General features: G+C 33.5%; 5 protein-coding genes and 1 pseudogene across 6 annotated transcripts; 3 read left to right on the top strand and 3 right to left on the bottom strand.

Annotated features, from left to right (window-relative positions):
• Positions 1-43,725: 43,725 nt before the first annotated feature.
• On the top strand, positions 43,726-45,411 carry LOC122315322 (cytochrome P450 94A1-like). Its single transcript, XM_043131178.1, has one exon. It carries the CDS (start codon positions 43,781-43,783, stop codon positions 44,831-44,833), a length of 1,053 nt encoding a protein of 350 aa, XP_042987112.1. The 5' UTR covers positions 43,726-43,780; the 3' UTR covers positions 44,834-45,411.
• A 10,951-nt stretch (positions 45,412-56,362) lies between these two features.
• On the bottom strand, positions 56,363-61,974 carry LOC122316711 (E3 ubiquitin-protein ligase SP1). 2 transcript variants are annotated; one of them, XM_043133447.1, is made up of 11 exons: positions 61,402-61,972; positions 61,165-61,217; positions 60,011-60,132; positions 59,811-59,906; positions 59,498-59,635; positions 59,343-59,408; positions 58,459-58,571; positions 58,274-58,384; positions 58,047-58,090; positions 57,860-57,968; positions 56,363-56,904 (listed from the first exon to the last, which is right to left on the bottom strand). In XM_043133447.1, exons 1-11 carry the CDS (start codon positions 61,476-61,478, stop codon positions 56,802-56,804), a joined length of 1,032 nt encoding a protein of 343 aa, XP_042989381.1. In that variant the 5' UTR covers positions 61,479-61,972; the 3' UTR covers positions 56,363-56,801. The 2 variants fall into 2 exon arrangements, with proteins under 2 accessions (XP_042989381.1, XP_042989382.1); XM_043133448.1 differs by lacking the exon at positions 58,274-58,384 and having other exon boundaries at positions 61,402-61,974.
• Positions 61,975-63,334: 1,360 nt separating this feature from the next.
• On the bottom strand, positions 63,335-65,331 carry LOC122316784 (GDSL esterase/lipase At1g54790-like). The gene is made up of 5 exons (XM_043133569.1): positions 65,058-65,331; positions 64,545-64,745; positions 64,266-64,432; positions 63,900-64,170; positions 63,335-63,817 (listed from the first exon to the last, which is right to left on the bottom strand). The coding sequence occupies exons 1-5, from the start codon at positions 65,296-65,298 to the stop codon at positions 63,528-63,530; spliced, it is 1,170 nt and encodes a 389-aa protein (XP_042989503.1). The 5' UTR covers positions 65,299-65,331; the 3' UTR covers positions 63,335-63,527.
• A 1,110-nt stretch (positions 65,332-66,441) lies between these two features.
• Positions 66,442-72,940, top strand: LOC122316895 (elongation factor Tu, mitochondrial). The gene is made up of 12 exons (XM_043133733.1): positions 66,442-66,740; positions 67,646-67,721; positions 67,896-67,988; positions 68,122-68,196; positions 68,604-68,708; positions 68,825-68,915; positions 69,021-69,226; positions 69,658-69,741; positions 69,982-70,047; positions 70,130-70,192; positions 70,808-71,048; positions 72,454-72,940. Exons 1-12 carry the CDS (start codon positions 66,568-66,570, stop codon positions 72,522-72,524), a joined length of 1,344 nt encoding a protein of 447 aa, XP_042989667.1. The 5' UTR covers positions 66,442-66,567; the 3' UTR covers positions 72,525-72,940.
• Positions 72,941-76,991: 4,051 nt separating this feature from the next.
• LOC122316062 lies at positions 76,992-82,515 on the bottom strand. Its single transcript, XM_043132554.1, has 5 exons — positions 82,267-82,515; positions 80,862-81,042; positions 79,305-79,713; positions 78,803-78,883; positions 76,992-77,850 (listed from the first exon to the last, which is right to left on the bottom strand). Exons 1-5 carry the CDS (start codon positions 82,348-82,350, stop codon positions 77,349-77,351), a joined length of 1,257 nt encoding a protein of 418 aa, XP_042988488.1. The 5' UTR covers positions 82,351-82,515; the 3' UTR covers positions 76,992-77,348.
• Positions 82,516-83,480: 965 nt separating this feature from the next.
• Positions 83,481-118,171, top strand: LOC122316277 (annotated as a pseudogene).
• The last annotated feature ends 926 nt before the right edge of the window (positions 118,172-119,097 follow it).

The raw sequence follows: 119,097 nt of genomic DNA, 5'->3' as shown, positions 1-119,097 counted from the left end.
TACATTTTTGTAACCGTTCATTTGGGGTTTTGATGAAAAAGTATGGGATTGTTCATAAAATTTTTAATGCGTACCATCCTCAGACAAGTGGATAGGTAGAACTTGTCAATAGGAAAATTAAGCAAATCCTAGAGAAAACAATAAACCTTGATCGCAAAGATTGGTCTTAAAAACTAGTTGATGCACTTTAGGCCTACCGTACAGCTTTCAAAACTCTTAGGAACCCTTAGATATGTCACCTATAGGATTATCTTTGGAAATTTTTGCCACCTACCTGTAGAGCTCGAGTATCAAGCTTATTGGGCCATCGAGTATTTTAATTTTGGCTTAGGAGAGGCTGGTAGGTTTAAAAAATTTCAGTTGATCAAGTTAGAGGAGTTAAAAAATTATGCTTATGAGAATTCTAAAATCTAAAAAGCTAAAATGAAAGCGTTTCATGATAAAATTATTCTTAGAAAGACGTTTAAACCTAATGACTAAGTATTCTTATATGACTCTAGACTTTACAAGCACTCAGGAAAACTTCAATCTAGATGGACTAGTCCATTTGTAGTAAAACATGTTTTTTAAAACAGGACAGTAGAAATATAGGACCCTAGGGATGGCCAGATCTTTAAAGTAAATGGTCAAGACCTAAAAATACTTATTAATAGACAAGTTTTTGATGTAGAAGACAGTCTACTTGCATACCCAAGTTGACATCACCATGCAGGTATATATTTTCTTTTTCTTTTTTTTTTTTTCTTTTTTTTCGTTCGTTTTCTTTCTTTTTATTTGTTGTTGTTTTCTTTATTTTCTGTTTGCAGGATAGTGTCATTTCGCCATTTCAATTTGCAATCTCTTATGTTTGTTCGGCTGTCCATGTCACACATCAGGTGTATTCTACCCTCTTTAGTTATTATCCATTTAGTTTTGATTTTTAAACATTGAGGACAATGTTTCATTTAAGTTGGGGGGTAAGGTTTGGTGCAAATTTACAATTTAACACTTGTTGGAACTTGGTGCCACTTTTACATGACAATTTTTTTTAATTAACATCACATGTACATCCTTTTATATGTGTGCCCCTTCTCATATATAGCCATCTTAGTGAATTCAATAAACTCATTTTGATCATTATGCTGAGGTATTCATAGGATATCTAATGCACTTAGTGGTAAGATGGGCGTTTGACATATGTATCTAGAGAACTCTTTTGTTTAAGTTTCTATGTATGAGTTTTGAAAATGATTAAGAGCCAACAAATGCTGAAAATTGTGATAAACATTCATTGATTTTTTTGAGTTAGACACTTCTTTTAAGAATATTATTACATGGTTTGTAGTGTGATAGCAAATATACTTGGGATATGATGAAGGTCAATTTAAGATTAACGTTTGAACCTTTCAAGCCAACTCTAGTAGCCAACTTTGAGCCAAGAAAAAAAAAAAAACACAGATTTTTTTCTTCATATACCTCCATTATTCCTACCTGATCTCCACATTGGAACATAACCTACACACTGATTTTTCCTATCATTTTTACTTCCAAATATGTATTAGAAGTGAAATTTTGTTCTTGTGAAGAAAACAATAATAGAAATAACACGAGTTACTAGTAGTTTAAGTGAGTTAACTTCAAAGACAGAAATACCAAGACTGGTTAGAAATAACACAATACCTGGGTGACATATACTTGTTTACCAAATTATTTAAAAAAATAAGAAAAAAGAAAAAGAGGCATTATTCGATGATTTGAAAGGCTGGAAGTACATCATATAAGGAATGTGGTTTATTGAGATATTTAATAAGATTCTTTAAATATGTATTTGGAAGTTTTTTAATCCCTTTCTTTTATAAAATCTAACCTAAGTCATATTACAACCTTTTGTTTTAACCATTTTGATCCCCAATTAGCTATGGAAAAAATAGTTGAATTCTCATTTGTTTGCATTCTTATCATAAGATCAATGTTTGTTTGTTGCTTATTCATAATTATATAAATCTCCATATGATTGTGTGTACACCACTTGTCAACTCTATAGAGAGAGCCCTTACACAAAATATATAATACCTATAAATTATGGAATTGAACATTTTGCTTGAGACATTCTTAATGTTGCATGTGTCAATGTTAGTGGTAAGATAGTTATGGTTTGGAGAACACACACACTCCATGAATTACTATAAGTTTTGATTGATTTTGACAGGTTATTGGATTCTTTAAATTGTTTTGATATGTGAATCTAGAAAGTATGAATTGGTGTCTTATTTTAATGATTTTCTTTAGCCTCTTTCATATTTTTTGTATAGAAATTGCAAGGGACTAGTAATACTTAAGTTGAGGATGTGATGAGTGTATGACAGTGCATTCTAAATACTCTATTATTAGACTAGAATGTTAAAATGTAAATAGAAATCATAAGAAATAGTTTATATTCTTGAATTTAGTTTTTATTTATTTTGAGATATTTCTAAGCATAATTTTTATGTTTAATTTCAGATTCTATAAAAGAGAAGGATATGCAGTAACTTCGTTTCTTTTAAACATGCCCAACAGAGTTCTAAGCATTTAGGTTCCTGTTTTTACGCACGAATAGAAAGGCAGCTTGGCCTTTTGAAAAGTAAAACAGAAGAGCTAGTTTCATGTAAAGGGATTCATCACAATATTTGTCTTTTTGTTTTGAATAGAAAAGATGTAAAAGAAACATAGTTGCTCTTGGATGCAGGACCCATCATTATCTTTTTCTTCATTTTGAATGGAATGGTACTTTATCTTTCTTTTGAACGCTGGTATGTTTAGACATAGGGACTTTGGATGGTTTGGTTTTAGACGTAGAGGGGGAAAATCTGAAAAAAAAAATACTATTTTACTTTTTAGAGTTCTCCCATAGAGAACTAAGAGCACTAGTAGTGGACTCAACAAAATTAAAATTTGTCCAAAGTTTCGGTAAGGTGCACAATAAATCAATGCAATGAACTCAACAAATGAACAGTAATTATAGCCTAAGGTTATTTGGTTGGCCAGATTTGAGCTGGCTAGATATTATTTTCAAACTAAAATAATTCATTTCTCACTACCTCTACTCTCCCGCTCAAGAAGAAAAAGAAAGAAATTTCTGGATTTAGGTTTTTGGATGTGCTTAAATATTGCAAAAGAAAGAAATGTTTCATGAGGCTACTAGGACCCATGTAGAGCCAACTTGCTTCATTTCACTGCTTTTATTCCAATTCTTGAATATATTATAAAGAAAACCGAACAACTGGAAAATCAACCCAAACCACCCGCCCAAACGTAAATGATGTGCAACTCTGCCTTCCATTAAATTAATTTCTTAGCAGTGCTTTAGAAACTAAGCAAAAAAGAATAAACAAGAATAAATAATTTTGATTGATAATGTTCAATAAAATTAAAATAATGAAAACTTCAAAATTAATATTTTAATAGAATAGTCATAAATTTGTTGAGTCTATTATTTGATGATGTAAAAAGTAGCTAGCTAAAATTTGTAAAAATGAATTTCTTAGTCAAATTTTGACCAAAGTTTGTTGAGGCTATTACTAATACTCTAAATCCTAGATAAAGCTTAGGGTAGAGATTGATTAGTGAAAATATTTTGACTTTAATTTAATTTATAAATTAAGTTTTATTGTTTAAGGTTATAGGATTGAATTCTCTAGTTGTTTTGGATTTTTATAAGTTTGAGATAATTATATTAAATTTTGCTATGGTTTTTTGTGAACTATAGGATTATGAATATATAATTGTGACTTAAACAGTTATTTTTCATGTCATTGATGTGATCTTTTGCTACATTATTGTTTGCGAATATAGTGTCATCTTTAAATCTTATATTCATTTTAATACAAGAAAACTATAGTTCGTAAAGAGAAGTATGGATTTTAGAATTAAATTTGAAAAAGTAGATGAACATAACGTCATACTTCCAATTAGAAATTTGGTACTATAATTCTTAATGGTGTATATAGTTTGGATTGACAAAGTCAGAGTATTGAATCCAGTAAATTGAAGTCCGAAACTTTACTTACATTTTTATCCATACTTTAATCTCATTTTAATTGCGTGTTTTAGGTAAAATTTTCATATTCTTGTCATATTGTCATTTAATCATTTTCCTTAAGTTTGCATCTTGTAATGCTTCTTTCGACTCCTTGTGGATCAAAACCCTGAACTATATTATACCACCGCGTAATAGTTTAGGTGTAATCTGTGACGCCCCCAAGATCCCCACGCCCGAACACGGGGAAATTGAGACGTCCGGATGGTGACACCCCGGGTCACCATCCCATCGACGGGTGCCGAGTGTGTGCAAGGCAGCAATTGTGTACAGAGAGACACGCAGCGGATAAGAAAGTCATAACTAAGTACCAGAATTTTTTCTTAACGTAATACAAGCTATTTAAAACATACATAGATAAAATATTACAAAACACAAATGCAGTTTTAAACAAATAAAAAGATAACATCAGCAACCCGGCGGAGCCGCATCCTCGGGCTCAGCCTCTTCCTCCTCCTCCTCAACTCCTGCACCAAAAGCTACGGAACCACAAATGGTTCCGCAGGTAAGTAAAACCCCAAACACTACCAGATAAAAACACATATAACTCAAACAAGATGCATGAAACATGCCCAATGCACAAAGCCCAAAATCACCAGTTTTCCACACATGCCAAAAACCCATATGACCCAAAAACATATCATTTCCGAAAAACATGCCAAAAGTCACATTTGGCCCAATATCTCGCCGGAAGTCCATCCGGCCCAATATCTCACCAGAAGTACATCTGGCCCACGCCAAAAGTCACATTTGGCCTCATAAACCATTATCCAATTTTAACCGTATGCACCATGACCTCCCCTAGGAGTCATCCGCACACCCTGGCTCCAGTGTCACACCGCAGAGTACCACCACGCATGTGACACCTAACAAGCGATGCCCAGTTCCGCGCCCCGCGCGTGCGTAGCCAAGCATCCTCTAGCCCTCGCCAGCGAAGGGCCACGGAGTCGGTGAGTAGGGCGATGCCCGGTTCCATGCCCGGCACGTTCGTAGCCAAGCATCCCCTAGTCCCGCTCCCGTCATCTCTCTCGATAACTCAGGGGACATCACTCAGTTTATTCCGCTCCCGAGTGACCAGAGGAGCTCCACCGAGATAATAACCCATCCCGGCTTGGGCTCGTGATACACACGCACCCGTAAAACCAGTCACACCAATACACAGGCTTTTCACATAACTCCACAACACACGTGCATGCACCATGTAATGCCACAACAATGTATATTAAAATAAACCAACAATCATAAATCAGTAAAACAAGTAACTCCGTCCTCCATCCATCCGACCCCCGAAACTCCTCGGACTCAGTCCGGAATCAACAACCAACAACAGTAAATAATTGAATGAGCAATATATATTAAAATCTGAAAATAGGGTTTGGAAAATACTTACAGCGCTATACGGCAATTTTAGAAAACAAGCGGCGTTGCAAGGGCGGAAAAACAACAACGTCACAGTGAAAATTCACTGTGGCCGTGGGTCCGAAAAACTCACTTTTGAACGGGGACAAACTAGGACACGGGATTGATAGGGAATGGTCTAGAGGTGGTTGTGAAGCTATAGGAAGTGACGGACGGCCGTGGGTGGCGGCGGAATGGCCGGAAATGGCCGAAAATGGCAAATCGGAAAACAAGCTCGTGGGAGCTGCTCCGGTGGTCGATGGAGGCCGGAAATGGGTGGGTTAGGACGGCAAGGGACCGGTGATGAAGTGGTGAAGAAATGGTGGCCGGAGGTGGAGCGACGGCGGCGGATCGGAGTGAAAACCGTGGGTGCTTGTTGGGCTTTTTCCGGCCAAATGGCCGGCCGGTTGGGGGTGGGTTTTGGAGGGAAGGTAGACCGGAAGGAGAGGAAGAGAATGGGACCGGTGGGAGGCCGAACGGTGGCCGGACGGCGGCGGTAGGGGCTGGGGAAGGTTGACGCCGGCGTGAGGGAGAGAGAGAGAAGAGAGAGAGTGCACGGGGGGGGGTCCGAGTCGGGGGAGAGAGGAGAGAGAAAAGAAAGAGAAAAAAAAGAAAAAGAAGAAAAAAGAAAAGAAGGGAAAAAGAAAAAAGGAAAAAGAGAAAAAGAAAAAAAGATGTGAAAAGAAATGAGGTCCAGTCCTCATTCCGGGAAAAGAAACAAACCGCCAAAAAGATTAAAACCACAAAAACAACTAAAAGAAATAAAACACAACCTCAAATAAATTAAAATAAATTAAAAACCGACTTTAAAACCGCAGTTAAAATAAAATAAAATATCTGATATATTAATTAAAATAAAAACAATTATTTCAGCGAAAATACACTTAAAAGCGGGTCATCACATCCTCCCCTCCTTAAAAACAATTTCGTCCTCGAAATTGCAAATCAACTACCAACTTAAAGCAAGCCACATAAACGCTCACAAACTAACAGAGATCAAGATTAAAATGCATACCTTCATCATTCGAACAGATACGGGTACTGCTCCCTCATGTCCGCTGCTCGCTCCCAAGAGAAGTCTTGAGCTAACGGATCTCCCCAAGCCACTTTAACCAACGGTATCGTTTTGGACCTCAATTTTTGCTCCTTCCAATCCAAAATCTGCGACGGAACAACCTCGTAAGTGAGATCCGGTTGCAACTGAATACTCGTTGGGTCGACGAAGCGTGGCTCTTGCTGTCCAAAGCTCTTCTTCAGGGATGATACGTGGAAGACATCATGAACATCCCCAAAATAATCCGGCAAAGCAACTCTATAGGCAACGGACCCTACTCTCTCCAGAATCTGAAAAGGGCCGACGTACCTCGGATCTAGTTTCCTTTTCTTACCAAAACGCTTAACACCTCTCATGGGAGAGACTTTAAGATAAACCCAATCACCAACTTCAAATGACAATTCTCTCCTCCTGGTATCAGCGTAGCTTTTCTGGCGACTCTGAGCTGCCGCCATTATATCTCTAATGATCCGGACTTGGCTTTGCATTTCTTGAATTATTTCGGGTCCAATAATTCTACTCTCCCCAACTTCATCCCAACATAAGGGCGACCTACACTTTCTTCCATAAAGAGCTTCATAGGGAGCCATCTGAATAGTCGCATGGTAGCTGTTATTGTAGGCAAACTCAATGAGCGGCAAATGATTTTCCCAACTCCCTTGGAATTCCAGGGCACATGCTCGCAACATGTCTTCCAGGGTCTGTATGGTGCGCTCTGACTGGCCGTCTGTCTGCGGGTGATAAGCAGTGCTGAACTTCAACTTAGTACCCAAAGCTGCCTGCAGACTCTTCCAGAACTGCGATGTGAACCTCGGGTCCCGATCCGACACTATACTCTTTGGTATGCCGTGTAGCCTCACTATCTCCTTAACATACAAACGGGTCAACTTACCCAAAGAGTCGGTGTTGTTAACAGGCAGAAAATGAGCACTCTTCGTTAACCGGTCCACGATCACCCAAACAGAGTTCTTCCCACTAGGTGTTCTCGGCAAACCCACTACGAAATCCATCGTGATGTCATCCCACTTCCACTCAGGAATAGGGAGGGGTTGGAGCATACCTGCAGGTCTCTGATGCTCGGCCTTTACCTGACGACACGTTTGGCATTTCTCCACATATAAGGCAACGTCCTTCTTCATTCCATCCCACCAGTAAATTTTCTTCAAGTCTCGATACATCTTTGTACTGCCGGGATGAACTGAATACGGGGCCGCATGAGCTTCCGCCATGATCCGTTCCTTGAAATCTGAGTCCTTTGGGATCACTCTGCGATCTCGGAACCGAAGTATTCCATCACTATCCATGCTATAGTGCAACGGCCCTCGAGATTTTCGGACTCTTTTCCTGATGTTCAGCAGCTTCTAATCCTTTCTTTGGAGAGCTTTCAATTCTTCAAAATCTATTACCCGAATGTCCAGAACCGGAGACAAAATCTCTACTTGCTGCGAACTCTCTATAAGGAGCCTTCTCATCCCATAAAGTAACGAATCCATTTCTGACGGTTCGGCTTCATCCTCCAAATGAGACTTCCGGCTCAAAGCATCAGCAACTATGTTAGCCTTCCCCGGGTGGTACTTGATCTCACACTGATAGTCACTGATTAGCTCTAGCCAACGCCTCTGCCTCATATTCAAATTTTTCTGGGAAAACAAATGCTTCAAGCTCTTATGATCAGTAAATACCTCACAAGCTTCCCCATACAAGAAATGCCGCCAGATCTTGAGTGCAAAAACAATCGCAGCCAACTCTAGATCATGCGTCGGATAATCCTTCTCATGGTCCTTAAGCTGACGAGATGCATAGGCTACAACCCGTCCTTCCTGCATAAGGACACAACCCAAACCGAACTTAGACGCATCACTGAAGACTACAAACGGCTTATGCGGTTCTGGGAGTGCTAACACTGGTGCCGTCGTCAACCTGTTCTTCAATTCCTGGAAGCTTCTCTCACATTTCTCTGACCAAACAAATTCTGTATTCTTCCGAGTCAAAGCTGTGAGAGGTCCGGATAAGCGAGCAAAACCCTCTACAAACCTTCGGTAGTAACCGGCGAGCCCCAAGAAACTCCTGATCTCGCGTACTGTAGTTGGGCGTGGCCATGACAAAATGGCTTCTACCTTACTGGGATCAACTGCCACCCCACCCTGGGAAATTACATGCCCAAGAAATTTAACTTCTTCCAACCAGAACTCACACTTGCTGAGCTTGGCGTACAACTGGTGCTCTCTCAATTTCTCAAGTACCAGACTAAGATGATACACATGCTCTTCAATATCTCGGGAATAAATCAGTATATCATCAATAAATACTACCACGAAGGAATCCAGATAAGGTTGGAACACCCGATTCATCAAATCCATGAAAGCGGCAGGAGCATTAGCTAGCCCAAACGGCATCACCTTAAATTCATAGTGTCCATACCTCGACCTGAAGGCAGTTTTCGACACATCCTGCTCTCTGATTCTCAGCTGGTAGTATCCCGACCTCAGATCAATTTTAGAGAACACCGATGCCCCCTGAAGTTGGTCAAATAAATCATCTATCCGCGGGAGAGGATATTTATTTTTGATGGTCACCTTGTTCAACTCCCTATAGTCAATGCACATACGAAGGGTTCCATCTTTCTTTTTAACAAATAAAACTGGAGCACCCCACGGCGACGTACTAGGCTGAATAAACCCCTTCTCTACTAATTCTTGCAACTGAGTCTTCAACTATTTCAATTCAGCCGGTGCCATGCGGTAAGGAGCCTTATGCACAGGAGCCGCTCCAGGTTCCAAGTCTATAACAAACTCCATCTCTCGCACGGGGGGTAGTCCGGGCAAGTCATCCACAAACACATCGGGGAACTCCTCCACAACTGGAATGTCTGCCAAGGACTTCTTCTCAGACGGCGTGGACACCATCTGGACCAAGAATGCATCCGCTCCCCATGCAATCTCTCTTCTTGCCTGTATCGCCGATATAATCATCGGCTTTTCTTTCAATCTACTCCCCGCAAAATCCAGACAATCACCATCCGGTAGCTGAAAGCTAATTGTCCGACTTCTGCAATTAATAGTCGCAGAATATCGGTATAGCCAATCCATCCCGAGGATGATATCGAAACCCAACAGCTTGAATACCACCAGATCAGCGTCCAAAAACCTTCCCTCAAAATTTAACGGGCATCCCAAAGCAACCTTGGAACACCACACCATCTCGCCGTCGGGTAGCGCCACTACCATAGCCTTCGGCAACGGTTCCGTGACCAAGTTACACACCCGAGCAAATGTGGAAGACACAAACGATCGTGAAGCACCAGAATCAAACAAAGTACAAGCATAAAACTCATACAACCGGACTCTTCCTGAACCAAACACACAACCCATGAAATCCAAAAAAAACAATGAAGAAACCAAATACACCAAAAATAAATCCAACTTAAAAGATTAAATTAATCCATACCTGTGATTACTCCAGCATCATGGGTCGCTGGTGCCTCATCGTCCACCTCTCCGGGCGTGACAGCATAAACCCGGGCTTGCACTGCTTGTCTCGGGTTGGTTCTTCCACCGTGTCTACCTCCACGGCTTCCTTGAGCTCTAACGGGGCAATCCCGAGCAATATGCCCCACTTGGCCGCACCGATAACACTGGGGTCCGCTACTCGTCCGACACTCGCCCTCATGAGCTCTATTACAAACTCCACAAACAGGCATACGTCCTCCCATGGGAACACTGGAGGATGCTTGAGATCGGGTTCCAGTTCGCTGAACAAACTTCTGAGGCGAACCCGAGCTGCTTCCTTCACCAGAAAAACTTCGCCTCTTTTGCCCTGAAGGGGAGCCCAAACTCAGATTATTTTCCCTCTCTATAAGGGTGGCCACATCCACTAACTCCTGAAAAGTGGATATCCGATGGCTGACCACCAAACGGCGTATATCAGGGCGTAGTCCCTCCTGAAAACGCTCAGCTCGCAGCTCCTCTGTGGCAACAAGATGAGGAGCAAACCGCTCAAGTTCTATGAACCTCCGGGCGTATTGTTCCACTGTTGCGCCCCCTTGGACCAGATTAGAGAATTCTCTTGCCTTTTGCTTCCTTACCGATGCGGGAAAGAAGCGGTCATTGAATTCTTTCTTGAAACGCTGCCAGGTCACCGCAGCGAAAGATCCGAATTCAAATTCCAGCATCACCCTCCTGGTATCCCACCAATCAGAAGCGATACCCTGCAAAAGATAGCTGGCGTAGAGTACTTGCTGAGCTTCAGTGCATCCACACACCTCAAAGGTTTTCTCCAGATCCTTGATCCATTTTCCAGCCTGAAGAGGATCCTCATTTCCAGTAAAGTGTGGGGTCCGATGCGCTAGGAAGCGCTCATAGGTGCATCCGGCTTGCACCATGCTACTGGACCCTCCTGGATACATCCAAGGTCCTCCCTGATATGGCCAGGGACCTCCTGGTTGTGGCCAATACACTCCCTGTGGCGGACAAGGCTCTCCTGACGGTGGATAGGGCCCTCCTGATGGTGGCCAAGGACCCCCTTGTGGTGGCCAAGGTCTTTGTGGTGGCCAAGGCCCTGCCTGTTGTGGCCTAATATTCTGTTGCATGAACTCCGTCATCTGCCGAATTGCTTCGGCTATGGAGTCATCCCTGGATGTATTGTCTTGCGGTTCCTGAGTATTTTTCCTTGGTCTACCTGGTCTCCCCATATTCCTGTCCCAATACCACTCTTGACCCTCCTTTAAGAAAACAAATAAAACCATCATAAAACCAACAAAACAAAACAGCACCACGCAACAAGAAACAAAAGAAACCCGCATGCCAAAACATAACTAAATAAAACAAGCAAACAAACATAAACAAATAAAACAAATAAAACAACTATACTTAACATAATTTTAAAACACAACTTTAAAAACATTCTGGTACTACCTACGGGACTTGTGGTTTTACCCAGAGCCAAACCGCTCTGATACCACCTGTGACGCCCCCAAGATCCCCACGCCCGAACACGGGGAAATTGAGACGTCCGGATGGTGACACCCCGGGTCACCATCCCATCGACGGGTGCCGAGTGTGTGCAAGGCAGCAATTGTGTACAGAGAGACACGCAGCGGATAAGAAAGTCATAACTAAGTACCAGAATTTTTTCTTAACGTAATACAAGCTGTTTAAAACATACATAGATAAAATATTACAAAACACAAATGCAGTTTTAAACAAATAAAAAGATAACATCAGCAACCCGGCGGAGCCGCATCCTCGGGCTCAGCCTCTTCCTCCTCCTCCTCAACTCCTGCACCAAAAGCTACGGAACCACAAATGGTTCCGCAGGTAAGTAAAACCCCAAACACTACCAGATAAAAACACATATAACTCAAACAAGATGCATGAAACATGCCCAATGCACAAAGCCCAAAATCACCAGTTTTCCACACATGCCAAAAACCCATATGACCCAAAAACATATCCTTTCCGAAAAACATGCCAAAAGTCACATTTGGCCCAATATCTCGCCGGAAGTCCATCCGGCCCAATATCTCACCAGAAGTCCATCTGGCCCACGCCAAAAGTCACATTTGGCCTCATAAACCATTATCCAATTTTAACCGTATGCACCATGACCTCCCCTAGGAGTCATCCGCACACCCTGGCTCCAGTGTCACACCGCAGAGTACCACCACGCATGTGACACCTAACAAGCGATGCCCAGTTCCGCGCCCCGCGCGTGCGTAGCCAAGCATCCTCTAGCCCTCGCCAGCGAAGGGCCACGGAGTCGGTGAGTAGGGCGATGCCCGGTTCCATGCCCGGCACGTTCGTAGCCAAGCATCCCCTAGTCCCGCTCCCGTCATCTCTCTCGATAACTCAGGGGACATCACTCAGTTTATTCCGCTCCCGAGTGACCAGAGGAGCTCCACCGAGATAATAACCCATCCCGGCTTGGGCTCGTGATACACACGCACCCGTAAAACCAGTCACACCAATACACAGGCTTTTCACATAACTCCACAACACACGTGCATGCACCATGTAATGCCACAACAATGCATATTAAAATAAACCAACAATCATAAATCAATAAAACAAGTAACTCCGTCCTCCATCCATCCGACCCCCGAAACTCCTCGGACTCAGTCCGGAATCAACAACCAACAACAGTAAATAATTGAATGAGCAATATATATTAAAATCTGAAAATAGGGTTTGGAAAATACTTACAGCGCTATACGGCAATTTTAGAAAACAAGCGGCGTTGCAAGCGGCGGAAAAACAGCAACATCACAGTGAAAATTCACTGTGGCCGTGGGTCCGAAAAACCCACTTTTGAACGGGGACAAACTAGGACACGGGATTGATAGGGAATGGTCTAGAGGTGGTTGTGAAGCTATAGGAAGTGACGGACGGCCGTGGGTGGCGGCGGAATGGCCGGAAATGGCCGAAAATGGCAAATCGGAAAACAAGCTCGTGGGAGCTGCTCCGGTGGTCGATGGAGGCCGGAAATGGGTGGGTTAGGACGGCAAGGGACCGGTGATGAAGTGGTGAAGAAATGGTGGCCGGAGGTGGAGCGACGGCGGCGGATCGGAGTGAAAACCGTGGGTGCTTGTTGGGCTTTTTCCGGCCAAATGGCCGGCCGGTTGGGGGTGGGTTTTGGAGGGAAGGTAGACCGGAAGGAGAGGAAGAGAATGGGACCGGTGGGAGGCCGAACGGTGGCCGGACGGCGGCGGTAGGGGCTGGGGAAGGTTGACGCCGGCGTGAGGGAGAGAGAGAGAAGAGAGAGAGTGCACGGGGGGGGGTCCGAGTCGGGGGAGAGAGGAGAGAGAAAAGAAAGAGAAAAAAAAGAAAAAGAAGAAAAAAGAAAAGAAGGGAAAAAGAAAAAAGGAAAAAGAGAAAAAGAAAAAAAGATGTGAAAAGAAATGAGGTCCAGTCCTCATTCCGGGAAAAGAAACAAACCGCCAAAAAGATTAAAACCACAAAAACAACTAAAAGAAATAAAACACAACCTCAAATAAATTAAAATAAATTAAAAACCGACTTTAAAACCGCAGTTAAAATAAAATAAAATATCTGATATATTAATTAAAATAAAAACAATTATTTCAGCGAAAATACACTTAAAAGCGGGTCATCACATAATCACAAACCCTAAGTTAGGGTCATGATACAAAATATTACAAAAAATTACAAAATGTGTGAAATGGAACTAGGGGCATAAAATGTTGGAATATCATCATCTGCATCTCTTAAAGTATTTTCTTTGCGCTAAATGGCTAAGTCCCTCTGCAACTTTTCCTGTCGCTGAATTTGTATGAGAAGACTTATACAATAAGAAAAAAAAATTAGATTGGCGGTATAATATATAAGAAAAATGAATGGAATTAATATGATGAACTATTGCATTACTTGGTATACCAGCTCCTCAACATTGCGACAAAAGTTGTGTTCTATATGATAGGATTTTGTTCATTCTTAAATAATGTTTCTATTTTCACCCAAGTAATTTAAAATATCGATCTAAATATTCATATGCCAAAATTGTCAGGCCATCGGTTCTCGAACTTTAGATACTATCCACTCATTATTATTGTATTTGTCAAGGTCCAAGAGATTGAATATGTAGTGAAGTAATATCGAAAGTCACACATTTCTTCAAGATCATCATCCGGTACAACCTGTGCAAGACAAGAAGTGAGTATAGACTTATTATTAGCCTTCTTGTAAGCTTGTAAGACAGATAATAATGAGTAGGCTTCCAATATTGCAGAGATCGAACGGAGAATGATCAAAGAAAACTTTTCGGCCTACATTGCTACTTCACTTCTCAAGGTCGAAGAGACTGTGTAATGTAGTAACATTGAGAAAAACCTCACTTCATCAAAATAATTATTCGTTTATTTTCTGTAAGACCGGAAGCCTTTATAAACTTATTATCAGTCGTCATGTAAACTTGTAAGAAGGTTGATAATAAGTCTATACAACCTTCCCATCTTGCAAAAAATGAACTTTGAAGAAATTAAGACTTTCATTGTTACTGTACTACATAGCCTCTCCAACCTCTAGACGTGATAGGTAATTTTGGCATATAATTGTTTTTTTTATTCTTTAAGCGAATGGGAGGGAATAGAAACATCATTTAACAGTTATAAATGAAATTGCCTGGAACTAGGTTTTCATCTGACATCATTATACGTGCAAGGCAATGAATCTAACTGTCTTGTTAGACCGTTCCCTAGACATCGTCGTTGTTGATTTAATACAATTTATGTGTGCTAAAAATGGCAAAACCTTATGAGTCAGAATAGGATTAGGTTCAAGTTCAAATCTTCTAGCTGAGAGATGTAGAATCAGAATCGCATGCCCATTTTTCTTGTGCACATCTCTTTCATGTTTATTTGATTGTAGTTCTTTTATCTATATTACATAATACTTGTATTTTATGGCTTTTTTTTTTATCATCGACTAATATTTGTATTGTTTTTATCTTATTTTAATTGTAATTTTAATCATTTGTGTTCGACTTGCTTGAATAGTTAAAAATAGTGTGTTGATGGTATTAACTAATTAGAAGTAGTAATCTCATTATAGTTATCAAAATAGTATTTTATAGTATTTTTTATCATGGACTTACAATTGCATCCTTTAAATTTTATTCTAATTATAATTTTTATAATTAGTTGTTACTTCCTTGACTAAGTATAACTAGAATTTATTTGATTAAGTATTTATAACTAGATAGTATTCTAAATTATGATAAATCCACAACAGGTCATGTTACATCTCAACATTTATAAATCAATATATAAATAAATATGTATTACATTTATGTTAAGGGTTGGTTGTTCCTAAGTATTACCTCATAATGCATATTGAGAAAGATGCCAAGCAAGAATATAGAGGATGGCTTAATAAAATGTGAGTACAAACTAATATTCTTAACAAACTAACATTCGGAGCTAATATTCTTAATCAGTTATCAAGGATTCCATCGAATTACCTTAGCAAAGATCCATATGGTAGAAAAAAGAAGCGACTAGCTATAAAGTTAAACTAGACTAAAAGGAGTATATTTTTTGAGCTGTCATACTGGTCGACGTTGAAGTTACACCATTATTTTGATGTAATGCAAATCAAGAAAAATATATGTGATAATGTGCTAGATACAGTGATGTCAATAGTAGGAAAGAGTTTGAACTTAATTTCAAGACACGAGAGAAGTACCAAACCGTTGATGAGTTGATGAATAATACATACTGCTAGTATAAAGATCAATGCCACAAACACTACTAGAAATTTGAAAATTCTGAGAAGGCACGCCAAAATCCTTTTCAAGATATGCAGCCAAACTAGTGGAAAAAACTATGTTATATGTTTAAAGAGCCAGCATATCAACTAAATCATTATTTCAAGGTTTACACTATATTAATTTTTTCTTACAAGATATCGACTTATAATTTTGCTATATTTTATATTTTGTAGGAGATGAGTCATGTAAATAAAATAAGTTTTTCAGTTCCAACAAATTCAATACTTCATGCCCAAAATATATGCAATTGTCCAGTCAAAATGTCCATTTGAACTACTATTATATGTTTGAATATAAATTTATGTTAGTTCGAACGGTCGACCATAAGTTTGAATAGTAAATCTGTTTGGGGGCGATTGATTTTTGTCCCGATTCTTTTCGTTCGAACATCATGTTTCTTGTTCGAACAATAATTGGACTGCTTGGACAATCTGAGAAGACCGAAGAATTTCATCCATAAAAGTGACATTTTGAGACAAAATTAAATTGATCTCAAATACTTTTAGTCCCAAAAGGTCAGGTTTGTTGACATTCTTGTAGTGAATGGGCCTGATTGGGAGCTGGAACCTCCCTCTCAGTCTATGATTTTTTTATTTTAAATATTGACTCTATTTAGGTTTTTAATGTTCTCTATATTTTTAAATTATTTTATTTTATATTTATTTATTGTGGCATAATAATGATATATATAGTATATTTTTAATTATATGACTTACAAGCCATGTGGTGGGGGTTTGATTAATGTGTGTAATGGAATCGAAAGATCAAAACGATAGAAAGAGGAAGTTCAAGAATGAAATAATTCATTTTTAAAAATCATTTAGTATTTTATTTATCTAAAAGCCAAACCACATGTACTGTTTCCTGAACATTATCATTATTATCACGAAAGAATATCAGATGGTGAAGTTTCCCTTAATTTATTACATGTGACCATCTGGAGCAGGTGGGTAATTTAGAATCTTAAAAAAAATTGAAAGCTGACTTTAATCCTTTTTTTTTTTTTTTTAATAACAAAAAGTTGACCTTTATCTTAATCTGTGACATAGCTCAAAGCATGAGCTACACCTCCCAATTAATTAGTGAGATTTTAATGTTGGGACAGACCATGCAATAACCTAACACCCTGTTATTAAAGAAAAATTATATATATATAAATTTCAAATACACATATTTTTATAAAAGATTTGTATTTAACATTGCTCTTTAACTATGGCATATATGAGTTTTAAGAGCTTTTCTTAACCGCAATTAATTTATATATGAGTAATGTTATATATAATCGTAAAATATACAAGCATCGTGCAGTCGTTTTGAAAAAGAGTAGAGTCTATTATTAAAGAATTAAATTTTTTATATAGATCTCGTATTTATTAATTTTTTAAAAATGACTACAGGATACTTGTGCACTCATGACTGTAACTATTATTTTTCTTTATATATATATATATATAATTGTATAGACAAGTATGCAATCTGTAGAGGTATCCTATTTTATCATTTTTTTTTTTTTTTGATTGAAATGGTCTTGTTTTCATTTAAAAAAAAAAAAACACAGAAAGGGATCTTTGCAACGTGTCGAATAAAATTAATACTAGCATAGATTATAGGTTCTAAATAAAATATATATAAGGATATGAAAAAGTGCAAAAAAGAAACAGCATTTCTCCTTTAATTTATTTAGGATTATTTTTATTAAGCTATCTCCTAATTTGTTGATCTCCATTAATTATATTTAAAGACTTAAAGTATAAATTTATACACAGATCGTCTGACGTCGTCATTGGAAGAAAAAATGAAAAATCCTACTATGTTCATGTTGAGGTAATTAATAGAATTTAATAATATGTAGATCACTCGTTGTTGAAAAATATAAAACTTTAATAATTATTAAATACCATCAAGTCAACTGACTAAAGTGATAATGATATTTTGATATTAATCTTTTAATTTATGAATTAAGAAATTATTTGTATTACACCTTTGAACAAGTTCAACTCATTTTAGTTGGATTTTATTTTAAATTAATTCCAACATCTAAATATGTAATTTTCAAATAACTAGATATCACTTATTTCAAAATCTTTTTATACAATTCTTTTCAATTTCTAATAAATATATTTAAACTAATCTTAACATTTAAATATATTTAAACTCATCTTAAGTAAATCCCACAAAACTCATTCCAGTATCTCAACTAACTATTATTTATAAAGAACTTAACTCATCTCGACTCAGCTCAATATTTAAATGTAATCTCAATTTTTTGCATAATTTAAAAAAAAAATAGATAAATATAAAATTTACATGAAAAAATTTATTTTTTAAGCATGTGTCTCACTCTTTTTTTTAATGGAATATGCCAATATGCACATCCAAACATTATATATAGCATTATTATTTAAGAATAAATCATAATGAATGAAAAATGTTTGCATTGGGCATGATGGTCAAGCCATGTAATTGAGCATGATGCTCCCCAACTCCCCCATTTGAAAATTTTAATAAGACACTGAGCCGTTTTAATATTAAATTTACTTTGATTTAAACTATATTCAGATAACAAGTGGTAGAGAGCATAAATCAGTTATCACGCGGCTCTATTCCACTTTTATTTAAAGTAACTAATTAATTGGTTAATTCCCCTTGCAAGTGACCACTAGCGTAAAAGTAGTATTTTTTATTTAATTTTTTTATTCACTTTTTTTTCAAATATTTTTAAAAAATATAAAAAATATAACAATACACTAAAAATTATTTTATTAATCATTAAATAAAAAAAATGTAAACGATTAAATGGAGTAATAACTATTAGACAGTAGGAAGTTTTTTTTTTTTTTTTTTTTTTTTTTTATAATTAGCAGGTCCCTGAATAGCAGTGCCTAGGGCGAGGTGAGAAAATGACACTAAATTATTTTATTTTTTATTTTATTTAAAAGAACAAATAAATGAAACAGAGGCACAGGTTTTGGGAGAACATTAGATCTCATTTGGAACTTAGATTAATTTAATTTAATCTAATTTTAAGTTGAGTCTAGCATCTAAATACTAAATTTTTAAATCATTAAATTCGTCTTAATTCAAAATATTTTTACATGTAAAATCTGTAACTTTTTTCAATTCAACGGATGTGTAACTTTTTTTAATTCAACGCCTCTTTACATGCAGAATTATAATATTTTTTAATTTTTTATAAATATATCTAAATTTATTTTAATATTTAAATATATTTAAATTCATATTAGATAGATTCTATAAAACTTATTATATCATTTTATTTTATTATTATTTATAAAAAAATTAATTAATTTATTTTAAGTCGGCTCAATATTTAAAGAGGGGGAAATGTTTAAAAAATATACGTTGAAAAAAATAACAGAAAATAAAAAAATAATAATAAGAGGAAGAAACTCCGACTGGAGCTAATAACGATGCAAGATTGTACCCATTTTGTCCAGCATTGGGCGTACAGTGTACGAGGTAATTTGGTATTCATTAATGAAGTTGTGCCGTGCTAGCTCTTTGAAAACCCTATACTGTTTTCAGAATAATAATAAAGTTTTTTTGTAGTGAGGGAGTGATATTATTTTGACAATAAAATATTAAGAGGGGTGAAAAATATTATTAATACTAATAGTTTAATATTATATTATTATTAGTAATATATTGTAAGTCTAAATAATTATATATGAAATAATAATATAGTAATACTAATACTATCACTATTAATAATATAATTATAATAAATTAAAATCACTATACCAAATACTAATATATAATTGTTCTAATCACTATAACTACTATTAATATATATATTAATATTATTAAAACTGAAAAATCAGATCGAACCAGACTGAAACTGGTAAAACTGAAGGTACTAGTTTAGGAGGATAACTGATTTCTAAAAATTCAAAAGCGATGCATACCAGTTCAGTATCAAATTTTATCTAAAACAAGATCAAACCGGACCAATTAGATCCCTAAACATGGTAAAAATCTCAACCACCATGGGAGGAAAAGGATGAAAGTGGTGTGATGAAAATTGGATTTAAGCTCACACTAAAGATCCAACAAAGCCCAATAAAAATATAAGGGAGAGATATTAACCTTTTTGGGTTGATTAGGTGGCTTAACAATGTGATGGAAGTTTCGCTCGTGCTTAGGTATTTATAATCATGTTGGATGGACGAATCAATGATTATCTTAAAGCAACACTAAGATTTGAATTGGTTGAAGAATGAAAATCAAGACTAACTCACTTGGGTTAGTACTCAATTCTCAACAACAAGTGTTTAAACTTTTATTGAAAAATAGCATAATAAAAATACAATACAAAATCGAAATAAATAGAGTTAAGGTTTGGATATCCCTCCCCCAATCTAGACATCAATTCAAAATAGTTCAAACTCATAAATCTAAGGGAAACAATCCCTAAAATTAATGAAATAAATCTAATAATTAACGAATTGGTAAAATCCCTAATTTTTAGAAGCAATAACTCGTTTACTTTCTCCAATCCACCTCATCCCTAAAATCAATAGATTTGCCTCATCCCCTATGATCAAGGGATTTGACTCATTCTCTAAAATCAAGGATTTGCCTACAAGCATCATCTCTAAAATCAATGAATTTGCCAACAACTCGATCAACCTCTAGGTTGTAAGTGGTTAGTCCTTCTTGCATCTCCATCAATCCTCTCCCTTCAAGACCGACCTTGTCCTCATGGTCAAGTTCCAGAACTTGCTCCTTGCTCTTCCTCCCCTACGTCTTCCTCCTCCTCCAACTTCATCTCAATGAAAAAAAATTTACTTTACCTTGCATTTGTAGCCCATTTTGAACCTTTCATTGCAATTAAAACAAAGCTTATTTTCTCTTTGTCATTACATATCTTCTCATGATAGCCTCTTCACCAGGTGGTGATTTGACTCCATTTGATGCACCTCCACTTGGGCCTCCCAGTGGACAGTCCTTGCTAAAAGTTTTGTTTCCACAAAACATGGAAATTATTGGGGGTGATTTCCTTACCTCAAATTGGCTATTCTTTTTCAAATCTTAGTACTAATTCTCATTAATACCTCCGAGGCTTGCATCAAGGTTTTCGGTTTCTTAAGCTTTACCTCCACCGCCAATTCACTCTTCAAGCCTCCCACAAAAGTTCCAATGAGGGCTTTTTTCGACCACCTGTGTATCATTGTAGACAAGTATTCAAATTCCTTTTGATAAACCCTCAAAGATCTGGTTTGCATGGTCTTTGAGAGAGTCTCATAGTAGTCCATATATTTGTTTGGTCAGAACCTCTCCAAGAGCTCCTTGACAACTTTTTGCCATCTCAATTCCTTCCTTTGAGTTCTATAGGTTTTCCTCATCCATTGACACCATTGGTTAGCCTCCCCCTTAAGGAAGTAGGCAGTATAGGACACCTTAGTATGACTTGGGCTGAGAATCAGACTGGACTGGCCATCTTTTAACCGGACTAGACCAAACTAAACCGAATTGGGTCTGGTCTGGTCCTGGTCCAGGGGGACCTAGGACCAGACAAGACCGAATGAAAATAAAAAAAAAAAAATTATTATTTATATATATTATTTATATAATAGTTGTATATAATAATTAATTATATAATTATATATGATATAAAAAAAATACTAATAGTCTAATATAGACTGTAGTTATACTTATACTAACTAACAATAATATTTAAAACATATACTTCAACAATAGCTATACTAATAATCTACTATTAAAACTAATATACTATTATATAATTTATATAGTTATATTAATCACTATAATTAATATAATTTAATTATCACTATACTATAATTTATATAGTTATACCAAACACTATAATTAATACTTATATAGTTATACTAAATCACTGATTTACTATAACTAATATGACTAATATAGCTATATTAATGGTCTAATACTATTATAATTTATATAGTTATACTAATCATAATCAGTTAATAATTAAATCACTAGGAATATAACTATATATTTAGTATGAATGTATTATTATATTCTTTAATGTATGACTATAATATATAGTACTAGTATATATTAATATATTATAAGAGTTATAGTATAAATTATAATATAGAAACTATAATATACTAAATCACTATAACAATATAACTAATACTAATATATAACTATATTAATCATCCACTATTAATACTATTATATAGTTATACTAATCACTATAATTAATACTAATATATAGCTATATAGTATATTTATACATTTGTATTAATACTATTAGTCTATTATATAGTCTAAGAATCAATTCTAATATAGGCTATATAGTTATAGCTAATACTAATATTTATATTAATACTAATAATGTAGAATATAGTTTATAGTTATACTAACTAACTGATTCAACATAACTAGTATTACTAATATAATATAGCTATACTAGATTACTAATAGTCTAGTATTAATATAATTATATAGTTATACTAATAATAAATTCATAATAACTAAATGCTAATAAGTCTATAACTATATATATTTAGTATCAATATATTATTATATTCTTTAATGTATAAATTATATTAACTATAATATTTAGTACTAGTATATATATTAATATATTAACATATTATAAAAGTTATAGTATAAATTATAATATATCATATATGTATAAATTTATAATAGTATTAGTAGAGTAAACCTAATATGTACTATGTTAATATTAAATCACTATAACTATATAAAGTATTAGTAATAAGAGTATTACTATTATTTAATATAGCATTACATAGAGTATTAATAAATGTGTGAAGTTTGAAGAGATATAGTAAAACTAGTATATTATATATAGTATTACTATTATTACATATAGTTATTAGTTATAGTATTAGTACTAGTGTATTATTAGTTATAGTAAACAAGCTAATAACGATTACTAATTTACTATATAATAATAGACTAATAGTATTAGTGTATTGCTAATATATATATATAATAGTATACTATATGTATATATATTAAATATATCACAATATAATTACATAAGTATTAAACAAAATACTATTGGATAATTTTTATTTTTTTTTTAAAAAAGAGTCTAGGTGGACCTAACGGACCAACCAGACCGGATCAGCCCAGTCCTTAGGGAGTTCAGTCTAGTCCAGGATGGGAAAACTCCTAGACCGAATAGGTCCGGTCCAGTCCACAAAGCCTCCTAGGATCGGACCGGACCGAAATGACCTTCAATATGATTATACTCGAAGTATTGCTTGGCCCTACTTACCCAAGTGCTCGGATCATTACCATTGAATTTGGGAAAGTCCATCTTAGGTTTGATGGCTTCCCCCCTTGGCTTTCCATTACGAACACATCTTCTCTCACCTCGGTTATCTTCTTCCCTTTCATTTTCTTTTGTTGATTTCTCATTGGAGTTTGAGAAATCTTTATTAGATGAATCTGAATCCTCCATCCTCTTATGGTGTTGGCTAAACCCAACGGAACCCTTGGGACTATGGTGTCTCTTGGGTCTTCTTCTCTGGTGCCTTCCACTTCCATTCTCGGATACCATCTTTTGGTTCACCAATTGCTGGAGTACATCTTTTATCCTTCAAAGCTGTTCATTGGTAGCAGTTTTTTGTGCCTCCAAAGTGGCTTTAATGTTCTCAATCTGCTCCCTATGCGTTGGTTGTCGATCAGTCATGATCTTCCTCCTTGACTTCCTCTCCACGGGTTAGACGCATCTCAATGAAAGCAACAATGATGGAAGCCTCGCACCCACTTAGGTGTTTACGGTCGTGTTGAATGGATGAATCAATGGTTATCTCGGGGCAACACCAAGATCCTAATTGGTTGGAGTATGAAAATCAAAACTAACTCGAACTACCACTCAATTCTCTGCAACAAGTGTTTAAACTTTTATTAAAAAATAAAATAATAAAAATACCATGCAGAATCAAAATAAATAGAGTTAGGGTTCAACTAGCCCTCCCCCAATATAGATCTCAATATAAAACAATTCAAACTACTAAATCTAAGAGAAACAATCCCTAAAATTAATAAAATAAATCTACTCATTAACAAATTGGTAAAATTATTAATTTTTAGAAGCAACAACTCGGTCACTTCCTCCAATCCGCCTCATCCCTACAATCAATGGATTTGCCTCATCCCCTACAATCAAGGGATTTGACTCATCCTATAAAATCAAGAAATTTGTCAACAAACGTCATCTCTAAAATCAAGGGATTTGCTAATAACTCAATTAATCTCTATGTGACAAGTGGTTGGTTCTTCTTGTATCTTCATTACAATGGTATAGAACCGCGAAAGAGGCTACATACGAGAGAAGGGTTGCATGAAAATGAGGTCTATGATTTTTTATTTTAAATTTTAACTCTCTTTAGCTTTTTAAGTTTTCTCTATATTTTTAAATTCTTTTGTTTTATTTTTTATTTATTGTGGCATAATAATGATATATAGTATATTTTTATTAGCAATGATATGACTTACCAGCCATGTGGTGGGGATTTCACTAATGGGTGTAATGAATCTACAAGGGAAAGATCAAAACGATAGAAAGAGGAAGTTCAAGAATGAAATAATTCATTTTTGAAAGTCATTTAGTATTTTATATATCTAAAAGCCAAACCACATGTACTATTTTGTTTATAGTTTGGGTAGGTGCTTAGACATCCTGTTTACTGAACATCTGTTATCATTATTATTATCATGAAAGAATATCAGATGGTGAAGTTTCCCTTAATTTATTACATGTGACCATCTGAAGCTGGTAGGTAATTTATAATCTTAAAAAAATTGAAAGTTGACCTTAATCTTAATTTGTGACATAGCTCATAGCATCATCAGCTACATCACCGTTATTGATAATTAATTAGTGATATTTTAACGTTGGGGGAGACCATGCAATAACCTAGCTAACACCCCGTTACTAAAGGGAAATTATATATACAAGTTCTAAATATATAAATTTTACGCAAACCTTTTATAAAAAAGCGAACACACTCATATAAAATCTAAAAAATTTATATTTTTTTATATGCTCACACTTTTAGTTATATCTAATATTACTCTTTTAACGGTATTATTATACAATATTAGTTTTAAGAGCTTTTCTTAACCGCTATTAATATAATTGCAGAGGGAAGGATGCAGTCTGTAGAGATATCGTATTTTTTTTTTTTTTCTGATTGAAATGGTCTATTAATTATATTTAAAGACTTAAAATATAAATTTATACTTAGATCGTTTGACATCATTGGAAGAAAACTCCCACTCGATCTGTTCATGTCGAGGTAATTAATATAATTTAATAATATTTAGATCACTCGCTGTTTAAGAAAAATAAATTTAATTTAATGATTATTGAATACCATGCATCAAGTCAACCGACTAAAGTAATAATGAGATTGTAAATTATAATATTATTTTTTTAATTTATGAATAGGAAATGATTTGTATATCACCTCATCTTAATTAGATTATCTTTTAGACATATTTTAATATTTAAATATATAATTTTTAAATCATTAAATATCATTTAATTCAAAATTTTTTTATACGTAAAATTTATAAATTTTTTTAATTTCTTATAAATATGTATAAACTCATTTTAATATTTAAATATATTTAAATTCATTTAAAATGATATCATAAAATTCATTCTACCATTTGAATTCACTATTTTAACTATTTTATTAAGATATGACGCGGCTCTATTCCACTCTTTTATTTAAATAGATTAATTAATTGGTTAAATAGCCAGGTCCTGATTAGCAGTGCCTAGGGCGAGGTGAGGAAATGATACTAAATTATTTAAAAAAAAAAATACAAATAAATGAAACAGAGCCACAGGTTTTGTGATAACGTTAGATCCGTTTGGAACTTAAATCGATTTGATTCGATTCAATGTGATGTTAAACTCAATTAAATTAGTTTAATATTTAAATACTTAATTTTTAAATCATTAAATTTATCTCAACTCAAAATCTCTTTAAACGTGAAATTTATAATTATTTTCAATTTAATATTTCTTTACACATGGAAGATAAAATATATTTAAATTCATCTTAATATTTAGATATATCTAAATTCATTTTAAGTAAATTTCATAAAAATCATTATATCATCTAAACTTATTAATATTTATAGAAAATTTAATTCATTTCAATTTAACTTAATATTAAAAAAAAAAAGGAGAGAAAATGCTTCCAAACTATATGGTGAAAAAAATAACATAAAATATAAAAATAAATAAAAATAAGAGGAAGAAACTCCGACGGGAGCTAATAACGCAGCAAAATTGTGCCCATTTTGTCCAGCATTGGGGCTACAGTGTACGATGTAATTTGATGCTCATTAATGAAGTTGTACTATGCTAGCTCTTTGTAAATCCTATAATGTTTTCAGAATAATAATAAAGTTTTTGTATCGATGCGTGCAAAATATTATTTTTTGGAAAGTGTATTTTTCATTACACTTTGAAACCCATCCCATATGCACAATACATTTATGAGTAGTATTAGGTTGCAACCATGCCAACCAAGCAATGACGGCTGGGTGGGCTGGTTATCAGCGTTTTGTTTGTTTGTTTGTTTTTTTTTTTTTTTTTTTTATACATTTAAATATATATTTTTTAAATACATCAATACACTAAAAGTCTATTCCTTAGTCATTAAGTTAAATATATATATATATATATAGAAGAGATTAAAGTGAGGGAATAAATGGAGGTGTAGGTATAAACATAAGAGCCGCCGGTCAAGGGGTGAGAGATATAACACAAGTTATAGATTTGTCGCATTGAAGACCTCTTCAACACCATTGAAGATACACATTAAACAGCCAACATGATTCCAAATTCTTGAGTAAAGCTATAAGAATAGCAAAGGAATATAACCATTTTCAGCAAAGACAGATATAATATACTTCTAGTGGTTCACGAATGTGCTCCACCCAGTCGTCAACAGAGTATAATAGGATAAAAGAATTCAAATAGCAAAAATCCTATTATTTCATATAAGCTTGTTTGAGTAAGCAAAATCAAAATGCATTTTGCTCTTGCAAATTTCAATATCATCACAGATATATTGATGAGCCAAGTCAGATCTGTTGCAAAATCATCACAGATCTCTAAAGATGATATACTTTATACCCATGTTTATCATAATAACAAAAAAAACCTAGATATATCCAAATAACAGTTTATACATTATACCCATGTTTAACAACGTAACAAAAAATACCCAGATCTATGGTTAAATCCAAACATCCAAATATTCAAATCTGATTAAAAGATTTATGGTTAAATCCAACCATCCAAATATTCAAATCTAGATGTAGAGTGATTAAATCTCATATGTTAAACTTAACAGAGTGAGTAAATGTCAAATATAGAAATTTACCATGATGTAAGGGACGTAGATCTGGACGAAGGCACAAATACCTCAAAGTAAACATAACAGGTTGAAGGTCTCTGACCATTCACTTATATGGCTATTAACAACACATCATGAGAAACAGAAGAAACAATACGAAAACCCTCAAAAACTTAAAAAAAAAAAAAAAAAAAAAAAAAAAAAAAAAAAACCATGCTTAACAAAATAACAAAAAATACCTAGATCTAGCAAAATAACAGTTTATACTTCATACCCACATAAGATTTGTTCAAAGGCATTACTCACAGATCGAGTAAGAGAGAGAGAGAGAGTTATCAAACCCAAAACAAGTTCATGTAATAAGCTAAACTGTGATTACCCGCTTTTGAGTGTATTTTCACTGAAATGTTGTTTTTATTTTAATTAATATATTAGTTTATTTATTTTAATTTATTGCGTTTTAAAAATTAGTTTTTTTATTTATTTGATGATGTGTTTTATTTCTTTTAGTCGTTTACTGTTTTTAATCTCGCTTCGGCGGATTAGTTTTGTTTTACCGGAATGAGGATTAGACCTCATCTTTTTTCCTACATCTCTTTTTTTCCTTTTTCCTTTTTTCTTTTTCTCTTTCTTTTTCTTTTTCTTTCTTTTCTTTTTCTTCTTTTTTTTCTTTTTCTTCCCCGTGTGCGTCTCTCTCTCTCTCTCTCTCTCTCTCTCTCTCTCTCTCTCTCTCTCTCTCTCTCTCTCTCTCTCTCTCTCTCTCTCTCTCTCTCCACGCCGGAGCTGCTTCCTGCCCTCGACCCGCCGCCGTCCGGCCGCCGTGCGGCACACCGCCCATACCGTTCGACTCCCCTCCCTCCAGCGCACCTCCCCACCAATTCTCAGCCCCATCCGGCCAGCCGTTTGGCCGGAAAACCCCCTTAAAGCCTCCACGGTTTTTGCCTCGATCCGCCGCCGTCGCTCCACCTCCGGCCACCATTTCTTCACCACTTCATCACCGGTTCCTTGCCGTCCTAACCCACCTATTTTCGGCCTCCAATGGTCATCGGAACAGCTCCCACAAGCTAGCTTTCCTTTTTGGGAAATCCGGCCTCTCTCCGCCATTTTTGCTGCCATCCACGGCCAACCACCACTTCCAATAACTTCATAATCATTCTTAGGTCATTGCCTACCAATCCCAAGCCCTGGTTTGTCCCCGTTCAAAAGTGAGTATTTTACAACCCACGGCCACAGTGAATTTTCACTGTAACGTTGCTTTTCCTCCGTCGTTTGCAACGCCGAGTGTTTTCTAAAATTACCATATAGCGCTGTAAGTATTTTCTAAACCCTATTTTCAGATTTAAATATATATTGCTCTTTCAATTATTTTATCTGCTGGTTGGTTGATTCCGAACTTAGTCCGAGGAGTTCGGGGGTCGGATGGATGGACGGAGTTACTTGTTTTATTAAATTATGTTGGTTGTTTATTTTTGTGCATTGATATGGCATGTACATGGTGCATGCACGTGTATTTTTGTTTATTTGTGAAAAGCCTGTTTATTGGCATAAGTGGACTTACGAGTGCGTGTGTATCACGACCCCAAGCCGGGATGAGGTATTATCCCGGTGGAGCTCCTCTGGTCACTCGGGAGCGGAATAAACTGAGTGATGTCCCTTGGGTTGTCGCTAGGCGACGACGGGAGCGGGGGCTAGGGGTTGCTTGGTTACGAACGCGCCGGGCGCGGAACCGGGCATCGCCCTACGCACCGACTCCATGGCCCTTCGCTGGTGAGGGTTAGAGGATGCTTGGCTACGAACACGCAGGACGTGGAACTGGGCATCGCTCGTTAGGTGTCACATGCGTGGTGGTACTCTGCGGTGTGGCACTGGAGCCAGGGTGTGCGGATGACCCCTAGGGGAGGTCATGGTGCATACGGGTAAAAATGGATTTTGGTTTGAGACGGTTATAGAGGCCAAATGTAACTTTTGGCCTGGTTTTTGGAAAATATGTGTTTTTGGGCCAAATGGAATTTTTTTTTTTTGGCGTGTGTGGAAAACTATGTTTTATGGGTTTTGCGCATGGGCATCACTTCATGCATATTGTTTGAGTTCTATGTGTTTTTTATCTGGTGGTGTTTGGGTTTTACTTACCTACGGTACCATTTTTAGTTCCGTAGCTTTTGGTGCAGGTTTTGAGGAGGAGGAGGCTGAGCCCGAGGATGCGGCTCCGCTGGGTTGCTGATGTTATGCTTTATATTTGATTTGAAACTATATTAGTGTTTTGTAATGTTTTACTTACGTATGTTTTAAACAGCTTGTAATACGTTAAAAAAAATTCTGGTACTTAGTTTTATGGTTTTCGTTATCCGCTGCGTGTTTCTTCGTGCACATATGTTGCATTTGCACACACTTGGCACCCGTCGTTAGGGTGGTGACCCGGGTTGTCACCATCCGGACATCTCGATTTTCCCGCGTCCGTGCATGGGGATTTGGGGGCATCACACAAACATCCATCAAATATTCAATATGAAGTATTGACCCAGCTACCAGTAGTGGATATCAAAAGACAGAATGAAAAACAAGACCTAGAGAAAAAGAGAAGGAAAAAAACTGACTTCGATTGGCGCACAAGGTTGAAGACTATGGAATGGAACTCGGTCGGTAGAGGAGGCTACAGTTTCAGTGTGGGTGAGAGAGAGAGAGAGAGAGAGAGAGTGTGTGTGTGTGTGTGTGAGAGGGTGAGATAGAGAATGACGTATGCGGCATTTTAGGTTAGGTTTTTTTATTCTTTTGAAGAAACACGGTACGGGTTTTAGGTTATTTTGAAGAAACACGGGTACCGAGTTTTAAACCGGGTTCTGAGTTTAAAACCAGGTACCCGGACCGAATTTAGGAATGAGGGTGATCCGAGCAGAAAACCATGATCGGAAACTCGGTTTCAGGGTTCCTGGCTAGACCGGGTAAAATCCGGCCCTGATGAACAATCCTAAGGAGAGTGGCTAGCCCCAGGCTTTGACCCATAAAATATAGTGTGTATATATACATATATATATTATAGTTTTGTCTAATTTGTATATTTCTCTTTTTTTTTATAATTTTGTTCTTGTTCTTGTCCACAATTTATAACAGGCACTGACCAATGCTCTTAAATAACCGGTCTTAGAATTTGATCTTATTTAAAATTTTATGATAGCTACATTTAATTTTCTGTTTTATTTCAAGAAATTAAATTAGAATATAATATTTATACTAGATTATCTCTCTTTCAAAGTTTATAATTATCTAGGGAAAACATATTTAATAAAAAAAACTCATGTGGGATAGCTGACTATACAGGATGCAATTGTGCTACTTAAGACTTTTAAATATATAACGTTGCAACTAGGGGTGGCAAATCGTGTTTTCGAGTCATGTTCATTTCATGTTAATTCATGAACATTCAATTATATAGGTCAATCCAAACATGACCCGTTAAGATAAACGTGTCAAATTTCTAAACTCTAACCTAACTCATTTAAATAATGGGTAGTATCGTGTCATCCATTTTGATCCTTTTAATAATTAGTTAGAAATATGTTAACACAATACGATTTATTTAAACCCTTTTGTTTCATGTAAATGGAATGAACTAAAATGCATAACTTATTTGACTTGATTACATGATTTCACATAAAAGTTTAAATCTATATTTATTAATAAGTACAATATCTTAAAAAATATATATAAATATTTTTTAAATTTTACCATATAAATAATCAATATTACAAACCACACAATAACAAACATGAGCATATGTCTAAAATTATAATTGCAACAATTAATACAATAAAAATATAAACATATTGAGAAATATCAATATTATAACTTAATAATAATAAAATTTTAATTTTGAAATAAATCTAAACTAGTCCAAAATGGGTTAATTTTGTATTAAGCAGGTTAACCCAGTATTGACCCGTTTATAAATTGTCTTAAAGGGTCAACTCTTTTTGACCCGAACTTGTTAACATCAAACACAAGCCTGCTAATTTCATGTCGTGTTTGCGTTGGGTTCACAGATCATATCACATATTGTTACCCCTAGTTGCGACTATATATTATTCAACAAAATACGAAACTTAGCTTATGGTTTACCTGTATTACCTTTTTTTATAATTCCTATATAGATCGTTTCCATAGTTCAACCCCTACTCTTAATTCCAATATAAGAAAATGTTAGATGTTGTAAAATTATCTGTATTTATGAAAGAAATCAAGTTTGATTTTTTTTTTCTTTCTTATTTTTTGCTCAGTTTTTAATCAATTTGTTAAAGGAATTCCTAAAAATTTTCAATTCATGTCAATTATTTATTCTAGACCTAAAAGTATCGAGCTTCTCCAAACTTATATTCTTGATTTTATCCTTGATTAAGAGGGAAGGTGGGACAAAGAAAACGTGATAATTGTCTCAATGTGTATGAATTAAATCAAATTTTGAATGGCTGGTGATTTTGTTATTAATTCATTGAGGACGAAAAAAAAAAATGTCCGAGTGTATTGGCACACTAGTTTTATAATCTAGATCAGAATAAGGAATGAACCTCAAAATCTGATGCAATTTAATTCCTTTTTCAACATCTATAGCTATGTGCTAGCTGATACTCTTGCCCCACGCTTTAAATTGTGCTTTGTTAATATTGATTGTTGGAGGTTGGGAACCTCATTATTGGTCTAGTAGTTTGCATTAAGGATGCAACCTGCCCTATACAGGTAGATAGCCACCCCGTCCATATCTCTAACCATCTACATCTTCTTGCTAGGACACTCGTGATGCTAGCACTGTAGGATAATATATTTTTTTATAATAAAAAAACCAACAAAATTGTATATACATTACACAAATTCAATAAAATGTTTGAGCAAATCCAACAAATTGAACAAAATCTCATAAATCTCCATATTTGTGCACAAATAAGCACATATTTGAAGATCTATGCACAAAAGCACAATTTTATACTCATAAACCCCACAAGCCCACGATTGTAGTCATGAGTCAAAAAAGTCACAGACTGACCACAATTGTGACCATGGGTCTTCAACTTACAAATCCACCGTGGCGAACATGTTCATATCGTTGTAGATTGTGGCTTGGTTGTGACCCATGACTATGAAGAGAGAATCTAGGTTGAGAGGAGGAGAGGAGAAATGAGAGAGAAGAGAGGACAGTGAATCATGAGACTACTGAGGTGTTAAAGGAAAATGGAGATGAGAGGAAGGGAAAGAGGAGGGGAGAGGAGTCGAGGACGGCTAGAGGAAAGAGAAAAATTAGTCAATTTATAGTTAGGTTTTTTTAAAACTATATGGGTGGGCAGGTAAAATTCTTGCCGAGTGGGGTACTACCACCCCGCCTGTATATGTTTTTCTGAGTGAAGAAACTACATGCACCCACACTCAAATTGCCAACCCACCCCCTGGTAGGACAAGCGGATTGGGCAGACAACTGGGTTGCGGGGACCTGTCTCCCAACCCTAATTTGCATTGGGAAGAAGATTAATTCAACCCTTTTACTAATTCAAAGTGTCGAAAGTTTTTATTTTTTTTTTATTTTTTATTTTTGGGAAACAAACTTCATAAAAATAGAAGAACATTACAAAGAATGTTTGTCAAGCCATACAGCTTGGGAAACATGAGAGGGAATACCATTCCATCACAACTCTATATCTTCAACATTCCAAGCATGTCTAGTTAGCCTGTGAGCAACCTCATTACCAAGGCGATTGATGTGTTGATCAATATAATTCTGAAACAGCTGCATTAATCTTCCAGTCTCCTGCACTAGCACTCGCTGAGCCACAAAAGGGTCACTACTTTGTTGAATCTCAGATATCATCAACAGACAATCATTCTCAAGGATGAGATTTTGTATTCCCATATTTGCATAGATTTGCAATCCTCTAAACATGGCTAGGATTTCGATAGTAAATGGATTAGGGGCTTCTACTTCCTTTTTACTAGCTGCCAACACTACATTCCTACTTGAATCTCTAAGAATGATCCTTACTCCAGCTTTCTTTTAGTCGTAGAACAAAGCACCATCAACATTCAGTTTGTATGATTCATCCAACAGGAGGTAAAAGCCATCGATATCTTTGTTGTTGCCTAGGATTCTGATTCTGTCTACTGATTTGAGGCACCTTCTTGCAAAATCAACCACTTGGGCAGGATCCATGCACTCTTTTTCATGTAATATCTTGTTTCTTCTGAACCAAAGACCCTATGCAATCAGTACAAACGCGGTAAATTCATCAACTATGCCATTATCCTTTATGCTCAGTGCTACTTCCCTAAATGGCAGGGACTAATCCATGTTCTGAACCACAGGCAAATGTTTAGACCAAAAAGCTTGAATACTATGACAATGTAAAAGGGCATGTTGTAGATCCTCCACTTTTTTCTTTACAGAAGACACATTTATCCTCCATGTTGATCTTTTTCCTTCTCAAATTTTCCATGGTTGGTAGTCCTTCCTTACAAGCTCTTCATGCAAATACATTTACTTTGTTGGGAATCTTCAGCTTCCATAGAGTATACCATAAAGTATTATGATGATTTGCAGTCGATGATTCACCCATATTTGCATCTTCGCAGGCCTTGAAGAATCTATAAGCACTCTTACCACTAAATTTGCTACTTTTTTCTTTCTCCCATATCCACTTATCTTCCTCACCACTTGGACTTTGAGCAATTTTTAATATCTCAACAACTAATTTTTGGATTGAATAGAGCTTTGATTCTGTTTATGTCCCACCACTTTGTATTTTCATCTACTAGATCCCCCACCTTTACCTCCATAGAAACATATTCTACAATAATAGTGTCACTTAGTAATCCTTGGTAACCAAGAACCCACGAGTCCTTCCAAATCCTAACATCCATACCATTCCCAACGCTCCATCTACCCCCCCCCCCCCTCCCTCCCTTGTAATCAATAAATGCATACCTCCCGAATACCTCTCCTAGCACAAGAGAGATTTGTACCAAGGGGGAGCATAAAAAAATTGTACCTTTGGAAAGTACTTTGCCTTGTAAATTTTGTGCAATAAACCACATTTCTCTTATAGAATTCTCCATCCTTACTTTGCAAGCATGGCCATGTTAAATACACGTAGGTCTTTGAATCCCAACCCTCCTCTATATTTAGAATCATACATTTTAGCCCAACTTATCTAATGAATTTTTCTCTTTTCCTTTCTCTGCCCTCACCAGAAGCTAGCCATCATTGATTTAAGTTGTGTACATAGGATAGCAGGTAGTTTGAAGCAGCTCATAGCATATGTTAGAATGGACAAAGCCACTGCTTTGATTAATACTTCCTTGCCCCTTTGAGAGAAAAGTCTTTCTTTCCAGCCCTGGAGTTTCATCCAAACCCTACGCTTAATTTTAGAAAAAGCATGAGATTTTGACTTTCCAGTCATAGGTGAAAGGCCAAGATACTTTTCATACTGTTGTGCCTGACTTACACCCCACAGAGATAAGATCTCTTGCTAGTTCCCTTCAGGTACATTTCTGCTAAAAACTATTGCAGTTTTTTCCTTATTAATCTGTTAACTTGAAGCCATCTCATACTATTGTAGCATAGCTTGTACTCTTCTATTTGTTTCTGGTGCAGCTTTATAGAAGATGACGTCATATGCAAAGAGTAAGTAGTTGATTCTAGGAGCACCCCTGCATACTTGTATCCCTAGTATGGCTTTTGACATTTTAGATTTTTTTTCAAGAGTCCAATGAGACCCTCAATACACAGAAGAAATAAATATAGGGATAAGGGGTCATCCTATCTCAATTCTCGAGTGGGAAGAATATGGCCCTTGGGTTCACCATTAATCAATGCAGAAAATGATGCAAACTGGATACATGGTATGATCAACTAAACCATACTCTCAAATCCCATTTTTACCATCACATTCTCAATGAAGTCCCACTCTACCCTGTTATATGCTTTACTCATGTCTAGTTTTAAAGACATGAAACCTTTCTTCCCATTCCTCTTATCCCTCAAATAATGAATTAGCTCATAGGAAATTAACACATTATCATAAATAAGTCTATCAGGAAAAAATGCACTTTGGGACTCAGAAATCACATGTGGTAGAACCACTTTCAATCAATATACAATCAGTCTTGAGATGAGTTTATAAATGATATTACACAAACTGATTAGTCTATAGTCAGTCACTTTTAGCGGTGTTTTTTTTTCTTAGGCACTAAGGTGATAAAAGTATGATTTATTTTCTGAGGAAACTCACCTGAGTTAAGTGCTTTAAGAACCGCTGCTGAAACAACCTTGCCAATGGTCTGCCAATATCTCTGGAAAAAGATTGGTGCCACATATCCCTTCTCCCCAAGCCACATATCCTCAAATCTAAAAGGCTTTTCCCTTTCTTTTTTTTTTCTTTTATATATATATATATATATATATATAGTAGCATTCCCCATTCAAATTCAACCAAATGGTCAAAGTAAGATGCTGAAACATGTATAACAGTGGCACTTTGTTATAGAGCATCAAGTTGGCCATAAATACCAGTCAGAAACCATTGTTTCTAAGGGACAGAATCATCTAGCATTAGAGCATCAACATGATACTTTGAATAACTCAAAACATAGAATTTTACCTCTCTTTTCCATAATAGAGCTAGGCCCCCACCACACCCAATACAATCAACTGATGAACAATGTTTAAAACCCGATAGGAACTTACATCTCTCTATAGCATGAGCATCCAGTTTTTTTTCTTGGAGAAACGAAACATTGGGATCTTCCTTCCTGATTAAATCACGAAGGGTCCTAATACTACGTGGGTTCCCAAGCCCACGAGTATTCCAGCTTAGAAGTTTCATGGTTCCCTTCAGGGTTGGGACCTAACCTCCACTGATACATGTTATTTGACATCAATAACTTCAATCACCTTCATTTGTTGTGGCATCTTCCATGTTCCTCCTCCCCTAGCACTAGCTTCTATTTCCCCAATGTTTTCAAGCTTTGAAATGGTTGGACATGAGCTGCACATAACGGCTCTTTCCTTTTATATCTACAAGTTCCATCTTTGTTATGAGGGAGCAACAGACAAGCTATTGGGCTATTAGCATCCATCACTTTACTTTGGGCCATCCTTTCACTGCAGGGGCTATTCATGTCCATTTTATTCAATTGAGGCCCATTCACTGATCCTTATTTCCCCACTAATTGCAATGGTAGATTACTTTCTATTTCAAAAACCCCTAACTTTCTGCTTTCAGATTCGTTCCCTGTGTTTTCCTCACAAACATTTACCTTATGTAACGATTTTGATAAGAATGGAAACCCCACATTTACTCCTGCATTTTCAGCCTGAAAATCATTAGATTGTAAATTATCCCCATCCCTTCTCGGAATGGAAACATTCTTAGCCCTTGGACTGCCATCCGCTGTGGTGACCACCATCACTGTTGGTTTCATCCTTTCATTTTGCTGGTCCTACCGTCCTCTTTGTAGGCCACTATTGTTTCCAACACATAACCAAGGACCATATGGGAGAATATTACTTTCATGCGATTCCATTTCCACTGACCATGACTCACAATCACAATGAGTATAATCCAACATCTCACATGCATAATAGAAATTTGGGAGCCTCTCGTACATAAAACTGACCCACACAGACTGTGATAAATCGAGATTAATCTTTTTACCCCGTAGCTAGAGGGAGTTTGGTCCGGTCCGATCCCAGGAGGTTTTGCAGATCGGACCGAACCTCTTCGGTCTAGGGTTTTTCCACCCTAGATCGGACCGAACTCCCTAAGGACCAGTCCGGTCTGGTCCGGTTCCATTTAGGACAGTCTGATCCGTTCCTATGACTTTTTTTTTTCAATGACATTTTGTTTAATACTTATATAATTATATTGTGATATATTTACTATATATACATATAGTATACTATTATATATATATATATATATATATATTAGTAATACGCTATTACTATTAATCTATTAATATACAATAAATTAGTAATAGTTATTAACTTATTTATTATAACTAATAATACACTAGTACTAATATTATAACTAATAACTATATGTAATAATAGTAATATTATATGTAATACTATATTAAATAATAGTAATACTCTTATTACTAATACTCTATGTAATTACAGTTATTTAATACTAACATATTACATATTAAGTTAACTATACTAATATTATTATAAATTTATATATATATATATATATATATATATATGAGATATTATAATTTATACTATAAATTTTATAATATATTAATATATATATATAATAGTACTATGTATTATAGTTAATAATTATACATTAAATAATATAATAATACATTGATACTAAATATATATTGTTATAAACTTATAATGATTTAGTTATTATAAATTTATGATTAGTATAACTGTATAATTATATTAGTATTAAACTATTAGTAATTCAATATAGCTATAATATATTAGTAATACTAGTTATGTTGAATCAGTTAGTTAGTATAACTATAAATTATATTCTACATTATTATTATTAATATAAATATTAGTTTTAGTTATAGCTACATAGCTTATATTAGAATTGAGAGTCTTAGACTATATAATAGACTAATAGTATTAATACAACTATATAAGTATACTGTATAGTTATATATTAGTATTAATTATAGTGATTAGTACAACTATATAATAGTATTAATAGTAGACTATTAGTATAGCTATATAGTAGCATTAGTTATACTGTTATAGTGATTTAGTATATTATAATTTCTATATTACATTTATACTATAACTCTTATAATATATTGATATATATTAGTACTATATATTATACTTATACATAAAAAAATATAATAATACATTCATACTAAATATATAGTTATATTTCTAGTGATTTAGTTATTAACTTATTGTTATTAGTATAACTATATAAGTATTAACTATAATGATTAATATAACTATACAAATTATAGTATAATGATAATTATATTAATTAAATATAAGTATAGTGATAATTAAATTATGTTAATTATAGTAATAAATATAGAGAAACGCTTCTGATCGGTTTATCCTATAAGTGTAGAACAACGGAGGCCAATGGAGTGCTGCCAAGTAAGGGCTACATCTTTGAAACCAGTGTGCCACGTTATAGGGGAACCAAGTCCAGACCCCCCCCCCCATGCCACCCGTCTCTCTCTCTCTAGATCGATTGAACCGAAAATCTCTCTTTCCTTCCCTCTCCTTCACGAATCCTAACGTGACCAGCAAAATCCAAATTGGAAAATCATCGTAAGTTTTTTAACCTTCTGTTTTATAGGTGCTTTGATCCTCCGAGCATTTTTTTTCCTTTTTGTTGTTTTGTGGGGTGGGGGGGGGGGGGGGGGTGGTTGAAGTTTGAAGCCTTTGTCATGATTTATGGGCATCTTCTCAGGAACCAAACGGCAAAAATTATGATGAAGTTTTTATCTATATGTGCGATTTTGTGATTGGATTTATATTGGTGAAATGTGAATTTCTTTCTTGGGAGTTTTTCTTCTCTCTATTCTCTATATCTTTGGTTTGAAAATGACTTCTGGAAAATAGTAAAAAATTGAATAAAAATAAGTTTAGTTACGTAGATAGATGGTTTATTGCAAATTGTGAAGAAAATGTTTACACTTTACTTATATCTATAGTTATGGATTGGGTTATATCTTTTTATTAAGGAAATCTTACGCTTCACTTTGGGAGTTTCAGTTTCATGGAGTTGCTTGGGAGGGAGATAGAGAGGAGAGAGAGAGGGAGAGAGAGAGAGAGAGAGAGAGAGAGAGAGAGAGAGAGAGAGAGAGAGAGAGAGAGAGAATCGAACAGAAGAACTGGATCGGTGGCTAAAGAGAGACGACATGCAAAGACAGAGAGGCACCTCAAAATGCAGAGAATGAAATGCAAGATAAGGATCTGTTTTGCTTGGATGAACTTTGAATGAGAGACAGAGAGCAACATTAAGGGGGTTTTTCGTGTTGCATGAGAGAGAGAGAGAGAGAGAGAGAGAGAGAGAGAGAGAGAGAGAGAGGGGATCTTGACAGAGTGGATCCAGTGCAGCGCATGAGGGATGTTTGCATATGTAGTCCTTATGTGGATTTTATCTATTAGTTTCCAATAAAAAGGCCTTATAAGATAATCCGATGAGAAGTTATTCTCATAAATATACTATATAGCTATACATAATATTAATTATAGTGACTGGTGTAACTATATAAATTATATAATAGTATATTAGTATTAATATTAGACTATTAGTATAGGTCACTATAGCTATTATTGAAGTATTAGTTATAGTGACTATATTAGTATAAGTAGAACTTCAGTCTATATTAGATTATTAGTATTTTTTTTATACTATATATAATTATATAATTAATTATATACAACTATTATATAAATAATATATATAAATAATAATTTTTTTTTAAATTTCCATTTGGTCCGATCCCGGGTGAAAAGCTCCTAGATCAAGATCGAGCCGAACTCATTCGGTCCCTTGAAAATTGGACTAGACTGGACTATACTGAATTGGGTCTGGTCCTTTCCAAAAATGACCAATCTGGTCGGTTTATCCAATCCAAATCGGCCGATTCTCAGCCCTACCCGTAGTAGAGGTTTGGTAATATCCACATGAACCCTAACTCGAATGAATTCTATAACGCCCCGATCTCGGAGGTTTGGAGGGTTAGTTCTTATTACTTAATATTAACTCTAATATCACAACTATAAAATCTGGAAAACTCCATAAAATATTAGTTCAATTGCTCAACTCAAATATCTATGTTCCTTCATAGGGACAACAAAGAAATTCTTAATAAAATAAATTAGAAACTCTCTAAAAACTCAAAAATATCCTTAACTCAACATATCAAAATAACTATAATAACCAATTTACTAACTATGACTCAAATAAGTACTTGTATCCTCAGGTACCTATTCTTCTACGATTATCAAACTTCTCTGACACTGCCTACTCTTGCTCTCCAACTGAACCATCAAAATTATTTAAAAAATGTTATAGAGATAAGGGGATGAGTTATCAACAACTCAATAAGTAGAGAACATATACCAATGTGTAAACATGAGTATTTACAAAGTTCGGAATGCAAAACAAAATGTTTATATGGTCAAAATGCAGAATTAGAAAATGTTATAAAAAATATCAGAGCAAAAGTTCAAAAATATTTTTATTCAAAATTCTTTTGGCATAGCATAACTGACCATCATTATACTAGAACATCATATCACATCAAAGCCATGTTTAACCCCCGTGTTAGGGTTGTGCAAACCCCGATAGCTAACTGAGTAGAAACAGAGTGTAAATCTTTCCCTTATTTATTCTCTGAGCTCTAAGTGTGCAAATAGGAAAAACCACCAGAAAAATCACTTTGTTTCTAAAGTGGGTGCACTAAAAACAAAACAGTTGGTACCAATCTAAACAGAAGCCACTATTAGCACCCATGGTAGGTCAAACAGATCACCTTCAAAAGCCATATCCAATTCAAAATGTCATGCAAAAAGTTTTTAAAAATCACACTATATCATCATATCAGAGTAAAAAACATCTTCGAAACATAACAGAATAATATCACAAAAACATAATTTATGTACAAAATTTTATATTTACTCTCTTTTGCGCAATTTAGAAACTGAATGCTAGAAAAATAATCTCATGTCTACACCTGTCATGACAAAAATGATTTCCTCTTTCATCAGAGTTCATGAATGATGTCGAACAAATAATTGATGTTGTTTTCATAATTCTTTTCATAACATATAATATACATTTTCATAAATCAATCTCAGTTTATTTTATTTTTATATAAAATCTAACATAGGAATCCCGCTTACATAGATTTTTAGCTTTTTAAAATATTTTCCATAATAGTGCCGAACGAAAATTACCTGTCACCTATAAGATTATCACATAACTTCCATAAATTTTCAATTAACCACATATTTCAATACTTCAACCTAAAATGCTAAATAACATATTTTTCTTATAAGTGCAAAATTCTCGTAACCTTAAAATATTATCATTTCTCAAATTCATAAATGTTCACTTAATAAATATCAAACCCAAACCATTTAAATATTAAAAAATATAACTAAAATACTAACATGCCCAAAATAATTTACTACCTAAGTCCAAAACACATGGGCTGAATTTTTTAAAAATTACCCATTGAGATATCAAAGCTAACCTTTAAAACTAAGCCTCGCCTAGACTTTGAAAGAAAGTCCAACTTATCATAAAGTCTACGTGAAAAATCAACCAACATCAAAATATCAAGACCCAACAAAACAAGCCTACCATAAAACGAAACCCATCCCTCAGACTTGCCAAGAATTGAACTTAAGGATAAGACCGTAATTTTATCAACTCTCGCATGAAAACCTAACATTAAAAGTAGTTCAACGTGATAAAAATATTTCTAAAACCAGAGTGTTAAATGGCAAAAGCTTACCCAAAGCTACAAAAGTGACCAAGCAACAAGTTGGTTGTCGAGAGAGTATCATGGTGATGCGGCTGGGGAAACGAGCGAGCAGAGAACTGATCTGAGTGTTGAACGAGAGAGAGAGAGAGAGAGAGAGAGAGAGAGAGAGAGAGAGAGAGAGAGAGAGCAACAGAGAGATGAAATGGTGGGAGCTCTACGTGTACATATTGAGATGGCATGAGGATGACAGCGACCAAGCAAGCTAAAGATCAATTGTGGTTCATGCGACAGTGGATCGCTGTGCGCGACGACGTCACTCTGCTTCTGCTATGTGCAGGCTGAGAGGACAAATATGTTCTATTTTTGGGCAGCAAAACAGAGTTGCAAACGTTTATTCCTACCCATAGGTGGTTGTCGTGCAGTCACAATGGAGGGTAGATGCTAGAAGGTGTTTGGATGGCTAAGGTAGTGAAAAGAGGGCAGCGGCAGCTTGGGATTACTTCATGCATGAGGGATGGTTGTGACATGCAAAAGTATATATATAGAGGATTGAAAACAAAACTCTAAAGTGGGAGGGAAAGAGAGACATGCATCAGCAAGCCATGGAAAACGAATGTGATTGAAGCATGCATGCATTGACAAATGGATGTGAATTGTGTTGAACATGGAGTCTGATACAAGATCTCATGACTTGGGCTTTTTCTCCTAATTTTGGGTCTTGACTAATTCTTAAAAAAATATATACTTGTTCTATAAATTCCTCGGCCTAAACCAAAATTCCATCCAAATCAAAATATTTAATGATTTTAACTAAAATGGCAAGCCCAATAAAAACTCAATATTAGTTAAAAATAAAATCTTAGACTCGTAGTTTCTTTCAAAACTTTACTCATAATCCCAAATGGGCTTTTCATACCTATAAACCCAAAAATACTTAGAAAGTGGGCATGGTGCTAGACCTACAAGTTCCCCCGGCCATTCCATCTCACCCTTCTCCAACTTCCTCAACCCTCCCTATAGCATTCCCAATAATATTTTCCATGTAGTCATTCATGGCCATCAATAGAAGGTTATAGATTCTAATCCAGAAGAGAGCTTCGACCAACTTGATCTGGTGTACTTGTTGAAACCCGTCCACCTCACTTACCAAAACAAGATGTTTATCAAAAGTCCACAACCCTTCTCTCTTCACCCTTTCCTTATCTCAAACATCTTCAAATTCAGCTATAAAGAGGGTCGGATCTAGATCACTAACATGCATCGGCTTTACAGGTCTCCATATTCTCCTCATGGTTTTACTTGAAAGCTATCTTTTTAAAATGTTTTGTAGTGAGCAGGTTAAATATCTAACATATTCTACCCCTTGCTATCACAGCATCTAGTTTTGATGAATCCACCGTTATCTCCTCAGCTTCTTTTTCAGTAAGGGAGAGGCGTTGAGAAAGGCCCTCCAAATCCATTCCCACCTCCTACCTACGCTACACACAGTCTAGAGGAAATCTAAAGATGGTGCAAAATAAGTTCTTGTACGAGACAGGAGATCAGGACCCCTACGTTTGGGAGAGCCCACAAGAGGAAGCATATTCAACTGACCTTAACAATGCTCAAAGTGTCGAAAGTTTTGACCATCTTAGAACTGTCCCAAGTTTATAATCTATGTACTTTTCAATTAGCTCCAATTGATAATACCTAATAATGGCTCAAACAATCAACTAGCGAACGACCGACTTTATGTGGAGCTCCTTCTTTAGGATCAAAAGACAGCCACTAGAATCACTTGATCCTTGAAGATTGTGAAACATTCTAATCATTAAGCTAATAAATATTTTACAAAATCAATAAAGTGAAGAGAGCGTGAGGGAGAAGGATTTCGCCCGAGTCATGGTTCTTGGATTCCTGCCATGTGTTTGGCTTATAACTATATATATATCTTATTATTAATAAGTGCCAATAGCTTGAGCTACAGTATTTTCGTCTAATATTTTTATTTTCAATTTTACCCTTAAATTTATTCCAAAATTACGGACAGTTTACTTTTATTTCTGTTTTGCCGATAGATGTTTTAGTCTTTTTACATTTATGATCTTTTACTTCTTCTTCAGCTCCCACTCATTTCTCACAAACCTCTCTCTCTCTCTCTCTCTCCCGACTATGGAGCTCTTCTCTGCCCAATCGTTCCTCCTCTTCTTCCTTCTTTCTCTTTACGTCTATCTCCTCTTTAACGGTACTTCCAAAAAGAAATCCATCAACAAAGGTTTTAAGTCGTACCCCATACTCAGAACGATGCCTGAATTTTTGCAAAACCGACACCGTTTTCTTGATTGGACAACAGAAACTCTCAGTAGCTGTCCCACAAACACAGCTATATTTCGACTTCCCAGCAAGACAGGTATCATCACCGCAAACCCATCCAACATTGAGCGCATGCTCAAGACCAACTTCGACAACTATCCCAAAGGCGACCGCTTCATAGCTCTTCTCCAAGATTTTCTTGGTCCAGGAATCTTCAACTCCGACGGAGAACTCTGGAAGGTCCAGAGAAAAACCGCTAGCTATGAATTCAACACCAAATCGCTGCGCCACTTTGTCATGGAAAACGTAACCCTGGAGATCAATACGAGACTTATTCCGATTCTAACAAGAGCCTCGGAAACAGCCAGCGTCTTGGATTTGCAAGACATTTTGGAGCGCTTTGCATTCGACAACGTTTGCAAACTGGCTTTTAACGTTGACCCAGGCTGTCTCGGCGGTGATGGAACCTCCGGAGCGGAGTTCATGCGGGCTTTCGAGGACGCTGCATCGCTTAGTTTCGAAAGTTTCATGTATGCCATCCCAGTTATGGCGAAGATTAACAAGTTTCTAAACATTGGACCAGAGCGAAGGCTAAGAAACGCAATCAAGACGGTCCATGAATTTGCGGATGATATTATTCAGTCGAGAGCGGAACAGAAGGTTGAAAAAGAAGCAGACCTATTGTCCCGGTTCATGGCAAACGAAGAAAACTCGCCCGAATTTCTCCGGGATATCGTCATAAGCTTCATTCTTGCAGGACGGGACACGACCTCTTCGGCTTTGAGCTGGTTCTTTTGGCTCCTGTCGTCGAGACCTAAAGTGGAGCGAAAGATATTGCAGGAGTTGGAAAAAATCCGAGTTCAGAATGGAAAAGATATAGGCGATTCGTACAGCTTTGACGAGCTCCGGTAGATGAGAGCTTCCATCTTTCTTGTGGGCCTGAATTGTGCAGATCTAGCTTCAGTGATGAGAAAGGCTAAAAGCTGGATGGTAGGCGAATCATATAAAGCATGGGTATTTTTGGTCCTTTAAAAAGTATGCCAGCCACACTAAGAAAAAATAAATAAACTTTTAGAAAAATATATAAATCACCTGAAATTAAAATGAAAAATACTATGCTTTATATTAACAGTTATAGAGTATATAAATATTATATATTTTTTAAAAAAATAAATCAATTTTTAATAATAAATTCTGTTATTTTGTTTTAAAAACTATATTGACATTACTCGATTTATAACTATATGCATGTGGAGGACAGCTTATTTTACTTACGTTATCATCTCGTTCAATGTGGGATCCATTATCAACTGTTGTTCTTTTGAAATTTGAAGAGAGAGAAACCTTTTGAGAGAGGTCATACCATCTTTCCTCTTCATAAATAGTGGACACCCATAATTAGAGGTGTCAAATGTATTAACATCATGTGTTAAAATATGTATAACATATTATATAGATTAATTTTAATCCGATTCTTTAATTTTATTGTGTCAAAATTTTAAATCTTAACACGATTTATTAACATAATAGATTGTATTGTGTCAATCTATTTTTTTTTAAAAAAAATAGAAGAGAACGTCAACATGCATTATTTTAAAAAGTTAGAAAATAATGCACCTCTTTAACTTCTTCTTCTAAAGACAAGGTTAGTGGCATGATTAGTTTCATGCTTTATATTTTGTCGGGAGATCTTTTGATAACTTTATTTAATGTAGAGATTATCGTGGATCACAAAGATAATGCATGATTATTGATCGAAATGAATAACTTATAAAAAAGAGGGTCCAACTTTGTTTGATTTTTCATCTTACAAAAAGCAAGTTTTGAAAATGACTCTAAAGAAAGAGTTGGTGAGATGTAGAAAAAAGGTGTTGTGCTCAATAATTCAACCCTTCACTTCTCCACTAAGAATTAATTTTTTTCTCTAGATCTCTCTCTCGCTCTGTATCTGAGAGATGCCAATAACAAGTATACTTCCCCAAAATCTTTTGGCTATAGGATACATGATGAATAATATCAATTTAGAAGGAATTAATCATGACCACATGCCAGAAAATAATTGTATTTTTAACTATTTCTGATCATGTGACATTTGTCATGTCATGCACGTATATATAATTTATTTAATTCAATCAATCAAAAACAACAACGACCAATTAAGGAAAAAGTAGACCTGATTAAAAATAAAAAATTTAAAAAAAATTGCCTAATCACTATAATGAGTTGATGCCTTAGTTGTTGTTAATCTTGATTCCATTATTATTACTACATGACAAACAGTATTATTACATTCATAAAATAATACAAAATAAATAGAGGAACATTTATTTATATGGATAATAACAAAACATACCTGGAGATAGAGGACAAATGAAAGATCAGTGGAAAATGAGGAGATCACGACCCAGCAAATCGAGGAGCACAAAGACAACGACACATGCAACAACTTTACTGTAAATGAATATATTATAAAACATCACACAACCACTCTGATAATATATCGAGGAGCACAAAGACAACGACACATGCAACAACTTTGCTGTAAATGAATATATTATAAAACATCACACAACCACTCTGATAATATATTATTATTTATTAAATAAGACTATATTAACATATCAAAAATTAATCTGTTAATAACGCACCTCTGTTTTGTAGGCATGATCATCACGTTTATTAATTTGTTAACTTTAGGAACTTTTTTTTGTATAAGTTTTTTAGTGTTTTTTTATTTTTAAGTCAAAAAGTTAATTAGGATGGTCCAATAATCAAAAGCAACCCGATGATCATCATGTTTCTCGTTTATAATTAATTAATAATATATAAATGAGATAGAGGTAGTACTCATGTTCGACGTGGTGAGATATTATATATATATATATATATATAGAGAATTAATTTGTGAGCTCGTGACAACACATGCCATACAACTAATTGTATATTCAAACTGTAAACTTCAAACAAATTAAAATCATAAGATCAAGATAGTATTGACAATATATTCTTTTTAAATATATATATATATATATAGAAATCTCGTGCATCGACGTTTGAACGTCCTGGAAATCATATTGTAAATGTTTTGCCAAATTTACTTTATAAAAAAATTATGAAGAATCATAATATTTGTAAAAGATTGTAAAATTAGCTAATGAAAAAGATGATGATCAATTACAAGAAAAATAAGCATTTGTGATTAATTATTTACAATAAAAATATGCTCATTTTAACATGAACATAAGAAATAACTTACTACAAATAAGCATTATTTTTGTAGTGTAAGTGCATGTTTGGAATTATTCCCTATTGAGCCACCCCGACTTCTATCATTTCGCTTCTCACCTTCTCTTTCCTCTCACTTCTTTTCTCTACTTTTTTTTGCCCTATCTCATAGGGTTTTCATGTCCTGGTAGTTTTGTTACTCTCATGAACTTCTAGCCTAAAGCTCTGTACAAAGAGATTTTGGCCGTTGTCTTCTTTGGGTTTCTCTTTTTTGTTTTCTTTGGAGGGTTTTCTGGTGGGAAACGGTGCGGATTCGATCTCCTGGATTTTTTCAGCCGTACCCATGTCTAAGATCTTCGATTTTAGTGGTAAGCTCTCGATTGCATTAGAAAAACATAAGCGATATACTTTAAATATTCTTCTAAATGATATAGTTAGTAGAGAATTCATCAAAATTAAGCCGTTAACCTCTGTCTCTCTCTCTGTTTTTTTCAACAAAAACGGTGGCCCTTTGTTTTAGACCAGACAACTCTGATCCGTAGAATTTTTACAGGTCTTCTATAGCTGTCAGGCGCCGCAGCTATGATACTACGTTGCTCTTTTGTAGTTGTCAGGCGCCGCATAGCTATGACACTACTTTGTTTTTCTGTAGATGTCAGGCACCGTAGCTATGATACTACATTGCTCTTCTCTGTTGTAGAGAAATGCTTCACAAGAGATGAGTCGTTATAATTTTCTCTATAAAAGAATTATTCAGTTCATCTTCTTTCGCATCTCATCTTCTTCACTTTTCTGAAATTAGTCTGCAATCTCTTTCTGCTTTCTCACTTTGCAATGGCTCATCAATCTTCTCATTACCACTACATGAGATATTCTGCACCTTGTTCACCAGTTGTTTCTGCTTCTTCCGTAGGTGCTATTATGCAATCTAATAATGATCTGACTAATAAGTCAGATAATGAACTTATCTACGAGCTTGTGAGTCTCGGTACCCGATACTCATCAGCCATTATCGCATATTCTCAGCGACTACAATCCAGGACTGGTGGGGTTGACAAACTCCACGAGAATATTTCTATCTTTCAGCGACTTCTTATGGAGTCCAACATGAAGATAGAAGCACTAAAGCGAGATAACAGAGATTTAAAATCTTTGCTTAAATCTTCTTTTCGAGTGGCTACTCCTTTAGATAGGAAAGACATGCAGATTTTTGAAGAGTAAGAGCGTTTAAAGATTGAGGCGAAAAGCCTCAAATTTCTGTAATTTTACTTCGACATAATAAAATAATGCTTCACAAATATTCATATTTGTATTTCTATCTTCTGATAGATCTTCTATGTGTTTCATTTTATTTCTCCTTTAATAATGCACACTTCTTACAAAATCATAATATGAATCTGAAATACTAATTGTATTTAACAGATGGTATTTCAGATCTAATAATTTCATTCATCTCCCCATTGAATGTTCTCTAAATCTCAATTGAAGCTTCTCATTTTATAAATTTTTTAGTTACAGTTCACTTGTAAAATCTTTACTTATTATTTGGGAAAATTCCAGGGGATCAAGATATCAACAATCATGACAGTGCTGCTGCTCTCCTTCTAAATAGGTTGATTCACATGAATAACCTCAGTTGCTTCAGTATACTTAATGAAATGTACTTATTTCTTCAGTTCTTTATTTTAGGGCATTTCATAAGTTTGAATTTGACGATGTACGAAAAGTTGCTACTGAGCTTTGTGGTCGCATTCACCCCCAAGTATCAACAACTGTGCCCAACCTTGTTATTAGTGCATCTTATTTGGCTTATGCTTGAGACTGTTTGATTATTTGATTATGGTTTTTTTTTCTTTTTTCTTTTTTAAAAGTTTCCGAATTGATGTAATTGGTGTTGGTTTTACTTTCTGGAAGCAATTATTGGTTTCTCATTTCTGCTTGCGGTTTTAATTGCGTGTCTTCTCATTTTCATGTTCAAATACTTTTTGACTCTGCCTTTTGATTTGTTAGGTTGTATTTCCAATTCTTTGCACCGAGTTACAACATGTAGCAGCTCTCAGGATATACTGAAGATAAAAGTTTGTTTGTTTTCAGTTTGCACTTCCCTTATGGTAATAATCTTATGATATCAATATATTTTAATGTGATCATGAAGTACTGCTTTTCTTGATTACTTTGATCCAAAGCGTCATCAATAATAATTATGCCACAGCTAATGTAAAGGTTTTTTCTGCATTGTAGATCAGAGGCAGAAATTCAATTAGCCATCCTTTCGTGTTCAAAATTAGGAAGACGCTAGAAACCATGCTCCTATGGCCTTTACTGAATGGGGATGAAACTACATGCCTGATTACTTTTTTTTTTCCATATTTTTCTACTGGTTACTCTTATCTGTATGCAAGTAATGGCTGTAAATATTTTCTCCCCTTAGTTTCCAAAGCACAACATGGATGCATTGATTGTCTAGCAATGATGATATGTGCTGAATTCAAAACTCCGGAATCATTTGCCTCCACCTCAGAGAAGATTACGATTCCTGGAAAGAAAGATTGTACCAGTTACTTTCATATCCTTATTATGAACATAAATATTGATCCATATAAATATGCAATTAATCATGCATATCCAATCAATCTTAACTAAGCTTAACAATATAGTGGTCTTCAAAATATACCAGGAATGACATTTGCTCTATATGTTCTTGGGGCATCAGTGTCTGTCTCTCCAGAAGTGACTGCATACACTCGAATTGGCACTGGAAGTCGTGGCTTTGGTTTGAGATCTCTGTTGGTCAATATAGACAAATACGATTACAATAAAGCATAAGGTTTTGTATTAGTGTTGTTGGGCGCTGTAGTTTGAATAATAGGAAATAATTTTCAGATAGATCTGAGTTTTTTTATGCATGGTAATTTAGAGTTGTATATTCATGGTGTAAACATGCGTCAAACAAATTAAACCTTTTTTAATTGAACAAATAGTATACATGGCACTTTCAAATATAAATCCATGTTTTAAATATATTTTTTAAAAATAAAGGAATGTGGGCCCAAGCATGTGAATTACACTGACTTTTGTGAAAATCGACGAATGAAGAAAAAAAAAATTAATAAAATCAATAGTCAATGGGATATCGCCAAGTAGAGGGGGCTTATCTTTGTGGACTTGGTGGGCCAGCTTTTTGGTGCTGAATGGGGCCGATGCGCGTAAATCACATGGTGTGTTGGTGGTCGAGCCCTTTAATTGCTTGTCTTACAGACAAAAATATTGAATTTAATATACTAAGGTGGATAGAAAGTTTATATCGATAGGGGTCCAATCACTGATATTTTAACAATTTTGATGATACATTGTCTAAAAAGTGGCTTTAATCATGTCCGGCTTCTTTTATTCATCACTCTCAATACTGTTATGTTAAAAATTATAAATTATGCAATAAATTCCATTTTTTTATGTTTTATTTTAAAAGTTTTAAAAATTGTAACGATTAAATAATATCATTAGATAAAGAACTTAAAGTTAAAAGATATTTTAATTATATTTAAATATTTAGAAAGTTTATATCGACAGGGGTCCAATCACTAATATTTTAACAATTTTGATGACACATTGTCTAAAAAAGACAGGGTACTCGTGTATAGTTGTAGTTATGTTTATTAGAGTGCTGTATTATAGCAATGAATATTTTGCAAACAATGTATATAATGTTTATTATGAAGAGGAAGAAAATTGTTAAAATATATATAAAATTCTGTCTATTTATGGCTAAATTGAAAAATTTTTAAATTGTTACGCTTAAGAAAAATATCGACTGGGCACACGTGCATCGCACATGCTGCTTTACTAGTATATATATATATATATATATATATATAATGAATGGTGTAGCGTAGCTAATATTCTAAAACATGACTTTCTGGCTTCAATGAGTGGGCCTATTGACCAGTTATATCCCCAGCTTTAACAGTACTTGATATTATCTCCTATAGCTTTCATGGGCTCACACTTGAGAATAACTCGACTGATCAGGCACAATGTTATTAGCTTCGGAATTGGGTCTTCCTCCCTTCCAATTGAGTTTAGGATTTATGCTGAAGTATCAGAGAAAATTTAATAACCATAAAATTAGGATTTATGGACTCACTTTTTTATTCATGCTACTTGCATGAATATGTTTCTTTCTTTGTAAGGATAATATTTATAATAGACTTATAATAGCCACTTGTGACACTTGTACGATTCACGAAATTGACTCTCAAGAATATTCTTTTTTATGTAACCTCACAAAATTGTGACACTTGTATGATTCACGAAATGGAGCAATTTCTTCATTTGTCCATTTTATTTATTATATTTTCATTGAAATTTATGTGATGAAAATTTTTGAATGGGAGGTTTTTATACTCTTATTAAAAAGAAAATAAAAGAAGGGATAAGGGCCTCATCCGTCTCAAAGGTAAAAGATCAGAATCCCTCCATTTCATTTGAAATGGTTAGTGTTGATTTAGTGCAAAACAGGATATGTCAAAACTTGAAGAGAATTCCATTCCAAAGAAGAAAATAGAATCATGGAAGCAAAATCCACTTTGTTAAATATCTAAATTGCAAGTTTTCACCATGATATATAGTCTACAAATTAATTGTAATTGTTTACCAAATTATTAAGAATTTATAACATAAAATAGTAAAAAAATACGACTTCCATTTTCTTAAAAGTGGAATTTGTGTAAGTTTAGGTTTCAAGAATATAAGGTACGGTATTCACAAGTTTTATAGCATTTTCAAGGTGAGAAATATTCACTAGAATCAAAGCTGCGCTTGAAACATGATATATATATATATATATATAGTATGAATTAAAATAAGAATCCCCAAAAGGCGTGAATAAATCCTATGATCATTTAGAAGTTAGCGATCAATATTAAACTTATTAATGGTGACATGTTTCACTTAAACTAACAGATGCTGGTTGGAAGGCATTTTCTTTTTGAGTGCTTGTTGTGAGGCATTTGCGGTGTAATCATCAATCAAAATGCCTGAATTACTGTATCTCACTACGAAAGAACATTCGAAACTCCTCCTCCTCCTCCTCCTCCTTCTTCTTCTTCTTCAGGTTTGGCAGATTCATCCTTTTGGATTGTGTTCAATTATATCAAGCCAAATCTCTCTCTCTCTCTCTCTCTCTCTCTCTCTCTCTCTCTCTCTCTCTCTCTCTCTCTCTCTCTCTCTCAAACAAAACAACCCAACTTCATATTAATAAAAGAAGTTAACACAATTAAATAAGGCAGCAAGATGGCATGGAAAAGGATTTGCATAAGGCAAAAACAAGCACGAAAAACAAAACCAAATTACTGAACACAAGCTCTCCATCCTTTGCTTCCAATAATAGTAAATACATAAGAGACAGAAAGAGCCATAGACAGCCTCGGCTTAAGCATCAGCTCGGGCATGCAACCAGGAATGATTTATTTACTTGGAGAAAACCCAACTCCAAGAATTATTCACCAGATACCTGTTTACAGTTGCAGTCGAGGCTCGGCTCCCCTGTTTATATTGAACTCTCCTACCGCCTTCCATTGCTCATACTTGGCGTAGTTGCTCTGATCTTCATCTTTGTACGATCGATGTATTCCTGATCTGTATCTATCTTTTCTTTCTTTTTATCCTGGTCATCATCATCTATTCCATTTAACATCTTCATCTTTGTGATTGTAATGAACTCAGAAAAACGGTCTTCGTCATTCGGTTTAGGTGTTGCTGGTTTGCCTTCCACATTCAGTTTAGGTGGGCTTGAGAAATCAAACTCAATGGGAACCTTGACTGCATCGAGGTGCTGGGAGCCTTTTGAAGACTTGGGATGTTCATGGCTAGTTGGTGTGGTGATCGGAATATCAATGGTTGTTGCCGTTGTGGAAGGAGTATGGATTAGCTTTGAAGGATTGGGAGCAGGGGATGCAGCTGTGGGATGTTCTTGGCGAGATGAGATACGATGAAGGGTTCGGTAGACAGGACTAGAAGTAACTGCACTGAGGATTTTCTCACACACCTTCACAGATTTTGGGCTGCTATTGTGATTATCTTCCATGGACATGTTTATGGAAAATGAACCAGTTTAGGGTCTTTAGCTTTCGTTGTGTGATAACTGAGCGTAGCGTTTCCCCTATTTATCTTGGATGAACGAAGAGATTATTGGAGAAACGCCAATAATTATGTTCCGAACCTGGTGTGAAACTGACTTTCATTAATTTGCAGATGGCAGGATGAGTCCAAGATTCCAAATAATGAAAGAACTTTAGCACTCGTTTTCCAGGTAAAATGATGTTATGGGATCATATTCCAACCTTTTTGTGCTCTCATTTTCTACCAAAAACTAAAAAGACTGGAATCCATAACAAGTACAACAAACAAATCACAAGCCCATCACGTGATTCCAATGTCCTCAGCTCCTTCTATACAAGGAGACAGCTAGTTTCTTTCAAGGAAGAGATAGGTCAGATGACACCAACATGCATGCATCATGGTGGTATTGTATTCCACTAGAATGTTGAAATTTAACAAATTAAGAACCCTTAGCTGCATTAATCTACTTACTTTGGTAATGCTATCATGCAAAAAACGTGATTATGCTAATCAATGTATTAAAACTTTGAAGAATCAATTAAGTATCAAAATCCGATCAAATTCTTGTCCGAACTTGAGAGTCTCAAGTGAAAGAGAGAGACATATGAAATAGGGCCTACAATAAATGCTACTGATCATATAGATTTATTGTATAAATGTTATAATGCTCTCTTCATGCATTTATCTCTTTTCTCAACTAAGATTTTTCAAGTTCGCATAAATGAAGACAAGAAGCAAGCATCTTGGTGGTATTGGATTCCATAGTGTGGAAATTTAACAAAAAAAAAAAAATGCTTATAGTGGTTGCATTAATCTACCATTTTGGTGGTAAAGGCTAAAGCTATCACCCTAGAAAAAAAAAATGCGATTCCACTAATCTTTTTATGTTTCTTTTTTGGGGGGAGGGGTGGGTGTTGGTAGGCAGTAGGAAGCTTAGAAGAAGAATCAATAGACTTCTCTCTCTCTATATTAAAAGTGCATATATTGCTTGGGAAGCAAGAAAAGAATGTATTTTTAGAAGAGTAATGCTACATACAATTATGAAGTGTGCAAGCGACATACAGTCGCTTTGAAAAAGAGTAAAGTCTACTATTAAAATATTAATTTTCTTTTCATGTGAGTCCATATTTATTTATTTCTTTCAAAGTGATTACGCGGCACTTGCATACTCACGACTACAAGTATTATTTCTCTATCTAGAAATACAATGTGAAATCGTGAAGGACAATATCATTATGCATTGTCATAAAGTTAAGGCTCATATTCATTTTGACGAAGACTTCATTTGTATTAGGTTCTCGATGGAAATGGTATTCAGATTCGATCTTCAAAACCAACACCTACTTTTGATCTTTTATTTTGGAACTTCCCTCTCTTTCTTTCTTTCCCATTTTTTTACCAATGATTCTAACTACAACCACCACCCCTAAGCAACTTCTTTTTTGTATGAAACCAGTTTCTCATTCGAATTTCAACCTTAGCACAATAAAAAAGAATTGTAGTAGTAGGGGTCGTCGTCGTAGGCTTAGATGTTTTCCTCTATAATGTGAACACAAACAAAATACGAAATGTCCTTCACGTATTGTCCATAACGTTTAGGATTAGATAAATTTTGTTTTTGTTCGTAAAAAGCCTTCCTTTTTGTCATATATATGAATCGATTAGTTTCTTCAAGAATTCAGATTTGAATAATTTCCTTACACTTGCCTTGAAATTTCTAACGGCGCACTTATAATGCAACATTAATGTCATGTACCGCGTTAGCAACTTAAAAAGGTACTGCTATACTCATCCATATGAATACTTCTTCTCATCAGCCACTATTTACCATCTACACCTCACATCATATGAAAAACATCCATACATTCTATAAAAAAAGGAAAAATTCTTCTTGTCATCCTCACACTTCACATACCACACTTATTTTAATTTTTTTTTTCATTTTTTCTATAATAAATATGTAGTGTGTGGATGATAAATAAAATAATTCAATTAGTTTAATAAAAATAAAATGAAATAAAAAATAAAAAAATAAAAAATAATATTTTAATATATAAAGTGTGTGGTGTGGATTGATGTGTAGCATTTTCTCTAAAAAAACACTCACACATCCTATGAAAAGCTACAAGTGTGGGGTGTGTGATGTGAATAGTGACTAATTTATAGCAAAACTCTATCCATAAAAGAATTATATAAAAGAAATATCACAAATTGACGTGTCTAAAAAAACAACCTAAAAGAGTATTGTCCATAATCTTCTTCTGATTCGTTAGATCTACTTTATAATAAAAATAACACAAACTCAATTAAGCCACATTAGTTTGAGATTACTTTTATATAATCCCTTTTTTATTAGAATATTTCCTTTAAAACAATAAGAAATAAAAAGAAAAATTATGAAAAATCCCAACGTTAGACCGAATGCGGGTTTATTGCTGTGCCATCCATGAGAGGGGGATTCCCTCTCCCTCCCTTTCACATAGGTTGATTCCCTCTCCCTCCCTTTCACATTGGTTGTTTCTTCATCTTTTACCCTTTATGATAATTTCTGAACTTTTTAAAAATGCTTTTTTAAGCTTTTTCGTTACTTTTTAATGAGGTTATTGACTTGATACTTTCGTGCCACAACTTCTGATTGGCCACACGATATTAATGCTACACCAATCAAAATTTGAAACATCAATTGTAAATTTTTGTGAGCACCCATGGATGATTTAACTCCTCATAAGTCACGTCAAAAGCAAAATACAATGATCAACAGATAAATAGTCCATTACATCCTAATTATCTCAAGATATCATGTCCACGAATATTTTCATATATTTTCTAGTTCAACCAATTCTTTTCATCAGGAATGAAAAAATATAACAAAGATACTGAAGATAATTTGTGTTTTCACAAAGAGAATAGAAAAATCAATTTGGCCATATCCAATGATCATGTAGATGAATGAGTACATTTAACTCGTGGCCTAATATGTGGAACACTGCAAGAAATCTATATGTCATACAGACTGAAAACTCTACGAATATATGAAAGCATTGATTTACCTGCCACCACCGCTCCTCCTCAGTTCTAAGTTGATGGTAGAATGAATTTCTTTCGCGAGGTAAAGATACATTCAACAATTCATAATATCCAACTGACTTCGAGGTGATCACAACAGGTTATAAAATGAGTTCTTGCCACGGCTTCAATTTACTCAAGCAACATGGCAAAAGAAAGTGGTAGGTGCAACAAATATGTATGAATCACATCAATTTACAGGGTTGTCTAGCTGTAGATCATTTACAGCTTAAGAAGATCCCAACAAGACACTCATCAATGACTTATTCTATAATTTACAGTGTTGTCTGGCTGTAGAAGTATACTTTAAACTTGCTGAAGGAGAAGCTGTTCGGGAGGCTGATTGCAGTTTTTTCCTTCGGCATGTTTGTCATAATGAAGAACATTTGAGGCCTTCAGATTCTCGAATGGGAAAAATCATTTGGGTCTGATCACCTAGTATGGTTCCTCGAATTGATGAAGCCAACCATCAATGTCGGAATGTCTTCACTACTTGCTCGATTCGTCGCCGGCAAAGAGGACAGTTGGTCAAGTGCCAAGAGCACGTTGTACAACAGCACATATGACCACACCTGAGAATCATAACCAGTAGATCGTTTGTTCAATTTGATTCTTGAATAGTCAAGCAACACAAAATGGGAATGAGAAACATGAGAATTCTTGAGGAAGCAAAGTTAAATGAGGATTTGGTTGTCTCATATAAGGGTTCGTTGACCTATTGGTGCACTATATACCCCCTATAAAAGACATTCAGTTGATCTATTTTCAGACCACGCAATCACATGATTTTCCAATGACGCACTTGTTACATACAACTCAAATATTTTCTCTCAAGTACTAGAGCTGAGCAGCAAAAAATTCTTGGCTACCAAGCTTTTTCTCCAAATAATTCATTCATTATACATGACTTTTTATTAAGTAATTACTTATCCTGTATTGTGTGTGCACGTGTGTACATCATATTAAGTGAAATATTACAATCAAAGCTCAAAAGTAGGGAAAAAAGTGCCCAGATTACATACAGGAGTGCGCATGGCATTCTTTAAAAAATTACAAAAAAAATGTGCATGGCATCCATACTCCTGCATCTGTGGTCATGTGGATTCCTAATGACAGCACTACTAGCATTTTTATTTATTTTAAGTGACAGCACTACTAGCATTATGCGGCAAGCTTTCACAATTATAGGATTTTATTATTATTATCATTCAAAATCATAGTAGCTATAAAGCAACTTGTCCGCTTAAACAAAACCAGACAGTCATGCATGGCCAAGGTCCATCAAGTTATTCAAGCTTAACCACCCCACAGACAGATTGGCATTTCAATAAGAGCAATGCTAATCTTTATCTTGGATCTTGTCATCTTTGATGTGACACATTTTAAGTGGTTTCATATATCAACCCCGCTTAAACGTAGCCACTCAAGTAAGCCACCTAACAAGCGTGACTAAGGATGACAAAATTTAGGATGAAGAAACACATTTATCTTTCAGTAGAACAAGGAAAAGACAGCTGGTTTTCTTACGGGACAAAAACGGCATTGTACTCCTCCTCAAGACAGATGACACATATATCCGGCATTAGACGGTCTCTTATAGCACCATCTGATTCATTGGCAGGCTTTTCAGTTAAACCTGAAAATGAGTTGCAGATATCAGTACCATGTCAAAAGAGAATCTGCAGAAGTGACAGTTTAATCATTCAACATTCACCTTCATTATCTTGTCCAGATCTCTTGGCAGCAGCAGCAAGAACCCTACAGGTTCAGAATTTTACTCTCTTGAAAGAAACAAAAATCTCTTTATATGATAATCAGAATTTTGATCAAAAGGGGAGATTTCTTAACTACAGTGTATAAAAGGGAACCTAAAAAATATTCATCAGTATAACTTTTGTTTTCAGTTTTCAAACAGCAAGGATAAACACCAGTGCAGTATACCTTTTCTGCAACTCCCAACGTCGCCTTCTCTCCATGATATAATGGAAAGAATGCTTAGCGATGAGATAAACACCGAAAACAGTCAAACCCATAGAAGCATACTTATACCACCTGTTAAACACATTTCTGTTACATTAAAGAAATAAAAAGATTAAAAAAAATGCAGGTATGTACAAGCACAACACCTTGCCCATTTCCCAAGATTTGCTATGAGCTGATCAATAGCCTTGGGAGAAACATAAAATGGCCCTTTATGGGGTCTTTGAATCCGAACCGTTCCAACATCATCTTTGACAGCCTATTCATAAACAAATAGATGAACATAGCAACATCAAATCATAATCCATCAAGATTCATCATCTATGACCACAAGATAGATAAAATTGATCATGTATCTGATTTGTAGATCTTTTTTACAGTATTTATGCATTGTGCACGCCTTTTCATTTCATTTAAATATTTGGCTTTAATATGTCATAGTCCTCAGTTTTTCCTTTTTCTTTTTCTTTTTTCCACGAATCACCAAATTTGTTTTGAACATTCTTCTGATAATATTATTTTAAGGGGTGAAAGACCCAAGTTTCCCAAAATGACTGCTTATATAATATATATATATATATATATATAAGTAATACCAAAATGATTGACTTATCAAGTGGTAGCAGATGCATGGAGCTTTCTATAGACATCATTTGCAAGAACCTTTTAATATACCAGATGAATCAAGCTTTTTACAGATATCAATGCAAGAACATATTGATTTTTCTTCACCCCCTTCTCCCTCGTAACATCCTGGGTTTATTAATATCTATGCATTACTGTGTGGCCACATGTTGACAGAGAGAAAAAAGAAAAAGAATAAGGCAGCGTTTAGTTGTCCAGTTAGGAAGTAAATGATATATCCGATAATACTGAAAATGCATTTGTGTTAGCCATATATTTGCAATTCTATATGTCATCTAAATTCTAATTACTTCATTGGTCATTTATTGAATCCTAAGTATATAGTGTTTATATCCTTCCATAGAAGGCCAAAGAATTTAGAATTTAAGGGTCATGGTACTCATACCTCACCAACAACAGTCAAGGAAGTACCAGTTGGAAGCACTCGTTCAATTCGCTTGACTCCAAGCATCTAAGAAATGTAAATGCCATCATATTAATGACCCAAAATACCATCTGTGTGGCCAACTAGAAAGGGACAAATTAATGAACACGACATACCTTAAGGCCTTGGAGATAGTCTAATGTTCCACGTACCAGGGATCTTCCTGACTCTTCAAACACCTCACTTCCAACTGGTAATGCAAAACCTGATGCATTTCTAGCTCCCAGCACATATACACGACCAGTTCCATCATCCTATTATATATGAACCAAGTTGCAACTAAGAAAAATCCTGATAAGTTGGACCTTAAACTTGGAATCAAAATCAATTTCATCCAACAAAACATTTAGGCACTATAGATTCAGGAGACCAAATCACACATAAAGAGGCACTTCTAATATTGAGAGAGAAAGAGAAAGAGTCCATTACCAAATACCACGGAACCTCCTTACTCATAGATAACATCAGAGCAGAATCCTGTATCCATGAGCCAGCATCATTGTGCTTCAAAAAATGTTGTTCTGCCTGAGATAGATTTCAATATGATGTTACATAAGATAACAAATGACTAAAATATTTACTTATCAAAAAGGATTTCTTTTAATTTCTTTGAATTGGTAGATGTGTACCGTTTCCTCTACAATTACTCCCCGTAAACCACTGAACTCACAGCTGATTGGGGTTTCAGAACTAACTCTTCCAGAGATTGTGACAACCAAAGGTAATATACACCCAGCATCTAATAATGGTCCTGAAAAGTAAAAGAACACAAAATTCATCACTATGGGACATATCCAAGCAAACTCGTCTCATTACTAATGGAAAAAAACAATTCCCAACAGAACTTCTAAGTGGAATCACCTTTAAAAGCTTGTATCTCAAGTACTTAAAACCCTCCAGAAGAGGAAGGACAATTCACATATTTTCTGATTCACTTTTTAAATTCAAGGTGCACTGCCATCCTAAGAATAGAGGTTGAAGGTTTTCGAGATTGTTGAAATAATGGAAAGAAGAACCATTATATCACATTAGTAGAAAGAAAAGCACATATACCACTACACTTGGACATCGCCAATCAACCTCAATAATTTTTTTTTTTTTTATAGGTAAACAAAAACCTTGTTGATAATTAATATATGGACCTAGCTCAAGTACTCAGGAAAACAACAATAGTTTTCTCTCTGGCTAACAAACTTATATAATGTGCATGTCAAATGGTCAATTTCTCAATGGCTGAGTTACATTGTGATGTATTTTGGCATGGAACATGAGAAATTGATCAATTTATCAATGTAACTCAGCCATAAATAAAGTTAGGGTGGAAGAGTGCTAACAGTATAACTATAAATATGCGTAGATGGCATTGATTGCTATGTATATAGCACATACATCGATATAACATCAAGAAACTTGTTAAACGCTCACACACGCATCCATGCAAATCACATATACCACATTTCACAATAGAAGGCATAAAGGGCCTAGCAGAGCATAAGCAGAGAACTAATTTCTCATAATTTATTGACAAAAGCAAAGTTCCATTTAATACAAAGTCAACTATACACTGCTACTCCTTACTTCATGTGAAATCAGGGAAAAAATTAGAAATTCAACAACATGGCATGGAAATAAATTACGTACGCATTGAAGGTCTGAAAACCCACAATACATCAACCTAACACAAATTCAATATCCACGAAAAATATTTGTTTCTAACAAGATACATTAAATCAACAGAAAACTATAAAGAAATTAACATTCCAGTCTCTAAAAAGCCGCATACCCAAATCCTTCAACAGATTCACCCGGGTAACTGACTTAAGAATCTCTGCGTCCCTGTACCATCATAAAGCGCCAAAAGTAATATATATAGACTCTGATCAACCAATTGCAAAGTTAAACAACAACCAAAATATGTGGGGTTCTTACAGCACATAATTTAAAATTAATTTAAATGTGTTAATATTCCATAAAAAAAAAATTTAATTTCAAATAAAAGTTGGGGCAATTAAGCACGGACCTCCCGCTGCTCCTTCCAAGAACATAAAGAGCAGCTGCACTCAAACAGCAACTGAGTCCACTCCATGGAATCATCATATTCAACCAGATTGAAGAGAAAAAAAAAAAAGGAAGAAGGAAAAAAAAAATAGAAGAAGAAGGAGAAACCCTAATTCCAAGCAACTTTGCTAAAACATCCTCATTGCGCGTAAAAAACGAACAGGATAAAATTCACCGCGAATGGTTTAGAAAATTCGATCCCCAAAGCAAAAATCTGGAAAGATTATTAACGAAGAAAATGGTGGAAGATGCTTGGGACTGAGGGCTCCCGAGAAAGAGACAGTGATAGAAAAGTGTACGAATCAAGGATGGAAGATATCTCGTTGTTATAAGCTCTTCTTTATAAATTTAGTCTCTGGCTCCTGTTTGTTTACCGGGAAGACGAAAACAGAGTGAGAGAGAGGGAATCGGATGCATGGAGTGCAGAGGCGGTGGAGTGGAGGAAGAGTTAGGACGACGGTGCTTTTAGTGTGGGTGTTGCTAAGATAAACTTCCTGCGTGCCCATCACTTATCGCACATTGTTTCCGCTTATCTATTTGTAATAATTTTCCTGGCCAATCATGTAAACCGATTGGCGATTATATGTCTTAAAGCGAACACAATTTATTTGACCACAATTTATTTATTTAAGTAGGGTTTGAATAGTTAGTTGAGATGAAAGTTAATAATTAAATAAAATTTTATTAAAATATTATTTTTTAATATTATTATTATTTAAAAATTTAAAATAATTGAATTATTTATTATATTTTATGTAAAAATTTTAAAAAAATATATAATAATGAGATAAGATGAAATATTTTTTGTATTCAAATGGAGCTTTATAGCAAGTTTTATTATTCATTTAAATAATCATACATTATTCTATTTAATATATTATCATATTGATTTAGTTATTATGAGATTTTAATAAGATTTGATTAGTTAAAGTTAAATTTTAAAATATATATTTTAAATTAATTTATATCAGTGTATAATATAAAAGTCTTTTTTTTTTAAGAGAAAAGTGTATAATATAAAAGTCTTTTATATATATATATATATATATATATTATTCTAAAGTCTTTTATATTCTAATCGTACTCTTGCCGATATCGAACCATTAAAGATAAATAAATTATGATAAATTATTTTTTTAATTATCTGATTTCGTTTTAAAAAATGATAGTGTTTTTTATTGAAAGAATGAAGGTTAAAATGATGATATATGGTACTTTTCCTCGTCATTTGTATTGAATACTACAATCGGGTTGAGTAAACCCACATCATTTAAAATGACTTGATGGACATAATTTTTATATATTATATACAAGACCTATATTAAACATTAAACACGAACATTCTTCTTCTAAATTTATGAAAATTTTAGTATTATAAACATAACTTAATTTCACATGCAATAACAAGAAAAAATATATTTTAAGCTTTGAGGGTAAATTGATAAATACAACAAGGTATTTAGACTGAAAAATTCTATACATCATACCACTATTTTATTTTCATCCCATTATATAAGATGTGACATATTTATTATCATTAGATGATAATTTATTAGATAATTTTTATCATTTAATAATAATAAATATGTCACATTTTATATAGTGGGATGAAAGTAAAATGATAGTGTGATATATACCATTAAGGCTAATTGTATTTAAGGTGACTTTGGATCCCAATACCTTTGGATAAGGTGCAATAAAGAATGGACCTACATGTGGTATGTGGTTTGAGCAGGAGAATGGTGTGAAGTGTGCTCACCTTCTTGTACTCGTTCTGAGGGAAAATAATTCTTTTGCTCATTTCTTAAAAAAAAAAAAAAAGGAAAGAAGAAGCTTAATTTTATCTAAGGATGTCATAAAGCTTTGTATAGAAATCTATCACTGAAAGAAAATCGTTACCAAGAAGTCCCTTTCAAATTGTCAATTAGGGCAGGCAGCTTTGCATACATCTGAGCACATGATGATCTTCAAATTATTCATCAACTTCAGTCCAGAAAGAAGGACAAATGGAACTCGAATTTAGTTTACATCCAATACCAGTTTGCAATTCCTGGTGCCAAGACTTGGTTATAACCACCAGGAATCATTTTACAGTGTTTTTGGGTCAAAGAAATTGAATTTTGGAAGATACTGTGCATAATCCCCTGAGAGTGGTGGCTGTGAATAATTTCCTGTTAATATCTGTGATGAAACGTGTTCATTTGCAGCTTCAGTGTAGTGGTTTCCATCCCAGTTCACGTATTCAGCAGTATTATTGCATGGATTTGCTGTCGCCGTGCTTCCATTAATAACTTTTGTTTGGCCACAAGCAATCCGGCTGTCAAAGTTCAATGGCGGCCCACCATATCCACAGCAAGCTGCTATAGGTTGTTTAAATCCTGAAACCCAAATTTCTCAAAATTTATTACAACTAATAAAATGAAGAGGTAAGTGATTTTGAAAATGAAGATGATGACTTACCATACTGAGAGTAATTTGAAATGAGGTTGAGTTTTATGGAGAAGATGTCAACATAAGTGAATTTGGCTTCTGGGAATTGTACCCGGAATTTTGTATAGAGATCATGCAGCTGCATGTTGAATTGATTAGCAGCATGGTTATGTGAGTTTACACATCCGAATTGGTCAATTTTCGATGTGTCATTTCCGAATTTTGCGATGATTCGAGGTAAGCATCCAAGGGGACCTGTGTTATGAATCCAAAAATTCCTTGCACCCTCACTGTATAATCTCTGAATAGCAACAAAAGACAAATAAAGGATTATTAGACAGTTTAACTGCAAAACACTTGTGCTAATTTAATCTTGGCAAAAAGATGGTAAGATACCTCAATTCCAGTCTCGAATTCTGTTAGGAGAATCTGAATCAAAACAAGAACTTGGTCTTCTGATTTTGAGTAAAATGCACCATCGAGATCATTCTGACCCACATCAAACATGTATAGGGCCTGCCTGAATGATTGTTTTGAGGGAAGGTATTTTTGAAGTTTCTTGTCTGTAACAAACACAAAAGAAAGTTAGATACCAAGTCCTTCGACAAGATACAACCTTTTCCTGAACGTCATCCTTAACCCGACGCTCGGTTGTTGCAAGTATGGTACTGATACCTTTTGCTAGCAATTCAAGGACTTGATCCTTGAATCTGACAAATTGAGCAACCTGAATCCCAAACGAAAAAGGGCATGTCGAGGCTGCATTGGCCGGAAGTATGGTCGCCCCCCCGGCTGCAAAGTTACACCCTGTCTGGAAGTTTGGTGCACCAACAGAATCCAAATATGGATTGAGAAATGGTAGATTCGTTGCATTCACTGCAGCACATAAAACAGGCATTCAGACAGTAGAAACCAACAATATATCAATCAATGTTATGATCTTGGGAACACATCAGAAAGGAGTATTGTCTTTTACATCACCAATTCTTCAATCATATTTTGGAAATATGTAACTTTGAAGCTCTGGACCAATTTGTTTTATATGCAGCAAGATCATGAGTTTAAATTGCTAAATTGCAGAAAAGATTTTCCTGTGCATGTCTTCTACAGCAATAATACCTCCGCATGGTTTTTTCACATGCTCATGAAAATGAACTAATGTTAGCTAAAAGTCTAAAGATACATTACTTAGAAAATCAATGATCAAACGGCCATCGCAGAATCGCCCAGATGGCTCAAGGAAGTAGGTCTGTCCATTAGGCGGTTTAACCGGGAAAGCAACTCCTGCAACCAATCCACCAGTATCTGAATTTGAATCGCCAAAGTTGAAAACGGCCGGAAAATTGAAGTTGGCAGCAGGGCTAGTTATGGGCAAGAAGATAAGGAAAGTTATGGCTAGTACTTGAAACATTTGGACTTTAAGAGCCATAGCAACACAACTTGAGAAAGCTGGTGGGTTCAATGTATGTGACGATATATAATTGCATTCCTTACTGTTAAGAGTATAATTAGGTACATATGGTATACGTGGTAATATATTAATAATATTTTAGTATAAATGGTAATATTACTTATTTTCTTTCGTATTTAATTTACCGTATAAATCAAACAATATCTGATTTTTCGTATTACGAAAAATCTGGATTCGAAACTCTTAATCCTATATATATAAAAATAAAAAATAAAATAAAATAAAAATAAAAATAAAAATCAATATCAATTAATATCATTAATTGATTATATTTTCATTATTGTTTTACGTTATTTATATATAAATAATAACAAAAATATAACCTTTAAATTCTCTTTCATTCTCTCTCCCGATTTATCTCCCTTCTATTTTTTATATTTTATTTTTTTTTCATTTTCTAGTGGTTGGAATGTCAAAAATAAATCCCTTGCAAGTTTGGTGAGAGATGGGTGTCTTCCAAGTTGAATCACGACATCGATCGGACCTTCATGTACAACCATGCCCGTCTCACGCCATACTAATTATTTTTTATCTTATTATTAATTAAATATTAAATAATTTTAAAATACAAATGAGATGGGATGACAGAAAAAACTTGATAATAATATAAAAATTATAATAATATGACATCTTGAGTGCAAATTTTATATGTATGTACTCTTAAAGAATTTCAAAATATGAATAGGATGGTATTCACGTCCTATCATAAGATATTGTATTATTAAATACTAAATAATTATGTAAAATCTAAATAATATGAGAGTGATTATAAGGTCATGGATTAAAATTATTGAGTTCTATTATATACAGTTATTTTTTGTGTACTTTACTGATATAATTGAAAAAAATTAATTATTTTATATTAAAAAAATGATATAACTAATTATATTAATAAAATATACAAAAAATATATAAAAATGACTGTATATAAAATTTTTAAAAACTATTTAATAAAAATATTTTTAATGATTTCCTTTCTAAATTTTTACAAGACTAGTTAAGGCCCAGGAAGATTATGGGCTGGGCTGAGATTGGAGTTGTAAATCTGGGCTACGGGGTTCGGTACAAGAAATTCAAGACTGACCCACAGAGTACGAGCTAAAACCCTCGAATCGCAGAGCCGCTTAAACCTCTATGCCTCCCTGTCTCTACGGCTCTCTCTGCGTATGAAGAAGCCCCACATTTCTTCTTGAGTTCTAGGGCTTGCTCCTTCCTTGCAGATTCTCAATGGCTTCAGTCGCTCTCAGAAATAAATCCAAGCGCCTCGTCCCTTTCACTTCCCAAATCTACCGGTGCTGTAGAGGATCGGCTCGCTCGTCTCTCTCCGATTCCTTATCCGGAAATGACCGGGTTTCCGTTCCGTATTCCTGGTGGAGATCCATGGCCACTTTCACCCGAACGTAAATCCAATATTCTATTCTTCAATTGTATATATGCGTATGTATATAACTATGCACGCTTGCTTAAAATTTATTTTAACTATAAAAGAGAAAATATATCAGTGTGCTTGCAGGAATGTATGTTAATTGATGTGATTAAGGTCTAACAGTGGTGGTGGAGAGTTGGAATGGTCTAGGCGTGGAATTGGTTTAGAAATGGTGACTAGAAAAGGGGTGTAGTGATTGAATTTAGCCGGCACTTTGAGATTTGTAGGGATTTTTTGGAGCTATAAACAAAATTTCCATTTATCTTCCACTTCTGAAAATAGTTAGTAGGTTTTCGTGGTGGTGGTGGAGAGTTGGAATGGTCTAGGCGTGGAATTGGTCTAGAAATGGTGACTAGCAAAGGGGTGTAGTGATTGAATTTAGCCGGCACTTTGAGATTTGTAGGTAATTTTTGGAGCTATAAACAAAATTTCCATTTATCTTCCACTTCTGAAAATAGTTAGTAGGTTTTCGTAGCATTTGCGGTTATAACAAATGGTTTTGGCGAGTTTGATCTAAAAATGAAAAGATACTCATTTATTTGGAAGCGCAAATAGCATGCTCCCTGTTTCTGTTTAGATTGGATTTGAAGAAAATCGTAATTATTTTGTAGAAGTGTCGTGAATATTTTGGATTTCCGAAATAATATCACTTAGATTTTCAAATGATTATGTTTATTGATTCTTCTGACATGCTGGCTCTCAGGTAGTGTATCGAGGGTGGGTCCAAAGGGCCCTGCCTTGGTGATGTTTCATTTGATAAGAAAGAAAAATTCAAAACTCTCTGCAAGTAGAAAATTTTTGTTTATATGTGCAAAATGCAGATTCTTGTTTTGTCTCCAGTATACTATTGTCAGTTTGTTTGACATTGTTTACTGACAGGAAACCTCACGTGAATGTGGGAACTATTGGGCATGTCGATCATGGGAAGACTACATTGACTGCAGCTATTACAAAGGTTTGGCCTTTGTCTATTTGGGCAAGCCGTTGCTTCGGTGTTTTTTTTTTTTTTCCCTCATTTGTTACTTGTCTTACTTCATTTTCTTCTTTAAGTAATTAAAATCTGGATTAATGATCACGTAGTATGGAATACTTACCTAGATTCTGAAATCTTCATGTGATGCTTTTCTAGGTGCTAGCAGAAGAAGGGAAAGCTAAGGCTGTTGCCTTCGATGAAATTGACAAAGCTCCAGAAGAGAAAAAGAGGGGAATTACAATTGCAACGGTTGGAATACAGTTTTTTAATCTTGTTCATGCATTTTTTTTGGGCCATGCCATTCTATCTGGCTTATTTGAAGAGATTCATTCATTTTCTCAAAGACGTTTTTGGCTTACCTTAGTGTCAAATAATTTTACAGGCACATGTGGAGTATGAAACAGCTAAGCGACACTATGCACATGTAGACTGTCCAGGACATGCAGATTATGTTAAGGTAACCTGTCTAACTTATTTCATTTTTTTATGAAGGAATTATGCTAAATCCATTTGAATTTTTGCAGGATAAACTCATTGATGAACCATGTTGACTTTTTCACATTATGTCAATCGATATATGCTTATTCTTGTTTCATTAATCATGAACTTATGTTGACTTTTACGAGTGTTTGTTTAAACATCTTCCATCCCTTGTGACTGTAAATAAATCACATATCAGTTTGGATGTGAACAAAAATTAGGTGAAAATGAAAAATTAGATCTAATAGCTTCTTATATGACCTCTCATTATTTTTTTGCTCATCTATTCAATTTGAATATGAATAATACCTCAATTCTAAATTTGTAGCATTTCTCGTCATCTAAAATCTTTATGCCCTCATGCACCTGCATCATTATCTGCAGAACATGATTACGGGTGCTGCACAAATGGATGGGGGTATCCTTGTTGTATCTGCCCCCGATGGCCCCATGCCACAAACCAAGGAACATATTCTGCTTGCTCGCCAGGTGGGCATCCTTCTAATGGTTGCTTGTAAATTTTATCCATCATATTTGTTTAGCTCATGCATTGTTTGGTGCTTTTAGAGTAAACTATATAAGGTTTTGTGAATGCATTTGTGCAGGTTGGTGTGCCATCACTTGTGTGTTTTCTAAATAAGGTCGATGCCATTGACGATCCTGAGTTACTAGAGCTTGTGGAAATGGAGCTACGTGGTAGGGTGGCTTTTTGAGAATGTTGTTTAAATATATATGGTTCCACACTAAGATTAATTTTGATTCTGTAACAAGTGTTTCACTTAAAGCTTATGTATTTGGCAGAGCTTCTTAGCTTCTACAAATTTCCTGGGGATGAGATCCCTATCATTCAGGGTTCGGCTTTATCTGCATTACAAGGTACGAATGAAGAGATAGGCAAAAAGGCTATCCTGAAACTAATGGATGCTGTGGATGAATACATTCCTGACCCTGTACGCCAGCTTGACAAACCTTTTCTGATGCCTATTGAAGATGTATTCTCAATTCAGGTAAAAGCATTCATTCAGCATCAATGGTTAAGCTTTTCATTAGGAAAGAAGCTGCATTTGAGTGAGAAGGAATTTGATTACTTATTTTCACTTCACTATACTTCAGTGATTTATGCTTTTCTGCATTTGAGGTTAAAGTTGGCATAGACTGTATGTTTTTACATTTCACCTAATTTATTGATTTCAGTGGATCCATAGAATAAAAAATTGAAGAAATAAGGTATTGTTACTAAAATGCCATCATTTCCACAATTAAACTTTTTATGAAATGACCATTTCAGACCATATGCCTTTTATCATTGTTCTTGCCTGATATTCTCTGCGTTTTAAACTTAAGATGGATTCTTTACTTTTTTCTGCTCATAGACTTTTATGCACAAAGATTTTTCTTGAAAATTTCAACTTAGTTTTAATTATTTTGTCTATTTAAGGGGCGTGGAACTGTTGCCACTGGTCGTGTTGAACAGGGAATTATTAAAGTTGGTGATGAAGTTGAGGTTTTGGGGTTAAGGCAGGTAAGTGTGTAATCATTTTTAGTAGTCTTATTTCTGCAGAACCCTTGGGCAGTCAATTATCAGGAATGAGCAGATTATTTGCTCTGTACTCTGATAATGAACCTGTCATTACTGATGCAGCTGTGACTCCTTTGAGCTGAAATTGGCTTTTACCTTTAGACCTTCAGGTCTTTGTATTCAAAGTCCATGTTCGGAATATCTGGTATTTTACTTGTCTTTTTATTTCCCTACTCTATGCAGGGCGCTCCTTTGAAAACCACAGTCACAGGTGTTGAAATGTTCAAGAAAATATTAGACCAAGGGCAAGTAAGTGATTGATAACACTTGAGCTATCTTGTGTCTTGAACTGTTGGTATTAGACTGATGGTGGGTTTGTTAATAATACTAGGCCGGTGACAATGTGGGTCTTCTTCTTCGTGGTTTAAAACGTGAAGACATCGAGCGTGGTCAGGTAAGTAGCACATATCAAGCTTTTGAAAAATTACAAGTGCTGGACTGGGTGGCATTTTGTATAACTTACATGTTACTTAAGAGCAGTTTGTTTAGATCTCAAAATGCACTTCTGCTTATGTGACCAAATCTTCAGTGCAGTTTCTTGATGTATTTTGTGAGAACTTAATTACTTGATTCAGGTTCAATTTTATGTTGTATCCTAAGTAGTCTAAGGTTGTGTTTGGGTAGTGAGATGATATCAGATATTCTGTGAATAGTAGTAAAAAAGTAGTAAAAAATAATGATAAAATATTGAATAATAATGAATAGCAGTAAAAAATAGGTGAAAAGTAATAATAAAATAACAAATAGTAGAGTAGTATTCTGAAAACAATCCACTACCCAAACAGAGCCGTGTGTTTGGTTTGATAATTATAAATAACAGAAAAATTGTGCTTCACCTGATAAGATTTTGAACAGTAGGGTCTGTGTCCTGTGACTATCTCAGAATTTAAAATTTTGTGGCTGTAGGCAGTGCTAGTTAAATTTAAATTATGAAATCAACATTGAGCTATGATATTGAATAGTGAAGATGTTTATGGAAGGTTGCTTGGCTATGTTTCTTATTTTATAGGTAATAGCCAAGCCTGGCACTGTTAAAACATACACAAAATTTGAGGCTGAGATATATGTACTCACTAAGGATGAAGGTGGACGCCATACAGCCTTCTTCTCAAATTACCGGCCTCAATTTTATTTGAGGACTGCAGATATCACTGGGAAGGTAGAATTGCCTGAGAATGTTAAGATGGTTATGCCTGGGGACAACGTGACTGCAGTATTTGAGCTGATTTCACCTGTTCCGCTTGAACCAGGTATGTCCTACTTAATTTGGTTTAAGAAAAGTAAAACTAAAGGAGTTACTTGTATGTTGAACTTTCTTAGGCACTATAAAAGGTGCACCATAACATTACTCATGCAAAGAGTATATGTTGGCCTGTTCAGTAACTTATCAAAAAAAAGAGTATAGTCCTTCAGTAGTTATTACCTATTACTGAGATGATATGTTGGCTTTCATTTTTTTACTTATAAAAAAAAAAAGATATGTTGGCTTTCATTACTTGTTTGCTCACCTAAGCCTAAGCGTCCTACATGGGTTTTTTGTGAATTAGAATGCACAATAAATTTTTTATCAGGCACACCATAAATTTTGAACATCTAGAACCATGTGTAATGAATTCTGGTCATTGAAGACATTAGATTGGCTAAGCCTATGTGCCCTATACTGGATTATATCTCACTGTGATGATATCTTGATTTCCATTTCCCAATTGAAGACATTGGATTTGCTGCTTGCTTGTGCATTACATCAATTCTGGTCATTGAATAAATTGTTTGTCATTTCTTCTCCTTTTCAATTGCATGAACACACTTTTTTTTTTATTTTTTTGCTGAATCTCAAACACACACACACAAAGATTTCTTCTTATTGACTATTTATTTTTGGTTTTTTTATAATTATAATTAATAAGAGATTTATTGCCAAGAATAGGCATAGCCCAAGTACACAAGAGGTATACAAAAGGAAATACCTACATACACTAACTAAAAAAGATTAAGACTATTATTAATTCCATTGAATCAGCTTCACTAAACTAGCATGCATAGGCAACGCCCTTGTATATGTCCCGTGTACTCGGGCCTGTCTATTTGTGCTCAATAAAATTTGCTTTCCGATAAAATATAAAAAAGTAAAAAAGAATAATTCCATTGAATCAGCTAATGAATTGCTTGAAGATTTACCTGAGACAAAATAGGGCAATAACACAAAACTCTTGTGCTATTGTTGAACTTTCTTCCTTGTAGCCCAATGGTTGTGTATCAGTTATATTCAGTATAACCATGTAAAGTTGTGCGCGACATGCTCAATGCTTATGATGGATGCACATTTTTCATAATGAACATGATTCATGAATGGCAGACCCTGAGACATGCAATTCTTCTATACAGATCTTCATATATTAGCACTTTATTTGACCACATGGATACAAAACATTTTTCTTATTTGTGTAACAAGCTGAATGTTTTGCTTGACTGCGATTCTGCATTTCCACACAGTTAAATGCATAGGAAAATGCATATTATCTGAAAGGTGCTAGTTTAGAATTTCCTGATATGTAATAATTTTTTTCCACTTTCTCAATACATGTGGCATATTTGTTGAGCCTGGAGCATTAAATAAGACAGGTCTTAATTCATTCTATGTTTTAAATCTAACAGGACAAAGATTCGCCTTGAGGGAGGGAGGCAGAACGGTTGGTGCAGGTGTGGTTGCGAAAGTGCTGAGCTGAGTCAAAACTTGATGATTTTTCAGCTTTTAATCTGTTCGTTTGCGGATTGGGGAATGAAAAACCTGACTGTTATCTCTTGGATTTGGTTACACAGCCCAAGTGGTTGTTGCTTTCATAGTTCACACTGGATGAATATTCTCTCTAGGAACTAAAAGAGAAATTTCTTGTGGGGATGCAATTGAGAAAAATTGGAGAGGAAGTTGATATCATCTTGTTGTGACCTTTTGCAGTGTACAATTGATCAATGTGATCTTGATCATTACTGATACAATTCTGTCCTTGTTATTAGGAATAATCAGTTATGCAGTAGGTTGGAGTATTATGCAGTATTGCCAACATGTGAACCACTTAATTAAATTATCTTCTTTTCTTTTTTTTTAATAAAAAGCCGAGGTCAAAGCCTCTTATTATTTGCAGACGATCTCTCACCTTTTGTTTGCAAACGATCTCATTTTCTTCGGAAAAGCTTCTTCGACCACAGCCAATGCTTTTGCCCGGTGTATGAACATATGTACCCGATGGTCTTGCCAGAAAATCAATCAGAACAAATCCACAATTCATTTTAGTAACAACGCTCCCATTGATATCAAAAGAGAGAAAAGATTCACTCAATTTCAAAACTTGCCCTTCAAAGTTGAGATACCTTGGACTACCCCTCTTCATTGGTCCCTCCAAAAGAAATATCTTCAAGGAGACTATTGAAAAAATGGAATCAAAACTCCAAGCAGGGAAATCAAAAATCCTTTTCTAAGCTAGCATAACTACTCTTATCAAAACTGTTGCAACTTCAATTCCATCTTATATCATGACCACATGCAAAATGCCAAAAGCAGTCTACTCCAACATTGACAGTCTCTTTAGAAATTTCTGGTGGGGCAAAGAAAAAAATAGGCAAAATCCTTTCTTTGCAAAATCCTGAAACTCCATTTGCCCTCCTAAATCCCTATTTGGACTTGGCTTCAAACAATGCTCTCTTTTCAACAAATCTTTCAACTTAAAATCTGCTTAGTCTATTATCAACAACTCCAAAGTCTCTAGAAACAATTCCTAAGTACCAAATATCTAAAGAACTCCAATTTTTTTGAGATTCAGCCTAGGTCCATCGATTTTTAGTTCTAGAAATGCCTTCTTAACCAAAGAGACTTCCTTAGAAAAAGCTTCTGCCAACAAATCAACAATTGAGTCTCTACTAAAGTTTGGAAAGACCCTTGGGTTCCAACCCTTCCTTCCAATATTCTTGAACCAAACCCAAGCACGAACTGGATTGAGCCAAACATGAGAGTTGCAAAACTCATCCTTGAGGAACCCAGAAGATGGAATACTCTCCTCCTCGACACCCTCTTTTCACCAAAGTCTACAGAGGAAATCTCAAGAATTCCATTGTCAAACCATAACTTCTCTTCAGTAAATAATAACATAAAATGGAAACATCACTACTCTGGAATTTTCTCTGTAAAATCTACTTATGCGGCAATGCTCCCCCCCCCCCCCCCCCCCAACAAGTCAAGTGCCTGACATCCATTGGAAAAAACTGTGGAAACTCAAAATCAGTATAAACTAAAACTCCTCCTCTGGAAAGTTTCACAAAACATCCTCCCAACAAGATCTCATCTGAAAAAGATCATCAATCTAAATGAGGACCAAATACTCTGCCCCTTCTGCCACTCTGAAGAAGAAACTATATCTCACCTCACTCTCAGCTATTGCTTCACTAGAACACTCTGGATACACTCCAATTGGCCAATTGACACAACAAAATTCATTCAAAACCCAATTTCAGAATGGATCAACATCATCTTATCCCCAAACTCCCTGAATATTCCTGAGGACAAATACCAATCTTTCCAAATCTTTGCGGCATTGGCCATTGACAATATCTGGTATCTTAGAAATCAGGTGATCCACGACAATCTCAACCCTTCCCCCACTTGGTTAATCACAAAAGTCTCAAATGCCTTTTTAGACCACAAATCATCTTGGGAATTTTTAAAAAAAAAAAAAAAGATTTGGAAACAACTTATCATTATAAGCTACCAGGTTTTTGCACCATAGAGTTTGATGTGGCAGTTAGACCCGAAGGCTCTACAACAGCCTGCATATGCAATTCAGACCAAGGGAGCATTCTTTTTGCAATCACTAGTTTTACCCCCAGCATAAACCCAAACGTGGGAGAAGCTACAGTAGCATTGATAGGAATCAAAGAAGCAAAAAACAAGAACCTTAGAAAAATCTACATAGAAGGTGACTCAAAACAAACAATCCAAGCAGTCCTTTAGAATGAAGAACCAACTGACTAGGAAATGCAAACAGTTACTTCTGATATTTGGTTTATACTTCCAGATTTTAAAGCATGGTCAGCAAAAAAGATTAATCGATCTAAAAATTAATGTGCGCACTCCCTAGTGCAATGGGCAGCCTTCAAACATCTTTATGGAAGCATACCCCTCACCACCATCCCCCCTTGCATTTTATACTTTCATAGCAAAAAGGACCCCTTTGTAATTAGTTTGTAATTTGTAATATGCCAGACTTTATGTAATTTCCTTTCATCAATGCATTTAACTTGCTGAGAAAAAAAAAATAATAATAATAATAATAAGCCATCACTAAGGTAGAGGAAAACCAATAATAACAACTTGTAGAATAACAATACATCAATGTCAAATAAAAGATAATCCAAATTTATCCATGCAAACTAAGTCGTAATATCTTTCTTTAGTTAAGAAATCTGCCACCATATTAGTTTCTCTATAATTATGCATAAAACAAACCTGAAGCAAGCAAAACATTAGAAGAATAATCATGTTTTGAATAATCATTATTATTGTGAATTAGTGCTTATGTTTTGAATAATCATGGAACCCTCCCCAACAAAAAGAAGTATTAGCTAGATCTGGGATTTATGTTAGTATCACCTTATTGTCAAGTCTTTCAGATGTTGTCGTCTTTTTACACTGTTATATTGTTATTACCCGCTGCAAAGCTAAAAGGATTAAGCAATTACAGTATGCAGGGAAAATAATAATAGTAAAGATGGGGGCGGGTACTGATGATTTTGAAATATAGGATCTTCTTGAATTGCTGTTTATGTAAGAAAATTTCAGATGATGCTAGACTCTCAATTGTAATTATCTATTTCAAGCAAAGAGCTGATTTTACGACTTCTCTTATGTACCAGAGAGCCAAAAGGAAAGGAGACTCCATTTTTGCCTGACATGGATATATCCATTTAATGTAAGATATGGGTTATAGAATCCTTATTCTTCTTTTTTATTTTTTCAAACACTTGAGGAGGATGGTTGATGTGTTCTGAACAAGAATGAATTTAGGACAATGCTACTAGTACCGATAAACAACCGATGCAGTGTAAATGATTTTTTTGTATTTTTTTCTTCTTTTCTTTTAATCATTTTTTACACAGTTTTAAATATTTTTAAAAAATAAATAAAAGATATCAATTCATTAATATTTATTTTCTTAATTATTAAATAAAATTAAAAAATAAAAATAAAATAAAAAATTCAATCATCATTTTTATCGGTCAACTTTTTCTCTTCAATTAGATTTTTCATGAATTTAAAGCTGATTCTGTGAATTAGGTCAGAAAAAGTAATTCTGTATAATTCGATGGAGACAATACAAGTCAGAATGTCAGATTGACTTGTGGGATATCATAAACAATAATTCGCCACTCGATGGCAGTGGTGCGAGACCTGAATGACAGACTCTGGCATAGATTGACCACTCAATAACTCGCTCCTTCCACAGCCAGGGCTGGTGAAATCATCAATCAATGCATATTTGAACGTACTTTATGAAATTATGTGTGCTTGATTTAAAGAAAAAATAAAAGTAATTTATAAAAATAAATTCATACAATAGGTTATAAACTTTTTTTATAATAAAATAGGCCATATCAAGTAATGTCAATATGTAAATTTACTTTTATGAATTTCCTTCATAGATTTAACACTTCTCTACCTAACGATTTATGACAATCGGATGTTCAAGCTTTCACCAAAGTAGTCTCAGAAGGTGAGATCCTTTTGTGAAAGATCCAGAAAATGCTGGCTCATATTAAGGTCCACGACACCGGGTAATACCGTGGCATAACTGGATAATTGACCTCAAAACTCAAAACTAAACTACAAAATAAATAAACAGAAATAAAAGTGGACAATTTCGCATTATTATTCTGTCTGCCGACCCTTTCTGGACTTGCTGGTGTCCTTTTAAGTTTCTTTTCTTTTGGAGGAGAGGGGAGACAAAAGACAAAGCTCATAAATGAAAGTCTAATGGTTGCTTGAAAAATTTTGTTAAAAAAGATATCTGGTTTGGTAATCAAATACCAAACTATCTCGTCTCATATCATCTTATCTAATTATTATAATTTTTTTAAATTTTCATACAAAATATAATAAACAATTCAACTTTTTTGAATTTTAAAATAAAATTAATATTAAAAAGTTATATTATAACAATATTTTATTTAATTTTCAACAAAATATATCATCTCATCTCATCTGAACTGTGTAATCAAACAAAGCCTACAAGTTTTGTATGGTAAGCTTTACAGCATTTACACCCAGTTCCCAACCATGTTACCCTCCTACTAGTGACATCAACTTCGACAAGAACTACCTGACTGGTGATCACTGACCCAGCGGGCCTAAGGTTGTTTGTCAAGTTCATTTCAAGCAACCCCATTGAGCTTGAGCATGGTATAATCAACACCACCCTATTACAGTGTAACAGTCAACCCTCTTTAAGGTGTGTTTTCCAAACCCTTGGTTCTTTCCCGAAATCGTATTTCTCCATGGATGCTCATGCAAACTTCAGCATTGCCACTATCATCAGAGTTGCAGTTCCGAAGCAAATCTCCTTGACACTTTTATCCATTTTCCTCATAATTTCCTCTTCCTTCAAATTCAGCTTCCCAGAATTCTTGATGATATAGAGAATTGTGTCTCCGAGTTTATTCACTGCCCATGACAGCCAAACCAGTCCAAACCCAAAACTCGTGCTCAAGAGTTTAGATGCACAGAATGGTACCCTCCCACAAGCTAATTTACTGATGACAGAGAAAAGTACAGCAAGACCAGTCCCAGCAATTCCAGCAGAAAATTGGGTCAGGAGCTCAGGAAGCTCCGGGCCAGATTTCTTTAGAGAAAGGATTGCCCTTTTTCCATTGTACCTTTTGTCAACCATTATTGATAGAAGGCTCTCACAAGCACGGAAATAGTTCTTCTTGCACTCATCCCTCTCTCTGCCAACTTTTCTTTTGTTCTTCTTCTTTGGTGATGGCTTAACCTTTACTTTATTGGGACTGTTATAAATGTGACAAAGCAGCATACAAAAAATAAAGTGTCAATATTTAAGCAATGAAATGAATTGCGTGAAGAAAGTTCACATGTGTTCTCATTGTTCAGTAACAAATTCAATTACAACAAATATTTTGTTTTGTGGGAGCTATGATATTCAACTTAAAATTAAAGCAGCAAATGCAGAGATGTATAAAAATATGAAATACCAGTATCACACTCAACCACTGCCCGTACCCACTATACACTGTGTAATATGCAAATTGGCATATAATTGTATTAAAATGTCAAGTTTTCAGAAGTGAACTTGAATGAGATTTTTAATTGGGGAGTTCAGTTAGGTATGCCGTTTTAGTTCTTTATCATAGCTTTCGTTCAGTTTCATTCTTTAGTTCAAAGTTGGGATAAAATTCAATTGAAGACTTGTTCTTCTTGTAAAAACTGGCTAAGAAATGCACCGAAATGTGTTAGAAACTTGGTTCTAGTGTAATTACTTCTGTTTTCTTTTAAAGCTTGTTGTTCAAATTCTGCAGCTCACCCAGGACACGCTCTGGTGAGTTTGATTATTTCTGTCATAACTAATTTCTTGTGATTACTCTCTTGAACCCTACCTATATCCTCATTCTTTCCAATTGAAAGAAGTGAGCATCAACATTTTTTGAATAAATGGAAGATCCTTAGCACAAACCACTTAAATTCTTAGCTCACCAAGTAAACATGCTCTTTTGTTAGTTTTCATTGTTTTAAATATTGCTTTTTATTGTCATTACCCGAACAGATTTTCAGAGCTATGTTTTCTGAAAATAAAATTATATTCTTCCAAAAACATTTTGGCATAAAAAGCAACCAGAAACATTTTTCCACTCTCATACTCAGAACACATCTTTGAGAACAAATTTTAGAGAATAGATCCAATCAGGCCCATAACTTTCAAGAAACTAGATTAGTGTTGCATACCTCTTCAAAGGGACAACAGTCGTAGTTTGAACCTTCACAGAAGACCCCTGAACATTAGTGACTGCTTGGTTGCTGCCAAGCCTGTACAATATAAAGGATACTCAAGACTTCAGCGAGAACGATGATAGTTGCCAAATACTAAAATAGCATAGAAATACAAAATCATTAAGGACACCCATTGCTGTCAAATTAAATGCAACATGCAGTGATTTCCATCATTTCTGCTGCTCATCATTATGCAAGGTCTATCCAACTAGATGCTGATGCAATCATTATGTGAGGTCTATCCAATCAAGAGGTGGTCAGATCCATAATAAAATAGATTTTTTTATCAGTCATAATAAAATGAAATTAGATAATTAAAAAGAAAAATAAAATTAAATAGAAGGAACACCTCAATACATTTAAACAAACAACTGCGAATGGTGCATAAACAATATGCGTATGAAATTAAATTGCATTTAACTTCAAAGGAAATCAAAGCAGGTCCAACCATCCATACCTATTATATTGTGGGACAAGCATAGACGGCTTTCTCCATTTGGGTGAGTTTCTCGATAGGTAAACCTCAGCAACAACTGAAAGCAGATCTTTAGCCTCCATCCCAGTACCCATGAATACTACTCGACCATCTTGGTGAGCTGCAAATTTTGGACCACAGGCCAAGTCTCCCACAAAGTCCATTGGAGGCTTCTGTGAGAAAAGTTCGCAATTTGGGTAAAAAAGAGAAGCAGTTGGCTGTTGATACACATTCAATGCTTGTAACCCCATCAAGTCAGATAGTAAAGACATATCAAATTCCCTTCTCTCCACTTCACTTGGTCCAGACATGAGGAACTTCAATATTTTTTCATGTTTCGTACATTGCTCAGAAATTCCAAAGCTAAATAGTATTGAGTCTGGGTGATCATCTGTACTTGAAACATTTAGGCAAATAAGATTACTTCAGCACGGTACAACTATGGAGTGAAGCAAAGAGTAGTTGGGTGTGAAACATTATGCATGTCATCCCATCAAAAGGAAAAGAAAAACAATCATAAAAAAATTGAAGACATCATCAAAAGCCCAGGAAACATTAACAAACAAGGGAAGTCCTTCACAGCGGCATTATTTCAGAAACAAACTTTCTGAAAAGGCAATAGCCCAAAGTAAAATGAAAAGGTGTTTGTTGAATGCTACCAAATGTTAGTTCGTGTTATTTTTCCTTTTTTTTTTTTTTTTTGTACGGGTATCCAAAGCATTCATTTTTGGTTCTTCAAAACAGCATCTGCCTCATTTCTTGTTTCTCTCTTTTTATATGTTTCCACTTAACTTCATAATTTACCCAATCCTCCCAAAAACAGAGCTCCACCTACGTTACATCACCTCAGCCACCATCACCATCCTCATGGGCCAAGCCCAACAGCTATAGTAGCCCAAGACATTTCAATTAGCTTCTGCATCACTACCACCACCATGAATGACCACCATAACCACCTCTGTTAAGCATGTCAGGCATTATTGACCCTCCAACACCAGTCCATATGAAAGAATTATGATGGAACATTTGGATGTGAATGCCTTCATCAATTGAAACATATTCTCCTCCAGGTATAAACTAGAAAGAAAAATGGAGCTTCTCAGTAAAAAGAGAAGGAAAATGATGAAGATACATGGATGTCACACAGGAAAGGATAATAATAAAAACTAACAAAAAAGGTGGAAATAACAGGAGGGAAAGATTACAGTTTAGGATTGCTTTAAAGGATAGACAGAAAAACACTTCCATTCCCACACACTTCGTGCGAATGAAGTTCACAGTAGCATTCCTTTGGTTGTTTTAGATAATTCTTTCTTCAACATCCCATGAAAAGAGGTCAAACAAGCATATAAATATAACACTACTGACAGTGGGAGATTAATGGTATCCAGAATAAACAACAGAAAAAGGAAACTAATAAATAATTTCATTTCAAACAATTGCTGTAATCTTTTTAGTAAGTGATAAGTAACAGAGATATGAATCCCTAAAGGAAAATTTAATTCAAACAACATAGCATCTGAAAAATGATCAGCAAACCTTGCACATCAATTAGCACAGGCTTTTTAACTGTTGAGTTAATCTGGACAAACTGACTAGAGTCAGCCAGCCCACATAGGGGTTTTAATGGCTCCTCATAATGATTTGACCTCATAGTAAGTGTTCTTGATCTTATTATCTCGTGCTTAGCTCCAGAACTTGGCAAAAGATGTTGAGAATCCTGCATTTTGAAAGCGAAAAGAAAACTTGTTAATGCAATCAAGAAAAATACAAAATTGAGTGACAACCACACTGAGAACTAGATAATAAACATTTCAACAGTAACTTAAGATTTCATGATGCAATAGATATATCAAGCAAAATGTTACTAATAACAAATAAAAAACCTTTTAAAGCTATATTAAAGGCTATTAAATTAAGATACAAAAACACAGACTGATTACACAAAACTTATGTCCTCTTGAAATTGTGTTCGAGGGTTTCACCAACTGAAGTAGTAAAACTCAAAAGCAAAACAATTACTGTAACATGATAAGGATCATAATTTAATTAGAAATCGAGATCTCAAACTTCAAAAATGAATAGAGATATCAACAAGTTCTAATAAAGCCCAAATTCCCAAATGACAGAAAGTTGAGCATCAAATAAATAGGACATTTTACACAAGAAAGGGAAAAAAATAAAAAAGCTCAACTCCTCATTTTGGCACTAAATAAGTAGAATAACTGCCAAATAAAGTTCTTAGACTATCAAGAATAAATGATTAACCAGCTAACAATCATCTCAATTGTCATTTGTCCATGTAAATTGATGGTTCAACACAAGCTACCGCATAAATAAACCAATAAGTAGCTGATACTTGATGTGTCAAAATAAGTTGAAAATAAACAAACTCAAATAAATAACTAATTCACTAAAATTACGTAAAACCAAATAACAGTTACTAATTATAAAAAGCATCGTCAAAGCCCCAAACTAAAATGGAAATAAAATTCAAGTTATAAACAACCATTCTGACCTGTGATTTTTCCTCATGTACGTGAAATCCCTTCAGTAATTTAAAAAGAAAGTGGAAAAATCTAATCAGGATTTCACCAAGCCTGCAGAACTCTGGCATAGATCTACAACCTAAACTACTACAAGATATGAACCCAAAATAACCACATACGGGATGAGATCAATAAACCAAGCTGGGTTGAAACATACATGAAACAAATCGACAAGATGACCATTATTGAAACAAGAATTCTAAAAACAAAACTCACTGACATTAGAATATAATTCAACTACCCAGGTCACCAAATCAATTAAATCCAAAAAACAAATATGCTTATCAGACTGAGACAAACAGTAAACACATAATCAAAGACTTAACAAGACAAACACCCAAGCAAACAAACCCAACAGATCATATAATTGCCATTAAATTGAACTTGTGATTTACCTTGAGGATCCTGCCTTGTTCTTGGTGCAGAACAAGCCCGGGAAGGTACCCATGAGAAGCCATTAAGCAAAGCTCGGCAACCATACCCAAGAGAAATCAATCTCTCTTTTCTGTGCCTTTGTTAAGCCACCATAAGCTTATCCGTCCCTACACCTCAAAAACTACGTTCACAACTTGCCTTTTTGGTGGCACCTAAAAAGACAAAATATTTAGAAAAGGGGGGTTTTTTGTGCTCCAATCGTTTTGATCCAGAATCTTCTGCATCGGATTTGTGGCACGCACGGCCTTGATATTCCAGGTTGGACAGTTGTAGAATCAAACTGGATAGAAGTGAAAACTCTATACTCTATATTATTATATCATTTATATTTTATTAAATAAGATATAATATATTTATTATTATTAAATAATTATTTATTATATATTTTTTTATTATCAAATAAGGATAATTATGTTAAATTATATATAATAAGATACAAATAAAATAATAATATAGTATACAGGACAAAATTATGTCTTTGATTCTGCTAGGAGAGTCGGATTTTTTTCCTACTGGCCGGGTGCATGCCTGAGTCATCATATTGACCGTTGGATTGCATCAAGATTGTGGCCCACCTGAATAGGGATTTATTGCAATGAATATTAGGTACTGAATCAGCATACGGTTGAGTATCGAGGAAATTCTCGAGATTTTTTATAATTTTTTTAAATATTATTTAAATATAAAATATTTTTTAATTTTTAATTTTTTAATTTAATTATTATAATTTTTATAAACTTTAAAATAAAACACAAAAATTAATAAAACTTTTTAAAATTTATAATATTTTTATTCAACTTTCTTCATTCTCATTTTTAAATAATAAATCTACTAACTTTCAGTTCTCTTACCGCACGCTGACGTGACGAACCCGATTCGTCGGCACGTCATGGTTAAATCATTCATCCCGAGCTGTTGCTTCATTCTCCCTCAGACTCGACGCCAACCTTTGTTCTCCCGTCAGACCTCTCAACTCTCCCTCTTCTCCCTCTCGAACCTCTCACTCGAATCTTCTGATATGACTATAAACATCATACTCATCTCTCTGACGTCTTCTTTCTCACCTCGACGCCCTCACCCCTTTCAGTATTGAATCCCAAAAAAATAAACGTGGAATTCAATGCCGCTGAAAATTATGTGCCAGGTTCTTGGCTGGACACAGACAAAGAGAGAAATGGCTTCATGGAATTCGATTTCGAAGTGATGGTACCAGGTTCTGGGATGAACCGCTTGCCTATCATGGACTACAGCTGCCTATCCTCAAGTCATCTCCAATTTCCGTCGGAAGAGATAGTAGTAGTGCTATAAAAAATCTATAACACGAACTATTGTCCCCTCCCTTTTTTTTCCTCGATCAGCATGGATACCATTTCCATGGTTTTTCAATCTTCTTGTTGCCTTTTTTTTTTTTTTTTTTGTGGGTGTGAACCTAGTGTGGTGGGGTTGAGTTTCGATTTCGCGGTGCTGAATTTGACGAAGCACTCCTCGTATCTCATATACAACACGTCCCTCTACTTTAGCTCCACTATTCAGAAGCAATACTACGAAAAATATAGCTATGATGAGGTTCGTGTGCTTTCTTCTTGTAGTGTTTAAAAAGCAGAAAAAGAGAGTGGAAGAAGAATAACGGTGAAAACAGAAGAGAAATAAGTTTTCAATAAAGCATAAAAAACTTTTTGTTTAGGGTTCCACCCCATATGTGCACATGTAGACGATGCTGACCGAACGTATTTGGAATGCATTGAGACGATGATTTCAAGTTCAAAATATTGGGATCTGCTTTTCATTGATTTTAGGCTTTTTGTAGATGTTGTTCTGTTTTTGGTTGCAACATTTGAAACTGACGATATTCTTGAATCTGAATGGTCGGTTTAATCTGTCCAAGTTGAAGGTTTTTGGTGTTCTTTACATGAATTGGGTATCATTTGTCTTATTTGTTTGTATTATAATTACTGCAGATGATACATGTTGCTGCAAACAACGTGGTTTTCTCTGCCAACGCAGTTCTAATAACAGCAGTTACCTTGTTCCAAATTCTAATCTATGAAGTATGTGGCTTACTCGTCCACACCGAGTTCGTATCTTCTTTCATACTACAAGGGTTCATCTTTATCATAGTAATTTTTTTTTGCAAAGTATGCAGTGTTTTAATTTGATCTGCATTTCTTCATGATTTTGTACAGCGTGGAAATCAGAAAATCTCCAAAATGGCTGTTGCAATTGTCTCCGTTGTGTGGTTTTTTGCTGCTGTTTGTTTTTTCACAGTTTTTCCAACACATTCCTGGCTTTGGCTACTATCTATCTTTAAGTAAGCTGTTATGTTTATGTTTTTGTACCCGTGAATTTCAACCTTATGTGAATGGCAATAATGGCTGACAACTTTCATGTCTGCACACTACAAAAGATGGTCATTTGATGCTTAGTGATTGTCCCTCTCTTGCAATTCAATTCAAGTAATCATGACAGTAATCAAATATATTCTCCAGGTCAAATTACAACCCCTTTTCATTGAGACGGTGAACACACAGAATAAATAAATTAGGAGGAAAATCAATGTCATCTATTTTAGGTGTTTTCATTGTCTTCACCTTACAAGATGGTAAAAATATTGAAAAGAAAAAGGTTGCTTGTAATTGCTGAGATTCTGGAATAGCCATCCACATTTAGTTATGAATTTATTATGAAATACAGGCATTTATGAACTTTGCGCGATAGAGCACAGATGGATTCAACATTGGTAACGTTTTACTCGATTTTTGTGGAGGGGTGGCTAATTATGCACAGATGGCTGTGCAATCTATTGATCAAGGTTTCTTTTTCTTCTTCAAGCATAGGTTTTGGCATCTATCTCCCCCCCCCCCCCCCCCCCCCCCCCCCCCCCCGCCCCAAAAAAAAAAAAAAAAACCCACACACAACATCCTAGAAACATATTACCAAGATTTGTTACTATTTTCAGGTTATTGGGTAAATGTTAATGGAAATATGAAGAAGATGTTGTTATCACTGGTAGGGATATTTCTTTGCTTATCTAATTTAAGATAAGCTTCTATGCCCCTTACTAACCTTTTAAGGATTTTTTATATGTTGGGATGTGTCTAAAAAATTGGATGGAACATGTTGTTGCAGGTATCTATATTCTTTGACATTATTTTCATGTGCCAACATTTTGTGCTCTATCCTCACAAGAAGTCTCAAGTCTCTCATGAGCTCATTGCGGAAATTAGAGAACCACCCGTCAAGTCTATTGACTGTCCACAATAAAAAAAAAATGTATAAACTTTGCTCTGCTCTAATTATAATGTCAAACTCAACTATAAGGGCTGTGGTTATTTCCAAAAGAAATAGAGATTTCATGTGAAATGAAATCAATTATATTGAACATAAAATGTATTATAAATAGAGATTCCATGGATCCTTCTAGTGGGATCACTTTGGTGATCATCAAAAATTTATGTAAAATGAATTTCAAGTTGAACAATGGCAAGGGAGACACAATAAATAATTTATTGATAATATATTATTAAAGCTGATCAACAAACAATTCATGTCCATATCCTCAACACATGGAATAAAGGAATCAATATAAAAGAAGCTGACACATCATGCCAAGCATGTAGCATATTACTGCGCACACACGTCAATTTGGTTGTTTGATGCAAAACCAAATAATAAATTAGCCGTAAACCCGTGCAATATTGCGTGGTTGATTGTGATGTAATCTAAACACGATTGATTACATATAGTGAAAAGCAAATAAAAGAGTTATGTACAGAAAAGAGTTAATATGAGCTACACAAATAAATAGCCAAAAGCACAAATTACAAAACAAACGGAACATTGAGTTGACAAGAAATCTAACAAATATATCAAATCTTAGTGCACTTCTGATGAGATTAAAGCAAAAACATACTGATATTACACCCAACAAATGCACTATCTACAACATCATAGTGCACTTTTCACCAAATTGTTCGTTTATAAACGTTAGCAGCTTGGTTAAGTGGGATTGGGGGAGTGCGGAATCTTTGAGCTTTTTTTTCTTATTGCAACCTTTTCTTTTTCTCTTGTTTCCAAGTGCACTTTTCTATTAACATCTTTTCTATCTACCCTCACAGATATTCTTTAGAGGAAATTGGAGAGAAACTCCTAAAAGGGATAGGTGGTGAGAAGAAAAAACGAATAGAAGAGAAGCAAAAGAACCACCTAAAAGCCAAATTATTTACCAAAGGAAACAGGGTTGATAGGATTCAGCTTCAGAAACACTATCCCCCAATTTATACTTTACTTCCCTCCTGCAAAATAAATACAATAAAGGGGTATTGAGATTTTGTGTAGTTGGAAGAGCAAAATGATCAAACATGAGAAAGAACAATGGCCAAGAAAGGAAAAGAAAAGAAAATGGAAGAATGTTGGTATACAAAGTTTTTAGACAATGAGAATATTATTTTACACACACAAGTCAAGCATATAGCATATTATAGAACTCATGTACTATACTCGAGTCCTATACAAACTCATGCATTTTTGTCATAATGCAAAAGGTAGTCATGCTTCATGATGTTGGTAAATGGCCAAAGAAAAGAATAAAATATAAGCCTTTCGTTAAAACATAAAAGGGTTAAAACATGAAAGGTCATGTATTCACTAAAAATTGACAAGCATCAAATCATTGGTAATCAAATAGCAAACTCGATTACTAGTCTCACACAATAATAAAATAGACAATATGGTGTTTTCCAACTTAATTCATAGCAGCATAGATCTAATGTAAGAAAATATCATAGTAGACATTAGGATCTATATATCATAATGAAAAATCATGAAAGTCACAACCATTCTCTGATACCACATGTAAGTTTACATGAAATAAATAATCTACATAACAATGTAAAACATGTCTATGATCTTGACTATCATGATTCTCACTAAATTAAAATATGTCTATTATCTCTTTATGGCTTAGATTTAACTTTTTATTCCAAGCATATTAATATTTAGTCTCACCCAAGAAATTGCGTCATTCTCTCCATTGATATACTCCTGGCCCCAGCTGAGCATATTATGGAATATTAATATGCTCACCTCAAGCCTACTTCTAGAAACCAAATTTCCAAATATGTGGAGATCAGCCTTCTAGCATATATACATATGCATCCAGGGCATTAAAAATTCTCCCAAATTATTGTGCGAGTCTTCATCAGTATTAAGGGTGAAACATATATATAGGCCAGCCAAGTTCAAATCATGTGTTCAGCCAAGAGAGGTAAAATTTTAAATCACTTTCCCTTTTACTTTGAGAAATAAAATATATATATATATATATATATATGACAATAAAGCACAATTATTTATAAACATGGTGAGTTAAAATCTAAGACCAACCGGGCAAACTCTACTAGACTCTAAATTGTGAGTTAAAGCACAATTTAGCATTTTAAAATAAATTATCCTCAACCTTTAAGTGCATTCTGTGAGATACAAATGGTTAAATGCAATGTCAAGCCTCTAAATAGTTATGAAAACAGTAGAGTCAAGCCACTTCTAGATCTTTTTCCTATCTTGGATGTATGGTTCTATTTAAAGAAGCCAGTAAAAGGTATAAATATTTACTTATTCAAGAATTTGAGACCATGCTTATGAACCTTATACCATGTTGTATATCAAGCCTGTGAAACTTTGCACAATTTACATAGAATATCATACATTTTGTAAATTCCATTGTCTCCATTTATTATTATTATTATTATCACATCAAAAGATTTGCAGTAGCATATTCCCAAATTAAAACATAACAAAGTTGGAATAAGAAAAAGCTTAAAAATATAAAGATAAGATGTCTCCACTCAAGAACACACAAAGACACCAAAAGGCACTTCTATGCAATCTTATGTACAGACTTGAGCGTGGTGGATATTCCCTTTCTGGTATATTCCCTCTATGTTTTCCCCTTCCAACCAGTCCCAACAATAAATCTTGTTCATTTCAAATGTTATCAATAACCAAAAAATCAGCCACATACATACAACATCAACAACCCAAAAACCCCACAAAACAAAGATCAAACAAATATCAAATCGTAGTTCCATAAACACAAAAACACACAAAATCAGTAACGCTAGAAATGGAGAGATTGAAACAAAAAGACAAAAATAAAAATAATTTTCTTTAATCTCTTACCCTTGTAAGGCAATAGACGGTGGGTCTCAGCAGCTACAATACCAGCGGAGAACTAAAGTCGTGCAGAAATGGTGCCTTCATCCGAAGCCGTACAGAAATGGTGACCCATAAGAGAAAATATTACACAATACCAGAGTAATGGAGCCACACTGTTCTGGAGTGATGGAGCCATACAGGGCTGCGAAAGGGTGAGGCCGGCGAAAGGACATGAGTTGGGGGAGTGGGTGGAGGAGAGAACGCGAGGAAGAAAGAACCGAAGAAGAACGCCGCAGGGGGGAGGGGTTGGAAATTGAAATGAAACTTTTACCAAATATGCACGTTTTCAATTTTAAAATTAAAACAACAAAACAAAAAAAGTCACGTAGGTTGGAGTGCAAAGGTTGAGTAAACAGGAGTAGTTGTATAGTAGAACTCTTTTTCAAAATCTAACCAAACATTTTAACTTACTATTTTACTACTATTTACATAATTCTAAAATACTCCTAGTGTCCAAACAAGCTGTTTTGTTTGCTCAGAAAAATAGTAAACGCTGTAAAATTAAAAAGTAGTAAAAGAATTAGACAATTGCAATACAAAACTAGCTCATCATGAACTCAATATTATTCACTTCAAATTTTTTGTATTGAACAAATTATCCTCATTTCACCCTTTTATAGGCATAAGACGATAAGGAATATAAAAATGTGATTCATGAATTAATAAGATATATTCATTAATTTAGAAATTCCAACAGTTAAAATATGAAAGGGCTAGAATCCTAAAAGGTGGAATCTACATAGTCATTGATTAAGCCCAAAGAATAACGCGGTAGTTGTAACACAGTTTTAGGATATCAATTCCACAGAGAGACAACTTAAAAGAATAGTAAAAGAAAAATTTAAAAAAAATATTAAAAGATTAACGAAAAATAAAGATTAATTTTAAATGCAAATTAAAATGAGGTAAAGTCACTAATGGAAGAAATACTCAAATTTGACGAACAGTAGAGTATCGGGAATCCCTTACACAAATCCGGTATTTTAATTATTCTTAATTTATTGAATAACTCAATTGGGAACTCAATTTCTGAAATTCCTAATCGGAAGGTATAGATTTATAAACTAAAATTAAACCAAATGTAACCCTTTGAAAAATTATTCACCACTTTTAAAATACATAAATTATTATCCATATTAAGAACGACGACAATATACTCAGGGAGCAATATTGCAACAAAAGACTAAATCAATATATATAAGTAATTGATCCAAATATAATCAAAGAACCAATCCATTCAATAGAAAAAGTATGACTGAATCCATAAACAGACTAAATTCTATGATTATTCTGAGAAGAAAACATCAACAATAAATTGAGAATGATAAAATAAAAAAGTTTTAATAATTAAAATTCAAATATATAAATTAAAAATATCATCTAATGTGTAATTTCATCCCTAACCCTACTTGAGAATTTAGTTACCCATAAATATAATGGACAATAAAAATATCCAGAGAAAGATAAAGCAAACGGCAGCCATGAAAGTAATTTTCTCCTCTCTTCAAATCTGCTTCTTGTGCATCTCCTCTCCCTTCTATTTCGTGCTAATGATATGCTTCTATAGGGTAGGAAAGAAACCCTAATGTCTTCATAATTTCTGCATAAAAAACCGCTTAAATTTTAGGACTCATCTTGGCAGCCACGTATACATTTCAAGAGTTTGAATTTGGAAATTCTTAATAGAGACAAATGTATAGCCCCTTAAGATAGATTTCTAATACACTAAGAATCGCATCAATCTGATATGTAACTAAAAAACTAAGGTCAAAATACTAAAGTATGTCCAGACTGTCTCCTAACAAATTTTGGATTTGGACTTATTGTAGTTTCTTTTAGTGTTTTTTTTTTCTTGATCCAAATTGCTCTCAAACCCCATGAAGCTCCTCCTTTGAATTTGACTAGGCTTTAACTTGCTCTTTTATAAACTCTGAAATTAAATATAAAAAAATTGTTTAGGAGTATCCCAATGTAAATAGAAACTCAATTTAAGAATACACATTAATTTATATGATTTCTATTCACATTTTAGCATTTTAATCCAATAATAGGGTATTTAGAGTGCACTTTCGCTCACTCATCACACTCCCCAACATACTCATTGCTAGTCCCTAACAATTTTCATGTCACAACAAAAGAGACTAAAGAAAATCACACACAAAGGCCACCAAGTCACACTTTTTAAATTCACATGTCAAAGCAATCTAAGGAATCTAATAACCCATCAAGATCAATTCACCTATAGCAATCCACATAGTGTGTGTGTTCTCCAAGCCATAACCATCTTACCACTAACCTTGACACATGCAACATCAAGAACATTTCGAGCAAAAGGTTCAACTCCATAACTCACGAGTATAATAGTATTTCGTGTAAGGGCTCCCTCTATGGAGGTAACAATGGATGTACACACACTCCCATGAGAAATTAGATAATTATGTATAAGAAACAAACAAACATTGATTTTATTATAGGAACACTAACAAATGAGACTTTCATTCCTCTTTTCAAAAGCTTACTTAAGATCATAATAGTTAACACAAAAGGTTATAACCTGGCTATATGAAAAAAAAATGAAAATAATTCAAAATCTTCCAAGTGCATACAAAGGAAATCTTATTAAATATCTCTGTATACCATACTTTTCAATTGATGTACTCTCCAACTTTTTAGATCATCAAATAATAATGTTTTTACTTCTTCTTCCTCTTATCTCTCTTTTTTATAACAATTTGATAGACAAATACATGTCACTTTGGTATTCTTGTCATTTCTACCCAACTTTTTTTTTTGTGCCTTTGAAGTTCACTCAATTGAACACTTTATAACTTGTACTCTTCTCTTTTTTTTTCTTCTTTTTTTAATTGAAAATGATAAAACAAAATTAAAACAAAATACAAATTCCACACCTAGTATAAACTTGGAAGTAAAAAGGCTAAGAAAATCAGTATTTAGGTTATACTCCAATGTGGAGAGATATGGATGATATGGTCATATAAAAAGAAAAAGCTACTTGTATTTATTGGCTCAAAGTTGACTACTAAGAGGTCTATGATGGAAAGGGTTAGCTTGAAAGGCTCAAACGTTGATCTTAAGTTGACTTTCGTCATATCCCAAGTATATCCATCATCTTACCACAAACCATGTAATGATATTTTCAAAAGAAGTGAACAATTCAACGGATCAATAATGCTTATCACAATTTATTGTATTTGTAGGTTCTCAATCCTCTCCAAACTCACATGAATACTTAAGCAAAAGAATTCTCTTGCCACATGTATCAAACCACCATCTTACCACAAAACTTGGATGGGTGCATTAGGGGTTATGTGAATGTTTCAGTAAAAAATAATTATAGTGGATTTAGTGAATTCACAAAGATGACTATGAATGAGAATGAGTACAATGTAAAAATGGTACACGTGTGATGCAAAATAATTGACACATAAAAATATGTCACAGAGTTTCAACAAGCATTTTAAATACTGAATTTGCATCACCACCCCAACTTAAATAAAACATTGTCCTCAATGTTTAAGAATAAAAATGGAATGGGGAGTAACTAAAAATGGTAGAATACACCTGATGAGTGACGTGGGTAGCTCGCTAAGCATCAAAGATGGTAACATGAAATGACAAAATGAAACTACAATGCAAACAAAAACAAAGAAAACAACAACAAATAAAAAGGAAAAGAAAAAAAAATGAAAATAAAACAAAACAAACAAAATAAATAAACAAAAACATACCTGAGTAGTGTAGTCAAGTTTGATAGACCGGATCCACGAGTGGAATGTGTTCCATTTCAAGAAATTACCTCAATTAATATTTTAAGGCGTTGACAATTTACTTTAAAGATCCGACCATCTTTAACATCCTCTATTTCTACCTCCTTATTTTCAAAAATATTTTTCACTACAAAAATGACAGTCCACCTAAACCGAAGTTTTCCTTGGTGCTTGTGAAATCCAAAATCATGTAAGTATAATCGGTCATTAGGCTCAAATTTCTTCCTAAGAATATTTTTATCAAGAAACGTTTTCATTTTAACCTTATAGATTTTTGACTTAGGCAAAAGTTTTAATTTAATTATTAGTGCTCTCATACTTACAAGAATCTGTCTTTCATATTTCTTAGGCAACTCCTCAAATTTCAGTTGCTATGCCCGTGTTCCATAATATTGAATTTTATCAAAAATATCAACAATATTAGATGAATCACTAATAGTAGCAAATTCAAAATTAACAAGGGAATATTCAAAGAGATCAAAATCATAAGTTGTGTGAACTCCCTTGTCTATGAGTGCGTCAATCATGTACGTTCTGTGACACTCATCATCTATTGGTTGTTTCTCAATATGAAAAATGTTGACCTCCATGGTCATATCTCCAAAAGATAGTTTCATCAACTCATTCCTACAATTTAAAAGTGCATTAGCCATAGTAAAGAAATGTCTACCTATTATGAGAGAAACCTTAGAGTTAGACTCAACAACCGACTGAGTGTCCAAAATTAAGAAATCAACAAGATAATAAAACTTGTCAATTTGAATCAAAACATTTTCAACTATCCCTCTCGGTTTATTAACTGAACGATCAGTCAACTAAAGCACAACAGAAGTAGACTTAATTTCACCCAAACCAAGCTACAAATAATTGAAATAAGGCATCAAATTAATACTAGCTTCTAAATCTAGTAAAACTTGCCCAAACTCATGATTCTCAATACTACATGCAATTGTTGAACAACCAAGATCCTTGTACTTAGAAGGAATTTGCTGCTCAATTAGAGTACTAACTTGCTCTGATAGAAACGCTATCTTCTTAAAATGGTGCTTCCTCTTAACTATACACAAATCTTTAAGAACTTTTGCATAAGTGAGAACTTCTTTAATAACATGCAAAATATGAAGGTTAATCTTTACCTGTCTGATGTTCTCCAAGATTTCATTACTAAAATCTAAAGTTCGCATACCAGATTTTAAAGCTTGAGGAAATGGTACCTTAACTGGGCTCTTGATTACCTCAGCTTCCTTGGGAAACTCAGTACTATCATTGTTTTGTTCCTCTTCAAGATCCTCTAACTTATCAGTTATTGGGATGTGTAAGGACTTACCACTTCTTGTCATAATAAAATTGACATCCTTTAAATTTTCTTGTGTCATATGTTGACCTCAGGATGCAAATTGAGCTTGAGAATGGAACTTGACACGCTCATTCATACTCAAGGAACTCATCATCATGGATATATGACTCTTTATCTCTTTGTTTTCTTCAACAACTTGCATAATCAAATATTCAAACTTTTGATTAGTTTTACTCTGTGTCTCAATAAAAGCATGGAAAGTGTCTTCTAAAGGACTTCTAGAAGATGAATGTGTATGATATGGTGCAGGATATGATCTAGGGGGTTATACAGGCGACTGATTTTTAGACTTCCAGCTAAAATTGGGATGATTACGCCACACAGGATTGTAGGTATTAGAGAAAAGTGCAACAGGTTTCATGTACATACCTAAGACATTACATTGTTCCTCATACATTCCTCTCATCTCAGCAAATGTGGAACACTTTTGGGTAAGGTGATCTACCCCGCCACACACAAAACTTGGTCTAAAAGATTCTACATGATTAGCCATGTGTGTTAGCCCTTAGTCTTTAACACCTCTAACTCCTTAGTAAGCATTTTAACTTTAGCTTTTAGATTATCCTCTTCTTTGAGATGGTAAATTCCACCACCATTTAGTTTTCCTGCAGGTTGTGACGTATTTGTGCTCTTAGTAGCATTAGATACAGTCTAAGTGTGAGCTTTTTCAGCAAGCTTTGTGGCCTTATTAGGATTTTTTTATAAGAACTCACCATTATACATCATCTCTACAAATTGGCACTCTCTATGTGTAAGTCCCTCATAAAAATAGCTCACTAAGCGTCAATTCTCATACCCATGGTGAAGACACATACTCAACTCCTTAAATCTCTCCCAAGATTGATACAAAGTCACTGTCCTTTTGTGCAAAGGTGGAGATTTACATTTTTAAAGTGCTGGTCTAATGTTGGAGAAAGTATTTATTAAAGAAGACTTGAGTCATCTCATTCCATAACCCAATAGATCATGGTCTCAGCGAGTATAGTCAACTCTTAGCTTTATCCTATAAAGAGAAATGAAAGAACTTAAATCTCACGTTGTCATCAGTTGTATTTTGATTATGAAAAGTTGCAACTATTTCCTCAAACTCTCTAATGTGCATATATGGATTTTCATTTTCCAAGTCATAAAAAGTAGGGAGCAATTGTATCATCCCTGTTTTAAAATCCAATTGGCGAATATTAGCTGGAAATATGATGGATGATGGTGTGGCTATGCGTGTAGGGTGGAGGTAATCCTGAAGGGTCCTAATGGGTTGATATCTGTGTTTACTCATTTTCTCATAATTAGAAGAATTATCAAACAAATGAATAGAAAAATTAGACTTTGACTTTGACTCTAACACAAATCTAAAAGCAAACCAACCCAAGGCGTCTACCTATGCATGCAAGGTAGAGAAAAATGCAACACTTATAAAAAAAAAAAACTATCAAAAGAAAAAGAAAATAAAATAAAGATGCAGCAAGTTAAAAGAGAGAACGAACTTACCGCCTTTACAAACTGCTAAAAAGAAAAATTATCTAACAATTCTTTTATCGTCTCTCTGGCAACGGCGCCAAAATTTGATTATCCCCAAATAATAACGTGGTAGTTGTAGCACAGTTTTGGGATGTTGATTTCACAGAGAGACAACTTAAAGGAATAGCAGAATTAACAAGAAAATTAAAGAAAAATATTAAAAGATTAACGAAGAATAAAACTTAATTTTAAATACAAATTAAAGTGAGGCAAAGTCACTAATGGAAGAAATACTCAAATTTGATGAACAGTAAAGTATCAAGAATCCCTTGCACAAATTCAGTATTTTAATTATTCTTAATTTATTAAATAACTCAATTGGGAACTCAATTTCTGAAATTCTTAATCGGAAGGTATAGATTTATAAACCAAAATTGAACCAAATGTAACCCTTTGAAAAATCATTTGCTACTTTTAAAATATATAAATTATTAACCCTATTGAAAATGACAACAATATACTCAGGGAGCGATATTACAGCAAAAAACTAAATCAATATAGATAAGTTATTGATCCAAACATAATCAAAGAACTAATTTACTCAATAGAAAAAGCATGACTGAATCCATAAACAGACTAAATTCTATGATTATTTGGAGAATGATAAAACAAAAAAGTTTTAATAATTGAAAATCAAATACATAAATTAAAAATATCATCTAGTGTGCAAGTTCATTCCTAATCCTATTTGAGAATTTAGTTACCCATAAATATAATAGACAACAAAAATCTCCAGAGAAAGATAAAGCAAACGGCGGTCATGGAAGTGATTTTCTCATCTCATCAAATCTGCCTCTTGTGCCTCTCACCCCCCTTCTATTTCATGCTAATGATATACTTATATAAGTAAGGAAAAAAAATCCTAATATCTTTCATAATTTCCGCATAAAAAAAAGCTTAAATTTTAAGACTCATCTTGGCAGCCACGTACGCACTTCAAGAGTTTGAATTTAGAAATCCTTATTAGAAACAAACTTATAGCCATTTAAGATAAATTTCTAATACATCAAGAATCGCATCAATATGATATGTGAGTAAAAAGTTAAGGTCAAAATACTAAAGTATGTTCAGACTGTCTCCTAGCAAATTTCGGATTTTGATTTCTTAAAGTTTCCTTTTGTGGTTTTTTTCTTTTCTTTTTCTTGATCCAAATTGCTCTCAAACCCCATGAAACTCCTTCTTTGAATTTGACTAGACTTTGACTTACTCTTTTATAAACTCTGAAATTAAATATAAAAAACTGTTTAGGAGTATTTCAACGTAAATAGAAACTTAATTCAATGATGCACATTAATTTCTATGATTTCTATTCACATTTTAGCATTTTAATCTAATAATAGGGTATTTAGAGTACACTTTCAAGCACTCAATTGTCATCCACCAAGTTCATCTATGCATTTAAATACAACCCCTTAGATAGTCATACACAAAGAACATGCTTCATTAAAATCTTACCAAAGAGAACTCTGATGAAAAAAAAAAAAAAAAAAAAAACCAATGACAAATGAGAAAGGGTACAATATTTTTGTATATCAATGTTGTAGTATTGTCTCGCTAAAATCTTGTAAAAAAATCTAGTAGGAATAAATCTTAGCAAAGGAAAAGAAATACAATCGATTATTTATCTCCCCTTAAAAGTGTGTAGAGCTTATCATTGAGTTAAAGCATTCCAATATTGTATACCAACTTCTTAAATATTGCAGTTGATAATACTTTAGTTAATAGATCTGCTATATTATCAAATAGTCTTATTTACTTGACATCATTATCGCTCCTCTTATAAAGCTCATGTGTATAAAAGAATTTTGTCCAAATACGATTGGTTATATCACCTTGGATATAGTATCCCTTTATTTGTGTGATACAAATAGTATTATCTTCATATAATGTTGTTGAGTTATCGTTAATTGTGGATATACGACACGTTTCTCGAATATATTGAATTACTGATCTTAACCAAATGCATTTGCAGCTTGTTTCATGAATTGTAATAATCTCTAAATGGTTGGAAGAAAAAGCAACTAGTGTTTATTTGATAGATCTCCATAAAATAGCAATACCGTCACAAGTGAATAAGTATTCTATTTGTGATCCACCTTTATGGAGTTTGGTAATTTAACCCGAATCTGCATAATCAAGTTGGTTGACACCATTTCAATGCCTTCAAATTGGTGCATAATTGTATCTTGTTACTGAGTTAATTCAAATGCAAATTGGATTATTTTCAAATCCTTATTTTAATAGATATTCAATGAGATAATTGTATCACATGCGTCTAAATTGCTTTAATCCATATAAAAATCTTTCCAGCTTAATAAAATAAATATTTTGATATTTTGAATTACATTCTCCAAATATTTTAATATTCTTCAAAGATTTCATATATATATTATCCAATAATCTATATAAATATATTATAACAACATCTATTAAATGTATATCCAAACTTTCTGTTACTACTAAGCTAATAAAAGAATCTAAATATAATTGCATCTACTACAGAGATATATATTTATTCACAATCAATACCATATTTCTACGAGAAATCTTGTGCAACAAATTGTTCTTTGATTCTCACAATATCATTTTTCACGTTAGTTTTACGTACAAATACCTATTAATATCCAATAGGCATCACACTTTTATGTGTTTGGACCAATATTTTAATTCTCCTTCTGTTCCAACCGGAATTTACTGTGCCGGTACAGTAACTGGCATGGTGAATGTGGATATTTCGTTTTAGATTAAATTTCGGCCGTTCCGAACTATTTTGGTTTGTTTCCGTTGGATTCCAATGTTCCGGTCTGAAATGCTATAACAAAAAAATTTTAGCCTCTTTTATTATTTTTCATGCAACAGTCTCGTAATTGATGAATGAACGACAGCTTTTTGCATGATTTGAAATAAAAACAAAGGCAATGAACTTTATAAAAAGGTAATGACCTGCAACGGAACTCAATGTACTTTTTTACTTTTGTGTTAGGATTAATTGTTGTTTTTATTAAAAAAATCTCTTTGTTCTTTATCTTGGGGAAGCGAAAAATAAACTCAAGGTTGCAGTCAATATAAAAAAAAACATAGTTTTCCAATTTTTAAATATGTATATTTTAAAGATTTATACTTAAAATTATTATTAAGTTTTTTATGTATATATATTTTGAAAACTTGTATTAATATCTTTTATGATATAATTTTTTTCTATATATATATATATATAAATTTATTTAACGACTATCTCGAAACAGTACACCAAAATATACTAATATAGAAATATTCCGTTCCAGTTCCCCAGTCGGAATAGTCACTAGAATGGAATTCAAAACTTTGGTTTGGACTAGGTTTAAATAATTCATGCTTTCCTAGTAACATCAATTATGCTCTAGTTGTTTCTTTCCATTTTGGTCAATCATTTCTAGGGGTGCTACCCGCATATGCAGGGGCACCCCTTGCCCGCACCATCCCATGCATATGCGGGAAAGGGGTGCCCCCGCATATGTAGAGGATGATATTTCGGTCCCGCACCCTGCCCCCGAGAGGCATCCGCCCCGCCCCCCGCCCACTTCAAGGACACCATGTCTAATTGGGTTTAAAAATTATTTTTGGGTCTAAAAATATTTTTTTTAGACCGAAATTATTATATAATTAAATCGTAAATTAAAATTTATACATATATTAATAATTTAAAAACTAATAATATAAAAATTATGTTATTAATTTTTAAATTTGTTAGACTTGTTTACAAAAGTCACAAGAGAGTGAGACAGTAAGTCCCATATTGTTCAAGTAAGACTCTTGTATGGCCTTGGAGATCTATATAAAGGTGGCCTAGGATGCCTATGCCATATGCAATCTTGTGAATAAGTCTCACTCTCTTATAACTCTTGTGAACAACTTTAACAAATTGTAATATATATTTATATATATACAATTTATAAAATATAAATATATATTTATTTATAAATATAAACAAATATATATTTATAAATATAATTAAGGGCGGGGCGGGGCGGGGTTGAGCCCTGCCCGCCCCTCGCCCCCGCTTAGTGTATTTCATGTGGGGCGGGGTCCTCAGCCCCGGCATGTGCGATGCGGGGTAGCCTGTCCGCCGATGTAGGGGCAGGGCAGACAGGGGGTGGGTCATTTCTATGTCGACATTTTTCAATAGTTTTTTACAAAAACTTTTCTCATAATTATATAATGTATCGAAATCTTGTTATTGTCAAACTTCAATGGATTCTATTATTTGAAAATTTTGTACAACAAGTTTAGTTGGCTATATAGCTTTTGTTGCCTATTGTGTGTATCGCCGCTTCAGAATGACCATTTTTTTTTTATTTGTGATTTTTTCTTTCAAAAAGTTTTATTTTTTGCGTAAATAAGCTTTACACGCTTCAGTCATGTCTTAGACTCATTAGGTGTTGTATTATATGATTGTATTATAGGAACATTGATCTTTACTAGAGTATTAGCCGACAGAATGTGAGAATAAAGGAATCCAGTAATAGATTTGCAATAGTTTGCAAATAAATGATCATTTGAGCTTCCAGACCACATTGATTTTTATGAGGATCAAAATGAGATAGCATCAAAGTGTTCAATTTTAGTTATTTTTGTACTTTTGGCAATTTTTCTTCCCCAATGGTGGGAAGATCGTTTCATCAAAATAACAACCATCAAGACGTGCCTTAAAATTATATTCAGTTAAAGGCTCGAGATATCTAATGATGGAAGAAGAATCAAATCCAAAATAAATTTCAGTCTACATTAAAGACTCATCTTAGTGTATTAGTGAGGTGCAATGTGGAATATTTATTATAGGTAGATGGTCTTATTCAAACTAATGATACATAATGCAAAATTGTATGTCCCCAAATAAAGACAGATAGTTTTATTTTCAAAAGTAATTTGTCAAATAATTAATTGCAAATGTTCAATAAATAACTCAGCTAAACCATTTTGAGTATGCATATGGGCAACATAATTTTCAACATTAATCCCAATTAACATACAATAATTATCAAAATTTTTATATGTAAATTCTCATGCATTATCCTACCGAATAGACTAGATTGGATAACTAGGAAATTGAGCTTGTAATCTAATAACTTGTGCGAAAAATCTAGCAAATTTAATATTTCGAACAGAGAGTAAATAACCACGTGACCATGTAGTTGATGTATCTATTAAAACTATAAAATATAAAAATAATCCACATGATGGATGCATAGGTTCACATTTATCTCCATAAAGTTTTTGTAAACACATGAAAATTCAATAAATACTTTGGAAGGGGGTGATTTGATAATTAGCTTTTATTTGGGACATGTTACACATGGATAATCACTTGGTAAAAAAATCTTCTGATTCTTTAAGGGTTACCCATATGAATTTTCAATTATTTAACGCATCATGATTAATCTCGTTCGACTAAAAAGATCATGTCAAAGCATAACAAATCTTGAATCAAAATATTTCTGGTGCACTAAAACATTTGATTTAATTTTTGAATAATATAACCAAGAAGAGAAAATTGATAGTTTTTCTAATACAAGCTTCTGGCCAAAATTTATAATTGTATATAAAGATATTCATTACTGTCTTTATTGGTGGTTTCAACATAATAAGCATTACAAAAAATATCTTAAAAACTAAATAAATTTCTTTTAGATTCTGAATAATACATTGCATTATCAATACAAAACATTATTCCTTTTGGTAACATGATATTGGCATTTCTAGCCTTCAATTATGTACAAGCAAGATATTGTATTGACGTTTACTCTTTTTAAAATTAAATATTGAAAATATTTATTATCTTTAATAACTGTATATGTTTTACAACTGTCTACCGAACACAAATCTTCACCAATTATGTTGAAATTTGTCAATATACCATTAGAATTTATATCTCCTTATAACAAAATATGTATAAAATTTTATTAATGCAAAAAAAAAAAAAGTTTAATGAGATGAATTAAAAAATAACAACTAAGAGATAATGTGTTATAATAAATAAAGAAAATTAGTTGTTAAACTCATATGCATCACTGATTAAAAGACCATTCTCTTTGTTAGGATTCACAAAGAAATAAAAAGTATTGAGGTGAGTTGGGTCAATCCTATTCGGAGTATTAAACTAAGTTAGATGATCTCCTTAAAATTCATTTCAACCCTTTTTTTTTTCCATATGTGCTTGATACAAGTCCACCAAATGTTTAGGCGTACTACAGATATAAATGCCCTTTCATGCCACACTTATGATATTTATCTTCATATTTCTTTACAATCTTATTTTGCAAGCCTTTGTTTTCATCTTACTTTATCGTAGAGCGGTTCCACTTCTAGTGATATGTAGTATTTTTCTTTGAAAAAATTTAAGTACGCTTCACTTGAATGATAGTTTTTTCTACAATGTCCACAACTACGATTTTATTTATTACGATAAAATAAAATTTCATTTGCTTCAAATAATAGAGTAAAACCAGCTGGACGAGACTAGTAATTTTTCATTAAAAACTCATTGTTTTGTTATGCTACTAGTAAATAAAAAATAAATTCATAATACTGAGTAAATTTTCAATCTTGATATTTCTGTTATAGAAATACATTTGAGATATGAATATGTTATATATCTCATTTCAAACATATCATCATTAATAATTTTTTCTCTACACAATCTCAATTGTGATTTTTTTTTTTTTAACAAAGAAAAAAGGGTTTAGAGTTTTATTTACTAATAATATTGAAACTTTAGGTACACCCAATCATATCAACATTTTGATAGGATCATGGTCTTCTGATACTTGTATCTCTCTCTTAAATTACTTCATAGAATTAATGGATCTTTTATTGTGAGCTTCTTAATTTTCAATTTTTTCATACAAATGGTGGTGAAAGAAAATTATTGCTTTAGCATAATCATGCAGGAATGATTTATTTACTACTTTAATGATATTTCCAAAATTTATTGCATAAAGATAAATCGTAGTATCAATGATCCATGAAAAGTAATTGTTGTTAGAAACACAAGGGCAACAAATTCAAGTTTTGTAAGATTTAATATGATCTATAACAAATATATTAATTAGTATTGAATGAAAAATAAGTATTTAAAATCAAACTAACATATAGAAAACATTGATATGATAGCAATATACTCTATCATATCACTGCATAGATATATAATAGAGTAGATATCAATATTTATAGAAGAGAAACTTACAATAGCTTGAAAATGTTATGCAAATATCTTGCCAAAGATCAAAAGAACACAATGGTTAATTAGAGTGTTGTGTTGATAATGTGTAGTAAAATTAAAGAGAAGTAGTAAGAGAATTTGAATATTATAATATAAAACTAGCTCTCCAGGAGCTTAATATTATTCACTTAGAATCTCTTGGTTTGTATAACTAGTTCTCAAGACACTCTTTTATAGTTGCCTACTAAACAAAACTTATTTCAAGGAAATATTATTGATAAACCTATATGTCCAATATGTCTAATGGAAGAAGAATCAGTAATGCATGATATATTGAGTTGTCCTTTGCTTAAAATGTGTGGGCAAAAAATGGGAGTTTAGTTCAAAAGAGATGAGTGTAGAAACTAATTTTATGCAACTATGATGTTCCTTATGTAGTATGTTTAACAGAGAACAACTAGAAGGTATTGGGTTGATTATGAAAAGAATATGGTTCAAAAGGAAGAAATTTATTTATGAATCTATCTTTGCAAATCCAAGACAAGTGGTAGTAGCTGCTACACTAGCTTGGAAGTTTTCAAATAAGCTCAAATTCTAGAGAGAAGTATGAATAGGGAAATTTTTTCAAAAGTAATGAAGCAGTGGAGATGTCCAGCTACAGATGAACTTAAGGTTAATTTTGATGCAGTTGTGGATGAGGCTAAACAAAAAGTAGGGATTGGAGTTATAATAAGAGACTGGCAAGGGCAAATAATGGCCTCAACTTGCTTTCAAAAAAACTCTATGAATCAACCAGTTATAGCTGAAAGTATGGCTTTGTGGAAGGTTGTGGAGTTTTGCTTTGATTTGGGTTTAAAGAAGCTATTTTTTATAGAGATGTTTTAATGGCAGTGAAGGCTATTGAGAGTAAAGAACTGTGCTTAGCATGGTATGGACAAATCATTCAAGACCTAAAACTAGTCTTCAGTAATCATAAGGAATGGAGTCTTGGCTTTACTTATAAAGATGGAAGTTCAATTGCGCATTAGCTAGAAAGTTTGCCTTACAACATCAAGGAGATCATTTCTAGATGGAAGAGTGGCTTGATATTATTTCTAGTCTTGTGTTGAAAGACAAATTGTGTAATTTTTTTTTTTAATGAAATTTTTAGCTTTCTCTTTAAAAAAAAAAAAAAAAAAAGACACTCTTTTATAGGCATAAGAGTATAAAGAATAGAACTGTTATTCTAAGGCTTCTACCCTACACATTGCTTACGTGACATAAATTTGATTTTAAATATAAATTTTAAAATTTAAGTATTACAAATCAAATCTTACTATTTAAATTATGTGAATGACTTGAGAATAGAATAACTTTGATAAGGAATATAAAGGGTAATACATGAATTAATAATATACATGTATGAATTTATAAATTTCAATAGTTGATACATGAATGAGTTAGAATCCTAAAATGTGGAATTTAAATGGTTTGTTAAATATTTTAACATGAAACATTAAATATTAGGATCTTTGATTTTCTATGATCCATGATAATAAATAATAATAGTTAGAAAGTGTACATCTCTCTATCTCAATTTGATAAAAAATTTGACCTGACTATGAGAGAAGGATCACCCTAGCAACTTTACCTCTAAGTGTCTCCTGATAGCTAGAGACAAAATAATATTGTAGGTGAGAACTCTTAATCTCTTAATGCTATTTATAGACTTCTGGCCGTCATGAAATCTAGAAACATTTGTATCCCACTATGATAAAAATAGAGATATTCTTGTCTCACACTGACTCATTAATTAAGTGATAATATTTGAACTATTCTAAACCCATTAGGATATGGGTATGTGGGACATAGAGTTTTAATAAAACTCCAACATTCTCCCACTTGGCCCAGACGCCTATAAAGTAATATTTTCCATTTGTGGGTCTATTACATGAAATGAACCATACTACGCTTGTTCATTTTCAAAAAACTTTTATGGTTCAAATTACATTACATGAGTTCCGTGATATCAATATAAAATTAGTTACCAATGCGAGTCATGGCGGTCCTCTATCATATAATCAACAAATTTCCTTCCATGTATCACAACATTAATAACTTAATTTAACATGATCTTTAATTGGGACAATTAAGGCTAACATGATCTTTAATTTGGACAATTAAGGCTAATATTGTGATACATTGGATTCCAATTCATGTCCATTGTAGACATTATCTTGTCATCATTCCTCCACATTATTCAATATGCATATAAAGTAAAAAGACAAGATAACATAAACAACCATAATAGATATCTCTCAATGTCCAGTAACAAAATACTCAGCATATCAATGATCTCTTTAACATGTCCACATCATGGGTATAAGCATAAGGCCCATATTTTCAACATGTTCTTTAAAGTGTAATCATTAATGCAGTATTAATATGGACATTATTTGTTTATGTAATTTCTCCTTAACACTTAGGTATTTAAAATTTCATTATATACTTATCATTCGGAGAAAAATACTATGAGTAATTCTTGTAATACTTTCTTAGCGGCTTGACTATAAAGACTATAAATTGTGGCCTTAAAGTAGCCTGTGAAAGAAATCTAATAAACCGATGAGCCCGCAAGACCCGATTGAATATGACCCAATGAAGTCGAGTTGACATTTAGATTGGTTTGGAAATCATTTGACCCGATGAGTATCTGGCCGTCGTTTGCAATCCGCGTCTTAAAACCCCTTTTTAATTTTTTTTTTTCTCACTTTTGCATCAAACCCTAACCCTTACCCCGTCTTCTCTATCATTCGTGCTCCATTTAGATCTCCGTCTCTCATCTTGCCTCCTGGTGCCATTGAAGTATGAAACAGGCAATAAAGCCCCTTATAGGCATTGAGTGTGTGTGATTGAGTGGCCCTTGTGACTGAGTTTGCACACCATGAGGGAAATAATTCAGAAGGCGATTTATTGAGTGAGTGCATTTTTCTTGTTGTTGGATATATTGATGGGATATGAGGACTCTGATTGTTTCAAGTCTGAGTATTTTTCTTTTTAGGTGTGCCAATGGATATTTCTCCTAGGTTAGGGATTATTCAATCAACTCCACCTATTAAGCAACCAAAAGCTAGAAAGAGGAAGAGAAAACATTTCTTTGATTGATCCACAGTGTTGACTAACAAGTATGGTTGATTATGTAATCCTTAGAATGATTTTTTCTTTGGTACTAGTTCACTGATATATGGATGTAAATTCTGTAGACTTTTAAAGAAGTATCTTGAACATTCTAGTATTTTATTGCAGAAGAAAATGGATGCCCCTTGCTTTGCTTTGGATATCTGTAAGTTAAATAACGACTATAAGAAATGAACAAGTTTTTTACCAGCATTTATTGACCGATGAGTGGGCCTTTCCCTTTGTTGATCTTTTATTGTTGTTGGCCATCAATTTTAAGGATTTGTTTTTTCTAAGAACTGGAGCTTCTACTTGCAGGGTTGTGTTTGGATCTTTGTGATATTTTCAAGGACCTATTATCTACAAAACCTCAACTCATTTTTTCCAAGAAAACTTTTCCAGATTCTAAAATTTTAGCATCTCCTTCTTCAAAAAATGAAGCTTTCCTAGAGTTGAGGGTTTCACAATCTCATACTGCCACAACCATAGTTGTCCTAGAGTCTAAAATCAGTTTCAACCTGACCCGAATGGTATGGGTTGGTACGGGACAGGTTGATGCTCTTTTAAGGTTAAACCGGGCTGGGTTGCAAGCCTATTTCAAATTATACCACAAACTTAGCCTCTATTTGCACAAGAAGCAGTAAGAGATTTTTTTTGTACTCTTCCATAAAATAAATCTATTAGATAGAAAAATACATAACCATAATTTTATTTTTTTATCATTAACACAATCATGCAAAATAAAGTCCGAATATCCAGTTATCTAAAGAGTATGAGTTCTTCTACAGGCAACAATATAGTCTTTGATTTATTGCAAATAACATTGCACTTTTTTCATAGCTTTGAGGTCAAATATCCAGGTTACTTTGGCAACAACTAAGGATGTCAACTATAAAACTAATGTTTGGCCCTATACAAGTTTGTGCAACCATCAAGTTCCTTATAACCATGATTATATACAGAATTTTTTTTAACAACCTAATCGATTTAAGGACATTGTAAAATACTGAGCATGTCATATTTTATTTTTAAAACATCTATTGAACAATAATTTTTCATATAAAATCTTCCAAAACACTATGCAACTATGCTTAAACAATCCTAACAATCATCATTTTGATATTAAAATTCAATCACAGTTACGAAGGATGTCTTATACATAAATTTTATTTTTTTAAATTATTTAGATACATAACTTTAATGTCATATTACAAATCATGATTCATATTTGCCAAAAAGTCATATACATGCATGAGCATAAATAAAAAATATACTCTCACTGACCTACGAGTATATACATTAACAATAAATATTTTTCTTAAATCCAAAAACAGTATTGGTATTATCAAATTTTAGATTTCAATTTTCAAAAAATTTGTTACATTTTCTAAGTAATCCTTTTATTCCTTTCTTATAGACTTCATACTTTCACTATACAATTGTTTTCACATCCATTTAATGTAACTCTATACCATAATGAGCTACTAATGCTATAGTAATCCTTAATGAGTTCTTTTAGGTTTAATAGAAAATCTCTCTCTAATCAATGCTCATTTATGAGTAAAACTCTTCATTACAAGTCTGACTTTATATTATTTAACATTGTCTTTAAAATCAAGATTTTATCTCCAATACCCATTTACATTCAACTTTTTATACTTTTTAGATAATTAGGCAAAATTACAGACTTTATATTTATTCATGGATTTCAATCACTCATTTATGCATCGATCTTTTATAGAATTACTTATTTCTAAAACTTGTGAAAATATATGTAAACTTTTATTTGTTTCTATATCAAATTCAAAATTTGAAAATACACCACGTAGCCTAACTAAAGAGCAAATGAAGAAGATTATATGAGGTTACCTATTCTGATGTCTCCATGGCCAATTTTCAGCGATATTTTTCTAATGAGGTGGATGATCATTTGCTTATTGTTCCATATTATCATTAAGATAATCATAAAAAAGAAACTACAAGAATTTTCGAAGTACAAGAATACATTTTACGACAATCAAATCTCTAATTTCTATGCTCCCACTGATTTTGTCAACCTTAAGATAATTAATATTTCAATTTTCTCAAAATTCAAACTATAAATAGAAACAATACAGCCTAAATAATTTGAATTTCCCAACTAATCATTAATGATAATGCATCCTATAATTATTATAGAACTCAACTTTCTTTCATTTGGGTTATAAAGTATTACTTTAACTTGACTATGCATACATGGATATGCCTTAAATCAGTCTATAAGTTAAAAATAAGTCATTAAGACTATATTATTAAGAACTCGATCTAAGTTTTACATCATTATTTTTAAGAGTTTTATTATATCTTTTCAAGAAGTTAACAAAATAGGTTAGGATTATAGCCCAACTCTTAATATTTTTCATGACACTACTTTATTTCAATTTGATGATTTTCACCTTTCTACCTAACTGCATCTCCTCCCTATAAAAATTATCTCAAGAATTATCAATGGCTTGAGACTTCTTATGTAACAGATAGATACATCCATACTATGAAAATCATCTATGAAAATAATAAAATACTTATATCTATCAAACATTATAGAGAAAAAGGATTACATGCGTCTATATGCATTATCTCAAGAAACTCTATTTCTTGTGGCATATTTTTTTGATATGTTTGATTTGCTTTCCTTTTATACAAATCAACACACATATTAAGATTAGAAAATCTAAAAGTGGAAAATTTTTTATTTACTAATCTTTAAAAATTTTCTTTGGAAATATTCTCCAACATTTTATGCCACAAATAGTGTTTTTCTTTAATCATTTTTAAACTTCTACGGCACAAATTATAAAAGCTTTCATAAATCATTTTTCCTTTGATTCCAGTGCATGCCTCATGAGTGAAAAACTTTTAACAAAAACATTCATAAAGAAATGACAAATAAAAAATCTTATTGGAAGAAAAAATGGAACCAACATAAATTTCATTTTGAAACAAATTGAAACATGAACATTAGTATTTAAGTTTAATCACAAAATAGAAATTAAATAAACAAGTATCAACATTTATAGAGTTTGATGTGAAACTCATACAAGCAAAAGAAACATAAACATTTGCACTCGAGTTTAATATAAAAAAAAAAGTATAAACATTTATAAGATTTGATTCGAGAGTTATATAGAAAAAATTTACTCTTCAATTCGAATCATGTCTTATGCTTAAGGCACTTAAACTTTTATGTGTTCTTGTTTGTTTCAAAATTAAATTGACACAATTCTTGCATTTTCATGACCATCATTTTCCTTCCATTTCCAAAAGATACAATTGTTTTTCAATAAAAATTAACAAAATAAATGTATATCAATCTAGCCAACTCACTCATATTTGATCACTTTGATAAAAATAATGATGCATCTGAAATAAAACATTCTATACAAAAATAAGAAGATTCCACAATTTTTATTCCTAAAGTTCAAAGTTTGATATGTAGTGATTAATTCTATCTTCTTAAACATTGTACATTTCTAACTCTTATCATTATTTTCAATAATAATTGATGTTAGACTTAAAATGAATCAACTAGAGTCTAAAACTCTTAGTGTCAATCTGACTTGCTCATCTTTCTCTATACTAGAGTCATTCTATATATGAAACGTGTAATTATATTCATATATATAAACTTACTTCAAAAAAAGCATTTTGATTACATTAATGCTTTGAGTTTTGAATTCGACACTCATAAACAATAATAAAATTTAAACTATTATGGATAAAATAATAGTATCATCGAGACCCCTCATTTAAGAGTGAATCCCAACAGAAAAAATGTTCCCTCATGTTTCAAATTCTGTGGATGAACTACTTGTATCATCATAATTTTTCTTTGGGAGTAAACTCTAACATACAAAGCATTCCCTTTATTTTTAAATTTTGTGAATGAACTAGTTGTATCATTAGAATTCTCCTTTAGGAGTAAACTCTGACATAGAAAGTATTTACTCCAACCTTATTTTGATGGATGAACTAATAATGTCATCAAGACCCTCATTTGGGAGTTGATCTTGATACACAAATTGTACACTTTAACTTTACTTTAATGGATAAACTAGTAGTATTATTAAAATCCTCTTTTGAGAGTAGATCTTGATAAGTTCACTTCATCATACCAATCTTTACTATAGAGTTTAATGGTTTTTCCATCAAAATTAAGAAAAATCTTATAATTAAGAAAAAACTTATACTTTTAGGCAACCAATTTTTTCCTTAATTTTGGTGCAAACTATTTTCCCCATAAACACAATTATATATGGCATAATAATAATAATTTAAATAAATGCCAAAAAATAAAAATTAAATAATTCATACATGTATTTAACAATAAGAACATACACATAAAAGAAAAAGAAAAATTTAGATTTTTCCTTTTTTTAATAAATAATATTATTATATTATATTATAATTTGACCGGTTCGGATTATTGGACTAGTCAAAACCCTGTTTAATGGTGAGGTCGCGGGTCTGGTCACACGATGACCCTGGGTTGGGCCTACTGTACAAGCCCGATTCATTGGGCTTTTTCTTTTCTTGTATTTAGGTTAGTGGGCTAAACAAGATTTAAGAAAATTTTTCTTGTCATCCTCATACTTCACACACTACACTTATTTTATTTTATTTTATATTTTTTCTATCATAAATATGTAGTGTGTGGATGATAAATAGAATAATTCAATTAATTTAATAAGAATAAAATGAAATAAAAAATAAAAAATAATATTTTAATATATAAAGTGTGTGGTGTGGGATGATATGTAACATTCCTCCAAGATTTATGGTCCATTGTGCTGGCCCGTACCCTTACTACAGTTTTAATTTTCTTGGATTGGGCCAAAGCCCAGGCCAGCCCATAACCCAAACCCTTTACATGTTAAAAGAAACCCTAGATTTCTTCTTTTTTCTTCCCTCAACACTTAGTAGCGCCGCACTATTCTTTCATGCTTCTTTTCGTTTGGCACAATCGTGGACGTCGCCGACGAGGAGAAGACAGCATGGCGTCCCCAGCCTCCTCTAGCCGCCGATGTCCACCTACATACATTGTTATTCTCTTCCTTTTTTTCTTTTTTTGTTTTGGTTTTACAAAATCAATCTTAGACATATTCAGGCCATTAGCCAAAAGGGTCTTCACTGCGATGACTCAGTTTTCCATACCAATGTACCAACAAAGGTACTCCAACCACCTTGCACTGCACCTTCCCGACCCCACTCAGCGGCTCCTTCTCTCTAATTTTTCTTTTGTATTAACGGAAATCCAAAACAAATTTTTATCAGCCAATTGGGGCTTCTTGGCCCCTTTATACAGCCCTTTAAAGCTGCCATATGTCCCAAGTCACCGGCAAGGGACTTCGGCCACCTTAAACTGTGCACTACCAACACATACAACGGCTCCTCAACTACCAACATAGTGCAAACAATGAGCAAGAAAATAAAATAAAACCCAAGCAAAAATTGAAACAGCTGCATCGATACTTCATGGAATCGTGAACAATCACGTGAAAGTTTCTCTTTTACAGAAATATATCAACATAAAATGGGAGAGAAGTACACGATATTAGAGTATTCCTATCTCATCTTCATGACACTATTTTTCCTATAATTTGAGGAAATTTTAGGGATATGGTTAAAATCTCCCCTATATCCGAATCCATATTTTAGGAAAAAGGTTTAGGGGATGAACAGTAATTCCTTAAATATAGAAAATTATTATTCATTCCCTAAATAATTTTTATCATATTTTAAATAAAATAAATTCTTCTTCCAATTATCTACACTTTCTCATACTCATATTTCTTATATTTTTAAATAATAATTTTAAAAATAATTCAAATAATTACGAAAATATAAAAAAAAAATTAATTTTAAAAATATTATCATACCCTCAAAAAAAAATAATTTAAATTTTTGTTTAAAATATTCACTAGAGTAATAGTTCAAAACATAAGAAAAAATATTGAGTAATTAAGTATGTAAATGGAAGTGAGAGAAAGAAGTAATAAAGAAATAATAGAGAAATATTATTTTAATAGAATAGAGAAAAAATAGGGAATGAGATGTATGAAATTTTTTAAAGATGAGTAAAATTTAAGGAAAAATTTTGGAGAATATGATTTCTAATTAAATTATAGATAATTTTATAGGGAATAGAATGTGAATGCTCTTATGATGTTAAATTAATATAACTTTATCTCTAAGTGTCTCACAATGGCTAAAGGTACAATAATATTGTAGGTGAGAACCCTTAATCCCTCAATGCTATTTATAAATTTCTGACCATCATGAAATTTAGAGACATTCATGTGCCCCTATGACTAGATTAATCGAGGTATTTTTATCCCGTTGTGACTCATTAATTAAGTGATAATATTTGAACTAGTTTAAACCGAGTAGAATATGGGTGTGTGAGACATAGAGTTTTAATAAAACTCTTACATGGTCATCTACCAAATTCATGTATGTATTTACAATAATTATTTAAACTTTTTATTTATTTATATGATTATGCTTTGCAATAAAATTATTAATAATTTTAAAAATATAAATGGTTGTTATTCTCTTCCTATCTTAATATATTATATTATTAAATTAATTTATAAAGCATTAATTTTAATGACATAACACATTCTGAAAGGATGAAATAGGAATATTATCTTATTAGAGGAGCAGTGCTAGTGTGCTACATCCACCGGGATGTACGTGGCACCAGCTCAGTCTCAAGAAGAATAATTTTTTTTATTTATTTTTTTATTCTTATATTTATTTTTTTAAAAAAATCATATTACTAAAAAATACTTTGTTAATAATTAAATAAAAATAAATAAAGAAATAAGGGACCCATATCTCGATAAGCCTAGCATTTTTGCTTAATTATTAGAGATATATCATATATGTTAATTCATAAATTGTCCTGGAAATTAAGACCTTAGAATCCGGAAATTAAAGATGCAATTATAACTTCACCTAACTATTGGAAAAAAAATTCCAAGTCTCAATTATTAATAGCATGCCTGCATCGATCTGAATATGTAGAGTGCATGCAGAGACATTGATGCAGCTAGCTAGCATAAGATCATGGGAGTTATGTCCCTTGTTCTTTCCCAATCACTTCCTTTACTTGACCCTTTTAAGAATCCAACCACCCGCATGCATCTGCAGACCCCCAGGTTTATCCTCCCTCCCGGTCTTTGTAAATTGATGTCATTTCACCCAACCCTAGCATGCACAATAAGTACCGAGTCTCCAGTCAACGGCAGCCTGATGACATATGGCTCATATCTCTAAAATGAAGATTATGAAATGGACCCCCTCTCCCAATTTATCAAAAAATAAATAATTAAATTCCAAGTCTGCAGCATGTACATACTAGTTTCTAATATTTGGAATTAATTAGAAATTTAACCCAAAGTTATTTCATCAATAATTATTAAATATTTTTGGAGCATTGATAATTAGTACTAGTGTTTCTATTTTATCATAATCATAATATATATAGATCATACCTTTAAAAAATGTAAGTGTTTATACACAAATTTTAATAACATGAGAATATATACTGTATGTATGAGATTTACTTTAACTACAGATAAAATTCATAAAAATAAATTTATAAATTGACGGAATTTAATATAATATATTAGATATTATTTATAAAAATTTATTGAATCATTTTTTCAAAACAAAGTAATCATGACACGTCGCAAAATTAATGAAAAACTACTATTTTTATTTTTTGGTTTGTCATTTTATTATTTCTAGACTTCTTTATGTGAAGAATTTTTTTTTTTTTTGAAACAAATGTGAAGAACTAAAAAGGAGCAAAATCATTGGATTAATGGACCAAATATGACCACCATAATCACATGACATAGGCTTTACGTAAGAATTTCGTAAGAAATCTGAAGATGCATGAATTATGAATGCACGTAAGATGAGGATTGATCTATCAACTCGTTTTAATATCCGAATGAAATTAGATCATCTATAAATAATAATAAAATAATTTAAATTAAAATATTTTATAAAAAGATTTTTAAAAAATTAAATTAAAATATTATAAAATTTAAATATTATTAAAACATAATTTTTATTTTAATATTTAAAAATTTTAAATTATTTTTTATATTTATAGTATTCAGATGTTAAAATAAAATATGATGTTAGAAGATAAAATTGGAGACTCATGCTATCCGCCTAAATCTATCCATCGGCCAAGAATGAAGGGTCAAGATTAAAGGAAACGGACCAAGTCTGTCTGAGCTAGAATTAATTAAGAAATGAGTTAAGGTCAAAACCCGAGGTATGCATGCATGGATGAGATGAGATAATTTACTTCGTAATAATCGAGGAAATGAAAGCTACCCAACGAAGGCTGCCGAAACCTCGTTGTTCCCACTCCCTCCTGTCTTGGCAGTCAAATCTGGAAGCACCAACCCCCGTGCGTTTTGATCAAGGTCAGAGATAAGACTGATCAGAAACTTCAACGACATGCAGGAGATCAATGGCATTTCAACAACCTCTGTCAACCAGGTTTAAGACTACGTTATTTTGTGTACTTCAAATTTCAAGTCTCCACACCATTTCTGACTTCATCAGTCCGTTGAATGGTTTACGTTTTCTTTAATTTATTGTAACCTCTAGGGAGAGAGGGAATTAATTGCTACTGTTAAATTTAAACTTAAAAGAAGGAAAATGATAAAGCCATATAATATATCTACCCAATTTCTACCGAATTATATATTTTTATTTTTATTTTTATTTTTTATTTAATAGTTAAGAAAATATATATTTTTTAATAAGCTTGTGAGTTAAAAAAAAAACAATATTTAAAGAAACTTAAAAAAATGCTTAAAAATAAAACAAAGTGCAAAATGAACTTTCGATAGAAAGCCTCAATTGACATAGCAGCGTCTTTTAAGAGAATGAATAGTGTTATTTATAGATAAAAAAATATATTAATCATTTATTTTTTCATCATTTCATAATGGGACATTAAATAATAAATTTATAAATAAAATATAATAAATAATTTCTAAATAATCTATATCATTAAAATGATGAGTGGTATTACTCTTTAAAAGTTGATGTTTATATTATATATTACTTGCCTTGGGATCTAAATCAGTTGTAAAAAATTTAAATTATTAATATTTTTATGTTAATTAATGCGGTGGGTTTACACATTTTTGTTGTGCTTAATGTGTCGATAAATAAATTTATAGATATATTTTTTATATTAAAAAAAGTAGTGTAATTAAATACTAAAAAGAATAATTGTCGCTATCTCGTCACACATGCAACACAACTATATGTTCATCTTACATATATCCAAGCTTTTTAAGTTTTTAAGAAAATAATGCTCATCACAATTCATGCAATCAGTGGCAGAACCGGTAAATTTTATAAAGGGGATTAACTTTTCCATCATTTAATACTTTTATATAAAATAAAAATAAATAAATTTTAATTTTAATTTTATGAAAAATTATTAAAATATAACTATATATAAAATTAGATTTCGATAATTTGATACATATATGTAGAAACAAAATTATCAAAACACAACTTAATATTTATTCCAAATTTCTAATGACAATATTTCATGGTATAGTATTCATCCATAATTATTTTTATAATAAGATATTTATAATTTTCTTTTATAGAAACTATCAAGTGATCTTTTAAAATGTCATTATTTATTCTAGTATATAAGTTAATTTATCAAGTTTATAATAAAATCTAGATATTTTCATGTCATATTAATTAATATATAACGGTACAATCACTTCTCTAAACAATAAGTGTTATAACCAAAAAGAGGTTCTGTAAAAATAAACTAATAAATTGATAAAATTTTATATAAAATATTAGATATATTTTACGATAAAAATAATTTTACAATTTAATATATCATATCAAGTTATTATATTAATTTAAAATTTTATTTTAATGAAGTCTTTTCGTAACTAAAACTTTCTTTAAACCTTAACTTTATGATTTGTGGGGTAAATAAAAGAAACCAAATATTTTTTCTTTTTCGTTTTACAGACAAAGAACCGTGAACGTGTTAAAAAGGCCAAAAAGCAAGCTGTGGATAAAACCATATCCCAAAAAATTAAAAAAAGTGCGTAAAACACAAACAGAAAGAGAAATGCTTGGGTCCCATTTTGGGTTCCGAGCATTTCTATGAAACTTTTTTTTTTTAATTTACTAATTAAATAAATATTTTTTAATGATGTTATAATTTTTTTTAAATGTTTGAATATGTAAAAAAAATATATGAAAAAAAAAATCAAAAAAGAAAAAGGCATTTAGACTTATCGGGACATTTTGTCTGTGGGTGTAGTGCAACTCTTACATAAATAATAAGAGAAATGATACAGCTATCAAAAAAGTGTACACATATTTTGTACCCATTTTTTTCACTTAATAATTAAGAAAATGTGTTTTAATAATTTTGTATTTTTTATTTTAAAAAATGTTTAAATGGGATTAAAATATATTTTAAAAAATAGAAAAAAAAAATCTACTATTTAATAAAAAAAGTGTAAAAATTTCTATCCCATCACCACCCAAATTATAATAAAGTGGTGAGAAAGAGAGCCATATTATAAAGAAAAAGTTTACTCATCATTCTTATATATCACACAATACACATATTTTTTAATTTTTAATTTTTTTCTCTTACTAAGTATGATGGATTATGAGTTTGAAAAATTCAATTAGTTTAATAAAAAAAACGTGATATATGTGTATAAATATATAAATAACAAAACCCTATTACAAGTGAGAAATTAGTGTAAAAATCGAGATAAGAGTAAGAAATACTTACATATATTCACTTCGAAGAAGAGAAACCGTAGTCAATGTTGCTATATTGTGAGAGAGGGAGATGTCGAAAAGGGCAACAAAAAGTGGAGAGAGAGGGAACACACAGGACCAACAGCTGAAATGAATGAAAGCATCACTTTAGAGATGTACAGTGATTTTTCGTGTATGAAAAATTAATGTATCTTCCCTATATCAAAACCATAAAATATTAAGGAATTGAATGGGGAGGAATTAATCAACTACTCCTTAATTTTTTTTTTTTCATAATTTAAAGATTACAGTTAAAGAGGATACCAGATGAAATTTCTTAAAAATAGCAAAAGTTGTAGAGCTATGCTAAACTCATCGAGGATGTAGCATGAGCTCGGTAAAGAGAAAAGTAATTTTTTTTTTATTTTAAATATTTTTTAAAAAAATTTACTTTTTTAATCACTAAAAAGAAATAAAATTGAACCACACTAGGAGCACCATTTCTCGATGCGTTTGGTATTTCTCAAAGTTGTATCCAAGATGACATTGTTTTGTTTAAATAAATATTAATTAATGGTAACATCACATCGATCGTTCAGGAGCCGTATGTACGTACGTGGTCCCTTCCCATGCATATGATTTAACCAAATTACAATTGTTTTTCTCTTCTTCTTCCTCCTGCCACCCTCAGGCTTTCTGTTGTCCGTAGTACAAGGCTACCCTAGCACGCAAGCTCCCTACCTCGATCTCTGGTAATGGCGCCCATCCATTCTCTATTTTACAACTGACAGTACGAACTTTGCTTTATTTTCGTCCTTTTCCTGACTAAAGATAAAAAGATAACAAAGTTAACACATACCCACCTACCAAATAGGGTGATGCCAAAAAAACTACAGCGTACGTTCGTAAGAGAAATTTATATTAATTTATTTAAAAATAATAATAAATACAGAATTTATATAAAAAAAATTAATTTTTGTATAATAAATTATATATTTTTAAATAATTATATAATATTTACTTTATTTATAACTATATATAATATTAATCTATAATTTATACATTTTACATATTAAATGACTCACTATTAACTAGTCAAGTTTTATCTAGTCAAGTCGAACTTTAGAGAGAGAGAAGCTCTGCCCCCTCTCTAAAAAGCAAACAGACCGTTTCTTCGCCGTTGAGGGAGGTGGGAGCCTCGGCTCCTCCTTCCCTCCCCCCTCCCTCCTCCCTTTAGTTTTAGTTTTTTATTCTCTGTTTTCTATTTTTTCTTTTCGTCTGCTGTTTTTGGCCCGTTTTTGGTTTTCTCATTCGGCTCTTGCGTTTGTGGTGGTTAGCTCTTCTCCCCTGTTTTCAGTGTCTTTCCTGGTGCGAGGATCACCGGTAAGGGTCCCGACCAACCCAGCGAGGTGCCGCTTAGCAGAGGAGGCGTGAGCAATCCTGTGAGGTGGCGCTTTGCAGTGGAGGCGTACGGTGCGGACGAAACAGATGGGAGGATTTGGACGGGTGAGAAGCTAGCCTATTCGTGTTGAAGCAAGGCTGACGGCTTGGGCTCTGGTGGGGCGAGGATACGGCGGGGTGGCTCGACGGCGAGAGGCTTGATTCTCTGTTCTCGTAACAGAGTGTTTTGGGTCTCGTACGATGGGGCTGCTGGTTTAATGTATCTGTTTCTGGCCGACTGTTTTGCAGGGGCTTATCTAGGCATCGGGGGTCTTCCCGTGCCTTGTGGTGATCGGCAGCAGCAGCGCTGCACAGGAACAGAGAAGGAAGAGGGGGCGGCGGACGTAGCGAAGAAACCCTAGTCAGATCCTTAGGCGCCCTGTTGTTAGCGGGTTGGGCCCCCGGGATGTCGGGTCATGGGCCTGGGCTGGGCCTTCTGTTATGCACAGCCTGTTAATGTTGTTATGTTGCTCTGTATTTGTTTTAATGTGTTTTAGTTTTATATTTTAAATATTGCCTAGAGTCCCACTCCTTCTTAAAAGGAATGTGGGTTTTGTCCTACTCCTCTTTTGGAGGAATGTAGGTTTGGTACTCTTCCTCCATGGGAGGAAAGAGTGTGGTGTACCTCTCTTCTTCGGAAGAGAGGTGGTTTATCTCTGTTCATCAGAGAGCTTTCTCTTTTGACTGCTGTCAAAAGAGGAGGTGTAGAAGTTTTTAGACAATGTCCGTCACAAAGAAATTTGTTGACGGGAGAACTCCTGAGCAGATGCATTAGTTGGCTTATGGTCTGGTTTTCCAGTTTGTTAAGTCACAGTTGTAACTTCGCCTATGAATATATGCAGTGAAGCATTTTTTATCAAAAAAAAAAAAAAAAAGTTTTATCTAGTCAACATATATAATATATATAATTATGATACAATGATGTGTAGTGTGTACATATAATAATCTATTAATATTTTTCTTTAATAATTATCAAATATTATTATAATATTAAATTTAACTATATAAATGATAGAATTTTTATAAGATATAAATAATACACATTTTTATAAAATTATATATATTAATATTCGAGTTAAAGGTACAGACTACAGAGTCGGAACAGTCAAATTTTTAGATTTTTACACTCTCATGATTCTTAGTTTGGGGGCAGGCAACTTGGTAGGATTTTCATTAAATAATTAGCTTTAACTTTATTTTCCGAGTAATTGTTTCCGATCAAACCGGCCATTGAGGGGCGTTTCAAACTTGTCTAAGAAAATTAGAAAAGTAGTTAAAATTATTCATA

Source organism: Carya illinoinensis, chromosome 7, assembly GCF_018687715.1.
Source record: "Carya illinoinensis cultivar Pawnee chromosome 7, C.illinoinensisPawnee_v1, whole genome shotgun sequence".
In the NCBI taxonomy this organism is placed as follows: Eukaryota; Viridiplantae; Streptophyta; class Magnoliopsida; order Fagales; family Juglandaceae; genus Carya; species Carya illinoinensis.
Note: the sequence above shows the minus strand (reverse complement) of the source record. Positions and strands in the feature narration are given on the sequence as shown.

Bases quoted from the DNA above. Each gene is read 5' to 3' on its own strand.
- LOC122316711 (XM_043133447.1), bottom strand. From the start codon at position 61,478: ATGATGATTCCATGGAGTGGACTCAGTTGCTGTTTGAGTGCAGCTGCT. The intron at 59,636-59,810 runs GTAATGGACTCT...CATATATAATAG, and splicing joins AGGAGGTTCCGTGGTATTTG to GATGATGGAACTGGTCGTGT. The intron at 56,905-57,859 runs GTAAGAAAACCA...TATGATTCTCAG, and splicing joins TACAATGCCGTTTTTGTCCC to GTGTGGTCATATGTGCTGTT.
- LOC122315322 (XM_043131178.1), top strand. From the start codon at position 43,781: ATGGAGCTCTTCTCTGCCCAATCGTTCCTCCTCTTCTTCCTTCTTTCT.
- LOC122316784 (XM_043133569.1), bottom strand. From the start codon at position 65,298: ATGGCTCTTAAAGTCCAAATGTTTCAAGTACTAGCCATAACTTTCCTT. The intron at 64,171-64,265 runs GTATCTTACCAT...GTTGCTATTCAG, and splicing joins AATTCGAGACTGGAATTGAG to AGATTATACAGTGAGGGTGC. The intron at 63,818-63,899 runs GTAAGTCATCAT...TTTGGGTTTCAG, and splicing joins TTCAAATTACTCTCAGTATG to GATTTAAACAACCTATAGCA.
- LOC122316062 (XM_043132554.1), bottom strand. From the start codon at position 82,350: ATGGTTGCCGAGCTTTGCTTAATGGCTTCTCATGGGTACCTTCCCGGG. The intron at 81,043-82,266 runs GTAAATCACAAG...TTCAAAATGCAG, and splicing joins AACAAGGCAGGATCCTCAAG to GATTCTCAACATCTTTTGCC. The intron at 79,714-80,861 runs GTTTGCTGATCA...TTTCAAGTACAG, and splicing joins TGTGCTAATTGATGTGCAAG to ATGATCACCCAGACTCAATA.
- LOC122316895 (XM_043133733.1), top strand. From the start codon at position 66,568: ATGGCTTCAGTCGCTCTCAGAAATAAATCCAAGCGCCTCGTCCCTTTC. The intron at 69,227-69,657 runs GTAAAAGCATTC...TGTCTATTTAAG, and splicing joins AAGATGTATTCTCAATTCAG to GGGCGTGGAACTGTTGCCAC. The intron at 70,193-70,807 runs GTAAGTAGCACA...CTTATTTTATAG, and splicing joins AAGACATCGAGCGTGGTCAG to GTAATAGCCAAGCCTGGCAC.